Below are 101,526 nucleotides of genomic sequence, written 5' to 3'. Positions count from 1 at the left end.
ATCTCCCTTCAACAGTTGTGCAACCCAGTATTCTACATAGCTTGTAAACTGTTTCCCGTACAAACATCTTGCAATAACCATGATGGTCAGCTCGCTTGACAGCTAGTTCTTAGCTCTTGGCAGACCATTGTGACACACTGTACCGCCATGTTCACCACTTTTACAAGTCTATAATAAATTTTGTACAAAGTATGCCTTGTGAGGTATCACATGAAAACTTATAATTTGCTGATAATTATTGCCATAGTAAAATGTGTGGCAACACTGTAGGTAAAGTTATAAGATTCTGATGTATGATGTTTGTGATGTTATTTGATTAAAATATGATCATTGTTGCAACCACTGTTATATATTTGCAACAAATCTTGTACAAAATGTGTCATGTAAGATGTCTATGAAAAGGTTATGATTTGCTGAATTGAATTATGCTATCTGTATGCACGTATCATTTTTGTATTTGAAGTTATGAGTATTGGCTCTATACCTGGATTTCAACTATTTGCTCCTGGGGTAACACCCACAAGGTATTTAGCCTGCACATCTTGGAGGGACTATTCAAATTAAGTCATTCATCAAAAAACACTTAACTGACAATGGACCATGGGAGACCATTACACTGAATGGACTGTCCTGCAAACACATTGTCTGGGATAAGTAATGATTTCCTGCTGTGACTAAGCACAATTATGCATGGACATGTGACTTTCCCATGTGATTCCAAACCCCATCTTTTACCTGTAATTTTCTACTAGCTGTGCTGGGGGCTTTGTTTGAAACAATGGGTTTCCCTCCACATGGCAGAAGCCAGAAAAGGCCCCGGAAACGCCTCCATTTTGCCTCTTTCCAGCTCAGACCTCTGGATTATGGATTTATACTCATGGGAGCATTCTAACTGAGGGCCTTCCAATGATTTGGAAGCAACCAGAGACGTATCAAGCCAGCAGTTTATTCCATCACTACTACAAGCCTGAAACAAGAACTTTGCAGTTATTGTATGTATTTGATTCCTTTAACCAATTTTAACTTCTTTCTTTCTATGAATAAACATTTAGCTTTTTAGATACTAAAGGATTGGCAACAGCGTGATTATTTGGGTAAGATCTGAGTTATATATTGACCTGGGCATATGGCTGGTCCTTTGGATCAGAAGAACCTGTTATTTGATTAAATTGGTTTTAAAGAACCACTCATCTATAAGTCTGTAGTGTTTTTGGTGACGATACAAGGACTGGAATGCTTAAGGAAAATGCTGTTCTGACTTCTTGTTAGCCAGTGTGGTGAAACAGAAATTTACTTTTGTCGCTGGTTTGCTATATCTCATGAGAGAAACGCCCCAAAGCTGGTGGCTAATCTGCCCTATTTCTCAGCAGTTAGTCCTGAGTTTGGTATTCTCAGTTGTGTGCCATGAAGGCAGGGTTACAATGTTCTTAAGGCATATTTCAAATCTGGGGAAGCAGCTCAAACCAGTTCCTCAGAGAAAACAGGTAAACTGACATGTCAGTCAGGTGTCAACAAAATCAGCTGGACTATCACTTAGTTAAGTGGCCATTCTTTGACCGGAAGAAGGATGTGAGCAAGAAATTTACATCTTGGCAAACAGACTTTGTTGCATGAACCCCAGCTGGAGGTGGTTCTCAAAGAGGAGCTAAATGTATAAAAATGAGGAACAGAGGCCCCAAATCACCTCTCTCTCTCCTCATCTCTACTCACGGCATCAACAACATTCGAAAGACAAAGGAAGCATCACTGAACTGGGGGAATGGTCCTGACTGAAAGAATCCAGCTAGACAGTTGTGAATACATGGTGAGAGAAATCCATTTGCTTTAAGTTCACTTAGCTTGTAAAGTTAAGTATTAGTTTGCATTTTACCTTTTATTTCTTTGTAACCGATTCTGACTTTTATGCCTCATTACTTGTAATCACTTAAAATCTCTCTCTCTCTCTCTGTATTTAATAAACTTGTTTTGTTGTTTTATCTAAGCTAGTGTGTTTGGATTGAAGTGTTTGGGACCCTCCACTTGAGATAACAAGATTTGTGCATATCATTTTCTATTAATGAAATGATGGATTTCCATGAGCTTGTATTGTCCAGAATGAGAGAGCTGGGCACTACAAGATGCATATTTCTGCAGACAAGTCTAGGACTGGGAGTTTGCTAGTGTCACTCTGCAACATAATTCAGGAGTGGCTGGTTCAAAGCCCTCATGTATCAGCTGGGAGTGATTTTGCATGCTAGAGGTCATATGTGAACAGACCAGGAGTGGTTGTTCTCAGAGTAAAGTAGTGTAAAAGGCTCTCTAGATTGGAGAGCTGAGAAGACACAGCTGTCCATCGGTCCAGATTGTACCCTGAGGAATGTCACGAACGCACACCACTCCATCAGTGTAATAGTGAGAAAATGGTTGTTGGACATGTAACATACCTGTCTGGGTGTGTTTGGGCACATCTGTGTCTCGTTGCCCCCTGACATTGGTGCCCTAGGCCTAGTCACTGGCTATGCCGAATGCATCTGCTCTGGGCCCTCTTGTCTGGATAGCGTGTCTGCCCCCATGACATGCTGAGTCTCCATCTCATGCCCTTGGAGGGCAATACTCCAGTGTACCAACCAAGAGTTGGTGCCTTTGGTTCTGTGTAGCCATGCTAAAGGGGGGCAGGCAGTCAGTACCCAGCACCTCCGGTTGAACAGGTACATCCTACAGTTGCCGAGTATTCATGTTCTATAACGGCATCATGGAGTCCGTTTTCTGTTCAGAAAGGCAATGGGATGCTGCTCGGTACCCTCCCCTGCTTGCATCAGCAGTGCTCCCAAGCCTGTGTTGGATGCATCAGTGCACAATTCAAACACCTGGCCAGAGTCCGGCTTCACCTTTCCTGACAAAATTTGTTTTACATCTTCAATGCCCCATCTTGCACTTTGACACCTTTACACTTAGACCTGCACCTTTGAGTCTCTTCAGCACCATTCCCATGCGATCCTTATGCTCTGGCAAGGAATTGCTGAAGATTGCAATATCCTTGATGTAGGCATGAGCAAAGTCCTGTCACCCAGCCACTTGATTCGCAAGCCTTTGAAAGGTGGCTCCTGCATTCATTAACCCAAATGGTAATACTTTAAGCTCAGAAAGTCCCAAATTGGTTAGGTAGATTTTTTTTTTTTCTGCGTATCACTGTTCTAAGGTGATGTGCCAGTATCTCTTTGCTAAATCCAGGATGCTCTGGTCTCTGTCAGAACCCACCTCCTCCTGCACTATGATTCAGGGTCTCTGGCAAGGGTACTCCTTGTCACGGACCTACAGGGTCTGGTCTATGCTCCAGCCTGTAACCAGTCTTCTGGGAGCAACCCCTTTAGTGTGTATGCTGAGCCTCAGGGACACACACAGTTCCACAGGGGCAGGTCTGTGGCCTCCACAATTCTGAAAGTGGGCCTTCGGCACTAGCGATCCCTGTCTCCCTGCAGCAAATTTAGCCAAAGCCAGACTCCTGCAGGAGACTTGTACTGGGCACCTTCAGGACGTGATGCTCCCAGTGAGGATTTGCGGGGACAGCAGGCAGCCTGTGCAAAACGAGAATGAGTCACCTGGTGGCAGGAAGTGAGCGTCCTTAGGTCAGTGCAGAGATACAGGAGCTCAGCCAGCATTCAGTCCACTCAGTGTGAGGGGTCTACCCAGCCAAGCTGCTGTCTCCGTCTGTCAGTCCCAGGGCAGAGCTTCTGTGTCTCTGTGAGCCAAGGTTTTATCACCCCTTCTGTCTCCTCTCGGTCCGTTGTCCTCCCCAAGCAAAGCACGCTGGGTTCACACGGTCAGCCAGCTGGTGCTTCCACTATGCCTTAATTGGTCAGTCCTGGGGCTTCCCATTGTCCTCTCGGCTCCTCCATTGACGTGGGTTGGTTTCTGCCAGTCCAGTAACGCCCACGCACACTACCGGAGACAGGTCCGTGACACACACAGCTCATGTCTCCTGCTCTGCCCCAGGAGCAGCATTTGAACCCTTCTGCACCCACTGGGGAGGGGTACCAAACTGGTAAGTACTGAGTCATACTGAGTTCATTACACTATTTATTACAGTTTCCACTTGTCAGCCCCTCGATACATGACCAAGGAGTGGGGGACCCGGGTCCATGGGTTCTGCAGCATTTGGCTGCTCAGGGAACTGGAATGTGGGTTTGCTTAGTAGGGGCTGGGCTTGTACCACCCCTCCCAACCTTGGGCCATAGAGGAGCTGTCACCAGGCAGGGACGGGCATCATGCAGGAGATGTCACCAGGGCAGGAGGCAAGATTCTGCTGCCTCTCTGAATTGTACAAACAAGGTCAGATCTGCTTGGAGGGCACTTCAGAGTAGAGGGGGTGGGTTTGACTCATGGGACCCCTGGGTGGTTCATGAGTGTCAGCAGCTCTTGTCAGACCCGACATACTGACTGCACCTAAAAGGTGTCACATGAGAGACTGTTGGAAAGCAAATACCGCACTGACCATTAGCATCCTTGTGTGAGGTATGTACAAGGAGTGTACCAAGTTATGGACATGTGCTAGAATTATGTTCTTCAAATGTGTTTGGTAAGCAATGATTAAGCCCGCTATACCCTACACAAAGGAGCGTATTTGTTTGTCTCACCAGCCTGCTCGTCATGCAGAGACAATGAAGGTACAGTTCCACAAAAGTGAAACAAACCCATCAAACTGCAGGCGGGGGAGAGGGGGGAGATGGCCTTTCGCAGGGGGCTGAGCTTCAAGCGATAGGCAATTTACTCAAGGGCTTGTCTACAATATTAGTGTATTAGAAAAGCAGAAAGAGTGAGGCCTTTCATGAAAGCCTGGGACACACTAGTGATGAGTGTCATTGTGAAATGTCTGTAGTCACATGATTCTGAGTGGTCACCCCACTAGAACAGACTAAGGCTGGCTGAGATGGGGCCGGGGGCTGCTGTGTGGTAGGCAGGCTGCTGGGGTCAGAGAGCTGACCTAGGGCTGCACAGCAGACAGACAGACATTCAGGGGACTGTGTGATTGTCTGCTGGCCGTTGGTGTCCAGGCCCGGAGGCACAGCAGCAGAGCATCCAAGGCACCCCGGTCTGGATTGCACCCTAAATTGTGACAATGGTCTGAGGGGCAAACTGGAGCATATTTGAGCAGGGCGTGTCAGAGCCTGGGATGTGGGCAGTTAGTTGTGCCAGGTGGTCAGAGCAGGAGTTGGTTGCCAGGAATTGATGCTCAGGGGCAGAGCCAGAGTCAGGGCTGGGTTACCCGGAGTGGGGCAGGGGGGGTGGGGTGGGGGGCCGGGGGGGGGGGGGGCAGTGCACTGCTGGGAACAAGCAGGTGCAGGAATTACTACAGCCAGACTGCAGGGGCTGCTGGGGTTAAGAGACGGTCAGCTGACTCTTCCCACCAACGAGGCGTGGAGCCACTCGGGCAGCCTGCTCCCGGCCAGCTGTGCTTGTTGGGGTGCCCAGAACCCGGCTCTGCTCCTGAGATGCAGCCCCTGCCCCTCACACAACTGCTTATTAAGATTTCAAAAGCCCTCTGACACAGGGCCATAGCAGGCTCAATGACCCAGATTCAACCTTTCGAGACATATTAGTAGATAACGATTTGTGGTTTTTGTGTGTTTACATATATATTGTTAGAGGTTGACAATGTAACCAAACGGTTCCTATCACTGTATTCTTTAATTCAGAGATCAAAAGGAGATGTTAACATTTAGATCACTGCCTTCATTTCTCTTTGAAGTATGTAGTAAGCTACCTGTAAATAGTGGGAGAGGGACAGTTGCATCCGATGAAGTGAGCTGTAGCTCACAAAAGCTTATGCTCAAATAAATTGGTTAGTCTCTAAGGTGCCACAAGTCCTCCTTTTCTTTTTGCGAATACAGACTAACACGGCTGCTACTCTGAAAGTTGCCTTATACTAATCCATGTAGCTAATTATTGGCGGTACTAGGAAATAGGTTAGTTCAAAGACACTATTCTTCACCCAAGGACTGCATGCTGTCAGGAGGCTGCCAGGCAACTATAAAAAGAACACGTAGGGCCCTGATCCTGTTATCTCAGATCTGCTTAAGTTTCATCAGTGGAATTTGGAGTCACAAGACTGAGGTCTCCAGTCCTACCTGGTATTAGGATATAGATATTCAGGCCTGTCTGCAAAGGCCTGTACTTTAAGAATTTAGGTGTATTCTTATCACTTGGCTAGTTAGAGGTATAAAAGAAAGAATCAAAATCACTGTCTGCCAGTGTAAGGGCCTTCTCTTACTGTGACAGTCTGAGGCCCTGTTCTTAGGCTAAGGCCTTTGGCTAAGCAACAGAGGCAGCCGTAAGCTGGGAAGCGACCAGTCACATCCTCACATTCCAAACTAGTCACATTGAAAGAAGGTGCTATTGGGCTGTTAGGAATACAGTCCTGTCCTGATAGTGCCTGTTACCTCCAGAGAAAGGGAAGTGCCTAGAAAATGTAAAAGGAAACTTAGTTTGGTAGCATCCTGTCTGGCAAGAACTCACTTATCGATAGCTGGGATGTGAAATCCTCATTTCTGTGTTTGTTCTATCACTGTAGTCCCCATTTTCCTATTGTTTGTCTGTATAATCTCTGTCTGGTTCTGTGATTGTTTCTGTCTGCTGTATAATTAATTTTGCTGGGTGTAAACTAATTAAGGTGGTGGGATATAATTCGTTACATAATCATGTTACAATATGTTAGGATTGGTTAGTTAAATTTCAGGAAAATGATTGGTTAAGGTATAGCTAAGCAGAACTCAAGTTTGACTGCAGACTATATAGTAAATCAGGAACTGGGTGGGTGTGGGGGAAATGGGAACAGGGAATGGGGAAATTGGAATCATGTTTGACTAAGGGCAGGAATGGGAACAGGGACACAGGTGTAAGGCTCTGTGGTGTCAGAGCTGGGAAGGGGGACACTAAGGAAGGAAACTGGAATCATGCTTGCTGGAAGTTCACCCCAATAAACATCGAATTGTTTGCACCTCTGGACTTGGGGTATTGTTGCTCTCTGTTCATGCGAGAAGGACCAGGGAAGTAAGTGGATGAAGGAATAAGCCCCCTAACACCTGGATTGCCCTGTTATTGGACTGTAATCTACGGACTAATTCTGAAAGAACTTTTTACAGCTCTAAAGCTCTCCATCTCTACTTTGAAACTGATATAAGACCTCTATTCATACCTGTATGTATAATGAGCTTTTAACCAGTTCTCTTTTCTTTTTTAATAAATCTTAGTTTATTTAATAAGAATTGGCTGTATGCACGTATTTGGGAAAAATCTGGAATATTCGTTGACCTGGTGGGTGATGTGTCCGATGCTTTGGGATTGATATAACTTTTTATATGATGAACAAGATTATTAGTAATCCTCAGCATATTTGACTTGGCTGTCTGGGTGGGTGCTCAAGGCTGGGTTGCTTTAAGGGAACTGTGTTTTTGGATTCTGGGTAATCAATACGGCATTGTAGAAGTTGTTTTGTTGCTGGATTGGTGAATCTAATTATTAGAATAACCAGCAGTTTGGGGGCTCGTCTGCCCCATTCTTGGCAGTTTGGCCTGATTGAGCAATCTCAGCCTGGCCCCCCTGAGACCCCAGTCACATCCTCCAATTGTGGTTTGCAGAGACAAAGCAAAGCAGCAGAGTTGCCTCAGTGCTGGGGAGCCCATGGACACCCTGTGGGCTGTTTGTCACAGTTTAGAGGAGGTTCTGCAGTGACTTCTGCCATCCTGCACAAAGCCGTGGGCACAATCTCCCCTCCCACTATGCACAACCGCTCCCTGGGCAGGGCTCTAACCCATGGCCTCGCTCCCAAACTACCAGCTCCTCTAGCTGGGAGCACGAGGAGCAAGCTCCTATCTTGCAAAATGCCCCAGGTGGGACTCCTAACCCCACAGACCCAGGGTGGGGTGGAGGCAAGACTCAGTAGGGTGAGCTGGGTGGGGAGGGCTGGCAGAGATCGGGGGCACTAGGCAGAGATCAGGGGCACTAGGCAGAGTCCCTCCGTCAGTAGGATTCAGAGTGAACAACGCTAAGCGCTTCCAGCCCGTTCTTCCCTACGCTGTAGCGCGGACCTCCCCCTGCCACGCGCCCGGAGAGCCATTCCGGAAATAACCGAGCGCCCGCCGGCTGTAGCCGAGCGGTTCCGGAAACGGCCGATCAGGTCCGGAAGTACCCGAGCCCTTCCGGAAAGCCCCGGAGCGGTCCGAGTCGGCGGCGTAGGCAGAAGCCGCTGTGCAGAAGCCATCATGGCGGACCAGGTCGCACAGCTGCGGGCCGACGGGATCGCGAAGCGGCTGGTGCAGGAGGGCCGGGGCCCGATGCCCGACTACCGCGACGGCACCAAGGTAACCAGCCGCCCCACCCCTCGGGACAGAGCGGGGCCGGGTTCTGGCGCGCATGCGCGGCAGGGACGGACCGTTAGAAGGGGCCTAGCGGCGCCTGCCTGCCGGAGTCCGTCGGCGCTGACAGGGGCGGGGGTGATGACTGCGCCTGCGGCGGTGAGCCGGTACTATGGTGACTTGCCCCGCTTTCCAGCGCCGTGTTTCTATTGGCGCTGTGTTCAGCGACGTACAACCGCTCCTGCTTGCTGATTGGCCAGCCACGCTAATGGAGGCGGGGCACGCAGAACGTGTTGGGGCTGTGACGCTCTGTCCCAGGGAGGGGGCGTGGCCTGAGCTGCCCGCAGTGACAGGCCCCGCCTTCTATGTTTGGGGGTGGGGCAGTGACGCGAGGGGCCCGGGAGGGGGGTGGGATATTTTGGTAGGGTCGCTCCGTCTTGACAGTCTCCGGGGCCTGGCAGTGGGAGGGTGGAGGGTAGCTGGAGCCCTGGGGGCAGCATGGGCCTGGCTGGGCTGGCACGGTGCCCAGGGCCCCTGGAGACACAGTAGCCCAGGGAAGGGGAGCCCCTTAGGGCTGGCAGAGCTCAGGCTGACGCCCCCGTGTCCTGCCCGACGCCCCCGTGTCCTGCTAGCCCAGGAGCCCTGGGCATAGGTGCCGACTTCCCCTCTTTCCCCTGGGTGCTCAAGCCCCCCTCTGCCCCACCCCCACTCCACCCCTTCCATGAGGCCCTGACCCGATTCCAACCCCTTCCCCAAAGGCCCCGGCCCCGCCTCCTCCCCTGAGCACACCAGGTTCCCGACTGGCCGCCCCTGGTGCACTGGGAGGTAGGTGGAGGAGCAGGGATGTGGCGCACTCAGGAGAGGAGGAGGTGGGGCCGGGGCTGGGGGGGGGTGGAGCACCCACTAATTTTTCCCCATGGGTGCTCCAGCCCCGGAGTACCCACAGAGGCAGCGCTTATGAGGATGGGCATGGTATGTAGCAGGGGCCTGCCAGGAGCACACATCCCCAAGCTGGGCACGCAGGGGTGCTCTGGGTGACCCTGTCCCTGCTAGGGCCCATTTCCTATCTAATGGGCTAGTAGGGGCATGGCTCTGTCACTGGGGCTTGTCAGCAAGAGCTGAGAATCCCAGTACTAGTGCCCACACCTTCCAATGCAAGCCTCCCTGCCCTGTCACGGCCACTGGGTCCTGGCAAGCAGTCACTGGCCCGTGGAGCCCCGTTGTGCTGGGTGGGGTGGGGTGTGGAACAGCCTCAGCTGTGTTTGATCTCCTACCCAGGCCACTTTCCACTACCGCACCATGCTGTCCGACGGGGAGCACCATGTGCTGGATGACAGCCGTGCCCGCGGGAAGCCCATGGAGCTCATTATTGGCAAGAAATTCAAGCTGCCGGTGTGGGAGACCATCCTGAGCACCATGCGGGACGGGGAGCAGGCTGAGTTCCTGTGTGACAGCAAGGTATCCTCCCACCCCTGCCGGCCCCACAGCTCCCTGCATCCCCCCTCCAAGCCCTGTCCCTGGGGGGTGGGATGCAGGCAAATTTCCTGTGTGACACCAGGACCCCAACATCAGGTATTTCTGTGCTGTAACCTGAGCCTTGAGACAGTCTCTCTGGGGAGCAGGCTTTGGTTTCACCGGGATCTGGGCAGAGCCATCCACAAGGGCAGGCCATACGGCCACAATGGTTCTGAGCCTTCAGACTCGCCAGGAGCTAGTCCAGCTGAGATCTGCTGGAGGCTTTGAGCCCTGTGGGGAGCCAAGCACGCAGCGATTCTAGCTGGACCGGCCAGGGCTCTGTACTGTACTGTGTAGAGCACAGGTCTAGCAGTGTCGGCAGAGTTGCTGCTCCAGATGAAAGGCAGCAGGAGAAGATCTGCCACCACAGCGACCTTCCCAGACACCACATGCTCTGCTGACAGCGGCTGCGTCGGCGCCGGGGGTTCTGCCAGCGCAGCTCTGCTGGTTGGGGGGCTGATGTTCTCGCTCTCAGAGCGGGCAGAGCCTTGCAATGCAGACTAGGCCTGCCTCCCTGCAGCCCCCACTCCTCCCGTCTGTGCCCAGCCCTAGCCAGACGCCTTCCTGGGCTGGCGGTTAGGAGTTACACCGCTCCCAGGTCTCTGCCGGGTCTTCTCCATTTGTGGGTGTTGATTCCAGCCCATCCTTACGAAGGGGTCTGGTTCCAACCCAGCTGGCGCAGTGATCCCTCCCTCCCCCCCACGCCCCAGGAGGCCAGGCAGAGTGGGCAGGTGCCCAGGGTCAGTACCACCAATTCCTGCATTCAGCCTGCGCCCCGGGATCCTGCGTGACACCCCTTTCCCCCGCTGCCCGGTGCTGACACCCTGTCCCCCCAGCACGTGGTGCTGTACCCGCTGGTGGCGAAGAGCCTGCGGAACATTGCCGCGGGGAAGGACCCCCTGGAGGGCCAGAGGCATTGCTGCGGCATCGCCCAGATGCATGAGCACCACTCTCTCGGCTACCCTGACCTGGATGACCTGCAGCAGAACCCCCAGCCCCTGATCTTCGCCATCGACATGCTGAAGGTGACGAGGACCTGGGGATGGGGGGGCTCTGAGGGGTGGGGGACCCCGGCTGGAAAGGGGGTCCCCGAGGGGTGGGGAAGCTGTGGAGACGGGGTAGTGGGACTGGGTGCCAGGGGCTGGACTGGGCTGGGGCTCTCCCCTTGCCAGCTGTGGTGCCTGGGGATGGGTCCATGGGATGGAGGGGGGGTGATGGATAAGGTGCCTGGGGATGGGTCCACGGGATGGAGGGGGGGTGATGGATAAGGTGCCCGGGCCCTCGGGATGGGCGTGGTACCCCAGGGCTGGGGCGGGGTTGGGTTCTCTCTGGATGGGCGTGGTACCCTGTGGCTGGGGCGGGGCTGGGCTCTCTCTGGATGGGCGTGGTACCCCGTGGCTGGGGCGGGGCAGGGCTGGGCTCTCTCCGGATGGACTGGGGTGGGGTGCGGTCCGGGCTCTCCCGCACTGACACAGTACTGCAGGTGGAGGCGCCCGGCTCGTACCGGCAGGACCCGTGGGCCATGACGGACGAGGAGAAGATGCAGGCTGTTCCGCTGATCCATGAGGAGGGCAACGAGCTCTATCACCAGGGCAAGGTGACTGAGGCGGCCGCCAAGTACTACGATGCCATCGCCTGCCTGAAGAACCTGCAGATGAAGGTGAGCGGTGCCCCACCTGGGCACTACGTCCCTAGACACTGACCCTGACCACAGGGTGGGGCAGGGAGCTGGCTCGGTGGCTGCTCCAGGCCACTCCCACCCACCTGCTGTCCCCGAGGGGCCTGGTGTGCCTCCGTCCACACATTCTCCTAGGGGAGCCCCCATTAGCCCTGAGCCCTCTGCAGCTCCGCAGCTCAGGGATGGGGCTTTCGGCTCCAGCTTCCCATTTCCCCGTGAGCTCCGACAGTGAGTCCTGCTGAAATCAGCCTGCTCTGCCTCCAGGGAGCGACGCCCCAGGCGCACCTGCAGCTGGGGCCCCCCGGTCAGAACACGGCAGCATCCACGTGGGGACGGCTCGGGGCAGCCAGGCCTATGTCACATCCAGATGGGCAGAAACTGCTGCCCCTCTGTCAAGGGCCTGCCTGGTGTCCATCGGGTGCTCTCTGCCCTGGTTCCTAGCCCAGCCTCCTGCTGGGTCTGTCCCCTCTGAGCTGGCCCTCGCCTCTGCAGTTGGTAATGCAGGGGCTCTGGCTGAGGCCTACCGCTGGCCACGTGACTCCCAGCCAACCTTGTCCCAATGGAGGAATTAACCCCTTCACCCCCATTGCGGAGTGGGTGGGGAAACTGAGTCATGCACATGGTTCATGACAATATTTCCACAATCCCCAACCACGGGCGCCTCTGCCTCAGTGCCAGCACCAAGCCCACTGTCTTGCCAGGATCCAGCCCCAGGTCTCCCCTTCCTTCCCCCCAGTGCCTACGCCTCATTCCCCTCCCCCCTCGCAGGAGCAGCCGGGCTCCCCAGACTGGATGCAGCTGGACCTGAAGATCACCCCCTTGCTGCTGAACTACTGCCAGTGCAAGCTGCTGTGCCATGAGTACTACGAGGTGCTGGACCACTGCTCCTCCATCCTCAATAAGTATGAAGGTGAGGAGCTGTGTGGGGGACAGCAGGGACTGAGGGGCACTGGCAGAGCTGTGGGGGGAGTCCAGGGGCGGGCTACAGGGGGTTGTGAGTCGGGTCTGAGGGCACTGGCAGGACTGTGGGGCGGGGGAGCCCAGGGCTGGGCTAGCAGGGGTTGTGAGTCGGATCTGAGGGGCACTGCCCCGTGCTCTCTCCCCGCAGACAACGTCAAGGCCTATTTCAAGCGGGGGAAGGCGCATGCCGCCGTCTGGAATACGGCCGAGGCCCAGGCCGACTTCGCCAAGGTTCTGGCGCTGGACCCGTCGCTGGCCCCCGTGGTGGCCAAGGAGCTGCGCAGCATGGAGACACGCCTGCGCCAGAAGGACAATGAGGACAAGATCCGCTTCAAGGGCATCTTCTCCCAGTAGCGGCTGTGCCAGCCCTTCGGCCCAGGGAGCAGCAGGGCGCTGCCAGAGGGGGCTGTGCAGGGTGAGGGGCTGTGCCGGCCCCACAAGGCCCCGGCTGGCGTGAGCTGGCAGCTCCCGTCTGTCTATCTGTCTGTGCTTGGCCCCCCTGTGCTCCTAGTCCTCGCTCCCCATGCTCAGAAGCCAATAAACTGATATTTATCCATGGGCTCTGCCCTCCCCGCCTGAGCCAGGCCAAGGAGCCCAGAACCACTGCCGTGCCCCCCTCCACCGCTTCCACATCTGCCCCACTGCCCTGGGCACCCTACGGCCCCTGTTACATGGGTTTGTGAGCTGGGTTTGGTGCCTTGTAGCTGGTTTATCCGCAACTCACTGCTGATCTACCCCAGGGTTACCCCCGCTCTCCTAATGCCCAGCAAGCAGTTCTCAGCCTGGCACTGCCCCCGGACCATGGCTGCCCGGGGGGGCAAGGGGCGAGATTGGTGCCTGGGCTCAGGGCCCATGGTGGCTGCAGCGTTGTCGCCTGCCTGGGCACTTGGTGCCGAGTTGAGCCCTTCACAGCACAAGAAAGGGGCCCTGGGCCCCACACCCTCTAATTGTGCTGACTTAAGGGGAAGGGGCTGGCCCTAAGCTCTGGCCCCAGGCTGCCCTGGCTGGGGACAAGTGACAGATGAAGTCTCCTGCTACCTGTGTGAGGTGGGGGAAACTCCCAAGGCAGGGCCTGGGGGTGGGGGCAGCTCCCCCCGGGTGGGCTGCAGAGAGGGTGGGGGGAGCAGGGCTGCCTTTTACCAGCCGATGTGTCCCAAGTCTCTAAAGTCCCCTGCAACCTGTGAGCGTCTGGAATTGCTGTGTCGGCGGGGGTGGTGGGGATCGATGGGTGCTGCAGGCTCACGCCCTGGCACTGTTCCACCAGGCTGACCTCCCCCAAGGTGCCAGCCTGAGCTGGTGGCTGGCGTCTGCTGCCCTGGGGGGAGTCGTGCCCTCACTCTCAGCTTCACTCTGCTTGGGAGCGCTGGTGCTGGGGGGTGCCCAGTCTGGCCACGAGGGGGCTGGGGGAGCAGGCAAGAGGCCCTGAAGTTGACTGCCAAGGGCTGCAAAAAGAAAAGGAGTACTTGTGGCACCTTAGAGACTAACCAATTTATTTGAGCATGAGCTTTCGTGAGCTACAGCTCGCTTCATCGGATGCAAACCGTGGAAACTGCAGCAGACTTTATATACACACAGAGAATATGAAACAATACCTCCTCCCACCCCACTGTCCTGCTGGTAATAGCTTATCTAAAAAGAAAAGGAGTACTTGTGGCACCTTAGAGACTATAAGCTATTACCAGCAGGACAGTGGGGTGGGAGGAGGTATTGTTTCATATTCTCTGTGTGTATATAAAGTCTGCTGCAGTTTCCACGGTAAACATCTGATGAAGTGAGCTGTAGCTCACGAAAGCTCATGCTCAAATAAATTGGTTAGTCTCTAAGGTGCCACAAGTACTCCTTTTCTTTTTAGATAAGCTATTACCAGCAGGACAGTGGGGTGGGAGGAGGTATTGTTTCATATTCTCTGTGTGTATATAAAGTCTGCTGCAGTTTCCACGGTAAACATCTGATGAAGTGAGCTGTAGCTCATGAAAGCTCATGCTCAAATAAATTGGTTAGTCTCTAAGGTGCCACAAGTACTCCTTTTCTTTTTAGATAAGCTATTACCAGCAGGACAGTGGGGTGGGAGGAGGTATTGTTTCATATTCTCTGTGTGTATATAAAGTCTGCTGCAGTTTCCACGGTTTGCATCCGATGAAGCGAGCCGTAGCTCACGAAAGCTCATGCTCAAATAAATTGGTTAGTCTCTAAGGTGCCACAAGTACTCCTTTTCTTTTTGCGAATACAGACTAACACGGCTGTTCCTCTGAAACCTGCCAAGGGCTGTGCATTCAAGGCCTGAGCGGGGTTAGTCAGGCCCGGTGTGCCCAGGGCCAGGGAGCTCAGCAAGAGCCGTGGCTCCCCCAGTGACGACTCAGTGGGCCTTTCTGCTTAAGGGCTGATTCTCCAAGTGCCATCAAACCCCTGTGTGCAGCGAGCTGGGCTGTCAAAGTGCTGCCCCCCAGCAGGGACCAGGCAGGTGCAGGGGTGTGAATCCAGCCCTCCCCACTGAGCGGCTTGTATCCTGGCCAGATGCCTCCTAGACTTTAAGGCCAGAAGGGACCACTGAGACGATCTAGTCTGACCTGCACATTGCAGGCCACAGAACCTCCCCCACCCGCTCCTGCAATAGACCCAGGGCCTCTGGCTGAGTTACCAAAGTCCTCCAGTCAAGAGAATCCACCACTGACTCTGTCTGGTTCAAACCAGCAAGTGACCCATGCCCCGATGTGGCAGAGAAAGACAAAAAACTCCAGGGACTCTGCCAATCTGACCAGGGGGAGAATTCCTTCCTGACCCCAAACATGCCCTACCAGCCAGGCACTTAGTTCTGGCCCCACCCTGGAGCCTGCACCCACTCCTGCACCCCAGCCCCCTGGGTCAGCCTGGTGAAAATGAGCAAGTGAGTGAGGTTGGGGAGAGCAAGCGGGGGTGTGTGTGTGTGTGAAGTGAGCAGGGGATGGGGCTTTGGAGAAGAGGTGGGGCATCAGAGGAGGGGAAGGGCAAGGGTGTTTGATTTTGTGTGCATAGAAAGTTGGCAACTGTAGCAGTGGAGCAGGGGCAGGCTCGGGGCAGGCTCAGCACAGGGTGCAGACGCACAGCGGTGGGATGGCAGGGGCAGGCAGGCAGGTTCAGTGCATGGTTAGCATTGCCAACTTCCTAATCGTACAAAACCGAACCCCCTAGCCCTGCCCCTGCCACACCCTTTCTCTGAGGCCACTCACTCCATCCCCCCTCCCTCTCGCTTGCTCTCTCCCACCCTCACTCTGGGCTCACTGGGATGGAGCCAGAAATGAGGGGTTCAGGGTGTGGAAGCGGTGTCCGAGCTGGGGCAGGGTGAGGGTGCTGGGGTGGGGCTCGGGATGAGGGGTTTGGGATGTAGGAGGGGGTCTTTGGGCTGGGGCCAAGGGGTTTGGAGTGCAGGAATAGGCTCAGGACTGGGAAGTGGAAGGGGTGCAGGCTCCTGGAGGGGAGCAGGGCTGGGGCAGGGGTGCAGGGTGCAGGCTCTGGGAGGGTGTTTGGGTGCGGGAGGGGGTTCGGGAGTGTGGGCTCCAGCCAGGTGGCACATACCTGGGGCGGCTCCTGGTCGGCGGTGCAGGGGGGCTGAGGCAGGTTCCCTGTCTGCCCTGGGTTTGTGTGGCTCCCTGAAGTGGCCAGCGTGTCCCGGCAGCCCTGGGGCGCGGGTACGATCAGGGAGGCTCTGCGTTCTGCCCCCACCCTGAGTGCCAGATCCACAGCTCCCATTCCCCGGGAACAGCTGGGATGGGCTGGCGTGGGGGAGGCTCAGGGCAGGGCCCAGGCACACAGCGCTGGGATTGGGGTGTGGGGCTCAGTGCATGGCCCAATGGAAGGACTGGGACAGGCATGGTTGAATGGTGACCCCCCCCCCCCCCCGTCCCGTCCCGTCTGGGGCATCCTGAGCCGCTGTGGGTCTGAGTTTCAGAGTAACAGCCGTGTTAGTCTGTATTCGCAAAAAGAAACTTCTGCAGTTTCCACAGTACGCATCCGATGAAGTGAGCTGTAGCTCACGAAAGCTCATGCTCAAATAAATTGGTTAGTCTCTAAGGTGCCACAAGTCCTCCTGTTCTTTTTGTGGGTCTGAGGTGTCCCGAAGGGTACAGCCTGGCTGGAGTTGTGCTGTACTCACGCCTGAACTGCAGACCACCCTGGGAGCAGCCCAACAGCCTTGCACAGCATGAGCCAGGACCCGGCGCAGCCCCTGGGGCTGGCTGCAAGGCAGGTTCAGTTCCCGCCTCGCGCCCTGCAGATGCGTCAGCGGGACTGACCAGAACAGGGCAGTTATCGAGCGAGCCAGCCCCTGTCAGCCAGTCCCAACTTCCGCAGCCAGAGGCTTAGGGACACCCAGAGCGCAGGGCTGGGTCCCTGACAAGTAGCTTCAGTGGCCCTAGCCTCAAGGTTAGGTGGTGACTTGATTACATTCTCTGCATGGGACCAGAGCTGTACCAATGGGCTTGTCAGTCTAGTGGAGAAAGGGCTAACACGAGCCCATGGGTGGAAGTTGCAGACAGCTAAAGGCCAACAGGAAATAAGATGTATATTTTAAAAGTGAGAGTAATTAACCATTGGACCAATTTACTGAGAACTGTGGCCAATGGGAGCTGCGGGGGTGGAGCCTGTGGGCACGGGCAGGACACAGCCCTCTGCCTGTGCCTCCACCTAGGGGCTGCAGAGACATGCCGCTGCTTCTGGGAGCCGCCGGAGGGAAGCACTGCCCGGAGCCTGCACCCCGCATCCCCTCCTGCACCCCAACCTCTGGCCCTGAGCCCCCTCCCACACCCTAACTCCCTCCCAGAGCTTGCACCTCAACCCCCTGCCTCAACCCTGAGCCCCATCCCACCTCCAAAGCCCTCGGCCCCAAGCCCTAGCCCTCCCACACTGCAAACCCCTCATTCTCAGTGCTACCCCAGAGCCCGGACCCCCCAGCTGGAGTCCTCACCCCCTGCCCCTGCCCGGTAAAAATGAACAAGTGAGCGGCGGTGGGGGGAGAGTGAGTGACAGAGGGACTGGGGCTGGAGTGAGCAGGGGCAGGGCCTCAGAGAAGGGGGGGGCCTAGGGGGCAGGGCCGGGATGTTCAGTTTTCTGCAATCAGAAAGTTGGCAATCCTACCCCCAGCACATGGCATTCAAACTGAAGTCCCCCCCCGATCACAGCCCCCCCCCCACACACACACACAGTAGACAAGTGCGTAAGGAGCAGCCATCCCACTCGCTAGTGTGGTTTGGTGGCTGCAGCAGACACCCGCCAATACCCCTCTTTGCTCTACCAGGTAGGGCACTGGGCCATGAGCAGCTGAGATCATTTTCTTCCAAGTCTTGGACAAGGCCTCGCTCCCTGCTGAATAGGTTATAACTCGTGATTTTAATACTCCAGTCACATAAAGCTCCCCCCTGCCACCCTGTATTCCTCTTCCTCGCCCCCAGGAAGCAGCCCTTCTTCTTTGTACCATTCTCTGTTTATTTATTTTTACATTTTTATTCCACATTTACACATTTTTTTAAAAAAAACAAAGAACCATGAATCCTTCTGCCCCTCCCCCCCAGACCCCACCTCCTCTGGGCCTGGCCTCTCCCTCACTAACTCCGACACCAACAAAAATAAATAATGAACCCCCCTGTCCCTGGGTGGGGGTGTACCGTGCCCAGCTGGGGCGCATGGCCTAAACTCACGCCCAGGCCGTCTGGCCCTGCTTCTGGGATCCAGCATCACACAGGACACAGCCGGGGCTGGGTGCATGGGTGGGGTCTCTGTGCAGGGAGGCTGGGTCATGCAGACTGTGGGGTACAGGAGCTGCCCAGAGACAGGGGCAGCTGCCCCTCCTCCCAGTCGCTGTGATGGGGTCACCAGGGTCCAGGGGCAAATGTGCCAGATCTAGGCCTTGCATGGGGGGCAGGGTGGAGAGGCCCAACACCCTAATTCCCAGCAGCGACTCACCCTTCCCCTGGGAAACCCAGCCACACGACAGCCACTAGCTTCCAGAGAGCAGCATGGGCAACAAGGGGGTCTCAGGGATGGGCTGGCAGAGGTCTGTGGGTCAGGACTGAGGGGCACCAACAGAGCTGCGGTGGAGGAGGGGAGGTTGGGCCCAGGGCTGGGAGAGCAGGGGAGGCTGTGGGTGGGGGAGGGGACCCCAGGGCTGGGAGAGCAGGGGGTTGTGGGTGGCAGGCAGGCCATGCCCAAGTGTGGGTGGGGGAGGGGAGCCCAGGGAGATGGGGGGCAGGCCATGCCCAGTGCTGGGGGGCTCCTCTGGCCCCCATGCACAGTTCTTGCCCCGCACCGGCGCTGCGGTGCGGCACGTGGTCCCATCGGAGCGCCCGCTCTGTGCCGGACGCCCTCGTCGCCTCCTGCGGGCGCGGCACTTGCTCCAGGCCGGGAAGCCGCGGGGGGCTCACTCCTCGCTCTCCAGCTTGAGGCTGATGCTGCGGGCCTTGGCACGGGGCGGAGCCGGGGCGCCCCCCTCGCGCTCTGCCTGGCTCTGCCCCCGCGAGCGCAGCAGCTGGCTCTGCTTCCGCAGGAAGTCGACAGGGGCGGGGCAGCCGTAGGTGCCTTTGCCCAGCGTGGGCCGCGGTGCCCCCTTGGGCGAATGTGCCACCGACGCCGTCTCCAGCTGGGCCAGGTGCGCCACGTAGCCCTCGGACAGGAACTGCGGACAGACGCAACAGACCGAGCATGGGGGCAGCTGGACAGGAGAGCACTGGGGCCCAGCCCCCACTGTCTCCATGCCATGGGCACCACTGCCTCCCACCCTTCAGCCCAGGCGCTCTGTGCCCTCTGGAAGGGACTCCCGTGTCCCATTCCCCACCCCCCCCGAGCCAGCCAGTCTCCTGCCCTGGGGCCAGACCAGAGCCAGCGCCCCCTAGAAGGGAAAGGCCCCATGTCCCAGTCCCTGAGCCAGCTAGTCCGCTGCCCGGGGACTGCGACTTGTACCCCCTGGTGTCCGCGTACCTGGCACTGGTTCTGGAACTTCTTGACGGTGCGCCCGACGATGTAGATCTGGGTGGGCGAGAGCCCCAGGGAGCTGTAGACCGAGATGTCCTTCGTGGAGCCATAGCCAGCCACAATGGTGACCTCTGCCTGCAGCACATGGGTACTCAGCCTGGCACCCCACCTCCTCGTACCACCCGAGCCCCGCCCACTCCTGCTGCCCGAGCCCCGCCGCCTAGCACCACCTGAGCCCTGCCCCCACATCCCCTCAACCCCGCCTCCTCGTGCCACCTGACCCATGCCCCCTTGTGCCACTAGAGCCCCACCCCCTAGCACCACCTGAGTCCCATACCCCAAGCTCCACCTCCTCGTGCTGTCCCAAGTCCCACCCCCTCACACCACCTAAGCCCCACCCCTCATGCTGCACGAGCCCCGCCCCCTCATGATCCCCAAGCCCCACCCAAACCCTGCCCTCTTGTGCCACCCCCTGGCACTGACTGAGCCCCGGCCTGGCCTGCCCCCCGCCACTCCCAAGCCCTGGCTGTGCCCTGTCCCCCGCAGCGCTGGGCGCGGGCCCCACCTCGGTGCGCAGGCTCTGCAGGAAGGCAGCTTTCTGGCGCAGGGGGTCGTGGGTGAGGCCATCGCAGAAGGAGACGACACCGTGCGGGAAGTTGTGTTGTGACAGCCAGGCCACCACGCGGTGCTTCTGCATGTCAGGCCGCCCTGTCACGTAGATGATCATGTACCCCGAGTCCTGCCAATGCCTGGGGCAACACAACATGAGCATCATGGGGGGCCGTGGGGAGCTGGGGGGGGCAGGAGCTGAGAGGAAAGCAGCGGGAAGGTGGTTAGCAGGTGGTAGGGGGTTGCTGGGCATAGGGACAGGAGTGGGAGGGTTACCCGGGGGGAGGGAGCGGGTGTCACTGGGGGCACCTACCGCACAACGTCGACGGCGCCTGCCCGCACCTTGGGGTCACTGCCCATGATGGAGACGCTGGCTGTGAAGGAGCCGTCGATGCTGAACACAACCGCCTCAGTGCTGCGTGCCACCACCGTCAGGAAGGCCTCGGCGTAGCTGTGATCCCCTCTGCACGGGAGCGGGGGCACGTCAGGGACCGAGCGGGACATGGGAGCCCACAGGACCCCCCCCCGCCCCTGCACATAGATCTCCCCCTCCTCCGCACACACACTGCCGGGGGCGGGGGCTCCCACAAGCCTTACCCAGAGGTGTCCCTGGGCTCCAACAGCTTCCCCTCACCCCTTCCCAACACTGCTTTCCCCGGCCCTTCCCCTGAGGGCTCTCCCTGCCAGGCTGCTGGTACAGCCCCACTCCCAGTGCGTCCCTCCCCAGGATCACATGCACACAGAGAGGGCGGGGGTCTCACCTGACCACCATGCGCACAGGGTACATGCCAATGCCCAGTGCCTTCTCGGGCGGGATGAGGAAGGCCAGGCGCCCACTGCTGCTTGTCACCTCGGTGCCATAGTGCAGCCACTTCCCCGACAGCGGCTGCGTCATGATGTAGATGTCCACCTGCCAGAAGCCGCGCAGGCGTTAACGTTGGCTGTTAACAGCCACTGCTCTCACGACTCCTCGGCCTGCCCGGGATCCAAGATCACCCTGTGCAGCACCCAAATGTCCAGCTTCCCCTTGGAGTGGCTGAGACCTCTTGTCTGGAGACCCCGGCTACCTCTCTTGAGTCTAGAATTAGGCTAAAGCTAAATGACACCGTTCTCAGGAACGTCGAGTGATACCTGCGAGGGATCTCCCAGCTGCTGTCAGACACTCTCCCCAAAGACTGCCCTAGTTCACTCACAGATGAGACGTCCAATTCGCTTAGTCTAGCTAAGAGCCCCTGCCAGGTGACAGAGAGGAGCAGTTGCTCCCAGGCGTGAGCCAAGGGCCAGGGGAGAATAGATAAGTTTAAGGAGCTGGGAACAGCTTGCAGGGTGACCCAAAAATGTTCCTGAGAGTCCAAGAAGTCTCAACCAGCTAGCCCTCGCTGACGCCAGCGTGCAGCTGCCTGCCTTGGGAGACAAAGCCACTCCTCTCCTCGCCAACCCTCCGGCTTGTTCCTCCCTGGGACGTCTGAGACCCTGGGACAAGCCTGAAGGGTGTGGCAGCAAAGGTCTCAGAGATCATCCGGGGCTGGGGCATTGGGCCCACCAGACTGCAGGGATCTGTCAGGGGGTGGTGTGCGTGCTTTGGAGGTGACCGGGGCTCTCTAGGAATGACAGGAATTGCACAGCTCCTCACCAGAACCAGACTCTGGAACACTAAGAGAAATTGCTTGCGAGGGGGCACTGGGCTCATTATGAACCAGGCCTGGCCATGAATCAAAGCAACACCCCTCGCTCTCTGCAATGTGTCACACACCAGCGCCATCTCCTGGACAGCAGAGGAACTCAGAGCTGGAAAGCGGCATATAAAACTGAGGTCACCCTGGGGGACCCCAGAGCTAGCTGCACCCTCTGCAGGCAGCCTCTTCTCTCGGCCACGGTCACAGCACCAAGAGATGAACGACTCGCCCCCAGCCCAGGGTTCGCAGGAGAAGAAGAAGGGATGAGATTTCATTTCCCCCCTGTTCTTTAACAGAAATATCTGCAGGTTGGCTTGTTGAGTGTACATGCCCTAGCAACACCTCGGGCAGCCACGTGTTGGATTTAACCACCACGCTTTGCGCGCTCTTCTTTGTAGGCCTGAGCATTGAACCAACAAAAATGATTAGGGGTCTGGAACACATGACTTATGAGGAGAGGCTGAGGGAACTGGGATTGTTTAGTCTGCGGAAAAGAAGAATGAGGGGGGATTTGATAGCTGCTTTCAACTACCTGAGAGGTGGTTCCAGAGAGGATGGTTCTAGACTATTCTCAGTGGTGGAAGAGGACAGGACAAGGAGTAATGGTCTCAAGTTGCAGTGGGGGAGGTTTAGGTTGGATATTAGGAAAAACTTTTTCCACTAGGAGGGTGGTGAAACACTGGAATGCGTTGCCTAGGGAGGTGGTGGAATCTCCTTCCTTAGAAGTTTTTAAGGTCAGGCTTGACAAAGCCCTGGCTGGGATGATTTAATTGGGGATGGGTCCTGCTTTTGAGCAGGGGGTTGGACTAGATGACCTCCTGAGGTCCCTTCCAACCCTGATATTCTATGATTCAATCCACTCTGGGACCAATCCACACCCATAGCAGTGTGAGGGGCTCGAAAGACAAGCGGTTCCTTTCTCCCCGGTGAAATACTGGGCAGGAGTGTCCGTGTATTCGGGGCAGAAGAATTGCTGAGTGATGATTATAAAGAAACCCGGCTGCTCTGCATTGCTCCTTGATCTAACTGCTCGTCCTCAACCCCACGGTACCGCTTGCAAGGCTGTGCAGGACAGAGCTGAAACGGTGGTTGTATCTACGCTCGAGTGGTGCACTGCTGCTGGTATGCTAAGGTGGCTCTGGCCAATTAATAAACAGGTTGGTTGGGAATAACCAAGTGTCCAGTTGTGAGAAATGCCCTCCAAGGTGAGCGCTGACCTGAGAACAGCCCAGTGTTAATTAGTAGCTAAGGCTCCTTGGGCTCAGTAAAAGGGTTCTCTTCTTAGCTTCCACTGGAATATTGGCTACGAAGTGAGAGTTTTCTAATGTTTTTATGAGGCCGACGTGTGCCTCAGTTTCCCCCTGTACTTTGCATTGCTGGCCAGTGGGTGCAGAAGGGTGAAATCTGCTCTTGAGGCGAGCAGGAGGCTTGAGGTGTTTGTGTCACATGACTGCCAGTGTGGTGGGGAGGAATGGGTCATCGGAGGCCTGGGCGAAACCGACCCAGACCAACGGAGGGTGCAAATAGAGAACCCCAATCGGCACCGAGCAGCCGGGAAGGCCAGCGGCGGGACACCCATGCGGACTCAGCTGGAGAGACCCAGGGCTCTGGCCTTGGACTGACAGAGGGAAGGAGCCAGGAACGGAGTCCACAGCTGCATGGCACCCCAGGGCACTAGTGCCAGGGTTCACGCTCCCAGCCCCCACGTGGGACCCCGCCTCTCCCTCACGGTGCCGGTACCTTCTCCCCAGTCAGTGTCACCACGTCCAGGGGGCCGTACATGAAACGCCCACTCAGCACCTGGGGCCGCCCCTCGCACACGATGATGTCGCTGGCTCGGTGGTTGGACGTCACGTTCTGCGGGGCAGAGCAGGGGGGTCAGTGGCGGCTGCTCCCCACCCCCACCCCACGCCCGCAAGGGCTGTTGTGTTCTCTGCCCCCCACCCCAGGGGGCCTGCCTGAGCTCAGGCAGCACAGCTGGGGCTGAGTCCAGCGTCCCGTCCAGAGCCCTGTGCCCTCGGAGCCCAGCCCAGCCCAGCTGTGGGGGCCAATGGAGTACTGCTGACTCGGCATCACCCCGCTGACTTAACCCCCGCCAGCAAAACCCAATCACTCAAACCCCACCTCTCCGCTCGCGCCCCCCGGGCCCCTGCCCCACTCCACTCTGCCTGGGCCCCCACTGCCCTCACCCGACTATCCTCAGCCCACCCACCCCAGCAGCACCATCTCCTGCCCCGACCCCGGTCTCCCCATGCAGCCCCCTGCTCGGGCACAGGCCAGCTGCCCCAGCCTCAGGCCGGTGGAGGCCGCGTACCCGGATCTTCACTTGTGTCCGCTTACGCTGCCACTTCTCGCGGGGGATGGCGGGGCTGTAGACGGAGCTCTCCTCGCACTCCGCCAGCTGGGGGCGCTCCTTCTCGATCACCTGCAATAGCAGCACAGCCTCAGCGCCCCCCGCCAGACAGCGACTGCCCGCGCCCCGCCCCGGCGACAGGGCCCCGGCCACTGCATGCTCCCCACCCTGCTCCCGACACCCTCTGTGCCACCGACCCTGCCCCCAGGCCCGCTGGCCCCTCCCCTCCCGGACCCCTCAGGCACACCTGGCGCAGGATGAAGGCTACCACGTCGGAGGACTCCCAGTAGCTGGCGTGGAAGAGGTGCGGCAGGGTGATGGTGGGGAAGGCGGTCAGCGCGTCAGGGCAGTACAGGGAGTAATCAATGCGCTTTGGGCCCCACCACCGCTCCAGGACTGCAGGGAGAGCAGTGTCAGGAGAACTTGTACCCCGGCCTGGTCCTTCTGCCCGGTACCCACACTCCAGACTGGACTGGTATCCCCTCCTGAGACTGGACTGGTACCCCGCTTCCTCTGCTCGGTACCCCCTCCCCAAAACAACCTGTACCCTGCTTCCTCCGCTCGGTACCCCCTCCCCAGACCGGCCTGTACCCCGCTTCCTCAACCCGGTACCTCCCACCCCAGACTGGTCCAGTACCCACTCCCCAGACCGGCCCTGTACCCTGCTTCCTCTGCCAGGTACCCCCTTCCAAGACTGGCCTGTACCCCACTCCTTCTCCCGGGCACCCCCCCCAGGCTGGCCTGTACCCCGCTCCTTTCACCTGGTACCCCCTCCCCAGATCAGCCCTGTATCCCACTCCCTCCACTCAGTACCCCCACCCCAGAGCAGCCCTGTACTCCGCTTCCTCTCTCCAGTACCCCCTCCCCAGACAAGCCCTGTACCCCGCTCTTTCCACCTGGTACCCCACCCCAGGCCTGTTCCCTACCCCCTCACCTTCTGCACTGCTCCCCCCTACCCAAGACCTGCCCCATACTCTGCCCCTTCCACCTTGTGCCCCTCATCTCAGACCTGCCCCTACCCCTCATCCCCTGGCCTACACCATCCACCCTTGAGATGCCCCCTACCCCTCACCCCAGACCTGCCCTGTACTCTGTCCCTTCCACCTTGCACCCCCTACCCCAGACCTGCCCCTATCCCCCACTTCCTGCCTACACCCCCTACCCCAGACCTGCAGCCTACCCCTCATACCCTGCCCTGCAGTCCAGCACCCCAGACCTACCCCATACCCCACAGCCTCCTGTCTTGTACCCCCCTCAATGCTCCATCCCCCCGACTCCCTCACGTCACTCTTGCTGGTGCTGGAGGGGTCGGGGGGGTTAGGCAACGAGCTAGGTGGGCGGGGGAGGGGTCGCACTCACTCTTGACGACCTCGCTGGTGCTGGAGGGGGCGGGAGGCTCTCCTGTCTCGCTGCCTCTCCAGAAGCCTCCAAAACAGCTGGTAGGGGTGGTAGGAGCTGTCAGCTCCAAGTCACCCAGGAAGAGGGTGGAATGAGTCTGCAGGGCCTCAGCTGAGCCAGGGAGAGAGAGAGAGAGAACAGGGTGAGCACAGCAACCCCAGGGACCCTGCCCCCCACAGTCCCCTGGGAGACAACCCAGAGGGGACCCCCCAATCTTCACTGTCCCCCTGAGAGACAACCCAGAGGGGACCCCGTATCCAACCACCACCCTGACAACCCAGAGGGGACCCCCAAACCCCGCTGTCCCAGGCCCCCACTGTCCCTCAGGGGGGCAATAGGGAACATCCCAGAGGGGCCCCCTTAACCCTCACTGCCCCCCTGAAGGACCCCTAACTTCCATTGTCACATCCCCCACTTGCCCACCCCAAGGGGACATCCCAGAGGGAACCCCCAAACTCCACTGTCCCCCCCTTTACCCCACAATATTACCTCCAGCCCCTGTGGACCCCCATGCTCCCATTGAGACTGCCCCAAAGGGATCCTGTCGTCCCCGCCCCCCATTCCCAGCCCTTACCCAGCAGTGCCGAGGTGCCGTCGCCCAGCGGGTATTTCTGGTAGCGAGGCACGCCCAGGGGGGGCACGGCGTGGAAGGCCTTGGCCAGCAGGGGCTCCAGGCGTGAGGCGCAGGGGTCGGCTGCGTGGAACAGGTTGTAGATCTGCTCGCAGGCCGGGCGCATCTGGGCCACTGCAGGGACAGGGGGGTTAAATGCCTGCACCAGGGGGAAGGGGTTTGTGAGCTATGCAGGGGAGGGGTCAGCCCCTGCACCTTGGTTGTGGGGGAAGTGCGGAGTGAGCAAGCAATGCAGGAAGGGTCACCCACTGAGTGAACAATGCAGGGGAGGGGAGCAGTGATGCAGGGGGGCAAGCGATGGGGGGCAGTGGCCCCTGTGCCGAGTGGGGATGTGAGCAATCCAGGGGGAGTGAGCGCAACAGGGGAGAGAGGCTCCTGCACTTAGGGGGTGGGGGTGGGGGGTGGGGGCAAGGCAGCGGGAACAAATGTTTCAGGGGGTGGGATCGGCACCTAGGGGAATGAGGGGGCCCCCTCTCTGTTGGAGAGCCATGGGGGGAAGCAGGGGTGCCAGATGCCCTGTCTTGGAGCAACAGAGCTGGCCCTAGCTCAATAAAGGGGACACCCCAGAGGTGTCTGTATAAAGGCTGGGGCAAAGCAGAGACCCTGGAAATCTGTGCCAGCTTGATGACAGCGGTGGGTGTCATTTCCCACTTTCAGTGGCCCCGGCCACAGAAACAAGCTTAAAACAATTTGCCAAGGGCCGTGGTAGGTTCTCCAGTGTTTAAATCAAGATGGGATGTTTGTTCTAAAAGCTCTGCTCTAGGAATTATTTTGGGGCCGGTCTCTGGCCTGTACTAGACAGGAGGTCAGACTAGCTGATCACAATGGGCTTTTCTGGCCTGGGAATCTATGAAAAAAGAAATGGCAGGAGAAATGACATCTAAACAACTCCCCATGAGGGAGATGGCAGAGCAGTGCAGACACCGGGAGGCCTGCTCCAGGACATCTGGCAAAGAACCCTGGTTCCAGCCCAGGTGAGGCTCTGAGCGGCCCAATCCACCAGCCTTAGGGAATGGAGACCCAGACACCCCAGAGGAGAGGTGAGAGGCCAAGAGTGACAGCTGCAGTGGCCCCAGCCCAGGAACTAGAGCAGGCAAAAGCTGGAAGCAAAGGGCCGGCGTCTGGGGCTGCAGAAGCAGTAGCTGGCTGAGCAGGGCAAGCAGCCGAAGAGCAGCAGGGGAAGCAGGCCCTGGCAATGGAGGCCTGAGAAGCAAGAGGCTGTGTGGCAGAGAGCTCAGGGGGCCAACTCCACTGGGAGAGAGATGCTGGATTGGTGACCCTGTTCAAGGTGCATCCTTTCCCTCCGAGGCAACCTGTGAACCGGATCCCCCTTCAGACAGGCTGCGTAGCCTCACTCCCTTCCTGGGCCACGCGGCCAACTGGGAGGGGCCGATGGGGGGATTATGAACAGTCCCTAAAGGAATCTTTTCAGAAGGTGGCTGCCGGCATGGGGCCCACAGCACAGACCCCCACTCCCTGCTCAGGGAAGAAAAACATTCTGGTGGTGGCGTTTGTCACCATTCGCTACCCTGAGCGGTAGGCTTCCCCAGCAAGGCAGTTACCAGCCAGGGGGCTAATTTCATGTCAACCTTTCTCTGGTGCTTGTGGGTCATAAGAACGACCACACTGGGTCAGAGCAATGGTCCATTTAGCCCAGTATCCCATCTTCTGACAGTGACTGGTGTCAGAGGGAATGAACACAACTGGGCAATTATCATAGAATATCAGGGTTGGAAGGGACCTCAGAAGATCATCTAGTCCAACCTCCTGCTCAAAGCAGGACCAATCCCCAATTTTTGCCCCAGATCCCTAAATGGCCCCCTCAAGGATTGAACTCCCAACTCTGGGTTTAGCAGGCCAATGCTCAAACCACTGAGCTATCCCTCCCCCCTTGTGATCCATCCCCTGTCATCCAGTTCCAGATTCTGGTGGCCAGAAGTTTAGTTGCGTCTCTGACTCGCTTGGCTAATAGCCAGTGATGGACCTACCCTCCATGATCTTATCTCATTCTTTTTTGAGCCCACTTATGCTTTTGGCCTTCACAACATCCCCAGCAATGAGTTCTATGGGTTGACCGTGCATTGTGTGAAATACTTCCTTGTGTTTGTTTCAAACCTGCTGCTTATTAATTTCATTGGATGATCCCTAGTTACGTTATGTTATGTGAAGGGGTAAATAACACTTCCCTATTCACTTTCTCCACACTATTCATGATTTTATAGACCTCTATCACATCCTCCCCTTAGTCAAAACAGTCCCTATCTTTTTAATCTCTCCTTGTATGGAAGCTGTTCCATACCCCTAAGCATTTTTGTTGCCCTTCTCTGTACTTTTTCCAATTCTAATATATCTTTTTTGAGATGGGGCGACCAGAACTGGGCACAGTATTCAAGGTGTGTACTTACCATAGATTCAGATACTGGCATCATATTTTCTGTCTATTCCTTTCCTAATGGTTCCTAACATTCACTTTGCTTTTTTGACTGTTGCTGCACATTGAGTGGATGTTTTCAGAAAACTATCCACAGTGACTCCAAGATCTCTTTCTTGAGTGGCAACAGTTAATTTAGACTCTCATCATTTTGTATGCACAGTTGGGATTAATTAGCTGGTGGCAAGAGCTAATTTTTTTGTTTTCTTTCTCAGCTCTTCCCCAGAGGGGGGTGAAAGGGCTTGAGGGTACCCCACAGGGAGGAATTCCCAAGTGCTCTTTCCTGGGTTCAAAGGGTTTTTTTTTTTTGCATTTGGGTGGTGAAGAAACAGATTAACAGAGCCAGAAGGGTACCCAGAAGTCATCTTCTACAGGACAGGCCCAACAAAGACAGTAACAGAACGCCACTAGCCGTCACCTACAGCCCCCAACTAAAACCTCTCCAATGCATCATCAAGGATCTACAATCTATCCTGAAGAACAATCCCTCACTCTCACAGATCTTGGGAGGAACATGTTGTGACAGAGTGGGCATTGTCTATACTATTTGTATGAATCTTGCCCATGCCTCAGTTTCCCTCATATTTTGCAAGGCTACCCAGTGGGAGGATGAAAGAACTATTTGCTCTCAGGCAGGTGAAGAGACATAGGTATGAATAGCGCCTAGCTGTCTGAGCCGGGATGGGTCACTAAAAAGGACTGGCTGAGGCTGACCCCGTATCAACAGAGAATCTATGAAGAAAATGGAAAGCCAACCACCAGGACTGTGACACCTAGCAACCCGAGGGACATGGATTTCCCCATCTCTCAGCAGGGAAGCTGAGTGACTTCCTCCAGCTGGAGAACAAAGGCCTGACAAGGTGGGAGGTGGGGATAAGAGTCAGCTGCTGGAAGGAGTCGGGGCTCGCCCGGGATGTGATTAATGAGGTCAGACTCAGAGACAGAGCTTGAACCATGGGGTTCACTAGAGCTTGGCTGGGCCCTGGGCTGACCAACCTGTGCTAACCTAAGGGCTTCCTATGCTGTGTTCCAGCTGACTAATAAACCCCACCGTTCTGACAACGCTGTGTGAGCGTCACTGCAAATGCTTGGTGAGGTGCATTAATCCCTGGTGACTGGGCAATGGGGGATAGTGGGGGTTCGAGGGGGCCCCCCTCTGAGATGTCCCTCGAGGTGGGCACACTGAAGGGGTTCCCCCAGAGACTCTTCCAAAGCTGGGGATGTAGCACCGAGCCCGTGGCTCCGTGACACATGGCCCAGGAGTGAAGGAGGCAGGAGCGACTGTTCAGGTGGACAAGTGTAAAGTGGGGCTCACAGAGATGTCGTGCCTGGGCCACAAGTGCCTGGGAGCAGCAGCACAAGGCCAGACCTGCCAAGGTGGAGGCGATTAGGGACTGAGCCGCTCCCCAAACCAAGAACAGGCCCAGGCCTTGATTGGGATGGCAGGGCACTACGGGAGGTTTGTGCTCCACCCTAGTGCCCTAGCAACTCCCATAACCAAACTGTACAAGCAGGGGGAGCTGGACAAGGTGGTCTGGCCGAGCAGTGCACTGAAGGAGGCTCTAAGCCCAGACTCAATACGGGTGAACTCAGACTTTGGAAACTAGGATGAGTTACCTCAGACACAGGGCTGGGTGTGGTGCTGATGCAGGCCAGTGCTAAGGGGGAGAGACACCCGACTGTACCCTTGAGCAAGAAACTACTACCCCAGGGGACAGAGCTATGTCACCCCGGAGAAAGGAGGTCTGGCCGGTGGGTGGGCCCTGAAGAAGCTGCAGCCGAAACTGTTTGGGCAGCAGTGTACTGTGTGTACTGACCATTCACGTCTCACCTGGCTACAGCAAATGAAAGGGTTGAATGCTGAGTTGTTAGGATGGAGTCTGACAATCTGGAAGAGAGTCACGTGAAGGGGGAATGTGAATGTTACTGCTGACACAAGGTCCAACTTCCCTTGGTCACTGGGGTGGGGTGGGGTCACCTGGAAAGAGGGTGCAACATGGAGAATGCAGGAACATCTATAATGTCTGCATGAATAATATACGTGACTCAGTTTCCCTGCTCACTTTCGATGGCCCCAAACACACTGGCTGTGAAGAGGTTGCCTTTCCCCTCTGGGGACCAGACCGGTGAAGGGGTGCTGCTGGAAGCACTATCCCCAACTATCCTCCAATAAGAGGAGGGAGGGTCCAGCGACTGGATGTGGTTCCATGAATGCCTGGCAGCCAACGCGAGGGGACGTGGAACCAGCGCAGCTGTGCATCACAAATTGAATATGAGCCCACACTAGGATGCAGCTGATGGCTAATGTCATTCTGGGGTGTGTATGTGTGACGGAGGGAGAATTTTCCGTAATATTTTGTATGAATACTATGTGTGCCTCAGTTTCCCCCATATGCTGCATAGTCACCTGGGGTGTGGGGAGGATTGTTTACTGTCTGCAAGGCCGCGGGCTTCAAGATGCAGGTGTGACTGATGCCTACCTGTCTGGGGTCTGGCCCAGCTCAATGGAGAGTCTGTGAAGACAACGGCATATCCAGTCACCTGGATTTGGTACATTTGCTAAGTTGGTACTTAGCAACTCATGACAATGGATGGCCCACCCCTCTGCAGGAAGCCAGCCCTGTTTCACCAGGTGGGGAACAAAGACGGAGGAGGAGCCAGCTGGGACTTGCCAGGAACTTGAACAGAGGACAGAGAGGGAGCCAAGGGGGACACACCACTTGGCTGGGCCTCTGGGTAACCACAATGCTGTAACTTTCTTTTCGCTATGCTGCGTTCCAGTTGACTCATAATCCCTGCTGTCTTTACAGTCACTGCAGATGCTTAAGGGGTGTGTGTGTATACGAGTCTCTCTCAGGTGTCCATCCCAGCAGGACTCACTGAACAGAGCTCAGTCAGTTCTGGGCGCCGCACGCAAGACAGATGTGGACAAACTGGAGAGAGTCCAAAGGAGAGCAACGAAAATGGTCAAAGGTTCAGAAACGCTGGCGTGTGAGCGAAGGTTGAAGAAACTGGACATGCTCAGGCTTGAGAAATGAAGACTGAGGGGGGACCTGATAATGCTCCTCAACTCTGCTACGGGGTTTTATAACCAGGACTGTTCTCCACACCCACTGAAGTTGGGCAAGGAGCAATGGGTTTAACCTGCAGCAAGGGAGATCGAGGCTAGGTATTAGACAGGCCTTTCAAACGCTAGGGTTAGAGAAGCTCTGGAGTAGGCTGATGTGCCGAAGTGGGAATTCTCTGCAGTATTTTGAGGAGTGATCTGCACAGCAGGGACTGATTTGTCATGGGGCCAGTACCCAATGGGGGCAACAGGGTTAAGCTGCTCCTGGGGCAGAGCAGGGGACCCGAGGTGTTGTCACGTACCTCCCTGGGGTGGTACGAAGGGGGTGCTGTGGGGTAAAGGACTGTCTGATACTGACCCATTCCACAAGAGCCCCAAGGACCAAACAACTGACACCGATCCAGGGAAGCTGGCAGGCGGCACATGTGAGCTCAGGAGGGCTCTGCAGGAGCCGGACAAGGGATTGAAAGTTGGCACATGGCTGGGATAAGAGCTGGCTTTTGGGGAGACTCAGCAGCTCTCACCTGGGATGGACAAAGACTGGAGAGAGAGCCAGCAAAGAGCTCGTAGGCCAGCTCGGCTCAGGGGGCCATGGCCTGGCCAGCTGAACGGGATCTTAACCTTTCTATCTGTGGCCCTAAGGGCCTCCCTAGGCAGAGTCCCAGATGACTCATAACCTGACACTGTTCTGAAAAGGCTGCTAAGTGTCACTGCGAATACCACACCGGCTGGGGGGGCACTGGGCCCCGAAGAATGGCCAGGTCTCTCCCGGGGGTGTGGCTCAGTAGGATGTGCCAGGCAGAGCTCACAGGGTGGAGCAGGAGGGCTGGAGCCCAGAGGCTCTGTCTCGGAGGTGGTGAGGCTGCGTGGCTGGCCCTGGAGGAAGGGTGGGACCCCTGGGGGGCTGCTGCACTCAAGGGTTCCTCCGAGGGACAGTTTACAAGCTGGGGGGCAGCCCACATCCCTGCAGGTGGGACAAACCCCAGCTGTCAGAGATGGTCTAGATTTACCTGGCCCTGTCTCAGTGTGAGGGGACAGAGTTGACCTCTCGAGGCCCCTTCCAGCCCGACATTGCTATGATCAGAGCGTGGCCGTCCAGGGCACGGGCAGGGGCAGTGGACCCCAGAGGCTCTGGGCAAGGGCAGGGAATGGGACTGTGATGAAGTCTGGCTTCCTCACGCGGCCCCAAGTGGCCTCCAGGGGCCTGCCAAATGCAGACTGTGGGAGAGGGCGTGCTCTCTCCCTGCAGATCCTTGTGGGGCCCATCGCTCTGCCAGGGGCCTGAGCTCACATGGACCCGCTGGGGACCCCCGGGGAGAAGCAGGGCCGTCTCAGGGGCTGAAGCCACAGGCCTCGCCCTTGGAAAAGGCTGAGCCGAGGGCCTGGCGCACTAAGGGTACGCCGAGACAGGCACGGCCGTGGGTTGTGTGACCTTCACACTGGGTAACAGCCAGGGCATCGAACCCCCTGGGAGCCTGTGCCGGGGGGAGCGCAAGTGTGCGTGTGTAGGGGGTAAGTGCCTGCACCAGAGAAGCGTGGGGGGGGGGAGGGTCAGCGCTGGAGGAAGAGAGGAGGCCTGGTGTCGGCCCCGGGGGAGCCCTGTGGGGGTGCAGAGGCCGGGGCCGGCTGGCGCGAGGGACCCTCACCATCCAAGGCTGGCAGGACAGTCTTGCGCAGAGCTAGTACCAGCCCCAGCGGCGAGCCGAACAGGAAGAAGCCGGACACCTTGAAGTCGAGGCGGGCGGCCGTGCCCTCGCCCCCGTCCAGCGCTGAGCCCGAGGAGCAACTGCTGGGCCGCAGCTCCCCCTCCCCCTGGGGGACGCTGGCCTGCAGGCTGGAGAGGACAGGAGAGCAGGCTCCAGCAGGCACCGGGATGGACACGGGGCCTTTCCCCTCCAGGGGGCACTGGCTCTGATCCAGCCCCAGGGCAGGGGGACTGGCAGGCTCGGGGAGTGGGGAATGGGACACGGGGCCTTTCCCCTCCGGGGGCACCGGCTCTTGTCCAGCCCCAGGGCAGGGGTCTGGTTCTGTGCATGTCCACTTGGTGCTGCTCCCATGGGGTTGGGGTGCAGCTGTCCCACGCGGTCAATCTCCTGCCCCCCGACTGGGGTGAGCTGTGCCATGGGGCCCAGAGCCATTGCTCCAGTCCTGCCAGTGACCTCCTGTGGAGGGGTCACCCCTCCCCCTTCCCTTCCCCCAATACCCACCCCGGGTGCTCTCACCTGCACAGGAAGGTGTGCTGCTGGCGCACAGAGTCCACGTCGCTGTGCTCCGGGGGGGGCGGGAGCACCCCAGGCTCCGGGCTGGCCCGTCCCGTCCCCCCAGCCCCCTCGGCCAGCGGGTCCTTCCTGCTGCCCAGCTCCGGGGAGGTCGGCTCCAAGTTCTGGGCAGTGGGTGAGCAGTGAGAGAGCAGCACCCGGCTGGGACAGTACCCATCGCGGGCACCCCACCCCCACGGGGCCAGGGCCACCCACCCCATCGCGGGCACCCCACCCCCACGGGGCCAGGGCCACCCCCCACCTATCATGGGCACTGTCCCCACCTCAGGAGGCCCTCGGTGCCCTGGACCCCATCACCTCTCAGAGGTTCGTCCCCATCCCAGACCAGGGCTTCCTGAGCTGCTGCTCCCTCCCCACCATGTAAAGGGTCGGGGCCACGGACAGCCCAGCAGGCTCCAGCGCTCAGGGGGGTGGGTATGGGGCAGTGTAGAGTGATGTGAAAATGGAGGATCCCATAGAGGGGCTACCAGAGCCACCCCAGCTCCCTTGGCAAAGAGGGGCCCAGGCACTCACCAGGCTGCCCCGGCGGCTGCTGCTCCGGCTCCCCACAGTGCCCGCCCGGCTCTGGCACAGGGCATCGAAACCCAGGATGCCCCCAACACAGTCACCAATCAGTACCACCTGCTGGAGGAAGGGACCGTCCGATCCGGGAGGGACCCCATGCCCCATAGTCATAGCCCACTTGGCCCTGCCCACCCCCACAGCCGCTGCCCCCTTCACCCTTCCCCGTCCCACAGCGTCCCCCACAGCCACCAACCCCCACTTTTCACAGTGCCCTCCACTCCGCCCCCCACAGCCAGTGCTCCCTTCTCCAGCCCCACAGCCAGAGACCCCCATCCTCACAACTCCCCCATCCCACTCCCCACAGCCAATCCCCACCCTGATCCCCACAGCTTCAGCCCCACCCTCCTCCCAACTGTGCCCCTCTTCACCTCCCCCCAGTGCTGCCCCCTGACCTGGCCACAGAAGCCGGAGCCCTCAGTGGAGTGCAGGAAGGCGCTGTGGGCCTGGTTGGCGCGGGCGATGGTGGTGGCCACGGCATGCTGGTAACTCCCGGAGGATGTGGCCAGCAAGGGCAGGGCGGCCAATGGGATGTGGTCCTGGCTGCTGGACAAGCTGTCCCTATCATGGCTGTAGGGGCTGAGGCTGGGGGTGAGGGGTTAGTGGTGAGAGAGGTGGCTGCTGCCTGGAGACCCCCATGCCCCGTGCCATCGCCGGAAGGCAGCCCCTCCCATGCCAGCTGAGGGATGGCACAGGCAGCTGGGCAGGGCCCTGCGCCCATAGGACCACCACCCACTGTAGCCCATGGAGCCTGTGATTTAGCTCAGCAGGAACACAAGGAACCCACAGGCCTGTGTCCTGTAAGACACTGGCTTAAGCGAGTTAGCATGAGTAACATGGCCCTCAGTATAGAGAAAATGGCCTGACCGTTACCAGAGGTTTGGGGAGCTGGGAATAGCTTGCTCGAGAGAGAGTTGGGTCATAACAGTACCAGGTGACCGCAGGAGCGCTGGGGTATTTTGGGACAGAATCGCTGGAAGATGTCGAACCACCCACTTGCCTGAACAATAGGTAAGGCACTACCAAATTCACAGCCATGAACCGTGAACTCTGGGTTTGTGTGTGCTTTACCCTGTACTATACAGATTTCACGAGGGAGACCAGCGTTTCTCAAGTTGGGGGTCCTGTCCCAAAAGGGAGTTGCAGGGGGTCACAAGGTTATTTTAGGGGGAGCCGCGGTATTGCCACCCTTACTTCTGTGCTGCTGTCAGACCTGGGTGGGCAGAGAGCGACGGCTGTTGGCCAGGTGCCCAGCTCCGAAAGCGGCGCCCCGCTAGGAGCGGTGCAGAAGTAAAGGTGGCAATGCCATACCATGCCACCCTGACTTCTGCGCTGCTGGGTGGCCGGAGAGTGGGGGCTGCTGACTGAGGGCCCAGCTCTGCTGGCAGCAGCCCAGAAGTCAGGGTGGCAATACCAGACCAGGCCATCCTGACTTCTGGGCTGCTGCTGGCGGGGGCTCTGCCTTCAGAGCTGGGCTCCCGGCCTGCAGCTGCAGCTCTCCAGCAGCCCAGCTCTGAAGGCAGAGCTGCTGCCAGCAGCAGTGCAGAAGTAAGGGTAGCAGTACCACAACGCCCCCCCACACACACACTAATCTTGTGACACCCCCCACAACTCCTTTTTGGGTCAGGACCCCTACAATTACAACACCCTGAAATTTCAGATTTTAAGAGCTGAAATCATGACATTTACGATTTTTAAAATCCTACAACCATGAAATTGATCAAAACAGACCGTGAATTTGGTCGGGCCCTAGCAATAGGTGACCTATATGACAATGAGCTAAAAGGCACTGATGTGTTAACCAACAGGATACGGTCACCCCGATATTACAAGGGTGAGGACGATAGATTGGACACCGAAGGCTGGGCATCAGAACGAACGTTCGTGATATTGCCCAGGCTCTAGAATAGGCCAAGCCACCACGCAGCGGGCGCTAGCTTTCCATAAGTGACCCTTCAGCTCTCCACGGCTATCTACCACCGACCTTTGGGCGACGGGGGTCTGGACCATCGGACTCCTTGGGCAGGCCAGGGACATGGCTGGTCCTTTCTCTCTCCCCACCAGGTCCCCAAGGAAGGGCGTGAGTAGATGAGCACACGCACGGAATGGCACCAAAGGGGCCCCTAGTACTGTGTCCTACTATGGGGTTTGGAGCTTTGCTGTCTATGGATTGCATGACTAAAAATTGCCATGACTTTGCTTTGCCCACAGCGGGAGAGTCTTTGCCATTCACCCGAGGTTCCCTACAAGATATTGAATTGTCAGTTTTAATTCTGTGGAGCCTGGTTCTGGGATGAGACCCCCAGTACCCCCAGCTCGTTACATTAGTATCAACTGGCAATCAATGCAATTATTATTCACCCATCCAAAGGATTGGGCAACACCCTACCCAGCAGCCACCTCATCTGCTGATACAGGAGTGCAGCCCCCCTAGTGCCATGCTAGAGCCAGCACTGGCTGAGGGAGAGTGCCCCCATGGAGTTCCCAACCTACTCCCCGCAGCACAGCACCCCTAGTGCCGCACTGGGGCACAGGGGCCAGCCCTGACTGCAGGCAGTGCCCCCTGCAGGGGGGAGGACATACTTGGAGACCAGGGCGTAGGCGGTGGCGCAGATGGGTGGGCAGGGCACCAGGCGCAGCGCCACGTGGCCCAGCGCCTCGGGGAAGTGCACACGGGCGACGGCATCGAAGGTGGAGGCCAGCGTCTGCACATCAGCCTGCTTGGAGCCTGGTTCGCCCGCACCCTGGTCCAGGATGTTCCCACTGTGCAGGATCAGGAACAGCGCGTGGATTCGGCAAGCCTGTGCCACGCTCTCCACAGAGCCACCCTGCGGAAACACATGCCGTCAGTGGGGCAGGCAGGGACGGGGAGGCATGGCCCTTGTGAGGGGGGAGGGGAGATAACGGTGCCCCTTGGTGCAGGGGGACGATGATGCCCACAGTGGGCACTTGGGAAGCACCTCCCTGAGGACCAGGTTAGCCAGCTTACGCAGCTCTGGACTGGGGTCAGAGAGCCCCCACTTGGCCCCACGCAGCTGCTCTAGGCACACTGGACTGTGAGCAGCCAGCTCTGCCCCCCACTGGGGTCGGGGGTGTCTGTGCCAGGGGAGGCCATGGCTGGTGATTCCTAGGGGAAAAGGCAAGTGGCATCTGGGTTGCAAGGAGAGGGTCAGACCAGATGGGGTGGGGCAGGGGCTGGGGCAGGTGAGACAAGACAGGTAGCAGGGCTGGAGTCAGCACCAGGTGGGCCGTGGGTGGGGTGGGGGGTAGGGCTGGGGCCAGGGCAGGGGGCACACACCTCGGCAAAGCTGGCCCCGGTCAGTCCATTGCCACTGGGCTTGGCCACGCTGGTTCCATCTCCTGCACAGACAAAGCCCGGGTGAGCCTGCTGGCGCGGGAGGTGCCCCACGGGCCAGGCCCAGCTGCTGGATCCTAACCCCGCTACCCTGGGGTGCTGGGTGGACCACGGGGGCCCTGGCATTCACCCTGCTGTACTCTGATCCACTCCCCCACCTCCCACCCTCTTGCCACCCTCCCCCCATGCCACCTGCCACCTTCACACCACCCTGTTCCTCTACACTATCCCAACACCCACCCTCCTGCCTCCCTGCCCACCTGAAGCCCTGCCTCCCTCAACAGCCCTATCCTCCTACTGTCCTGCCCCACCCTCCTGCCATCCTGTCCCCCTACCCTATCCCCCACCCTCCCACTCCCCTGTCCTTTAGGAAGTGTATTTACTCCTTCTATTAACACAAGAACTAGCTAAGGGTCACCAAACAAAATTAATAGGCAGCAGGTTTAAAACAAATAAAAGGAAGTATTTCTTCACCCAACGCACAGTCAACCTGTGGAACTCCTTGCCAGAGGATGTTGTGAAGGCCAAGACTATATCAGGGTTCAACAGAGAACTAGATAAATTCATGGAGGATAGGTCCATCAATGGCTATTAGCCAGGATGGGCAGGAATGATGTCCCTATCCTCTGTTTGCCAGAAGCTGGGAATGGGCGACAGGGGATAGATCACTTGATGATGACCTGTTCTGTTCATTCCCTCTGGGGCACCTGGCACTGGCCCCTGTCGGAGGACAGGATACTGGGCTAGATGGACCTTTGGTCTGACCCAGTAGGGCCATTCTCGTGTTTACCCTGCCCCGACCCTCCCCCTGCCCCATGCTCACCCAGACCCTCGTCCAGCTCTCCTGGCCGGTCCAGCGTGTCCAGCAAGTCGTTGGAGTTCCACTTGGTCATCTCCTTGGCAAAGACCTCGTCACTGTCAGACAGATCCTCTGTGGGGGAGGGTGGGTCATGAGACTGAGACACTCCCCAAAGAGACCCCCCCAAGAATGAGGGACCCTCGGGAGAGACACCCGTGGGAATCGGGGACTCTCTTTGCACCTGCCCCTGGGAATGGGGGACCCCCCCGGCATGTGCACCTGGGAATGGGGGACCTCCCAGCAGAGAGACCCCCAGGAATGCAGGACTCCACTTGCACACCTGCCACTAGGAATAGGGGACTCCCCCAGCAGAGATATTTTCCGAGAAATGGGAGACTCCCCCCAGGCACACCAACCACCAGGAAAGGGGAACCACTCCCCTCCACTCTCTGTACCGTGTGCATCAAAGAATTCCTCCTCTGAGCTGTTCTCCGAGTCCCGTGCGATGTTCTGCATGCGCCACTCTGAGAGACTCTGGGGCGATACCCCCCCTAGAGGATGGGATGGGGGTCAGATACCAGAGACTGGGGAACCCGCCCCACAGCTCTCCCACCAGCAACCCACCCCAGCCCCCCTGCCAGCACCCCACCCCTCCCCCTGAATGTCCCATCCCCCAGCGCCCTGCCAGCACCCCACCCCTTCCCCCCCCGAGCACCCTGTCCCCCAGTGCCTCTGCCAGAACCCCACCCCCGTCTGAGCGCCTTTGTACCCCAGTGCTCCTGATAGCCCTTCCACCCATCCCCCCAAGTGCCACTCTCCCCTAGCGCCCCACCCCACCTTTCCCCGAGTACCTGTCCTCCCGCACCTCTGCCAGCACAACTGTCCCCCTGAGCACCCCAGCCCCTCTGCAGACCCCACTCCTCCCCCCGAGTGCCCCTACCCACTAGTGCCCCATCCCCCAGTGTCCCCACCCCCTGCGCCCCTGCCAGCAGCCCCACTCTTCCCCCTGAGTATCTCTCTGCCAGCACCATGCTGTCCCTGTGAGCACCCCAGCCCCCAGCACCTCTGCAGACCCCACTGCTCCCCCATGAGCATCCTGTCCCCCGGCCCTCCTGCCAGCACCCCACCCTTCCCCCCCCGAGTGCCCTGCCCCCCAGCAGCCCTGCCCCACATCCCCATCACCCCCAGCTCTGCCCAACTGCCCACAGTGCCTTTGCCAGCAGCCCTGCCCTGTTCCTTGCAGCATCCCTTGCAACCCTCCAGCCAGTGCTCCCATCCCACTCCATGCCAAGGCCTCCACCCCACTCCTCGCAGCACCCCCACCTCCTACCAGCCCGCCCATCCTGCTCGCCGTCACTCCTGCCCCTGCCAGCTCACTCCCCACACGCCCCCAGCATTCAACCCCGCCCTGGCCCCCTCACCTCCATGCTGGGAGGAGTAGGAGGAGCGGGAGGACGTTGACCACTGCTTGGCAAAGGTGTCGTCGGGGGAGGCATCGGGCAGCCCCTGCCCCTCAGCTCGGTCCTGCCCATCAACACTGCCCAGCTCGGCCCGGTCCTCAGCACTGGGGGCAGCCGCCGCCTCCTCGGCCTCGGTGCACTTGGCCATCTTCTGGGCCAGCATGCGGGCCGTCTCTTCCTCCAGCTGCCGGATGTCCTCCATGGTCAGCTCCGTCCACTCGTCCTGCCAGCACCAGGCCTGGCGGTGTGCCCGCAGCATCACCTTGCGCAGCCCTGGGGGGGGGAGGGGCAGGAGAGTGCGGCACAGCCAGAGCACTCCTCCCCCGCTGCTCCCCCCCGCCAGAGCACCCCTCCAGCACCGGGCCTCCCAGCTCTCCCCCTGCCTGAGCCAAAGTGGCCCAATGTGCAGCTCCAATGGGGGGATTCCATGGCGGGGATCAAGGAATTGGGATCCCCTTAAAAGGGCTCTGCTACATCAGTGTGACCCAGCAGGCTGTGTGAGCAGCTCCCCCTCCCCCGGTTGGGTCCCCCAGCCTTATAACAGGAGGCTGGCGAGTCACAGGGAGCAGCATCAGGGGGTCTTCCCGGGTAGGGCTGGGTGGCAAAGCCAGGGGATCAGGAGTAGGAGGGCCAATGCTAGGAGGGTGGGGGGGCCACAACGCTAAGGGGCAGTGCTGGGTATGGGAGGCAGTGACACTGGCCTGGAGGTTAAGGCGGGTGGGGACTGCACCAGGGGGCAGCACCAGGGCAGCGCTAAGGGGCAATGCAGCGGGGCGCAGTGCTATGGGGCAGCACCGGGGCACAGCGAAGGGAGAGCACCGGTGGAGGGGGGGCATCGCTAAGGAGCAGGGAAGCCAGGGGACTGGGGCCAGCGCTCACCTACGTCGTGGATGAACTGCTCGATCTTGGACTGCATGCCCCAGTAGCGGAACTCCACCTTGCAGAGCTTGTAGGCGCACATGAGGGGCCCGGCAGCCACGGCCCCCTCCAGCCAGTCGTCACCCAGCGGCCCCCGGCCTGTCTTTGCTGAGCGATACAGCTTGGGGTCCTCCTCCACCTTGTACTCGTTGGGCGAGATGGGGTCCCGCACAATGTCAATGGTGTCTGGGGGTAGCAGGGAGTCAGGACCCACACACGGCACCTGCCTGCCCCAGTGCCAGGGGTCTCACCCGCTGCAGCCCCCCATGGACAGGGAAAATACCGGGCCCATTCCCCAACGTTTTTGTTGCAGAGCAATGGAACGGGGGGTTGGAGCAGTGTGTGGGGGGGCGCACAGAAGGGAGGGAGATTAGTGGGTGAAGGAGTGGGGAGAACGCCTGCCCTCCCAGCCCCACAGAACTCTGGGGTAGAGCACACTCGGGCGGCAGGGCTCAAGACGACACCTTCTCCCCACTCCAGCAAACCCCAGACTCAGAAGTAGGGAGTGGGAGCTCTCCAGGCTCCAGCCCCACCCACCGGACTTGCCCCAGCACTGAGCTCCCGTACAACTAAGGTACTTGTGAGGCAGGTCTGTGCCCTGTTCACGGGCTTTCTCCCCTGGGGGCTGGCTCTGTTGCTCACCGTCTTGGTGGAGCAGCACCGGTGCCAGGTGCCCTGAGCGTAAAGGCACAGATTGGCCCACCCAGTATGGGGCTGGAGGGCCCCGTGGGAGCTGTTCTCGCGAGCAGTGCTTACCCAGAATCCGCTGCCTCTTCTCGGCTGCCGTGAGGTTGAAGACATTGGTCTGTTTGCCAGAGTCGGGCCGGTAATAGGTCTCAATCTCGATGGAGAACTTCTCCACGAAGGGGCAGGTGTATCTGGGAGACGGGAGAGATGGGGGAACAGGGGGGTGAAAATGGGCAGCTTCTGCCCTGCCCCAGCTCTGACCAGCCCCACCCCCACCCTGCTCCAGCCCTTGCCCCAACCCCACCCACCTCCCTCTCTGCCTCACTCTCCCCACACCCCACCCCCTGGGGCCTGCACCAGCCCCACCCCCAGCTTCTCCCCTGGTCTTGCCCACCCCACATCCCACCCCCTGGGGCCATCAGTGCAGCATGAGGTGGGGCCCCACAGCGCTGCAGGCTGTCCCCTACTCTGTGCCGGTCCCCTGGCCCTGCAAGGGACTTTGGGGTGGCTCCAAGACGAGTGCTCCCAACCAACCACACAGCAGGGGCAAGGGGACAGGGCAAGGAGGCAGCCCCCTGAACACTGCTACCAATGTTCCTCAGCTGCCTGCCCTCTACCCTGCATGCCGCTCAGCTGGCCTCACACACCCTGTTGTTGTTCCCCCACCCCGCGCCATGCTGCACCTGGTGCGTGTGTAGGGATAGGCATTCCATGACTCCTCCTCCACCTGCAGGGCAGCCTTGGGCAGCAGGGCACGGAACCAGCTGGGGATGTGGGAGCCCACGTGGTAGATCTTGTGGGTGTACTGGCCGCTGCCTCCCGGGCCGTCACTGTAGGGCTGGTTGGCCAGGATCTCGACCCCGCTGCCCTCCCCGCTGGATTCCTCCCGGCTCTTCTTCTGGAGGGGAGACACTGACCCATTGGCTCCAACCTGGGCCCTGGAACCAGTCCCACCCCAACTGCCCCCCGGTGCCAACCCTCCCAGACAGACAGATCCAGTCCCTGCTGTCCACCCGGAGTCCACCCTGCACCCAGACAGACAGGCAGACTTCGCCCCGCACCCGCACACAGACCCCTCCCCTCACCTGGATCATATAGAGCTGGGCCACCTGGTACTCCTCGAGGCTCATAGGCAGCAGGATGTGATACTCCTTGATGAGCATGGTGACTGGCAGGGCCTGTGGACAGGGGCAAGGAGTTAGATCCCCACTGCCCCCCCTCACAGACCTCCGCCCCAGAGGGCCATCCCTGCCCCAACCCTCCTCCCTCCCTTCTGGCTGCTTGGCCCATAGGATGGGGGATGGGGACCAAGAAGCAAATCCCCATGTGACCTGCTTAAAAATCCATCCTGCCTGATGCGTTTCCATAGCGATGTGCAGGGAAGGGGGGGGCAACAGGCTGGGGGGCCATCTCCCCTCCACCCCCCTCTTCCCCACACACGCTGTCAGGTCCTCTCGTATCCACCCTGCCCAGTTCTGCACCATCAAGGAACAGGTCTGGACTCCTGGGTCCCAACCCAGGCAAGGTTGGGCCCCTGACCAGTTCCAACCCCCAAACTAGCTGGATGCTACTGGCAGCCCAGGGCTGGTGGGGGGGCTGCTCCCGGAGCCAAGGGAACACAGCAGTGTGGGCACCGCAGCCCCATGGCCTTGGCCACCAAACCTGCCCCACATGACTCCTGCCTGCGCCTAGGCCACCAAACCTCCCCACCCAGCCCCTGCCTGGGCCCAGTGCACCAACCCCCCTAAAAAAACCCTGCCTGGGGCACCAAACCTCCCCCCACCACACAACCCTCGCCTGGGTCCGGGGCCCCAAATCTTCCCCCCCACAACTCCTGCCTGGGCCTAGGGCACCAAACTTCCCTCTGCACATTCCCCCCACCTGGAGCCGGATACGAAACCTCCCCGCACAGCCCCTGCCTGGGCCCAGGACACCAAACCCCTCCCCCAGCCCCTGCCTGGGGAACCACCCCCACCCCCTCAAAAATCCCTGCCTGGGGCACCAAACCTCACACACACACACACACACCCCTCGTCTGGGTCCCCAAACCTTCCCCGCCCCCCTAAAACTCCTGCCTGGGGCACCAACCTCCCCACAACCCTCACCTGGGCCTGGGTCCCCAAACCTTCCCCCACAGCCCCTGCTTGAGGCACCAGACCTCCCTGCCCCAACTCCCACCTGGGCCTGGGGCACCAAACCTCACCCCTCCCCACAACTCCCACCTGGGCCCAGGACAGAAAACCTTCCCTCCCATGCGAACTCTTGCCTGGGCCATTAAATCTCCCCTCCCATAACCCTTGCCCCGGGCACCAATCTTCCCCCGCCCCCACAGCCCCTGCCTGGGCCTGGGCCACCAAACCTCCCCCACTCAGCCCCTTCATGACCCCGGGGCACCAAACCTCCTCCCCACACAGCCCACCTCTGCCTGGGCTGATAGTACCAAGCCTCCCACCCGGGCCACCAAACCTCCCCCCCCCCACTCACTCCCCCTCCACCTGGGGCATTAAACCTCCCGCCCCACATTCCCCCTACCTGGGCTTGGGCACAAAACCTCCCCTCCATTCCACCCAGGCCACCAATCCTTCTCCCCCCAACAGCAAACATGTGGGTCTGGGATACCAACACCCTCCACCCAGCCTGAACCCCCCTTCCCAGTTTCACCACAGGCAGCTACTGACTAGAGCCCAGCAATGGGACACCCAGACTTTTCTTGGGGGACAATGCCCAGCCAGCTCCCCTAGAGGGGAAAGGCCCGGTGTCCCATTTGCTACCCCCTGAGCCAGCCAGGTCCTTGCCCTGGGGCTGGATCAGAGCCAGCAGCCCCTAGAGGGGAAAGGTCCCTGCCCCATCCCTCCACCCCCACCAGGTCAGGTCCCAGCCAGTGCCCCCTAGAGGGGAAAGGTTCCTTCTCCATCCCCCCGCCCCCAGATCAGGTTGCAGCCAGTGCACCCTAGAGGGGAAAGGTCCCTGCCCCACCCCACCCCCAGTCAAGTTGCAGCTGGTGCCCCCTAGAAGGGAAAGGTCAATGCCCCATTCCCTGGGGTGAAGTCACAGCCAGCACCCCCAAGAAAGGAAACGTCCCTGTCCCATCCCTGCCCCTGGTCAGGTTGCAGCCAATGCCCCCTAGAGGGGAAAGGTCCCTTCCCCATCTCCCGCCTGAGTTTGCAGCCAGTGCCCGCTAGTGGGGAAAGGTCCCTGCCCCATTCCCATCCCCCCGTGAGGTTGCAGGCGCTGCCCCCCAGTCCCTGCCCCATGCCCATCCCCCGCCCCGTGAGGTTGCAGGCGCTCCCCCCAGTCCCTGCCCCATGCCCATCCCCCACCCCGTGAGGTTGCAGGCGCTGCCCCCTAGAGGGGAAAGGTCCCTTCCCCATGCCTCCCCCTTCCGATCGTGTCGCAGTCGGCGCCCCCTGGAGGCCAAGGCCCCGCGCTCCGCTCCCGCCCGGGTCGCAGCCGCCCCCTGGCGGTCCAGTCCCACCTGCTGGCGGCGCGGGCTGCTCTCACTGCACCAGCCGGGCCCTCGCCGTCCCGCGGCTGCTGCAGCGCGGCCCCCTCCGCGCCGCGCAGTGGAGCATCTCGCGGGGCTCGGCGGCTGCAGCCCGGCCGCTGCGCTCGGCTCGGCTCGGCTCGGCTCGCTGCCTGCCCGCGTCACCGCCGGCCCCCACCTCCCTCCGGCGGCCGGCTCCGTGCGGGGGGAGCGAGGGGCGGGAGGAGCGGAGCGAGCGCGAGGGGGGGGATCGAGGGGAGGGGAGGGGAGGGGAGGGGAGGGAGCCGTGCGGGGCGGGGACCGAGGGGAGGGCTGGGGGTGGAAGGAGGAAACCGTAGGGGGCAGGGGAGGGCAAGGCAGGGCGGGAACTGAGGGGCGGAAGGAAGGGGAGGGGAACGGGGGGAAGCGGAGGGCCAGGCTGGAGCGGGGCCGAGGAGGGAGCCGTGGGGGTGCGGGGGGGCAGGGGGAGCTGTTCCAGGCTAAGTTGCTGGTGATGGAGCTGTCGCTGCTTCCCTGGCTGCCGGCCTGGGCTGGATTCTGATTCTCCCTGTGAGGGGGAGACTCGCTCAGCGCAGGGACAGCACCCAGGGGCCCAGAACAAGGGGGCAGGGGGACTCCCCCTCCCCACACTCCAAGCAGCCGACACGTGGGGCTCTTTAAGAAATCAACACGCTATGCTCTCTGCCTGTGACATCACAGCTAGTTGCCATGGAAACAGCTGTGACATCAGAGGCCAATGACATCAAGCCCCAAAAGGGAATAAACTGCGGCGGGGAGAGAGCGGGAGTCGAGTGTGACTCACTTAAAGGGTCAGCTGTCATCCTTCACTCCGCAGCCAGGGACTGGCCCCACACTCTCAGCTCTGCCCCCTCAGTCCCGACCCGCAGCCCCTGCGATCCTAACCCTTGGCTCCCCCACCATAGCTCTGCTATTGCCCCGCAAGCCTGACTCCCACCACTCGCTGCTGTTAGGCGTGTTGTGGCACACAGCCCAGCTCATTTCCTGCCTCAGAGCCACATGCCAGCTGCTTGCGGGGAAGGCTCAGGAGCAGTGATTGGGTAATTAGGCACCCTTGTGCCAGGGGTCAGTCCCAGCTGCAGAAGCAAAGCCCGCTCCCTGCGCACAGGAATCTGGTGGCTCTAGCCCTCTGCAGCACCCAGACCCACCTGGAGTCTGGCTCAGTGGGACATGCTGGGTAGAGCTCTCAGGGTGAAGCCGGAGGCGATGAGGCTGCATGGCCAGCCCTGCAGGAGGAATGGGAACCCTTGTGGGCCTGGCACACTGAAGGTTTCCTCCACAGGACAGTTTAAAAGCTAGCATCTACCACAGACCCTCTGGATCTATGACACCAGGCATCAAGCCTGCCCACCCCCAGCTTCCTCCTGCCCAGCTCCAGCTCCGTGTGCCTGGGCCATGCACTGGGCCTGCCCATCACCAGTGCCCGGCTCAGACTCAGCCCAACATGTCTAGCACTGTTCAGCAGGAGCCCAGCAGAAACTGATTGGTGCTGGCTGCAACTCTTGCACTGGTATCACGGGTGCCATTCTCCATGCATCAGCCAGGACCCCCAACCCATCCCAGCCCCACCAGGTGTCACAGGCCTGGCAGATGGGTAGGTGGCAGGGGCCAGAACTTCTCAAAAAGCACACTCCCACCCCAAGAGCCTGGCTGTGGACCAGACACTGGGCACAAAGGCTGGGAGTGTCCTATCATGCCCAGCATCCAGGAGAGGGCTGCAATGCACAGGCCATGGGCTGCTGGTACAGCACTTGATCCATTAACCAGAGCAGGAGCACACGTCTCACACACAGCTGCTGAGGAGCAATCGCTGGCAGAGATGCCAACCATCCACAAGCAAATCGACCCAAGCTCGTGTAGCTCAGCAGTTTCTGAGCTGGCCCTTGGTGCCACTGAATAGCTGAGCTCACAGCAGGCTGTCCCATACCTGGCACCAAATAAAAGGTATCTGGAAATGACAAAATTAGCTATTTGGGGGAGGGTTGGATCTCAGGACCCCTTGACTGAAGGACCTCAGATTTTCCTCACAAAATCTACTCCAGTCCCTGCTGTGTTGCAGCAGTTTTCAAGACAATCTCCCTCTGTATAGGAATTTTAAGTGCTTTGATTATTAAAATCAGCTCTTTATTGGGGTATGGAGTAAATAAAGTAATATTATTTACTCCTCATAACACAAGAATGAGGGGTCACCAAATGATAGGGAGCAGGTTTAAAAACAAAACAAAAGCAAGCATTTTTTCACACAATGCACAGTCAACCTGTGGAACTGTTTGCCAGAGGATGTTGTGAAGGCCAAGACTGTAACAGGGTTCAAAAACTAACCAGGTAAGTTCATGGAGGATAGGTCCATCAATGACTATTAGCCAGGATGGGCAGGGATGGTGTCACTAGCCTGTTAGCCAGAAGCTGGAAAAAGTGACAGGGGATATCACACTCTGGGGCACCTGGTATTGGAAGCCAGGACACTGGGCTAGATGGACCTTTGGTCTGACCCAGTATGGTCATTCTTACGAGGGAGGCAATAGCTGAGAAACCCCTTTGAGCAGATGATGGTGGCTGGCACTTCAAACTACTGTTGGCCTGAACATGGAAGCATACACTTTGTGCAAAGCATTTCATTTTTCCATCAAAATGAGTCCCACCTTTGGAGGCCCTTGCCAGAGTCCTAGAGAAAGGAACCACCAGGGAGATATGGTCTAACCTGAATATCACAGGCCACCAGCATCACTCAGCCTTGCTCAAACAACCCCAAATTTAGACCAATACCCTACCCCAGGCTTCCACAGGCACAGCAAGATTCAAACCAATCCAGGTACGAACATGGATTCTAGAGCTCTTATAAGTATCGGCTGTTATCCTGTGCGTGAGCCTAATTCTTCACTGTAGTGGCCCTGCCACCCCACCCCAACCCCCTCCAGTAACAGCGGTGTGTCCCCCCTCCACTCCACTGGAACATGCCCTTGATCCAGGATTCTAACCCTGCAGGGCTCCAAGGGTGAGGCCAGGCTTGAGTGCTGGACCCAGTCATACTGCCAGCTGACTGGTCACGCTGAGTCAGTAGGATGCTTGGCTAAGACAGTGGGGAGGCAGTGCCAGGCCACTGCGCAGGCAGAACACACTTGGAAGGCAGGGGGTTGAGCAGGGCAGGTGTGACTAGAGTAGGGCCAGCACAGCCCCGCCCAGGTGCAATCCCAGCACCACCATGCTGCTTTCCCATCAGCCGCGGTGACTAAGCCATATGCCCCAGGCACACTCCCAACCACCAGCTGGGGAGTGTAGCAGGTGGCATGGCGCCGCATGATGCAGTTCCAGGCTCCAGGTGCTGTGGGCTCTCTCCAGCTAGCCCAGGGAATACAGCATCCTGCCCCTGGTGCAAGGCTGCCTCCCTCCTGTGAGCTGCTGCTGCTTCCAAGGCCCTGGGAGGCCCCAGGAACCTGCTGTGGGAGGGACCCACTCCTTCCTCGTCACTGGGGGCAGCACAAACCACAAGGGCCAGAGGCAGGTCAGAATCCCAATGCTTTCTTTTATTGAGTTATAAAAACAAACATGTTATAAAGATGCGAGAAAAGCCGCTGGCTCCTCTCCCTGGAGATCTCTGCAGCATGGTCCAAGCGCCAGCTTCCCCAGCGCTGACTGCCGGCAACAGCTGCACTCCAGCAGGACCCGCTCCAGATCCTCGGCTGATGAATGCTGAAAGGTCCGTGTGGGGTATGGGAGAGCCGGGTCTCAGGTGGGAAGGTCCGTGGGAGGGCAGATCTCCAGGTTCTCAGATCCTCATTGGTGGGAAGGTCCATGGGGCAGGGCAGCAGCTGTTACGTACGGGCATTGCGCTCTGTCTCTGCCAGACACTCTCTCACCAGCGCCCGGGCGTGGATAATGCCTGGAAGGGGAAAACCCAAGGGAGCCTCAGACCTGCCGAATGGCCTCCGAACCCAGCCCAGCAGGGCACAGTGCCAGGGCCACACCTAGGCCACTGCAGGGATCCAAGCACTTTTGGAGCTCTAGGAGGTCTGGCACCAGCTCATAGCCAGGAGCAGAATGCCCACAAGCAGAGCTGAAAGGGTAGCATCAGCCTTGTGGGAGAGGCACCAGCCAGCCCTCTGACCCCCCTGTCCAGGAAAGACAGAGTGGATCCTGACTCCTCAGGCTCCACTCACATGGCACTGCGCCATCGGCACTGCAGGCACTGGCAGGGAGCTGTAGCTTTAAGTGGCTGCACGGGGGCACTCTCAGCTTTAGCCTGTGAGGGACGTTTCTCCTCTTTGCCTCCCTGTTGGGCAGGGATAGAGGGGACCTTACACTGGGCAGAGGGGTGAACTCCTCCTTCCCATCCGGGAACTAGCTGCCCCACAGCCCCTCACCCCAGTATCTGCCATTGCACCCGACAGCAATGCCACTGCCAGGAAACAACGCGAACAGAGCAATTGTCTTCATGGGGTTCGGCAAGAACTGCCACTGAGATGCCTGGGGCAGCCCCTGCCCCCTCCCAGGGACTGGTTCAGGCTCACTGCAGATTCAGGCAGCGTCGGTCACAGCCAGGGCAGCTCCCGACCCCCAGCACCAGCAACGGGCTCAGACTCAGGCAGCGTTGCTGTGTCAGTCATGCCCAGGGCAGCTTCCTCGCCCCGCACGACCCACCAATGGGCCCAGGCTCTCTGCAGCCTCAGTCAGCCTCACTGCACTGATCACATCTGGGGCAGCTCCTCCTCCCCCCCCCAGCAATTGGCTTAGGCTCTCTGAAGACTCAGGCTGCAACAGTCACACCCGAGGTAACTCAGGCTCTCAGCAGATGGCTCAGACTCTGTGCACAGTCACTGAGTCAGTCACACCCAGACTGACCCCCCAGGGCCTCGTACCTCGTTTCAGCCGCTCCATGGCACTCTTGCTACCTGCATAGGTGGGTCGAATCTCTTTGCCCATCTCCTCAATGACTGAGAGTAGGTCAGTGTACGTGCTCTGGGAGCCCTGGGAACCTGGTGGCTTCATGGCCTGCAAGGGGCAGAGAGAGCATGAGAGAGCCAGCCCTCCCCAGGCCGTGCTGGAGCAGGCAGCAGAGGTGGGGGCAGCAGCTCACCTGCACGTAGCCCATGGACGGGGGGCCAAAGTCGTTGAAGAGGGGCCGGAAGGGGGCAGAGGCTCCAGGGACAGATCCAGATGGCGATGGGACACTCGTGGCTGAAAGAGATGAGAAAGGAGAGGGGAGGTCACCCAGGTAATAGCAGCCCTGTTCCTGCCCCAGTGCCCTGTGGCCAGCACCATCCAGCACACAGGCCCCTCCCAACCCTGCTGTGGGCTGCAGTGACGCTAGAGGCTATCCCGCTCACAGCACATGGTGTTCCTTCCCCCTGCTGTGCGGAGTGGGTGAGGGAGTGGATTGGATCTGCTGGGCTTCGGTTGGGGCAGGGCTCTAGCCCTGGTGCTGTTCAGTGATCTCTGGCCTGTGCCATTCGCTGTCACCACAAACCGGAGGGAAGAATCTGCTGCTTCCTCCCTTTGCTTCAATGTCCCCTGTAGTTCCCCCCGATCTATCGCCACCTGCCTATATAATAGCACCCAGGCTGTGCCTCACTGCTAGAGCTACAGGACACGCCCCACCAACCCCTACAAGCTTGTCTAGCTGGGCTCCTACACTGGCACCGTCAGCATGGTAACCAGGGCTTCTGCAGGGACTGCCTTGCCTCTGACAACAATCAGGGACTAGTACAGGCCCATGGCCTGAGAAGCACCACCACCACGCAGCCCATCCCCCTTCCTTTGGGCTCAATGCAGCCTATGACACTATGGCTCTTCCCTGTGGTGCTCCCGCCCCATGGAGGGCTCAGTTCCACTCTCAGCCCTGGCCACCTTCCTGGGGCCGAGAGGCTGGGCGCAGGGCTGGGAGGAGACCAGGGCTCTCGCCCGCTCGTTGTGCAATCCTACTTGCCCGCTGTGCCATGGGCAGAGTGCCACTGACTGAGCTCTGCCAGGTGCTGGGAGCATTAACCCCAGCTCACAGCAGCACCACAGGCTTCTCTCCCCACACCCTCCGCTGGCCTTGGCCACAGGAGCTGACAGGTTTAGCTCAGCTTCCTGCAACCAAGTGTTGCAAAGGAACAAAAGCCTATCTTGAGCAAGAGCTGCCTCCGCCCCACAACCCCATCTCCACACTGCCCCTCCTACTCCCAGCCTGCACTTGCTCCACTGTCCATAACCTGGGCATCGTCCGTGACGCTTAATTCTCTCCTTCCCCAGCCTTGGGTCTGTAGCTCAGCCCACCACCCCAGTGCTGCCTCCCCAAGTCCCTGCTCTAGCATGCTGCAGCTGCCTTCCTCTGGGCACAAAGCAGCATGGGTATCTCCATGCATGCAGCTCACTTGCCTTCCCTCCAGATCCCAACAAGTCACCCTGCTCTCCAGAGGCTTCTCAACACCACTCCAGCCTCCCTCACTGGCCTGCTGTCTCACTCAGACCTTCCACGTCTAGCCTCCTGCATAGCACAGGCCAGGGAACCCACCCAGCCCAGCTATCTCCTGCCTCCCCTGCTTCCTCCACTTGGCCGGCACCAGCTCCTCACAAAAGAATCAATGTCAGAGCTTCCCGCACGTCCTCCCTCATCTGCTTCACCAACTTCTCTCTCACTTCAAGTCTCAGCTACAAGCATCTCTCCATTTGCCTCAAGTCACCTGCAGTATCAATCCTGGCTTAGAGAACTCCTTGTTGGACCAGAGAAGTGGGAGACTCCTGGGTCCCTCATGCAATGGTTTGGCACAAAATATCTTTTCTCCCAGCTGTATGACAGACATTGACATGAGACAAAGTCCAGATGTTTAAACCTGCTGACTAAGGTCTTGTTTACACAGGGTGGTATTGCAGAATAGCTGTTCCATGTGTGGATGCTCTTACTCCAAATCAGTTTAATCCACTTCCCATGTGGTTTAAACTAACTCAAAACAAGGCACTCTTGTTCTGGAATAAAAGCATTCACACATGCAGTTAATCAGGAAGAGTTAATCCACTTTTGATTCATATGCCAGCTTCTTCCAGGTTGACTCTCTCGTGTAGACACGGTCTAAGCTTCCCTTCCAAGCTCCACAAATGAGGATTCACTTTTTTGGTGAGGTTACAAGCCTATGGACTGTCCCAGGGGTCAGAGAGTCTTACAGGAGAAAAATGGAAGACAAGATCTGAATATCTAACATGAGTCACACAGGCAGATCAAACCACTACCACAGTACAGCTTTCTTTACACATCACACACATTGGCAGAAAAAGCCAATACCCCTCCTCCCCCCAGCTGTGACATTTCCTGATTTTTGCATGCTTAAAATATGAAGCATCTACTTCAAAGGAAGGTGCAAGATACTCTGCAGCAGCAGTTATGGGAGAGCCTGCCCCATGGCAGAGAGAATATTAAATAATAAGAACTGGTTCTGGCTGGATGAAAGGAATCCCCTGTTAGATATCTGATCCTTTTCTGTATCCAGCTAAGGTCTTGGCCTCGGTGATATCCTAGGGCAGTGAGTTCAACAAGCTAATTGTGTAAAAAAGTATTTCCCTTTACCATAGATTCCTGGAGTTAAAAGCAGTGAGCCTGATGTGCCACATTCCAATGGCATCGAATGCCCTCGTTCCTTGCATTACGACAAGGAAAATACACAGTTCTGCTCTACAGTCTCTAGGAGTCCATTCAGTGTTTTGTATCCTTTTGTCAAATCCCCTCTCTGCCAAGCTGAGCTATCCCAACCTCCTTCCAGGGCTGAGAGTTTCTTGTCACTCATCTCTGAAGCCCCTCCAATTCTGAAGTGACCAGTATTGCACATCATCTCCAAGGGAGGATGCCCCGCTGATTTACAGAAGGGCATGCCGAGGATTTCAGTAGTATTCCCCAGCCCATTCCTCAGGCAAACACAGCGCTGCATTTGCCTTTCTCACAGTTGTTGCACAGCAAGCAGAGGAATCACAGAGTGGTACACAGCAGTGCTGTGAGTGGTGATGGTTAATTTACAGCCCAGTAAAGTGGACGGTGAGTTCAGATTAGTCCCTTCAATGTGCATTACTAAGCCTCTGTCCCTCTGGAATCCCACCTACCATGGTGCTGCTTTCTTCCCATACCGTGATTAGGTCCCTCAGAAGTGCCCTATCAGCATGAGTTTCCCACTCCAGGAACAGAATTGACACTTCTAATGGAGTTTATCACCAGCTACAAATGCAGCTTTTCTGCATTTAGCCTCCTAATTCCTTAGGAGGGAGTGTACAAGATTGCAGAGTTAACTGATCTGAAGTCAGGAACGCCCAAGTCCCAGCTGCATGCACTACCCTGTCACCCGTAGGCAGCATTATGATAACAAGTCAGACTTCACAATCCGAGGTTATTTCTCCAACAACAAGGTGCTCTTCCAGCTCAGAGGCTACAAAGCAGCATCTGCTACAGACAAGCAGGCTCTCCAAGTCACTGAATGGAAGAAGACACAGCAATCAGCTGAATGACCCACACAGCCAAGAAGAGCAGTGGGGACAGGCCAGCTCACTTCACTGCCAAGGGATGGCCCCTTCCTCTGAGCTGCACTCCAGGAAGGCCATCTTGTGGTTTGAAAAGCAAATGCCTGGCCTGGTGCACAGCTCTCATGGCAGGCTGGTCCAGGGGAAAAAGCACTGAAGTGGGTGTCAGATTTGAGTTCCACTCCTTGCTATGCCATAGACTCTGGAGAAGCAAACTCCCCCCACCTCCCAGTCCCCCATTTGTAAGATAGGGGCACCTGTACTTTACTTTCTTAATAATGTGCTCTGAGGCCTCAGAATGAGAAGTGTTACCTAGGAGCTGAGCTGACAGATCGCGGTGAGAGAAGAATACACAGTGTCAAAGCTCAAAGGCAGCAGAGACAAACCTGCCAGCGACCACATTAGCTTCTCTGATGCACAGTGCCCACGCATCTACCCAAGGGGAAGTGGAAAAAGTTCAGTGTAATACTGAAGAAACAGTGTGAGCCACAAGCAGCCTGTGCCAATGGCGCAGGGCAGGGGAAGGCCTGCGGGTGACAGAGCCATGGTACGGTCTGGCAGGGGGGGAAAATCAGGATGTTGATGTGGACCAAAGTTACTGTGAAGGGGCTCTGGCCAGGGGGGTCCCCAGCAGGTGGTACCCTCGGCCCTTGGAGATTTGGTTCAGGGGCTGGGAAGCCAGGTAGGGCTGTGGGGGCGGGGATAGTCCTGTGCATGGGTCTGTCAATGGCAAGTGGGGGGGGGGGTCAGTCGGGGAGCTGGGTTCCTGGGGGAAGGAGGAAGATCTACAATAAAGTTACTCGTGGGGGGGGGTAAGGCTGGGAGGGGGCTGGTCCCCAGGGGGTTCCTTGGCAAGGGGAGGGCTGTTCTCTGCAGGGGTTAGTCTCTCACTGGTGAAGGGAAACAAGGTCAGACACAAGGGGAGCAGACTTCCAGGTTGGGGGGGGGGGGTTGGTTTTTCACTGGTGCGTGGTGGAAATCACTGGCTCCCGTGGGGGAGGGAAAAGGTCCCCGCTCCCAGGAGAGGGGCTGTTCTGGGGGGGAAGTAACTTGTGGGGGGGGGGGTCGCTCCCAGGGGAAGGGCTGTTCTGTGGAAGAGTCATGAGGAGGAGAGAAGGGGTGCTCCCGGGGGAAGGGGTGTTCCGGGGGAGGGACTCAGGGGGTGGGGTCGCTCCCAGGGCAGAGGCTGTTTGGGGGGGGAGTCACTCGGGGAGGGGGGGATCACTCCTGGGGGAGCAGCTGTTCTGAGGGGCAGGGGTGTTTCTCGGGGAGGGTGGGGGTCGTTCCCGGGATCCAGGCTGCTCTGGGGGGTGGTCACTTCCAGGGTAGGGGCTGTTCTGCGGGGGGTGGGGGTTGCTCCCAGGGGAGAGGCTGTTCCAGGGTGAGTCACTCGGGGAGCAGGGTCACTCCTGGGGGGGTCCCTCTCTCCCTCACCGGCAGGCGGGCCACTGGGGGCAGGGGAAAGAGGGATCGCTTCTGGGGGAGGAGTGTTCTGGGGGGACTCACTCGCGGGGGGGTCGCTCCCGGGCAGTCACCGCGGGGGGGAGTTGCTCCCAGGGGAGGGGCTTCCCCAGGACGAGTCACTGGGGGGGTCCCCTGTCTTGCTCGCCGGCGGGCGGGGCACCAGGGGTCGCTCCCAGGACAGGAGCTGGTCACTCGGGCGGGGGGGGGGGGTCGCTCCCGGTAGAGGCACCGTTGCGGGGGGGGTCCCTCTCTCCCTCACCGGCGGGCGGGGCACTGGGGGCGGGTGCCGGGGGGAGTCGCTCGCGGGGGAGGGGCTGTTCCGGGGGGGAAGTCGCTCGGCAGGGGGGTCGCTCGGGCAGGGGGGGTTCGTTCCCCGGGGAGGGGGGGGGTCGCTCCCGGGGGAGGCGCTGTTCCGGGGGGGTGTGGGGGGGTCCCTCTCTTGCTCACCGGCGGGCGGGGCCCCGGGGGCGGGGCTGGCGCTGCTGCTGGTGCCGGCTGCTCCGGAGCTGGCGGGGGCGGGCGCGATGGGCTTGTAGGACATCCCCGAGTCCCCTCCCTGACGCGGCGCGCGACTCCTGGGCGCTGATTGGCTGCGGCTCCGGCGCGGGGCGCCTCGGTTCCCGGGCTAGCGGGAGGATCCCGCACGCTGCCGCTGATTGGCCGGCTGGCGAGGCTCCTCGCGCCGATTGGCCGGCCCCGCTCACCCCTCGCGGTTGATTGGCCGCAGCCTCACCGTCCCGCTGGGTCCCGACGCCGCTCTCGGCTCTGTCCTCACGCTGAGTGGGTGGGCGCGCGGCCCCTTCCCGGCCCCTCGAGCGCGCGCGCTCTGGCGCTCACCCCGCCTGCTCGCGGCCCGTCCCCACAGGCCTGGGCCCGCCAGGCCCGGCGCGCGCCGCTGCCGCCTGGCTCGCTCCGCTCGGTCCCCTCTGCGCCCGCTCGCGATGACGCCTTTCCCCCCCGCGCCTGCGTCTTCCGCCCCCTCTGTGACGTACGCCTCATACGTAATGGCGCCCGCGCGCTCTCTCCCGTCTCCATGGAGAGCAGTGGGACGCCCGGCTGCGGCCTAGGCGCCCTCGGCCAGCCGGTCCCTGGAGGGTCGGCCCCGGTCCCGGACCCGCAGCAGCAGCAGCGCGGCCCGCCAGGCCGGGTCCGGGTGCCCCCGCCCGCAGCTGCCCCCGGCCCGGCTCTCGGCCCTCCGGCGCCTGCTGCCAGGCCGCCGCGCCACGAGGCTGGGGCGGTTCCAGCCTCGGCCCCTGGCAGGACGGGCTCTGAGTCGGCGCTACCGGCACCGGGCCGCTCGGCTGGAGCCGAGCCCGTGCTGTGGCCTGGGGTCCCCCCGCTCCGCTGTGGGGCGGGGTCCCTCCGATCAGACCGCCGGGCCCCTCGGAGGTTGCTCTACAGCCCGTTTGCCCGGGGCTGGACCAGCCTGGCCCCGGGGCGTGGATGGGGCGCCCGCCGCCAGGAGGAGGGCGCCATCGCCTGGCTCCTCGCCGCCCATCGGCCGCAGCTGGGGAGCAGGGAGGGCAGCTTTGGCTGGCTGCATGGGGGCACTCGGGGCCTAGGGCGGGGGGCATCTCCTCTTTGCCTCCCTGTTGGGCTGGGGTGGCACTTTCACTGAGTGCCGGGATGGATCCCCCCCCCCCCCCCCGAGCTAGCTGCCCCACAGCCCCTGACCCCAGGAACAGACTCTACAGCGGATGCACGCTCCCAGGATGGCACTGCCGCCGCCACTGGCAGGAAACAACGCTGACCGCGCAATTGTCCTCATGGGGGTCGGCAGGAGCAGCGGCTGTGATGCCTGAGGCAGTTCCCCCCCCCCCCCCCCGTGCACAGCAATGGGTTCAGGCTCTCTGCAGACTCAGGCAGCATCACTGGGTTGGGCATACCTGCGGCAGCTCCCCTACCCCAGCGATGGGTCAGGCTCTTTGGAGACAGGCAGCGTTACTGCATGAGTCGCACCCAGGGTACATGAGAACAACTAGAAGGTGAATGTTACGAAGCCAAGGGCACCATCGTGCAGCAACTGCTGTCTGAGTGCAGCCCCCAGAGGGCCCTCCAAGCACCAGCTTGGCTTTGAAATCTGATGTCCCAGTGATCCAAGTGTCAAACATTAGCACAGACTATCCATGGCTGCGACACAGCCAAACCCAGTGGTTGCTGGGAACTCACCAGAGCAAGCCCAAAAAGGAGGCAGCTGGGCCCTACTGCTCTCCCCCAGCACCCTGCAGGAATGGCTGCAGCCTATAGGGGGCACCAGTACTTCCACCCAGAACCCTGTCCTGTGACAAAGTGGGAATATTTTGTAATAGTTTTATGACCCCTGTGTGTGCCTCGTTTCCCCTATATGTTGCATAGCTATCCAGTGTGCGGGGAAGGATTAAGTTTACTCTCAGGGCAGACTCGGAGACAGAGGGGTGGGTGACACCCTCCCTTTGTCGGTGGAACAAAGAGTCATTAACGTACTGACTGAAACTGACCCAGACCATCAAGGGGGCCAGAGAGAAAACACAAGCTCCATGACTCACACATCGACACTCAACAGCAGGATGCTCCGGCTAGGGGGGCTGTGGCCTCAGCGTGGCCCTGCCTGGAGAACAAAGGACAGATGGGTCCAGCAGGGAACACATACGAACTCTGGAAGAAGCTGGGGACTCACCTGGGAACTGCTGATGGAAGGAAATCAGAGAGATCCAGAGCCTGAACATGGAGTTTGGGCTACGTTCTTTGGGGAGGTGGGGGATAGCTTTATGGGCAGGGGCAGGCTTGGCTGGTAAATTGTGGCTCAACCAGAATGGTTGATTTTTTAACCCTCAGTTCTCTTTGCTGACCTAAGGCCTCCCTGGGCTGTGTAAAAGGCGACTAATAAACCCAACTGTTTTGAAAACGCTGGCAGGAGTCTAACTCAGTGGGACGTGCCGGGCAGAGCTCTCAGGATGAAGCAGAAGGCCTGGAGCTGAGAGGCTCTGTCTTGGAGGCAGTGAGGCTGCAAGGCCAGCCCTGGAGGAAGAGTGGGACCTTTGGGGGGCTGGCACACTGAGGGACTCCTCCAACGGCCTGTTTAAAAGCAGGGGCCTAGCACTGATCCTGACCCCCCCCCCCAATCTCTGACCCTCACAAAATCTAGATCCCAACCCCATCTCTGACCCTAACTGCCCCCACACACACACACGTAGCCCAGACCCCACTCGCACCAGAGTTGGCAGCAGCACCTAGGGGGTGGTGATGAGAGCTTGAGAAGGGCTGCCCTCCTCCGGTGCCACCTCCTCCCCACTCAGGTGTGAAGAAGAACAACACTTTATTAAATCATTAGTTGGGCTCACAAGCAGAACAGCTGGGGGAACAAGCAAGGGGCACAGGCTGGGTGGGCTCAGGGGGACACACACTCTAAACCTACTGGAGAACTGGACAGGGTTGGGGAGTGGGGCCAGGGTGTGGAAGGCAGCATTGGGGTTGGAGTGCAAGGGTCAGCATTAGAGGCAGGGTGCAGGAGGCACGGTCAGCATGCAGGGGTCCACATTACGGGTCAGGGTCAAGGTGCAAGAGGCTGAATTGGGGTGCAGCGGTCAGCATGAGGGGCGGGGCAAGGTCAGGATGCAGAGGGCAGCATTAGGATTGGGGTGCGGGGGTCTGTGCTGGGGTGCCAGGGCAAGGTTGGAGTGTGGGGGTCAGCATTAGGGGCAGTTTATAGGGCAAGGTCAGGGGACAGCATTGGGGTGAAGGCAGATTGCCAGGGTGGCATGCCGGGACAGCCCTAGGTCAGGGGCAGGTTCAGGATGTTGGGGACAGTGTTAGAAGCTGGGGTGGGGGCAGGGTTGGGTTGCAGTGTTTAGGGGGAGGGCTTGGGGTGGGAGGAGCAGGGGCAAGGTGAGGGGCAGCATCAGGTGCAAGGTCAGGATCGGGGGGGCAGCGTAAAGAGTGGGATCAGGAGCAAGGTGGAGGTGAGAGGGGCAGCCCTGGGGGACCAGCACTTTGCTATAGGGTATGTGCAGGCTGAGTCCATGTTCCGGGGCGCTGGCCTGTTCCGGGGGTTGCAGGCCAAGCTCAGCAGCAAGGGACGGCATGGTCTGAGGAGGTGCCATCCGGGGGTGTGGGTGGAGCAGGCTGGGGGTGCAGACAGAGTGGACCAGGAGCCAGTGTGGGGTCGGAGTGTGGGTGGAGCAGGCTGAGTTCAGCAGCGGGGCCGGCGTGGGGGGTCGGGGTGCACTGTGGCAGGGCTGGCAGTGGAGAGGTGAGGTCCTAGCTCAGTGCTTGCACGTTTGCTGCTCTGGTGTCCAGACTCTCCAAGCTGCCGCCGGAGCCAGCTCTCTGCAGCCCCCTCCTCTCCGTAAGGCACAGCAGGGCTCTTGTCCTGCACCCTGCACGGCACTTGTTGCCTCAGCGTGACATCATTCGCACAAACTCTGCCAGAGCAACCCAGGGACACTGTTAGGGCAGTGAAGGCAAACAACCCAGGAGTCCTGGTACCTCCCCCAACCCATTAGGCCCCCTTCCCTTCCCAGAGCTGGGGATGGAACCCAGGAGTCCTGGTTCCCAGCCCCCCAGCTCTAACCATAAGACCTCACTGCCTTGCCCATACAGTACCTTCGAAATCCACCAGGCCGTCCCCATTGAGATCCACATCCTTGAGGATTTCGTCCACCTCGCGGTAGTTGAGTTGCTGGCCCAACAGCTTGCGCATGGCCTCACGCAGCTCAGCTGTGCTGATCCGCCCGTCCCCATTGGTGTCGAACTGCGGGGAGAGCGCTAGGCAGATGGCTGGGCTGGGCGCAGACCCCTCTTGTCCCTGAACTGCCCCAGGGCATCTCTGCTCACACCTGGACCTGGCCCCTACCTAACCCCCAGGCCCTACCCACCCTGCTACACCCTCAGGACAGCCCTGCCCGTATCTGGCCCTGCCCGTCCCTGGGACTGCCCTGCTCTGTCTGTCCCTGGCACTGCTCTCCCCCCCCCCATACCCCTCGATCCAAAGGCCTGTCCTGCCCACTCACACAAGCCATCCCCCACACCGGCCTCCTGGGCCCACTGCCCCCCTACTCCCTGTCACACCCCCAGACCTGCCCCCTGCTGGACCCCTGGGTTGCCTGCCCTGCCCCAACTGCCTAACCCTGTTCCCTCAGGCACCCACCCCTTGCCCTGGCTCCCCTCCTCATGCCCGGCCCGACTGTCCAACTCCCTCTGTTTGCCAGGAGCCAGTTCAGCTGCCTTGTGTCTGCCCCCTGCTCTGCCCTGTGGGCTATGGCATCAATGGGGCAGTGCCATTGGGGTACAAAACTGGGCACCACCAGAAGCTCATGGCTGGGCCACACAGAGTGTATAGGGCGCATGAGGCCAGGCCGGGCTCTCACCTCGCGGAAGGCGTCCCGTAGCTCCTTCATCCCAATCATATCGGCAGTCTCTGCCAGCATCTTGGGGCCCATCAGCTCCATGAAGTCATCGAAATCCACTTTCCCCCCAGCTGTGAGACATGGACGCTGTTATGCGGGATGGGTGGGGACGGGGAACTGCGTCTAGTGTGGGGTCCTGGTGGGGGACTTTGCCCCACGGGAGGCGGGGGTGACGAGGGACCACGTCCTGGAGGAGAGGTGCCTGACGGAGTCTGTACCCCATGGGAGGCGAAGCCTGTGAGGTCTGTGACCCATGGGAGAGAGGTCTGATGCGGTCTCTGTCCTGGGGCAGCTGATGGGGTGTGTGTGAGGGGGCAACCTCACGAGGTCTGGGACCCGCAGGAAGGGGGCCTGATTGGATCTGTGACCCAGGGGGTGGGGGGGCTGATGGGGTCTTTGACCCAGGGCTACAGGGGGCCTGATGGGGTCTGTGAACTGGGGCGACAGGGCACCCGAGGGAAGCAGGGCAGTGGGCGTGTGGAGGTGGGAGCGGGGTGGTGGGTGGGTGCAGGTGGAAGGGGGTCTGTGACCTACAGGAAGGGGGCCTGATGGGGGGTTGTGCCAAGGGCGAGGGGTCTGCAGCCCTGCAGGGCCTGGGCCATGCCCAGCAGGGAGCTCCCTGGCAGGGGTGCTGTGCCTCCCCCAGGGGGGCACGTACTGATCTGCTGCGACAGCTCGATGAGCTCCATCTCGGTGGGCATGTAGCCCATGGTGCGCATGCACTCGCCCAGGTCTTTGTAGCTGATGTACCCGTCACGGTCCTTGTCGAATTCCCGGAAGGCTTCCTTCAGCTCTGGGCAGGGGAGACACCGTGACAGTGCACCCCGACACCATAGCCTGCCCCTCAACGAGGGCTCCCCATGCACCAGCCACTGACAGGGACATGGATCCACAGGAATCTGGGTTGAGACCCACCAAACTCGTTACATATCCCACAGTGCTCCATGGGGATGGGATAGCTGAAGGAGACCCCTAGAGGGGAAAAGCCCTGTGCCCCAGTCCCCATCCCCCCTGAGCCAGCCAGTCGCCCGCCCTGGAGCTGGATCAGAGCCAGCACTGCCTAGACGGGCACAGCCCCATGTCCCTGGGCATGGTGGTGGGTGCAGCACTTGCAGGTGGCTGGGGGGTGGATCCCCAGTGGGGCAGGCTGGCCCCGTCCCATGGTCCCGCTCCCTCCTTTACCTTCTATCTCCTCCGGCCGCAGCTCTCGGTCCTGGGGAGGAAGGAGAATTAGGAGCGGTCAGAGGGTAGCAGCTGCTGCGGATCCTTCCCCCAGCCAGGTCCTGGCCGAGCCTGCCCAAGGACTCCCCTGAGCTCAGCCTCTGGGACCCCTCTGCTAGACCCTGGGTCCACGTGATGGGTGGCCTAGGTGGCCTTTCCATGGCTGCATGAAGCAGGTGCTGGCAGCTCCGTGGGCAGGGCTGGCGTGGGGCGCTGCAGGGCAAGTGCTGGATGGAGGGGGGGGTTGGAGTGGCCGGTGGAGGGGGGCATAAGAAAGAGGGCATGGGGGGAGGAACCGGCGAGGGTGGGCATACATACCTTTGAGCTGGGCGACGGGGAAGAGGCGTGGGAGCAGGGCATGGTGCAGAGGGGAGGCTGGGGCAGGTACAAGCTGTGAGGAATGTGGGATAAACTATTCATAGCACTCTGTCCCTGCCCCTTGGCATACTCGTTCACTCCCTGGCCATGGGAGATCAGGCCAGGGATTTGTGACAGAGCCGCTGGGACTGTCTGGGGCAACGGCAGACCCTGAGGAGACCAGGGGATCTCCCATGGCAGGGAGAAGGGGCCAGGCTGGCTTCTCCAGCAGCATGGCTCAAGGGGGCTCTGACATTGGCCAGGCTGAACCCTGGCTTCACCTTTGGCTCCCTGTGCCAGCCTAAGGCCTCTCAGCCAGGTGGCTAATACCTCATTCTGCCAAGGCTGCTGGGGGTCGCTGCACTCTGCAGGGCTCTGGCTCGGCTGCATTCCCTGCAGGGTGCTATGGAGGTGCTATGGTGGAAGACAGGGTGGCTGGTGCCTGCAGGCCCAGGTTCAGAGTTAAGCCATGGGAGATGGGCACAGGGCAGTGGCCGTGGGGAGGTGGCCGTGTGGAGGTGGGCGCAGGTGGTGGGTGTGAGAGGTGGGCACAAGGAGGGTGGGCACGGGGCAGTGGGCAAGGGGTGGTGGGTGTGGAAGGTGGGCACAGGGCGGTGGTGCAAGTGGTGGGTGCAAGTGGTGTGTGTGGGAGATGGGTATAGGGCAGTGCCTGTGTGGAGATGGGTGCGGGATGGTGTCTGTGTGGAGGAGGCACAGGGCAGCGGGAGTGGGAGGTGGGCACAGGGTGGTGAGCATGGGAGGTGGGTAGAGGGTGGTGGGCATTTGGATGTGGGCATGGGGTGGTAGGCATGGGGTGGTGGGTGTGTGGAGGTGGGTGGTGGGCATGCAGAGGAGGGCACAGGATTGTGCAGAGGTGGGCATGGTGGTTGTGGGAGGGAGCGCAGGGCGGTGGGAGATGGGTACAGGGTGGTGGGAGATGGGCACGGGGAAGTGGCTGTGGGGAGATGGGTGCAGGGCAGTGGCTGTTTGGAAGTGGGTGTTGGGAGGTGGCCGTAGGGAGGTGGGCGCAGGTGGTGGCCGTGGGGAGGTGGGCGCAGGTGGTGGCCGTGGGGCGGTGGCCGTGGGGCGGTGGGTGCTGGATGGTGGAAGATGGGCACGGGGCGGTGGCTGTGGGGAGGTGGGCGCAGGTGGTGGGTGTTGGGAGGTGGCCGTGGGGAGGTGGGCGCAGGTGGTGGGTGTGGGAGGTGGGCGCGGGGCAGAGGGCGTGGGAGGGGTGCGGGTACGTACGAGCTGGGTGATGGCGATGCTCTGGCGCAGGAAGATGCAGGCCGGCCCCACCAGCCCATGCAGCACCGAGTAGCTCTGCAGCGGCGGGGTCTGCGGGGCGGCGTCCGGGTCGTCGGGGTTGTGCCTGCCGGAGGCCGGGGAGCCCGGGGCGCCTGAGTGCTGCTTGCCGTCCTACGGCAGAGCGGGCAATTAGCAGCGAGCGGGGCCCACGCCTCCCCAGCCCGGCAGGCGCTTGGGACCCACATTGGGGGTGGGCTATATTGACAAGTCACACACAGGGGAGAGGGTAGTCCTGAGCGAGAGACAGCTGGACAGAGGAACATGGACGGGTCCGAGCGAGGCTCCCAGATGCCTCACCCACCAGTGCCCCGCTCACTGCATTGGGACACCCACGTGGCACCAACACACCTGCCTAGCAACCATACACCTGCATGGCACTGACTAATTCGCCTGGCAGTGACACACCCACACACCTGCCTGTCACCAACACATCCATGAGCCCCGCTGACACCCCCATCCGTCCCCTTACTCCCCATAGGCCAGCACTGACAGCGCACACCCACGGCAAAGTCCCTGCTGGCCCCCACCCCCATCTCACATCCCCTGCGCCCACGTGCACGACAGAAACCCGCCGACGCTGCAGCCCCCAGTCACACGGGTGGTTACGCAAACCCAGAGACCCACAGTCCCATCCTCAGCTGCTGAGACGGCAGAGCTTGGGGCGGGGTGGGGGGGGGCGGGGGAGGGATGTATACGCTACCTCACTGCCACTGGGGGCCTGATACACTGGCACTGGTGTGTGTGTGTGTACTGGGGCCCCGTGGGGGGGGTGCTGTGGGGGGGACCATGCACAGGCGGTCTTGGGGGGGATGGGCCTGTTGGCAGGATATCAGAGGCCTATCAGCAGGCAGGCATGAGGCAGGGCCTGGAGGTGGGAGTGAAGTGGGGCCCTGTGGGCACAAGTGGGGCAGGAGCCGATGGGCAAATGGGGGTGGCATAGTGGGCATGGAAGAGGGACCTGGCAGCAGGAGTGTGGGGTGTTTTGGGGACTGGGCCCCAGGAGCAGCTTTAAGGGGGGCATGGGGAGACCGTCGCCCATTGGCAGGTGTGGGGCAGAGGCCCACAGCTGGGCATGGGAGTCTTGCATGTTCCTGCCCCATTTCCACTGGGATGGCTCGCTGCCCCTAAGCAAACCACTCAGGGCAGCCCCAGGCTGTGCATCCCGCAGGGCCGGGCCCCCATCCCCATCATATCCTGCTGACATCAACAGGCCCCACTGAGGGGTCAGTGGACATCAGGGACCCAGAAGCCCCCACTCCCTGCAGCAGAGATCCAGTCAGGGCCCTAACACACAGGAGGAGCCAACTGACACCAGGGAGTGGGTCAGGATGAGAGCCCCTCGTAGATGCTGCCACCTGGTACCCTTGGCCCTGGGGTGGAGGTGTCTCCGGCCCCAGCAGGGTGGGCAGTGTGGGGGACAAGTGAAGGGCAGGGCAGGCAGGGGTGAGCCACAGGCTCTGGGTGCTGACACAGACATAGGAACAGACAGAGGGATCAGCGCCCATGCACCCCTGCCCGCCCCGCTCCACCCTGGCCTTACCTTGGAGACCCTCCTCTCAGGGGTCTTGGTGCAGTTGCCCATGGCTTGTGGGCCCCCCCTTGCCAGAGAGCATGCCTGTGTGAGGCTGGCGCTGGCCCTGGCCCTGGCGCTGTGCCTGGCGTTCTGGCCAGGGTGGGATTTTTTATAGTAACAGGGGCCGGTGGCTGCGTGGGGATTTGAGGTTTTTATTGAATATCTCTGGATATGCAGGGCGCGGGGGGGCTCTCTCCCACACACACATAATCCCAGGATTACTCCCCTCTCAGTCACGCCGCTCCGGGCATGGGGACAGCCCCAGCTGGTCCCCACATGGCCCCTCTCCCCCCCACACCCTGCACCTGAGGGGCGCACGGCCCTTCTTGCTCCCGCAAGGGCAACCGGCCGGCTTGCTGCCACTTGGGCACCTGCCAAAGGGGCACTGCTCCCCCAGCTGGCATGCAGCCCTAATCTCCAATGACAATCACCAGGGATTTACAAATCTCTCCCAGCGGCAGGCCGTGCTGCCCCGAGCCCTGTACACCGTCCCTCGTGATTGCATGGGGCGGGGGGGGACACCAGAGGTGACATGTGGGGGGCACATGGGGTCATGCCCCCCCCCCTCAAATTTCTGCCTTCCATGTAGCAACAGCTAAATATTCTCAGGGGACCCATCCAGCGGGGGTGCTGCAGACTCTGCCCCACAGGGCACTGGGGGTGGGCAAGGCTTCCGGCATTCTTGGGGATGCCCAGCAGCGAGGAGTCAACGGCTCCCCCTGGCGGTACTCACCATGTGTCCGTGCAGCATGGGGAGGGAGGGAGCAGTAGGGCGGCGGGCTGAGCACCCCCATACGTGGGGCTGCTTCTCCTTCCCTGCTGCTGAAGTCCCAGCACTTCTCGCTGCCTGCTTTGCAGGCTGCCTTGGGGCGAACGCCACGGGGGCAGGGCAGGGGCCGCTCTCCCACTCCTATAGCAGGGGCTCTGCCCAGGGGAAACTGCTCCCCTCGGGCTGCAGCGGGGCTGGCTCTGCCTTGCATTTAGCAACAGCTTCTATCTGAGACTACTGGTGTCTGCAAATGCTCACTGGGGGCATCGTGCCAGCAGGGACCTGGTCCCAGCAAGCCTCTGGCAGGCATCTGGCTTGGCTGCATTCGCTGCAGGGAGCCACAGAGAGAGACGGGGTGGTTGGTGCCTGCACAGGCCCAGTGGAGGCCGTGGGCCTGCCCCCGTGGAGCGGTGTCACAGCCCAGAGCCCACTGATCCACGAGGGTGCTGGCGGGTCTCACCATGCTGCCCAGCTGCCAGCCTGCTTCTGCTCCAGCCTGCGGCATGGCCCAGCTCCCATGCAGCTGCTATGCTGAGAGGAAGTCAGGGCTAAGCCTGGGGCATCGCAAGGCACCTGTGCAGGTGCTGGGGCCCAGAGCTCCCGAAGGCGGCACCATAGGGATTGGCGGAGAGACACCCCTCAACTCTGAGAGCCCAGCCCAGCTCTCCCCACCGGCAGGGCCAGGGAGCATCGCCCAGCCTTAGCCTACCCCACCCCACTGCTCAGTCAAACCCACCTCACCAGCAGGCTCTTGGACCTTTCCCCCTGCAGCGCTGCAGCCTGACCATGCTGCCCGCAGGAGGCCCCACGGGGGAGCCTGACCCTACCTGGCTGGCTCAGGGTAACTCCACCAGGGCAGGGCCTGGCCTGGGCAACTGGCTGGGGGCATTACTGGGATATCACTCCAGGGACCCCCCACCCCTGTCCCAAGCAGCTCCTTCCCTGGTGTCCCTCACCCTGCCCCAGCTCCCTCCCCACCACCCCATCTTTCCCACCGTTCCCCAATCCTGCCCCATCCCTGCTGCCACCCTGCTCCCCAATCTTGCCCCACCCTGCCCAATCACCTGCCCAAAGATGGAGCTGAGCAGGGGCACCAGGTCCTCGGCACCCTGGGACCCCTCCGCAGGGGCCAAGCTGGCCTTGCCCGACGACGCCTCCTCCTCCGGGCTGCGGGCTCTGTGCCTTTCCCAGCAGGGCATGGCCCCCCTCCCTGTGTGCCCTGCGGGGCCAGGCGGCTCTTCGACCCGCTGGCTGCGGCCACCCCTTCTGCGCGACCCCTGCCTGCTGGCTGGCCGCTGGCAGGAGATGCTCCGGGGGGCCGGGCAGGGGAGCCGGGGCTCGGGCATCTCGCCACTCAGGCGCTGTGACTGACGGAGGAAAAGGAACATGCCAGGGATGCTGAGCTCCCTCCTCCTCCTCTTCTTCCTCCCACCTCTTCCCACTGTGCTCCCTCTGTCTCTCCTCTTCCTCCTCCCCCTGCCACTGCCACACTCCCTCCTTCCCTCCTCTTCCTCCTTCCTTCTCCTGTCACTGGGCTCCCTCCTCCACTCCTCCTGCCACAGGCCTTCCCTTCCTCCCTCCTATGCTCCCTCCCTTCTCCCCCTTCCACACTCCTTTGCTCCCTCCATCCTTCCCTGGGCCTGCTGCACTCTCTCCCACCCTGGCACCCTCCCGCTGGCTGTGCTGGGTGGCTCCCGGCTCCCTTCTCTCTGTGACTTGAATGCAGGCTCCCAGAAGGGCAGGCTCCAGCTGGCAGCTCTGTCCACCCCCACCCCCCTTGCTCTGGTCCCCTTCCTGCTGCCTCTCTGAATCAGGTTCCCTCATTGCCGGGAGTGAGATTGCAGGGGGGCGGAGGGGGAAATTGGATCTGAGGGGTCAGACACGCGACCTGGCCCCTTCTCCGCCAGGTAAAACTACCCGTGCCGCCCGAAACCGGAGAGTGCCTGGGGCTGCCAAGGGGATGGTGAGAGTGGGGCATCCTGGCTACAGCACCTGGCCTCTCCCAGCAGGGGGCGCCGTGGGGAGTGGGGCAGGAGTGCTGGCTGGGGGGAGAGCAGTGGAGAGGGTAGGGTTTGGAGGGGGTAGGCTGACTGTGGGGTTTGGGGAGGTGGGAGGGCTTTCTCCTTTCTTGTGGTCGTGGCTGTGAGGCTGGTTGCAGGAAGGGGGGGGTTCCTGGCTGCAGCCGGGTGGGGTTGCGAGACCAATGCAATCCCAGCCAGCTTCCTTGTGCATCCGTAACTGGATGCCACCTGCCCAGCACCATGAAATCTGAGACAGTGGGCACTGGCCCAGCTCCCCCCGCCAGCTCCCCAGCCGCTCCCTACCTACAGCCCGCTCCCATATTCCCCCACAGCTCTCCCAGCCTGTTTAGCTCTGTCCCCAGCCCGCACCCCCCACACTTCTATTCTCAAATCCCCCTATAACCCCCCCCACAGGACTCCACCCCCCCAGTGCAGCCCTGCGGCCCCCCTAGTCCTTGGACCAGCTCCCCCACACAACCCCACTCATCGCACCATCCCCATACTCCCTTCCCTGTGGCCTGCGTAGCCTCCCCCAGCCCCTCCTCCACCCCCCTGCTGGCCACCGTGCTCTCACCCAGCCCGCCCCCCACAACTACCTCCAGATCACCCAACCCTTACCTGTCCCCCCACAGGCCACTCCCAACCCCTTCCATCCCCCCAGCCTTCACACAAACCTTGCCCAGGCCCCCCACAGGCCTCCCAACCCATACCATCTAACCTAACCCCCACTCTGCCCCCCAACCCCTACCTGCCACCCCAGCCCTCCCCAACCTCATCAGATGTGCCCTAGCTGTGAAGTGTGGGGGAAGGCTCCTGGGGAAAGGCAGTCTCTGTGCGGCACAGAGCTCTCTTCAGCCCTGTGGGGTTGTGTGTGGGGTGTAGGGCTTGTGTCAGAGAAGCCACCTGTTAGCTTTGGGGGCGTTGGAAGAAGAAGGGTGATTCAGGACCCCCCCCCCACTACGCCCGCCTGCATTAGCTGCGATGCATGTGGGGTGGCTGCCAGGGAGGGGCACGGACCGCTCCCTCCCCCCAGTATCTGTGAGAAATCAGGTCACCTCCCAGGGTGTGGAAACTAATACCAGGGAGGCAGCCTGGGGGAATGACCAAGGTAATTACAGCCAGGAAGGAGGACGACCCCCCTGCCCCGACTGCCTGATGGACTATGAAGACGTCTTTCACACACACAAACACTGGGTGTGGCAGGGGAGCCCCTGGACTTCGTATGTGGGAACAAAAGGCTGCCCCAGGGGGCTGGGAGATCAGTTCTCTTCCTCCAGAGAAGCTGAGGTAAAGCCACAGGAGTCCCAGCCCCCTTTGTGCCCCCCCTCCCCCAGAGGGGTCCTGCCCTTCTCCTCAGCCCCTGACACCTTTTCCCCTGTGTTCCCCAGCTTGGTTCCCACCAGTGTTTTCCCCAGGAATTGAAATGGGGGGGTGTTTAAATTTACAGGGGTGTGTGTGTGTGTGTGTCAGGGCCGATGAGGGGGGAGACTATGAGGGTGAAGAGGGGCTGTATAGCACCATAGTAAAAACTGAAAAATGGTTCATGACCATTTTATTAGATTTTAAAATCATCACACAAATTAAAGCTGGCTACTCAAGCCTTCTGTGAAGCACGACGTCTACATCCTTCTTGGTTTTTTGTTATAATTTTGCACAACTCTCTTAATATACTTCTTGAATGCAATGCATTCATCTTTGGTGGCTTCTCGTGTGTCCGGTACTTCCGTTCCTTCAATGGATATGCTCATTAGTTCATTCACATGATCAGGCAGAAGGCGATTTCTTTCAAAACACAAAGTTCTATTCAGTGATGAAAACGAACGCTCGACTGTAGCTGTTGTGACTGGGAGTAGAAAAAGATGAATTCCTACTTCTTTCAGCCCAGGAAACACAGCACGAAGATTGGGTCGAGCCACTATTGATGACAAAAAAGAAGTTGAAGACAAATCTTCATCCATTCGTCGTATGATATTCCACTCTGTGTTCAAATTCTCTATTCTGTCCTGAGCACATGGCAGCCCCATTGCTGGTAGTGCCTCACTCCACTCAACTGTCGGTGTTTTATAAGACAGGGATCTGTAAAAGCTACGCAGAGGTTGAGTAGAATCTAGAAGTTGCTGTTGTAGATTTTTAAGAATCAAGTCTGTGTACTTTTTCAGTTGTCTTAACAAACACTTCTTGTCCTCTTCACTTAAGGATTCAATATAAATGCCTTCATTAGTCAACTTCTGGACTGAAGTCTTTACTTCTTCCAGTACTTTTTCAATGGATAGCTCTCTGATTGATCCAAGTGTAGCTTCTGGACCAGCTTTGCTGGACAAAGATCTACTACTGTTGTAGCAGATGCCTGGATGGCATTGTTTAATGATCCAAGTGGTGTCAACAGTAGACTTACGAGAGAAAATGGCAATAGTCTCCTCTGAACGTAGTAGCAAAAGTAATCCACCAGCCTCACGACTTAGATCCATCCCATCTTGGTAGATACTTTCCAAAGCCAGTAATAATGCCTGGAGTAATTTTAAGACAACAGCCAGGGCTCGCTCATGAGAAAGCCAGCAGGTTTTCCCAGGTTGGACTAATTTGAACTTCAGTCCCAGTGTATCTTCTATATTTGCCAAGATATTCAGTCTTTTTGGACTCTTGCTGAAAAAAGAATATAATGAAGACATTAAATTTATAGCTTTTAAAATGCCTTTTGAAGAGTCTGCAGCTCGTACTAGCGCTAGTTGGAGTAGATGGCCTCTGCAGTGTGTATAGGAGAGACTAGGGTTACACTTTTCTCTGAGCAAAGCTTGTGCTCCACCATGTCTTCTGGAGAAGTTTGCAGCTCCATCAAATGCACAAGCAGCCGTCTGTTTGGGGGTCCAACTGACAAGCATTTAACTCTTCTAAGATGTGGGTTGTCACCGATGCAGCCAATCTGTCTTCTATAACTTGAACATCTAGAAATGCATTGACTGGCCTACCACTGACATCAAGATAACGTACACAATGACTTAGTACTTGATGACCATTTGCATTGGTGCATTCATCAGCCATGTATGCAAATTTTTGGGTTGTGGTGAGAGAGTTCTTCACTTTTTCAACTGTTGACTCTTTCACTGTTGCACTGCATGCGTCTGGCCAGTCTGTTGAGTTTCTTGCAGAAAGATAGTGAGTATTTGCTGGTCTTGTTCGGAACCAGTGTTCAACTTCAGGATGAACAAGTGACAATGCCATGAACATTGGCCTCCAGTTTGCAGTGTGTGGTATCTCTTCCTTCAATAGAAAGTACGATGCCACGGCCACGTTTGTTCTCATGAACTGTGTTGTGTAACAGCCTCATTAACACTCACCGGTGTTGTCCTTGGTCAGTGGAGACTCAGAGTTCAGAGGTGCTTTCACATGAGTTCACCTCCCAGGTGGGGGGCAAGAAGGCACCTTGCTCGTTCCTCCAGCTGCTCACTGTTCGCTCTGGCCGCTGTTGTTCGTTGTGCCACCATTCACCCCATCGCTCTGTTGCCAGTGGCCCTGCGCCCCCACCTTCTGCTGCCACCTGCCACTGTGACCTCTGCGACTTGGTCTCTTGAGGTTCCACCCAGCTCTCAGTGATTTCAGCTGAGCTCTCAGTGAGGGAACCTTGCGGCTAGTGCAGGCTGGGCCGTCTCTTCCACAGAAACGCTGTCCCACAGCAGCTCTAAGCACTTAGACCTGATTATCAGTGATTTCAGCTGTAGCGGTCACTTAACACAACAAAAGACTATCTATGGAGCCTAATCAGCTCTGTCTTTAAACAGTGGAGAGGGGAAGGTCAAATCGTACTTGTGACTCAGGCAGACCATCAAGCAAAACACCTGCTCCCACCCTCTCTCTCAATGCCCTCAATCAGCACAGGCTAAGTACAGTTCTACTGCCCTTTACTCATACAATAAGAACAACAACATTTCTTTACACCCCCCTCCCCGCATTCAGGCGATTTGTAACCCAAACCCAGCCAATACTTATTATTAGGTTGGCCAACATCACCAAAATGAATGCACTGACATGGTCATAAAAACAACAGCTCTATAAGGAAGCTAGTCTATGTTCTTACTTTTCAAATCTATTATAATTTTTCAGATAAAATATGTGCATCATACCCTTTATATGCTTTTAAAGTGTGTATTAATATTTCAATTTCAATTCAAATTTCCAAACAATCATTAAATTGACAACACTGCAGGTAACTAGTTCACAAAATTGGGGAGGATGTTGGGGAAATTCAGGGGGGAAACACCCCCACAGGGGGGTGTCAAGGTTCCTTCCCCACTCTGGGGTACAGATATGGGGACCAGCATGAAAACCCCCCTAAGGTTATTTTTACCAGCTTAGGTTAAAACTTCCCCAAGGTACAAGCTATTTTACCTTTTGTCCTTGGACCTTATTGCTGCCACCACCAAGCATCTAACAAAAATAATAGGGAAAGAGCCCACTTGGTCTTTCCCCAAAAAATCCTCCCCAAACCCTACACCCCCTTTCCTGGGGAAGGCTTAATAAAAATCCTCACCAATTTGCATAGGTGAACACAGACCCAAACCCTTGGATCTTAAGAACAATGAAAAAGCAATCAGGTTCTTAAAAGAAGAATTTTAATTGAAGAAAAAGTAAAAGAATCACCTCTGTAAAATCAGGATGGTAAATACCTTACAGGGTAATCAGATTCAAAACACAGAGAATCCCTCTAGGCAAAACCTTAAGTTACAAAAAGACACAAAAACAGGAATATACATTCCATTCAGCACAGCTTATTTTATCAGCCATTTAAACAAAACAGAATCTAACGCATATCTAATTAGATTGCTTATTAATCCTTTACAGGAGTTCTGACCTGCATTGCTGCTCTGGTCCCGGCAAAAGCATCACACAGACAGACCCTTTGTTCCCCCCCATTCCAGCTTTGAAAGTATCTTGTCTCCTCAATGGTCATTTTGGTCAGGTACCAGCGAGGTTATCTTAGCTTCTTAACCCTTTACAGGTGAAAGGGTTTTGCCTCTGGCCAGAAGGGATTTTATAGTTCTGTATACAGAAAGGTGGTTATCCTTCCCTTTATATTTATGACAGGGGGTATAGAGAAATCCCTGGTTCCCACCTAACAGCTGGCCTTGATGTGGATTTCTCAGCCTTGGGGCCTCTTTGGCTGGCTGGCCCCTCTGTGAATTTGGGTTGGGTTCAGCTTTTCTTTAATGGCCCAGACAGGGAGATGACACCCCCACCCCCACCACCACCACTGGGTACCGATACAAGGCATTGGGGGAAACTGAGGCACGCATTGGTCATCATAAAAATATTACAGAACCATCCCTCTTCATGACAGATGGGCATTGGCAGAGGGCTGGTTCTGTGCATGGGTGAAGTATGAAATTATGCAAGATCACAGCAGAAATGCCATCCAGGGACTAAACCAGGAAATAAATCAAATGTACCTTGCCCCTCCGCACCCCAGAGAAGGGGGAATGCCAGGGGCATGGAGCCCAATGTGACCCAGAGAAGGGCAAGTGATGGGGTTGGGTGTGTGTGAGGGGAAACGAGGCAGTGAGCAGGGCATCACCTGATGTGGGAAGGAGCTGGGGCAGGGTGGGGGGAGGCAGTGAGCCTAGCATCCCCTCATGGGGGGAGGGGCAGGGGTGTGGCCAAAGAGCCCGGCGTGACCCACAGTGGGGCAAGGGCGAGTGGGAGTCCCTAGCCCAGTCTGACCCAGTTGTGGTGAGCAAGGGTGGGTGGGAGCCCTGAGCCCAGTCTGACCCAGCTGCAGGGGCACTGAGCCCAGCCCGAGCCAGTGGGGGCAGAAGGGCCGGGGGTGCAGCGCAAGCCGTGTTGCGAGGTTCGGCAGGTGCTGGTCACAGACCCAAGGATCAGCCAGTCCACGGGGCAAGGTCCTGGCTGGGGCTGTAATGTTAGAAACCGCTACCAGCACAATGTGCTACTGGCAGCTATGACTGACGCCTAGCAGCTCTCTTAGAGGCCCTGTCACCATCTGCTACCTCTCCCCTTTCCCTATCTCCTGGTCTGGGTGTGGCCTGTTGGGATGGTTAGGGGCACTGCTCACCCCGTTTGCTACCGTGGTGAAATCTCCCATTTAAATGTGGACACAAACAAAGAACAGTATTTCTGTAAGCTGGAGAAGCAATGTGCAAAACTGCTCTACGTAAAATTCTGACTGAAGGGCTTTGTCCTCTATTGGTCCCTCTCCATAGTAGATTAGAGGTTTATTTGCCGCTGGCTATACAATTTCTAATGTAGGCCAAACACTAACTAGCGGGAAGCGTTGTAAACAGTATTTGAAATACTTATGAATAACTTTTCAACGCAAGCAGTTAGGGGGTGCTGCCAGTGGGTGCCTGCCTATCAATGCCTCTCCCACCCCCAGTGCCTCCTGCCAGCTAGGGGGCCCCACCAATCCGTGCCTCCCACCTGCCATGGATCAGCTGTTTCATGGCATCAGGAGGCACTGGAGGGGAGGGCGAGGGTGCAGCGCGCTCTAGGAAGGGGGCAGAATGGGATGGGGAGAGGTGGAGGGGGGGCAGCGTCTGGGCAGAGCTGGGGGGGAGCAACCCCCGCAGCAGATTAGAAACTCGGTGCCTAAGGTAATGAGGCATAAAAGTCAGAAATGGTTAAAAGAAAAATAGAAATAAAAACTTACTAGTATCTACTTAAGAAACTCTCTCAATTGCAAAGCAAATTTTCTTACCACATGCTCCAGCAGACTACTGACAAAACTTTCATGTCAGGGCCCCTCCCCTAGTGTCCAATGGCTATTTCAATTGTCTTCTTAGGTGCAGCGAATGAGGTGGGCGGAGAGGGAGGATGTCTCAGGGTGTTTGAGTTTCCTTTGTTTCCCTTCCTGCTTCATGACTCTGTTATAAAGGCAAGTATACATTCCTTTGTATAGGACAGACCTCTTTGCTGACTTTTGTTTGGATAGGTCTGTGGGATTTGGAACATCTCTTAAAACCAGCACACAGGAAAATCTTATAATTTCTCATACAATGTTGTCACACCTATTTTATCAGGACAATACTGACCAGAAAATATGAGTTTTCATAAAGTTCACCCCCTCCCTCAGTGTGGAGGGGAATATATCACGGCCTTTGCCCCTTGAGCTAAGATTCACATACACTTCACTCCAACTCACTGGTTTAGATAAAGCAAAAAACAAGTTTATTAACTACAAAAGATAGATTATAAGGGCTAGCAAACAGATCAAAGCAGATTACCTAGCAGATAAACAAAAAATGCAAACTAAGCTTAGTATACGAAATAGATTGGATATGAATAGCAGATTCTCACACTAACTGATGGTACAAGCAGACTGCAGAGTCTTAAGGAGCAAGGTGCCCTTTCTTTACAGCCTGGAAGCCCCAGGTCTTTCATGCACAGGCTAGAAACCTCTTCCCCCAGTTCAGTCTTTGTTCCTCAGGTGCTTCCAGGAGTCTTCTTAGGTGGGGAGAGCAGAACCACAAATTATGTCACTCCCTGCCTTATATAGCTTTAGCATCTGGTGGAAACCCTTTGTTCCAAATTCAGTTTGTGGAAAAACACTGACATCCCAAAGTGGAGTTTGGAATCATGTGACCTGGTTGCATACCTTGCTGAGTCATCACAGCCATTACTCACAGGTTGTCTGGAGTGTCCTCAGAGAGGCTCAGGTGGTGAACAAACATCTCCTAAGACCTCTTGTTTTCCCTAATGGCCCATTACCAGGAATGGGCCCTTCCCATCCAGCTATCTAGATTGAAAGCATCTTGTCTAGTGGCTGTTACCCAGGTAAAACTACATCTGAAATACAGATACATAGTCACTATTCATAACTTCAGATACAAAATTGATACATGCGCACAAATAGGATAATCATATTTGGTAAATCATAACTTTTCCAGTGGCACCTCACATGACTTATCTTGTATAAAATGCATCATAATTATGCCATAATCATACAATAATAATATCACTGTGAAGACTATGGGGCGTGGTGTCACACCTCCCCCCTTAGATTACTGCCAGAGGGTTAGTCACTGACTAGTGCGGAGGCAGATGCTTAATGCCCGCTTTAGGTTTTGGCTCTACGACTCCCAAGTGTTACCAAACATTCTACCGTCACCCAGTTTCTTTTCTGTGTTTCTTTTCCCAGGTTGCCTGAAAACATTCTTGTGTGTAGCATTGTTAACATAATGCAGATATCAATTTATTTTAGAGTGTTGGTGTCTTGGCATTTAGCCACCAATGCCATGAGATGGTGTGCCTCAGTTTCCCCTTCCACACAGCAGACTGGGTTTGTTATGCTTTTTCTGCTGTGCCAAGCTCAAATCCTGTTTACAGATATTAGTTGAGAAGCAGTATCCTTATAGGACTTCCCTGATACCACTCCCAGCATGTTCAAAAGTTCTTCCCAACAATCATGCAAGTTACACCTTTTCAAAGGATTCACCTTCAATATAACCAACAAACGGTGTATTATGAGACTTAACAGTACCAGCAAATTCATGACAGGGAGGCGTTTCCAAGTGCCACGCCTTTTGTTTCGACAGTCCGGTTTGTTTAATATTCATTGTTTTTTTCTACTCCTCCCTGAGCCATAGCAGGTGTTCAGATACTGGCCTTTCTTCCCCATTAGTGTTTTTTTCCAGTGTCCCCTTCAGTAAGGGTGTGATGGGATCCCAGGGGTGCATCCTGGGACTGTGGGACTGCTGTGCCCCCTTAAACTCTCTCCAGCCTGGGCTGTCTCTCACAATGCTTTGCTAGTGACAAGCAGCAAGCCCCGCCAGATGCTGTGATCACTCAGCACAACAGCAAGTGGAGACTCACACCCAGCTAGTTTGCATGAATGCTCCCAGAGCCACTCATGAATCACACAGAGAAAGGCACCAGAGCCAAATCCCCCCAGCTCCCAGCACTGTATCTCAGGAATATACTGTCTTGCACTGCTCAAGATGAGCAGTGCAAATTTATTATTTGGTTCACCGCTTCATCAATGGAAAGCGGATATGCACCAGCCTTTGCAAAACCTGAGCAGATTTGCCACACACTTCCTACAAACTCACTGGTAAAGATAAACAGTAAAACAAATTTATTGACTACAAAATATAGATTTTAAGTGATAGGCAAAATGTCAGCGTTAGTTACCAAAAGAAATAAAATATAACCACGCAGTCTGAACTCTCAACCCTATTAGACTGGGCAACAACTAGATTCAGCAGGTTTTCCTCACCCCACGGGATATTGCAGTTCAGATTTAAAAATTTTATTAAAGCGAATGTTTAATCAAATGTACATAAGTTAAGAAGGAAGGTACTGTACATCTGGGGTCAGGCTTAAGTTATGGGAGGTTACAAGTGTAACCCTTCTGCCCTTCAGAGTTGGCAGCAACAAGGGCCGGGTTCAGTATCTAGGGGTTTCATTCCAATAACACAATGCAAAACCGGCTCGAGCCCCCACTCAGTGACCTGGGACAAATATATACACACCCCCCCTCCCCGCTGGGCACCTCCAAGAGGCAATACTTCCCCTCTCGCAAGCACGGAGTCTGAGTGTAGCAAAAAGCCTTTTAATAACAGAGAGAAACAATGTGGCATTATGTTGGGGGAACACCACAAACAGGATTCATAACAGAACCCATGAGCAAAAACCCACCCCAAGCAAATTGGGGCATGCCCTTTCCCTTTGGTTCTTGAGTCCAGCAACCCCAAATCACCCAAAGTCCCAAAAGTCCAATGGCCCAAAAGTCTCTGTCCCTGGTCAGGGCAGCCCTAGAGTTCGAAAGTTTATCTGCAAAGTTTTACCTCCCAACCTGGGTGGAGATGGGGGGGGGGGGGGGGAAGAGGTAAGGGGCACCTTACATGATCTGAAGCTGACTGCCCCACAGCTCCATAGGGCTTCACTCTGCTCCGCTCCGCTCCACCAGCCGGTCCATAAACTGCTCCGCTCGGCTCGCAGTCCCACAAGCAGCTCCCACCGTCCCACGAACTGCTCTACTCAGCGTCCCACAAGCTGCTCCTGCCATCCCACAAACTGCTCCACCAGCCAGTCCACAAGCCGCTCCAGCCATCCTGCAAATTGCTCCACCATATATCTTCAGGCTCCCCCTCTACTTAACACAACGCTCAGGGATTTCAGCTCTTAGTCAGTTTTTAGCTCTTTTGTGATGTCAGCTGGTAGTAGGGGAGCTTTAGTGCTGGTGCACCATGAGCCCAAAGCAACTTCAGCTCAGCAGTCTGTAACTAGACTCCTGATAGACTCAACATTAGCTCTGATAGTCCAGTGGAGAGAGGAGGAAGTACAATTAGCATGTGTCAAGGTTCCTCCCCCACTCTGAACTCTAGGGTACAGATGTGGGGACCTGCATGAAAAAACCTCCTAAGCTTATCTTTACCAGCTTAGGTCAAAACTTCCCCAAGGTACAAAATATTCCCCCCGTTGTCCTTGGACTGGCCGCTACCACCACCAAACTAATACTGGTTACTGGGGAAGAGCTGTTTGGACGCGTCTTTCCCCCCAAAATACTTCCCAAAACCCTGCACCCCACTTCCTGGACAAGGTTTGGTAAAAATCCTCACCAATTTGCCTAGGTGACTACAGACCCAGACCCTTGGATCTTAAGAACAATGAACAATCCTCCCAACACTTGCACCCCCCCTTTCCTGGGAAATGTTGGATAAAAAGCCTCACCAATTTGCATAGGTGACCACAGACCCAAACCCTTGGATCTGAGAACAATGAAAAAGCATTCAGTTTTTTACAAGAAGACTTTTAATAAAAAATAGAAGTAAATAGAAATAAAGAAATCCCCCCTGTAAAATCAGGATGGTAGATATCTTACAGGGTAATTAGATTCAAAAATATAGAGAACCCCTCTAGGCAAAACCTTAAGTTACAAAAAAGATACACAGACAGAAATAGTTATTCTATTCAGCACAATGCTTTTCTCAGCCATTTAAAGAAATTATAATCTAACACATACCTAGCTAGATTACTTACTAAAAGTTCTAAGACTCCATTCCTGTTCTGTCCCTGGCAAGAGCAGCATACAGACAGACACAGACCCTTTGTTTCTCTCCCTCCTCCCAGCTTTTGAAAGTATCTTGTCTCCTCATTGGTCATGTTAGTCAGGTGCCAGCGAGGTTACCTTTAGCTCCTTAACCCTTTACAGGTGAGAGGAGCTTTCCCCTGGCCAGGAGGGATTTCAAAGGGGTTTACCCTTCCCTTTATATTTATGACAGCATGTGAGACCCATACCACCAGGTATTAATACCTATCCCCAGCCTTTTTCCATTCACAGAGTTTTGGAAGCCATGTCCCTTGCCTAGCGAGTGCTACTTAGTTGATGGCGAGTCCCTCCATCATGACAAAAGGCCCAGTACAGTTCCAAGCACAGTTCCCATAATCAGGGTAATAACAATTTATTCTTCCTGCCCCAATAACAGAGACACTGGGGATCCCACAGCAGCCAAAGTGACCATTTGGGCACCTATGGCCTCATTCTAGGTATGGTGGGTGTGCCTATGCAAATGAGACCAGCCCCTGAAGTTCTTTTCCACAACTTGCCACACCTCACCACCAGATGTCAGGGTGGAGCCTGACTCTGCTTACACAAGTATCGGTAACAAGGTTCACAAGATACATACATAGCACATAACCAGCATAGACCCAGATTGGGGTGCAGGAGTTTTTAAAGTGTCAGTGAATAAGTGATCTCGGGTAAGCCACCCATAGAATGTATTTAGAGTCTAATTCAGTGTTGTTATAGCAAATAGGTGCATAGTACTGTACACAGATTTCACCCTTGAAAGCTGGACCAGTCCCCTCAGTTGGAGTCTTCAGAGTGTCCTTGTTGCTTGCAGCATAGGTGGGGGCGGAAGAAAGGCCAAGCATGGGCCCCCCGTGTTCGATTTTATACTCTGAGTCCTATGTACTTGGGGAGCACAAGTCCAGGCACGTCTGGGGGGCATTGTTGAGTCCCCAGGCAATGTTAAGCAATGCCCCTGGTGTGGCCTCTTGCAGGTGAGTCATTGAATTGTAGCTCCCTTGCTGGACAATGGCTGTTGTTGGATTGTTTGACACCCCGCCAGGGTATTGGTTTCTTTCCTTGCTGTTGCCTCTAGGGAGCTAATATCTGGCTGATTCCCCAATTTACGGCATGTTTTAATGACATGTTTAAATAACCCTACAACACAATTCTCATAACTTCATATGCATTCATGATACACACATATATAGAGAGAAATGACTTTCAGCAGATCATAACCTTTCCCTGGATACCGTACAAGGCAGGCTTTATACGTAAGATCATGATTATAAAAAAAAATGAAGAATATGGGGGTTCCAGGATGCTCCCCCAAGATACAGAATGTCACAAAGGGTTCTCAGTTTATGTAGGTCTTTGGGGTTTTGGTGAGGCAAGGATGTGAGGGGACCTTGCATGGTGTCTGGCTCTCTGTGGAGCTGCATTTGGTCTCCGGGGTTATGCCCATGCAAATAATCCTCCCCATTCCCAATCCACCCCCCTGCTCCTAGGATTTTGTGATTTACCCTCCCGGCACTGGGACTTTCCCCACCCCCTTTTTCATAGAGGGCTGTGATCCTCCAGCAGCTTTTCCTTAGCTGTTTGCTGTATCTTATCCACCCTGGAAATTGCTTCCTCCTCCCCTTTCTCAGGTGAGTCATTAGCATTTTCACCGACATTTAAGTCTTTAGTCAGATTCTCAGCCCATCTTAAAGAGACAGAGTTCGTTTCCACAAGTACATTACGAACAGCATTTTTCCAAAAGTGGGACCTGGATTTGGGTATCCTCACTTAAGTCCCCGGCAAAATCATGGAGCAGGTCCTCAAGGAATCCATTTTGAAACACTTGGAGGAGAGGAAGGTGATCAGGAACTGTCAGCATGGATTCACCAAGGGCAAAGTCATGACTGACCAACCTGATTGCCTTCTATGACGAGATAACTGACTCTGTGGATATGGGGAAAGCAGCGGATGTGAAATATCTTGACTTTAGCAAAGCTTTTGATATGGTCTCCCACAGTATTCTTGCCAGCAAGTTAAAGAAGTATGAGCTGGATGAATGGACTATAAGGTGGATAGAAAGCTGGCTAGGTTGTCGGGCTCAATGGGTAGAGATCAATGGCTCAATGTCTAGTTGGCAGCTGGTATCAAGCGGGGTGGCCCAAGGGTCAGTCCTGGGGCCGGTTTTGTTCAACATCTTTATCAGTGATCTGGGTAATGGGATGAATTGCACCCTCAGCAAGTTCACAGATGACACTAAGCTGGGGGGAGAGGTAGATACGCTGGAGGATAGGGATAGGGTCCAGAGTGACCTAGACAAATTGGAGGATTAGGCCAAAAAAAAAAATCTGATGAGGTCCAACAAGGACAAATACAGAGGACTGCACTTAGGACGAAAGAATCCCATGCACTGCTACAGGCTGGTGACCGACTGGCTAAGCAGCAGTTCTGCAGAAAAGGACCTGGGGATTACAGTGGACGAGAAGACGGATATGAGTCAGCAGTGTGCCCTTGTTGCCAAGAAGGCTAACGGCATATTGGGCTGTATAAGTAGGAGCATTGCCAGCAGATTGAGGGAAGTGATTATTCCCCTCTATTTGGCACTGGTGAGGCCACACCTGGAGTATTGCATCCAGTTTTGGTCCCCCCACTACAGACAGGATGTGGAGAAATTGGAAAGAGTCCAGTGGAGGGTAACAAAAATGATTAGGGGACTGGAACACATGACTTATGAGGAGATGCTGAGAGAACTGGGGATGTTTAGTCTGTGGAAGAGAAGAATGAGGGGGGATTTGATAGCTGCTTTCAACTACCTGAAAGGGGGTTCCAAAGAGGATGGATCTAGACTGTTCTCAGTAGTGGCAGATGACAGAACGAGGCGCAATAGTCTCAAGTTGCAGTGAGGGAGGTCTAGGCTGGATATTAGGAAAAACTTTTTCACTAGGAGGGTGGTGAAGCACTGGATTGCGTTACCTAGGGAGGTGGTGGAATCTCCATCCTTAGAGGTTTTTAAGGCCTGGCTTGACAAAGCCCTGGCTGGGATGATTTAGTTGGTGTTGGTCCTGCTTTGAGCAGGGGGTTGGACTAGATGACCTCCTGAGGTCCCTTCCAACCCTGATATTCTATGATTCTACGATTCTATGATCCTCTGTCATCCCTCTCTCTATCCCAAAGAGGTCAGTTGTGTCACTGCTCCCCTCTGGGAGGTCAGTTACACAGTTCCCTCTTAAAACCTGAGCTACAGGTTGGGTGCACAGAAACTGACCCAGCGTTTCAGTCCTGGGTGAACCCCTCCCCACACGTGATCAGTGAGGAAACATCCCTGTAGTCCCACTAATTCCTTTTCAGTTTCCTCCTCTGACCCCCGCTCTAAGACACACACCTAGAGTGGAATCTGTCCCCTGTCCAGCTGCGATGAGCTCGTAGCTAACAGCCTGAGCAGTTCTTTCCCTGGCAAGCACTACACCCTCCTCCCTCTCGGAGCTGGGTTTGTCTCCGACTACAGAGTCAATGGAACCCTCACGCACCTCAGTGGTCTCTGCTCTCTGGACTATCACGCTCCTCTGGACTTCCCTCTAGGACACATCTCCCTATGTACGGGAGGTCTGTCACTTGCTTATCTGCAACCTGCTGGCAGCCAGCAACCTGGACAGTTTTCTCACTGGCGGGCAACACCCTCCGCCCCCGCCCTTTCTGGGGGAAATGCTGCTTTCAGCTACTGGGCGAGAGCTGGTCTCAACCACACACCCCTGGAAGCATACCATTTCCCACTGCTGCAGAGGAATTAAAGAGACACTCTCCCCTTACTCCAGCAGTACCTGAGACCTTATCATTTTCCTCTGGAGTTTCAGCTTAATACTCAACAGGGTTAAAATTTTTTTTTTAAACTTACGATCCTTTTTTTCCAATAAATCTTTTATCTGGTTCTGATTCTTTCACAAGTTTAGTTGGTGCTTTCTCTCTTTTTCTTTCCCCTCCATGGCTAATTTCTGGATCTTAATTTCTTTATCTTCCTCTATCTGTTTCAGTTGCAAAACTCTCTTTTTGTGTGCAGTTTCTTCCTTGCATTCTCTGCTTTCATGACTTGCTTCTGGGCTTCAGTTACTTTTTTTTTTGCAATTCTTTTATCTCCAACAGTCTTTGGGGTTCTCTTTTTCTTCTGCCTGCACTCTGCACAGTTCCAAATTCACAATGGTTTCACTATTTTCACTCATCTTGCTGCTTTTCTGTCCCTAACTCCCTTGCCTGAAATAAGCAAACAGAAAATAACAAACTGGTAACCTCTTTGACTGATCTCAAGCCACTACACTTAAAATCACCACCAGCCTATGAAGTGCAAATCTCACTCAGAGCAACAAGCTGTGCATATAACCCTGCTTGACCATGCCATTGTGATGGGTTCCCACAGGGGTGCCACCTGGAACAGAGGTACCACTGAGCCCTCTGACCCACCATCCTGGGCTCCCTCTCTCACTATGCTGCTGTGAAAAGCTGCAAAGCCCTCCAGACTGCACTTTCACTAGCTTCAGAACATGCAGGCTCTCTATCCAGGCCCTGCAATGAACCAACAACAGAAAGGCTACAGCTAAGGCAACTCCCAGCTCTCCAGGCATGCACCCCCTCAGGAGTCAAAACCCAAATTAATATCATCTTGTGCTGCACAGGGAACTGCACAGTGTAAGCTCATAAAGTTCATCCCCTCCCTCAATGTGGAGAGGGATATGCAACAGCCTTTGCCCCTTGAGATAAGATTCCCATACACTTCACTCCAACTCACTGGTTTAGATAAAGCAAAAACAAGTTTATTAACTACAAAAGATAGATTTTAAGTGATTATAAAGGATAGCAAACAGATCAAAACAGATTACCTAGCAGATAAACAAAAAATACAAACTAAGCTTAGTATACGAAATAGATTGGATATGAATAGCAGATTCTCACACTAACTGATGGTACAAGCAGGCTGCAGATTCTTAAGGAGCAAGCTGCCCTTTCTTTAGCTTGGAATCCCCAGGTGTTTCATTCACAGGCTAGAAATCCCTTTAGCCTGGGTCCAGCACTTCCCCCAGTTCAGTCTTTGTTCCTCAGGTGTTTCCAGGAGTCTTCTTAGGTGGGGACAGCAGAATCACAGATGATGTCACTCCCTGCCTTATATAGCTTTAGCATCTGGTGGAAACCCTTTGTTCCAAATTCAGTTTGTGGAAAAACACTGACATCCCAAAGTGGAGTCTGGAATCATGTGACCTGGTCACAGGCCCTTGCATACCTTGCTGAGTCATCGCAGCCATTACTCACAGGTTGTCTGGAGTGTCCTCAGAGAGGCTCAGGTGGTGGATAAACATCTCCTAAGACCTCTTGTTTTCCCTAATGGCCCATTACCAGGAATGGGCCCTTCTCATCCAGCTATCTAGACTGAAAGCATCTTGTCTAGTGGCCGTTACCTAGGTGTAACTACATCTGAAAAACAGATACATAGTCACTATTCATAACTTCAGATACAAAATTGATACATGCGCACAAATAGGATAATCATATTTGGCAAATCATAACTTTTCCAATGACACCTCACATGACTTATCTTGTATAAAATGCATCATAATTATACCTTAATCATATAATAATAATATCACTGTGAAGAATATGGGGTGCACTGTCACAGTCACCACTTATGCCCGCTGCCCGACCAATGCAAAGGAGTAACAGGATAATTAATTTTTTTTTTAAATCCTTGATTTTGGCAGTACAAAAGAGTAAACTTGTCAGAATGAAGGGCACCATGTATCATGTTGAAATGTATCAAAATAAAACATGTAGCATAAAAAAAGGCTATGAAAATATGCAATTAGAAGTAATTCAGTAGAAAATCCACATCTAGGTATGCAACAAATGAAGTCACAGAACAGTGAAGTCTGCACTTCAGCGTTTGAACGGTGGGGATTATCTACACAAAGGGAATTTTAAATAAGTTTTCAATTACAAAGTGTGTGGGGAGGACGAATCACATATTACTGGAAGTCCAAAACAGTACAGGATTTATAGGAATGCGCAGCTGTTTTAGGGATATGGATTCTTGGGGAGAGGTAACTGCAAAAGTACCAACCTAGCGCACCCTAAAGGCTCAAAAAGAAAAATGCAAATTAAAAGAACCCAGAATGAATTTGTTTATTTAAATCTCATGTCTTTTGGGGTGTAGAACTCATTATTTTTGAATGCTTGTGGCTGTCAATCTATCTTGGGGCTGTATACCTATATTTGGTAAAAATTACAGTAGAAATTTGCCTTTGACAAGGATTTCATACAAGCTAGTATAGTGCCTAAATAAAGGCACCTAGTGGGATTTTCAAAAGTATTCATAGAATACCAGGGTTGGAAGGGACCTCAGGAAATCATCTAGTCCAACCCCCTACTCAAAGCAGGACCAAGCCCCAACTTTTGCCACAAATGGCCCCCTTGAGGATTGAACTCACAACCCTTGATTTAGCAGATCAATGCTCCAACCACTGACCTATCCCAAAGTATCAAGGTGCTTTCAACCTTTACACATCTGGCCTGTGTTGAATATTTGGGAACCGACTTCTGCACACAAATGGTGAGGTGAAAAAGCAGGAGAGTGCTCGATAGGGAGGCAACAGTTGACAAAGGCAATCCCCATTGGTAGCTCAAAGGAAACGGAAAAAGTTTGGACACCAGGCTAGGAAATCACTCAGCCTGGATGTCATATGATCCCCAAGAATAACCCCAGGTATTAAAAAAAGAGGAAGAAAAAAAGGAACAAAAATGTAGAACGAGACAGGAATGATGCAAGGCAAGCCGGAAGCGCTGCACTAGAAACACCGTGATTGCATGGGGCACTGCTCGGCAGGGACTCCCGCGGCACAGGGGGGCCGCAGGAGCAGGATGAGGGGCTCAGGGCAGTAAAAAGCACGTTCTCTGGATCGGCGTGAAGCCGCAGGGACGGGGTCACAGTCAGAGCCGCGGCTAGGACAGACCTGCGCTGAGGTTCTGCAGACCCGAAAACTGAGTGGGGAGTTTTAAATGTCTGACGAGGGTATTTTTTTTGGAGCGTGGGGCACACACTATGTCACTGTCTCAAGTCTCCTTGAGCAGCTCAATGCACTGGCCAGGCAGGTGCCTTTAAGAACCGAGCCCCGGGAAGCGGGTTGGGAGCTCCGCGCTCCCACCCCAGCAGCAAATTCCGCCCCGCTGGCTGGGGCTGGGGCTGGGGCTGGGGCGGGGGCGGGGCCTGTCCCTCTGCTTTTAAGGCACCGGGGGCGGGTGACTCAGCACTTTCCAGGCTCCGTGTAACCAGAGCAGGACGCGTCCGGCTCCGCAGTTGCAGAGAGCGAGAGAGACCAAGAGTGAGTCCGGGCGAGGGGCCCTGGTGCGCCCCGCCCGCCCCCTTTCCCCCCCCGGCCGCGTCCCAGACCCCGCTAACTCCGCTCCCTTCTCTGTTCTCTCCGCAGTGCCCGGGCCCTTCACCATCACCTACTTCCCCGTGCGCGGTGAGTGACGGGGGGCCCCCGGATCCTGACCTGCAGCCCCCGCCGGTGCCCCGCACTCCCGACCCCCAGCCCCCGCTGGCCCGGCCCTGGGCTCCCCCATCCCCTCAGGGGGTGTCTGTTCTGCCCGGCCTGTGCCCTGCGGGGGATGGGCAGCGAGGGGGGCGTGGGGCAGGGGTGCCCGTGCCCGGGGGGGCTGCGGGAGGGGGGCCGGCGGGGCGTGCCCGTGCCCGTGCCCGGGGGGGCTGCGGGAGGGGGGGCCGGCGGGGCGGGGGCGTGCCCGTGCCCGTGCCCGGGGGGGCCGCGGGAGGGGGGCCGGCGGGGCGGGGGCGTGCCCGGGGGGGCCGCGGGAGGGGGGCCGGCGGGGCGGGGGCGTGCCCGGGGGGGCCGCGGGAGGGGGGCCGGCGGGGCGGGGGCGTGCCCGGGGGGGCCGCGGGAGGGGGGCCGGCGGGGCGGGGGCGTGCCCGTGCCCGGGGGCAGCGAGTGAGGGTCTGCCCGTCCCGTGGCGCAGGGCGCTGCGAGGCCATGCGGATGCTGCTGGCCGACCAGGGGCAGGAGTGGCAGGAGGACGTGGTGACCATTGATCTGTGGCAGAAGGGAGAGCTCAAGAAATCCTGTGTGAGTGAAACCCCTGGGCGGGGGGGCTGGCACTGAGCGGCGGGGGGTCCCTGAGCGGAGTGGGTGAGGTGGGGGGAGTGACCCTGCGGGGGAGAGGGGATCCCCTCCCGGGGGAGTGGGGGGGGAGTGACCCTGTGGGGCGGGAGGAATCCCAGGGGGGGTGGGGGGCATCTCAGGGGAGATTGGGGACATGACCCCATGGGGGTGGGGAGAGGGTGGGGGTGGGGGAACCCTTGGGGGAGATGGGGGGGCATGACCTGGGGTGGGTTGAAGAGGGGGATTGGGCACTGGTTCAGAGTGCCCTCCCCCAATGGCTTTCTGGCCCACCTTGCTGTTGCCCCACTGAGGTGGCTGCTGTGCCCCATGTCCCCGTGTGTGTGTCCCATGGCCTCACTCTGTTGGCCCAATCTGGGGCTTGTGACTCCTCACTTTGTGCTCCTTGCAGCTGTTTGGGCAGCTGCCCAAGTTTCAGGATGGAGACTTAACCCTGTACCAGTCCAACGCCATCCTGCGGCACCTGGCCAGGACCTATGGTACGGCTGGGGGAGGGAGGGGCTGGGCAGCTGTGGGGGCGAGGGGGGGCTGGGTGTAGGGGGGGCTCCCTGTGCTGACCACGGCTCTCCTCTGGCAGTGCTATGTGGGAAGGAGCTTGGGGAGGCTGGGCTGGGTGGGGGGAAGGTCTCTCCCTGCTGATGGCAGCTTTCACTCTGGCAGGGCTATACGGAAAGGACCAGCGGGAGGCGGGGTTGCTGGACATGGTGAATGACGGAGTGGAAGATCTGCGCCTCAAATACGCCCAGCTCATCTACCAGAACTACGTGAGCCAAGGGCAGAGTCTGTGTTGGGGGTGCGGGGGGGGCAGCTCCAGCACTGAGAGAGGGGTCTGGTCGGGGTGGGTTGGGTGTGGCTCCAGCACTTGGAGGCAGGAGTGGGCCCCAGTGCAGTGAGGGCAGGATTGACTTTGGTGCTAGGATGGGGAGCAAGGGGGTGGGCCCATCGTTGGGGACAGGCCCCCTTGTGGTGCGGGTGGGTCCGGTGCTAGGACAAGTCAGGGTGAGGGGTGGGTTTAGCTGGGGGTGGACCTTGTCATGTTGGGGATGGGTACAGCAGTAGGGCAGGTTGTGGTGGGAGTGGGCTCCTGGGGAGGCGGCTGGGCCCTGACTCCTGTCTCCCACAGGAGAACGGGAAGGTGGCCTATGTGGAGGCACTGCCAGGGCATCTGCGCCCCTTTGAGACCCTACTGTCCCAGAACCGCGCTGGCCAGGCCTTCATTGTTGGAGATAAGGTGAGTGTGTTGGGGTGGGGGGGCTGTCTCCCCACTCTTACCCCAGCCACTTTAGGGGGGCATCTGTCCATCAGTCTCCTCCTCAGGTGACCAGAGTCTCACTGTTCCTGGCCCCAAAACAGATGGGTCTCATCAGCTGCCCGGGGGCATGGCCATGGGCTGACTCCACCCCCTCTCCCCAGATCTCTTTTGCAGACTATAACCTGGTGGAACTGGTGCGGAACCACCTGGTGCTAGCACCCGGCTGCCTGGCCTCCTGCCCTCTGCTGGCCGCTTATGTGGAGCGGGTGAGTGCCCGGCCCCGCCTGCACACCTACCTGCAGTCGGCTGCCCACCGCGACCGGCCCATCAACGGCAACGGCAAGCAGTGACCCCATGGACGGACATAAGGGGCACCCCCGTGGCACAATAAACAGCTACCAGACCAGGCCCCTTTGTGTTGTTGTGGTGCACGGTGGACAGGGGAAGTTGGTGCTTAACGCATGAGAGAGGAAACCCCTTTCCAGTCCCAGAAGGAGCCCCCCACACAGCTCCAGCAGGTGCCCGCTGCCCAGAACTCAAGGACTGTGCCAGGAGCTGGGTCCCGTGGGGCTGCTGTTTTGTGCAGCTGGGGGGCAGGAGTTGGGCAGTGTTAGCCAGGCACATGGGCTACCTCCTCACAGGGCCCCAGTGCTACTCAATTTGGTGGCTGTACCCAAGATGGGGCACTGCCCAGGGGGGAGATACAGCCACCTCTGGGGGGGGATAGGCAGGAGCTACAGGGGGCAGTGCCCTGACCCAGAGTGGTGCCCACAATATGCGCTGCATTTATCCTGCTCTGTTCCATCAGGCCAGGCTCTGCCGGGGGCAGGCTGTGTTGCCAGGTGCATACCCACAAGCACAGAGCCACCACCCCTGAGGGCTCAGCATGAGGCATGGCAAACTCACCTCCTCAGGGATCCTTGAGGGGCTGGGGCTAAGCACGCCCTACGGCAGTTCACCCTGTGCTGGGGCTGCTTCACCAGGTCCTCAGCCCATAAAATCCAATTCTCTTCCAGTCTAAATGAAAAGGCCGTTTGTCTTCCTCTCCCAGCCCCCTGGTGCTAGCATGGCAATCTGCAATGTAGAGGGAAGGGCTGGAACCTAGCTGTCCGGGGTCCTTGCCCCGTATCCTAACCCACTGGACCTCACCCACCCTTTGAGGGCTGGGGATTGAATCCAGGCATCCCCAGCATGGGTGTGTGATTCCTTCATGGGACCCACTCTTGGCCTGGCCCCTTGGGGGGTTGGCAGCACCTCCGTCACAGATCCCCAGTATCAGTGCTAGGCCCTAGCATTTACACTGTCCCCTGGAGGAGCCCTTCAGTGCATCAGTCCGCCAGGGGCCCCTACTTTTCCTCCAGGGTCAGCCACTGGCCTCAGCACCAGAGCCTCTGGGCTCCAGCCCTCCTTCACCCTGCGAGCCCTGTCTAGCATGTCCCACTGAACCAGACTCCAGGGAGAGACCTGGCTGCTCTTCGGGGCCTCCGACACCCCAGCCCATGTTTGCAGTGACAGTGGGCAGCCTTTTCAAACCTGTTCCACAGCCCAGCAAGGCCCTATGTCAGCAGGAGAAACTGAGGGTTAAAGCATCATCCATTCTGGTTGAGCCACAATTCACCAGCCAAGTCCAACCCTGCCCCTAAAGCTGTCCCCCACCTCCCGAACCTGCCCCCGACCTAGCCCAAACTCCATGTTCAGACTGTGTCTTTGACTTCCTTCTTTCCTTAGTTCCCAGAAGAGAGCCCCAGTTTCCTTCAGCAGCCAACCTTTCTCCCCCACCTCCCAGCACAGTCTGTCCTTCAGCCTCCCTGCTGAGAGGTGGCAAAATCCTCCTGCTGGGGCCCTGGGTGCTAGGGGTCTGTGGCCTGGTGACTGGATTTCCCATTGTCTCCTCACATTCTCTGCTGATATGGGTCGGCCTTACCAGTCCTTCTTTAATGATCCACTCAGACAGCTAGGCGACCCTCCCCCACGTGTCTCTTAGCCTGCCTTGAGAGCAAACTGCAGGGGAAACTGAAGCACACATAGGATTCATAAAAAAATATTACAAAGAATTCCCCCTTTGTCAGAGCATGTCTCCCTGCTTTCACCCACTGCTGCCCCTGGGCATGTCAGATCCAGACTGGCTGCTAAGGGGAGGGGCTGGGTGGGAGCTCGGGGAGGGGTTGTTTTTGAAGCATAGGCAGTGGGGGAGCTGATGCCCTCTGTAACCTGGGCACAGACACGTGACCCCAGCACTGTAGCTGCATTGGGATCGGGCCTCTCGCTGGGACAGGCTCTCCAGCACATGGTCAGTACTGCCCTATGAGCAGGTCTGGTTTGGGGGGGGGAATTTCCATAGCAGGACTGGCACCTCCCATCCAGGGGTCCCATCAGCCCTGCTGCGCCGTGTCGCCCAGTGTGGTGAGGGAATTGTTATTGTGGATGTGTTGTGGTGCTGGGATCCCCCTCCCCCTGCATCCGTTCCCACTGCTCCATCTCACCGCCCTTTCCCTATGATCCACAGTCAGCCCAGAGGGATCTGAGAGGCGTGGTGTTGTTTCTTTTTCCCATCCATATGGAAGGGGGTTGCCACAGCCATGGAACAGCTGCAGGAACCTGCCATAGCGGAAGGGGATGCAGCCACCCTGGAGACTCCCCATGGGGACCCCAAGGCCATGGGATCTTCACTCCAAGCGGAAAAGGTGGTAGGAGGAGCTGCTACGGGACACGCACAGGGACCACACCAGCCCTGGGGACAGGGCTAGGGGACTGAGAGATGGAGAGGCCAGATGGGCCCATTGGCTCACCCAGTCTGACCTCCCGTAGGCCACAGGGCAGAGACTCTCACCCGCTTCCCCTATACTGAGCCCTGTCACTGGTGTTTGACCAACGTCCGGAAAGGCTCCAGTCTGGCTCTGAAGACAGCAGTGATGGTGCCTCCACCCTGGCCCTCAGGAGTTTGCTCCAGGGGTTCCTCAACTGCACTGTTAGACAGTTGTGCCTCCTTCTAACTGGAATGTTCCTGGCTCCATTTCCCAGCCACTGGGTCTTGCCCCACCTTTCTCTGCTAGACCTAAGAGCCCTTTTGTACCTGGTGTTATCTCTCCTGGAAGGTACTTCAACCCGGTTATCAAGTCACCTCTCAGGTGTGGGTTGGAGAAGCTAGACAGATGGAGCTCTGTCAGGCATTTTCTCCAGCCCCCGAATCATTTAGGTGGCTCTTCTCTGCACCCGCTCCAATTTTTTCAACATTTGTTGTAAAACCTGCCCCCCAGAACTGGTTGCAGCATTCCAGTATGGGTCTCCCCAGTGCCGGAGGCAGAGGTAAATCCTACTCCCTGCTCCTGCTCACCACTCCCCTGTTTATATAGCCCTGGGTCGCACCAGCCCTTTTTGCCACAGCAGGGCACCGGGAGTGGACGACAAGTCGTTTGGCCCTGTGATCATTCTGGGGCCTTGTCTGGACAGTTGATGGACAGGTGATGGTGGGAAGCTGTTGCTATGGAAAGCAAAAATACCCTCCTGTCTGTGCCCCACCGGCTAGCAGAATGGCGTTCCAGCCCAGGACAATGGGGAATGCTCAGATCATAACAGGACTGACTAATGGGATTGCTGGACAAAGACACTTCCTCTCTCCCTGGCTGGGCTGGGCTGGGGGCAGTGGGAAATGACTGAAAAGACCCAAGTGTTGGTGTGGGGTACATTAAACAGTCCCCCGGGGAGCTTGGGCGAGACACAGGAAGTTTGGGCAGGACAGAGGGTGCAGACAGCCACGCGAGGGGAGCTGAGCTGTGGGAGAAAGCTCCAGATGGCAGCAGACAAACTCTGCTCCGCAGCACAAGGGCATGGCTGGCCCAGAGGACTTTGACCCCAGCCCAGGAATGTGTCCGGGTGGGGAGGATGCTGAGGCAGGGAAATGCTCGGCAAGCTTGTTGCCTTGCATGGGTCTGACTATTGTGCTATTAAAAGGCAGCCATGGGGGAGACTCAAAGGGGCTGCATGTTTCTCTGTTTCACATACTGCAAGCCTCTGGAGAGAGCTAACCAGGAAGCTAGCCGGCTCACCCCTTTCGTGGAGTGCTAGGAGAGTAGGGTTCCCAGGCATCCGATTTTCAACCGGAAAGCCCAGTCGAAAAGGGACCCTGGCAGCTCCGGCTGGCACCACTGACTGGGCTGTAAAAAGTCTGGTCAATGCCACAGCAGGGCTAAGGCAGGCTCCCTGCCTGCCCTGGCTCCAGCGCAGCTCTCGGAAGCTGACAGTATGTCTGGCCCCTAGGCACAGGGGTGATCAGGGAAGCTCTGCGTGCTGCCCCCACCCTGAGAAGCCACCCCTACAGCTCCCATTGGCCGGGAACCACAGCCAATGGGAGCTGTGGGGGTGATGCCTGTAGGCATGGGCAGTGTGGGGCCAGAGCCGGACATGCTGGCCACTTGTGGGACCAGCGTGAGACCAGGGCCGGCAGGGAGCCTGCCTTAGCCCTTCAGCGCTGCTGAATGGGAGCTGCCTGAGATAAGTGTTGCCCGGCCAGAGCCCACACCCCAAACTCCCTGCCTCAGGTTGGAAACCCCTCCTGCACCATAGGTGCTGACTCCGTGGATGCTCCAGGGCTGGAGCTCCCCGCCCCAGCTCACCTCCGCCTTGCCTCCTCCCCTGAGCACGCCGCGTCCTGCTTCTCCCCCATCCCTCCCAGCGCTTGCCGCCACAAACCAGCTGTTTCGTGCAGCAAGCGTTGGGAGGGGTGGGGTGTTAGGATATAGATATTCAGGCCTGTCTGCAAAGGCCTGTACTTTAAGAATTTAGGTATATGTTTATCATTTAGCTAGTTATAGAGATATAAAAGAAAGAAAGAATCAAAATCACTGTCTGCCTGTATAAGGCCTTCTCTCACTGTGACAGTCTGTTCTTAGGCTAAGGTCTCTGACTAAGCAGCAGAGGCAGCCATAAGCTGGTAAGCGACCGGTCACATCCTCAGATGCCAAACTAGTCACATTGAAATAAGGTGCTAGTGGGCTGTTAGGAATACAATCCTGTCCTGATAATCCTAGAATCATAGAATATCAGGGTTGGAAGAGACCTCAGGAGGTCATCTAGTCCAACCCCCTGCTCAAAGCAGGACCAACCCCAATTAAATCATCCCAGCCAGGGCTTTGTCAAGCCTGACCTTAAAAACCGCGAAGGATGGAGATTCCACCACCTCCCTAGGTAATCCATTCCAGTGCTTCACCACCCTCCTAGTGAAAAAGTTTTTCCTAATATCCAACCTAAACCTCCCCCACTGCAACTTGAGACCATTACTGCTTGTTCTGTCGTCAGCTACCACTGAGAACAGTCTAGATCCATCCTCTTTGGAACCCCCCTTCAGGTAGTTGAAAGCAGCTATCAAATCCCCCCTCATTTTTCTCTTCCGCAGACTAAACAATCCCAGTTCCCTCAGCCTCTCATTCACATAGAATCTCTCCTCATAAGTCATGTGCTCCAGTCCCCTAATCATTTTTGTTGCCCTCCGCTGGACGTTTTCCAATTTTTCCACATCCTTCTTGTAGTGTGGGGCCCAAAACTGGACACAGTACTCCAGATGAGGCCTCACCAATGTCGAATAGAGGGGAACGATCACGTCCCTCAATCTGCTCACTATGCCCCTACTTATACATCCCAAAATACCATTGGCCTTCTTGGCAACAAGGGCATGCTGCTGACTCATATCCAGCTTCTCGTCCACTGTCACCCCTAGGTCCTTTTCCGCAGAACTGCTGCCTAGCCATTTGGTCCCTAGTCTGTAGCTGTTCATTGGGTTCTTCCGTCCTAAGTGCAGGACCCTGCACTTATCCTTACTGAACCTCTCAGATTTCTTTTGGCCCAATCCTCCAATTTGTCTAGGTCCCTCTGAATCCTATCCCTGCCCTCCAGCGTATCTACCACTCCTCCTAGTTTAGTATCATCCGCAAATTTGCTGAGAGTGCAATCCACACCATCCTCCAGATCATTTATGAAGATATTGAACAAAACCGGCTCCAGGACTGACCCCTGGGGCACTCCACTTGACACCGGCTGCCAACTAGACATGGAGCCATTGATCACTACCCGTTGAGCCCGACAATCTAGCCAACTTTCTACCCACCTTATAGTGCATTCATCCAGCCCATACTTCTTTAACTTGCTGACAAGAATACTGTGAGAGACCGTGTCAAAAGCTTTGCTAAAGTCAAGAAACAATACATCCACTGTTTTCCCTTCATCCACAGAACCAGTAATCTCATCATAGAAGGCGATTAGATTAGTCAGGCATGACCTTCCCTTGGTGAATCCATGCTGACTGTTCCTGATCACTTTCCTCTCATGTAAGTGCTTCAGGATTGATTCTTTGAGGACCTGCTCCATGATTTTTCTGGGGACTGAGGTGAGGCTGACTGGCCTGTAGTTCCCAGGATTAGCCACTTCTTAATCCATTTAACGGGGGTTTAGCGTGGCCAGATAGTGCTAATTAGTTAATCTGGAGCTAGAGGAAAGCAAGGCTCTGGAGCAGAGAAGCAAAAGAGAGGGGGAGGATTAGGAGGGATGGGAGGAGATTAGCGTGGCGGGGCTGGCGGAGGGAGATGGAAGGGGATTAGCACAGCCTGGCTAGGAGGTGGGCAGGGATATCTCATCAGGAGATGTTCCCAGAGCCCTGGATTGTTATTTATGAGTTCTGCCCCAGCACCAGGCTGGCCCCATACATGCCAATGCCCACCCCGGTCCCCATCACCATGCAGAGTCAGCCTATGAAACAGGAGTGGCAATCAGCACTCCCAGCCCCACATCTTCACAGGTGCCATCCCACTCCATCTCCCAGCACTCTCCAGCTGTGGCCAGTGCCGGATTAACGCATAAAATAACTAGACGACTGTTTAGGGCCTCGCAATATGAGGGGCCTCTAAAAAAGAAAATACTGACTCCATTTCAAATTTTATCAAAATTGGTTGCTAAATAAAGGAGATATGAGAAAAAGAAGATTCTCTCTAAATATAGGCATTTTCGTTCAAATCTGACAAAAATATACACATCTGGCTACACACATACCCTTACCTACCTTTACCCTTCACTAATTGTTCAGGCGGGAGGCCAGGGCTGAGAAAAGAACCATCATTGCACTCATAAAATTACTATTTCTACGAGTACGTCTGCTATCAGTCTCCTGAGGCAGCATTTTGTTGGCCAGCTGCTACTGGTAAAATTCTGACCGTGCCTTCATCACGTATTTAAATAAATAAATAAATAATCTCACTGCCGATAAATTCGGGAACGATGTGAGGTGGGAGACGGCCACGTCGTGAAGCCGCCCTGCCACGCTCCTACTCGTAGGGGACTGGTCCGAGGAGTGACGTCAGGCATAGCCTCCCCCTTGGCAGGTCAGAGCTGGAAGGCTGCCATCTTTTGTTTACGGTCCAGCACGCTAAGTCGTACAGTGCCTTTGCTCCTATTGTCCTTCATTTTCCCAAGTGTTTGTGGGTTCTTTCTTCTTTGGATCTGTACATACGGACAATTGTATATTTTAGTGCACATGCCACTTTCTGTTTCATGCGCTACCCATGCTTCACATGATTGAGTGTGCAGATGATCATCTTACGGGCTTGGGTCAAGTGGATCTTGAGGAGGATGAATTTGTGTTGGCTTCCTGCCGTCAGTTTTGGGAACCTTCACAGTAAATATCAGAGAGTGCTGACGAAAGGATAAATAGAGGGTTTTGAGAGAAGTGAAGGAAGATATACGTATATATAGAAATATTCTGAGTACTTGGTGAGCAAGTTATTTCAAACTACATGCAAATATGATTTATAGGCTATTAAATATTCATTACATTTGCTTGAATATAGGCTAGTTTTTCTCACTTTCTCAATGCCTGTCTAGAGATTATCAGTCTTTTTTCTGGTAAATTCTTTCTTTCTCTTTCTTGCTTGTTGACACTCTGTGTGTCCAAGGTGTTTACTCGAGATTAATTAGTGGTCCTGGGGGAGACAGAGGATAGAGAAGTGAATTTGAAGAGAGATGTCTGCCTAGAAAAAGAGACTGGGATTTTCTGCTTGGTGGGTTTGGAGCACACAAGATAATATTTTATGATAGGTAGTATGCTATGTAAAGAATTCTTATATAGACTTATAAACCACATATCATATGCATAATACATTGTATTTTTATAGTACGGCAAAAGAAAAACCCCAACAATTCATTGTTTCGTAGCGAAAGTTAACCCTAACCCTAACCCTGCCTGGGGAGGCGCTGTCCATTCCAGATCTCTGTCCCCCTCTCTGCGGTGAGTTGCACACAGTCTGGCTGCTCTGCCATATATCCTACAGCCCTGTGTAAGATCCATGTGAGGGCCATGGGCAGCCCTTGTGCCACCACGACAGCAAGCTATCCCCTGCCAGTGAATACTGGGGCTGCTCCACTGAACGTACCCAAATGCTCCCCTGGCCAGCTGTGCTGAAGTGGGGATTTTCTGTAATATGTTGATCAATCCTAGGTGTGCCTCAGTTTCCCTCTGTACTGTGTATTGCTGCCCAGTGTGGGGAGGGGGGAAAGGGTTAAGCCTGCTCTTGGGGCAGCACAGGAGATGTGAGGGTGTATCACGCCTTGCTCTCTGGGCAACAGTGAATAGGTCATTAAGTAACTAGCTAGAACCTGCTGAAAGCCACCCCGTATCAACGCAGAATCCCAGAATCTGAAATTGACAATGGGAAGCCCCCCCTCCCCCACTGGAACATTCACACCCAACAATCAATGATCAAGAGGAAAGAAGTGCCCCTAGGGTGACCAGATAGCAAATGTGAAAAATTGGCACAGGGGTTGGGGGGGTAGTAGGAGCCTATATAAGAAAAAGACCCAAAAATCGGGACTGTCCCTATAAAATCAGGACATCTGGTCACCCTAGGTGCCCCCAGCAGGGAAGCTGATCAGACACCAGCTGGAGAACAAAGGACTGAGAGGTGACATTAGAGACACAAGGTCGGGGAGGTAATATATTTTATTGGACCAACTTTTGCTGGTGAGGGAGACAAGCTTTCAAGCTACACCGAACTCTTCTTCAGGTCTGTGATGCTGTTGGGGTGTCGTGCAGTGTCCATGTGGTGGGGCTGGGTGCCATGGTTTCTCCCGGAGGTGGTGTCCCATGGGTTGCGGAGTTGGCTCCACTTTTTGTTTTTGTGGTGAATGGGTCATCAGGTTTTGTGACAGTTGTGTTGGGTTTCTTGCATGATTTCCAGATAAGTTTCCTGGTGGCTTTCTTTGAGTCTCAGAGCCCAGGCTCCAGCCTGAGCCCAAAAATCTACCCTGTTATTTTTTGCCCCACACTGATCTAGGCTCCCAGTGTCCTGGGTTTTAGTTTGCAGTGTAAACATACTCTAGGAGTCTATCTCTGTTGGACTTGCTGGGCACAGCTCATAGTGTGAAGGAGGCATGCTGGAGCCCAGGTGCTCAGTCTCGGAGGCACAGAGGCTGCATGAAGGAAGAGTGGGACCCCTTGGAGGTCTGGCACACTGAAGGGTTCCTTCAAGATACTGTTGAAAAGCTGGGGCCTAGCACAGAGTTTGTGGATCTGTGTTAGAGGTGGGTTACTGCATGCACTGGTGGTATTTTGCAATAAGTGACTTGCAGCAGGAAAACAAGGTTAGTCAAAGGAAAATGGCGTATAACCAGCTCCCTCAGAGCAGAAGCACAGAACTGGTCAGGAAGAGAGGGATAAGTGTTGGAAAGTTCAACGAGACGCAACTGATTGCAGGCCGGAGAAGCTTGATTGAACCAAGAAGCAGGGTCCAGACCCGGGCAGGGTTCCTAAAGAGTCTGAGAACAACAGAAGTTGCAGCCGCAGCAGCAGCAAGGCACGCTGGCGAGGCCTGTTCTCCTTGCAGCACGGTGTGCTCGTGACCCGGTTCCCCTTCGCTAGGGCTGAAGCAGTGGGAGCTGGACCTGAGAGTGAAGGAGCTTCAGTTAGAGAGACAGAGATTAGGGGCAGGCCTACATTTAAATCGCTGCAGCTCTGCTGCTGTAGCACTTCAGTGTAGACACTACCTACCCCAACAGGAGAAGGACCCCACCTGCCAGCCGAGGTAATCCACCACCCCGAGAGCCAGGTCAATGGGAGAATTCTCCTATCGATGTAGTGCTGTCTATACTGGGCGTACGCTGTCCATGCTGAAAAATCCACACCCCTGAGCGACGCAGTTAAACCAACCTGATTTCCTAAGACCTGGCCTAGATGACCGTGAGAGGCCGTGAAATCATGAGGAAGAACAATGGAAAAACCAGGAAAAGCAGTGAAAGCATGAGCTGGAGATGAAGAAACAGAGGGGCAAGTGAACCTACATGGGGTAAATGGTGAGGGACCATGGGTTACCTATTCCACAGGGAGCCTAGATACCAAAGTGTTGCCCCAGTTTGGGGGGGAGGATATAGATGCTGACCTCACTGCCTTTGAGAAGGGTTGGAATTTGAACCTGGTTGACCCTGCACACCGGTTCTGCTGTCTCACCCCCCATGCTCGGTCCCCCAAGGCCATAGAGCCGTACAGCCAGATGGACAGCGTTAATACTGGTGGCTGGGAACTGTTCAAAAAGGCTCCACTGCTTAAGTTTGACCTGACACCTGAGGCTTATAGGAAAAGTTTTTGGGGTGTGCAAAAGACCCAGGATGTGACCTAAATGGAAGCCTGCTGGGGGAATTCTATCTCCACAGCTGGAGTGAAGGTGCAGGCATCACCGCGCTGGGGGATTTGTATAACCTGGGTGGGTTGGAACAACTCTCTGAGATATCTCCCCATGAGCTTAAAACGTGGCTAGTGAACAGAAAGCCTAGAGAGCTGCATAGAGGTGGGGGGCAGATGTATTTAAGGCAGTAGGTCTGGGTATGAAAAGAGACCCAAAGGAGACTGGCCGAAGCATGAGTCCTGGGAAAGGGGATTAATTAAAGCCAAAGTAGGGGGAGCAGCCAGCTCCATTAGACCCCTGCCAAGGGATTGCAAGGAAATTGAGGCACAAATGCTGAAAGGAAGGACAACCTGGTTCCACATGTGAAGCTGTGTGTCCTGCCTATGACTCAGATCTCAGTGCAGACACAGGAAGAATTGGGATGGCTCGTACCTGGGGTTCTCCAGGACATCAGCTTTGGCCACGTCCTTGGGAATGACTGTATCACTTTTAAGACAAAATCCAGTCTTTTTCTGTAACAACCAAGAGTTTGAACCAAGAGAACCAGAAAGCTCAGACTGAAGGTGTCAGTGAAAAGGCAAATAGCTCAGTTGGCAGGGAGCAGGGCATTTCCCCCCTTGCCTGTAACACTAAGGAAAGGCTGTTAAGCTCAGGATACCTGTCTGTCTGTCAGCAGGCCCCTATATCTGAGTGGGGCAGAGGAACATTCCCCATCTCCACAAGGGACATGTGAGTCACACGGGCTCCGGCAGAACTTCCCTGAGGCTGTGGCGAAGGGAGCCAGCTCACAGCCTGCTCTCCCTTGGGAAACAGAGTCAGAGCTGAGCCCAGTGGGAGCTGAGACCCCAGCTGAGTGTGGGCCGACATGGGCAGGACAGGAGGACACCAGGCAGGTTTGCCTTCTCCAGTGGGGAGAGAAGTCTCAGAGAAGGGTAAAGCAGCCGGACGGCTGCTGCTATTAATACAGACATTTTGTCAGTGGGTGGCCATGGCCATGGTGGGCTCTCTTAACCAAGAGGCCTCAAATTACAGCCCACCAGCAGGTGGGAGGGCAGGGCAAGAGGGGTTTCTGTCCTGGGGGCAACGGCAACAGGTTAGACCCAAAAGGGAAATTGGGTTACTGGAATACACACAGCCCTGGGATTGGGACACAGCTCTGTAGTAAAGTGTTGAAAGCTGGAATGTTGTTGCCTTAGGAATGCAGTTCAGACTGCCCAGTGCATCTGTCCTTGGAGCTCCGATGTTATCGTACAAGCAGGGGATCAGGCACCCTGCTCGTTCAGCAGATCTCAATGTTACTCATGAAGAAAGACCACCAGCACAGGTCGGTGACAAAGGCACCCATCCAGGTTTATTGCCCTCAAGACACAGTTTTAGTGCCCTGGCTCCATGGTTACAGGTACACTCACACATGAGTGCCCCATGGCAAGGAATAGCTCAGTCATCAGCGGGAATCTCTGTTGTCCCCATGGCTACACAAAGGGTTAAGGTCAGGGACCCCAAAAATGATAGACTGAGACAAACAACCGGAATAAACACCTTACGTACCACCTTACGTGTTTGTTACCTCCCCTTGTTCCTCATATCTTGGACAGAACACTCTTATTCATTATTTTGTCAAACCATCTTATCTCGTACTAGATTGGGATGTATCCGTACAATCTAGGATATATTTATGTAACTATCTAGTGCCTAGTACACCAGCAACAACTTTGCCAAGTTCATGTACTGGACAGTGAACTTGTGAGCATCTGCTTTAATACGTGGCCTGACTTGGGTTCACAGCCTCTGGTTCAGGCCTCAGATTTGGCACCAGGCCCACTGCTCTAAGCTCTCTCTCTCTACTACAAACTCCAGAGGGGGCCTGCCAGTGTGCGGGAGCCCCCTGCCTCACCAGACCCTCGGACACCAGAGACATGGGTGGGTTAAGACCAGCCTTGCAGGGAGACAAACCTACACTGACCCCCCAAATGCTCAAGGGGTCACTCCCTATCCCAGCCTAGGGGGCAGGACACCCCAGGCTGCAGCCAAGATGGCCGACACATGGAGGAACGTGGAGTCATGGCAGGATCCTATCTCAGTTTCTAACCCAAAGGTTTTGAGGTGGCAGGAGAGCACAGAGCTGCATGAAAATTCCCCACTGCCCCCTGCCAGCGTCATCGAACAGACCTGCCCTAAGGGAGGGGATGTAAGACTGCTCTGAGCTGTGTATTGGAAACTGTAAGTTTGACTGATTAGAAACTGCTGTAAGAATCTAAAAAGAGCCTGGTAGGACAGCTACAAAGGGGATGGGAAATGTGTAGTAGCAGCTCTGCATAACAGTTGTGGGTTTGAACTTCCACAGGTCACTGGTTAAAGTGACCCTGCTCACTTCAGTCTCAAAGGGGGAAGAAATGTGACCATGTGGAAATTTCCTGAAATATTTTGATAAATCCCACAAAAGTCTCGGTTTCCCTCCATACTTTGCATTGCTACCCGGTGGAGGCAAAAGGGAGCTCCTGGGGCAGTGCAGGAGACATGAGGTGTGTGTGTCTGCGCCCCAATGAACAGGGTCATTAAGGAACTGGCTGAAGCCGACCCATTTAAAGAAGAATCTGAAGGAGACAATGGGAAGCCCCAGTGACCAGAACATTGACACACTGAGCAGAGACCAGCTGGAGAACAGAGGTCAGAGGGCGAGTCCATAGATGCCCACTTCTAATGGCGCC

The 101,526-nt window shown here is 56.9% G+C and overlaps 5 protein-coding genes across 10 annotated transcripts; 2 read left to right on the top strand and 3 right to left on the bottom strand.

Moving 5' to 3' along the window:
* The first annotated feature begins 8,177 nt into the window (after nt 1-8,177).
* AIP (AHR interacting HSP90 co-chaperone) lies at nt 8,178-14,676 on the top strand. 2 transcript variants are annotated; one of them, XM_048854561.2, is made up of 6 exons: nt 8,178-8,336; nt 9,609-9,788; nt 10,682-10,870; nt 11,329-11,505; nt 12,292-12,425; nt 12,632-14,676. In XM_048854561.2, the coding sequence occupies exons 1-6, from the start codon at nt 8,238-8,240 to the stop codon at nt 12,798-12,800; spliced, it is 948 nt and encodes a 315-aa protein (XP_048710518.1). In that variant the 5' UTR covers nt 8,178-8,237; the 3' UTR covers nt 12,801-14,676. The 2 variants fall into 2 exon arrangements, with proteins under 2 accessions (XP_048710518.1, XP_048710517.1); XM_048854560.2 differs by having other exon boundaries at nt 12,292-12,433.
* Nucleotides 14,677-17,916: 3,240 nt separating this feature from the next.
* On the bottom strand, nt 17,917-45,342 carry PITPNM1 (phosphatidylinositol transfer protein membrane associated 1). 2 transcript variants are annotated; one of them, XM_048854391.2, is made up of 24 exons: nt 45,122-45,342; nt 42,732-42,824; nt 42,330-42,544; nt 41,716-41,837; nt 40,921-41,145; nt 40,003-40,314; nt 39,037-39,132; nt 38,606-38,713; nt 37,726-37,787; nt 37,011-37,255; nt 34,823-35,012; nt 34,380-34,487; nt 33,810-33,970; nt 33,234-33,421; nt 26,033-26,203; nt 25,420-25,569; nt 24,308-24,456; nt 24,022-24,132; nt 23,448-23,564; nt 20,793-20,941; nt 20,345-20,494; nt 19,988-20,171; nt 19,429-19,557; nt 17,917-19,126 (listed from the first exon to the last, which is right to left on the bottom strand). In XM_048854391.2, exons 2-24 carry the CDS (start codon nt 42,807-42,809, stop codon nt 18,872-18,874), a joined length of 3,675 nt encoding a protein of 1,224 aa, XP_048710348.2. In that variant the 5' UTR covers nt 42,810-42,824; nt 45,122-45,342; the 3' UTR covers nt 17,917-18,871. The 2 variants fall into 2 exon arrangements, with proteins under 2 accessions (XP_048710348.2, XP_074985299.1); XM_075129198.1 differs by having other exon boundaries at nt 42,330-42,558; nt 45,122-45,139.
* A 3,309-nt stretch (nt 45,343-48,651) lies between these two features.
* CDK2AP2 (cyclin dependent kinase 2 associated protein 2) lies at nt 48,652-56,032 on the bottom strand. 4 transcript variants are annotated; one of them, XM_048854658.2, is made up of 4 exons: nt 55,538-56,032; nt 50,223-50,323; nt 50,005-50,137; nt 48,652-49,028 (listed from the first exon to the last, which is right to left on the bottom strand). In XM_048854658.2, the coding sequence occupies exons 1-4, from the start codon at nt 55,629-55,631 to the stop codon at nt 48,961-48,963; spliced, it is 396 nt and encodes a 131-aa protein (XP_048710615.1). In that variant the 5' UTR covers nt 55,632-56,032; the 3' UTR covers nt 48,652-48,960. The 4 variants fall into 4 exon arrangements, with proteins under 4 accessions (XP_048710615.1, XP_074985297.1, XP_074985298.1 ...); XM_075129196.1 differs by having other exon boundaries at nt 55,795-56,027; XM_075129197.1 differs by having other exon boundaries at nt 55,928-56,023.
* Nucleotides 56,033-58,174: 2,142 nt separating this feature from the next.
* CABP2 (calcium binding protein 2) lies at nt 58,175-64,976 on the bottom strand. The gene is made up of 7 exons (XM_048854657.2): nt 64,901-64,976; nt 63,301-63,471; nt 61,657-61,687; nt 61,133-61,267; nt 60,436-60,545; nt 59,672-59,819; nt 58,175-59,490 (listed from the first exon to the last, which is right to left on the bottom strand). The coding sequence occupies exons 1-7, from the start codon at nt 64,940-64,942 to the stop codon at nt 59,465-59,467; spliced, it is 663 nt and encodes a 220-aa protein (XP_048710614.2). The 5' UTR covers nt 64,943-64,976; the 3' UTR covers nt 58,175-59,464.
* Nucleotides 64,977-85,968: 20,992 nt separating this feature from the next.
* GSTP1 (glutathione S-transferase pi 1) lies at nt 85,969-88,568 on the top strand. Its single transcript, XM_048853721.2, has 7 exons — nt 85,969-86,095; nt 86,201-86,239; nt 86,748-86,854; nt 87,300-87,387; nt 87,569-87,672; nt 88,032-88,139; nt 88,322-88,568. Coding segments are annotated over exons 1-7 (636 nt in total). The 5' UTR covers nt 85,969-86,094; the 3' UTR covers nt 88,511-88,568.
* Nucleotides 88,569-101,526: the final 12,958 nt, after the last annotated feature.

Source organism: Caretta caretta, chromosome 6, assembly GCF_965140235.1.
Source record: "Caretta caretta isolate rCarCar2 chromosome 6, rCarCar1.hap1, whole genome shotgun sequence".
NCBI lineage: Eukaryota > Metazoa > Chordata > Testudines > Cheloniidae > Caretta > Caretta caretta.
Note: the sequence above shows the minus strand (reverse complement) of the source record. Positions and strands in the feature narration are given on the sequence as shown.

Coding starts and splice junctions, on each gene's coding strand:
- AIP (XM_048854560.2), top strand. CDS start 8,238: ATGGCGGACCAGGTCGCACAGCTGCGGGCCGACGGGATCGCGAAGCGG. Junction 10,871..11,328: donor TCGCCATCGACATGCTGAAG/GTGACGAGGACC, acceptor ACAGTACTGCAG/GTGGAGGCGCCCGGCTCGTA. Junction 11,506..12,291: donor TGAAGAACCTGCAGATGAAG/GTGAGCGGTGCC, acceptor CCCCCCTCGCAG/GAGCAGCCGGGCTCCCCAGA.
- CDK2AP2 (XM_048854658.2), bottom strand. CDS start 55,631: ATGTCCTACAAGCCCATCGCGCCCGCCCCCGCCAGCTCCGGAGCAGCC. Junction 50,324..55,537: donor CCCCGGGGCCCCGCCCGCCG/GTGAGCAAGAGA, acceptor CATCTCTTTCAG/CCACGAGTGTCCCATCGCCA. Junction 49,029..50,004: donor CATGGAGCGGCTGAAACGAG/GTACGAGGCCCT, acceptor TTCCCCTTCCAG/GCATTATCCACGCCCGGGCG.
- GSTP1 (XM_048853721.2), top strand. Junction 87,388..87,568: donor GCACCTGGCCAGGACCTATG/GTACGGCTGGGG, acceptor TCACTCTGGCAG/GGCTATACGGAAAGGACCAG. Junction 88,140..88,321: donor CCTTCATTGTTGGAGATAAG/GTGAGTGTGTTG, acceptor CCCTCTCCCCAG/ATCTCTTTTGCAGACTATAA.
- PITPNM1 (XM_048854391.2), bottom strand. CDS start 42,809: ATGCTCATCAAGGAGTATCACATCCTGCTGCCTATGAGCCTCGAGGAG. Junction 37,788..38,605: donor AGAGCTGGACGAGGGTCTGG/GTGAGCATGGGG, acceptor TTGTCTGTGCAG/GAGATGGAACCAGCGTGGCC. Junction 23,565..24,021: donor GGACACAAGTGAAGATCCGG/GTACGCGGCCTC, acceptor TCTGCCCCGCAG/AACGTGACGTCCAACCACCG.
- CABP2 (XM_048854657.2), bottom strand. CDS start 64,942: ATGGGCAACTGCACCAAGACCCCTGAGAGGAGGGTCTCCAAG. Junction 63,472..64,900: donor CTGAGAGGAGGGTCTCCAAG/GTAAGGCCAGGG, acceptor GCTCTGCCGTAG/GACGGCAAGCAGCACTCAGG. Junction 59,491..59,671: donor CGGCCTGGTGGATTTCGAAG/GTACTGTATGGG, acceptor TTGCTCTGGCAG/AGTTTGTGCGAATGATGTCA.